The sequence below is a fragment of the Eretmochelys imbricata genome, chromosome 3 (assembly GCF_965152235.1).
Source record: "Eretmochelys imbricata isolate rEreImb1 chromosome 3, rEreImb1.hap1, whole genome shotgun sequence".
In the NCBI taxonomy this organism is placed as follows: Eukaryota; Metazoa; Chordata; order Testudines; family Cheloniidae; genus Eretmochelys; species Eretmochelys imbricata.
Window position 1 is genome coordinate 156,472,806 of NC_135574.1, and position 121,896 is coordinate 156,594,701.

General features: G+C 44.3%; 2 protein-coding genes across 3 annotated transcripts; one reads left to right on the forward strand and one right to left on the reverse strand.

Annotated features, from left to right (window-relative positions):
• The first annotated feature begins 35,372 nt into the window (after positions 1–35,372).
• Positions 35,373–36,167, forward strand: LOC144262435 (carbohydrate sulfotransferase 9-like). Its single transcript, XM_077812192.1, has one exon. The coding sequence runs from the start codon at positions 35,373–35,375 to the stop codon at positions 36,165–36,167; it is 795 nt and encodes a 264-aa protein (XP_077668318.1).
• A 2,875-nt stretch (positions 36,168–39,042) lies between these two features.
• On the reverse strand, positions 39,043–118,492 carry XDH (xanthine dehydrogenase). 2 transcript variants are annotated; one of them, XM_077813660.1, is made up of 37 exons: positions 118,406–118,492; positions 112,881–112,977; positions 104,746–104,803; positions 101,065–101,161; positions 99,386–99,494; positions 97,063–97,189; positions 96,012–96,073; positions 94,644–94,769; positions 93,828–93,914; positions 92,906–93,047; positions 91,939–92,031; positions 89,911–90,062; positions 87,987–88,080; positions 87,084–87,193; positions 80,783–80,967; positions 77,195–77,369; positions 76,379–76,468; positions 75,442–75,611; positions 73,934–74,057; positions 73,291–73,410; positions 69,722–69,818; positions 67,598–67,722; positions 65,624–65,757; positions 63,966–64,053; positions 63,128–63,214; positions 60,073–60,264; positions 58,993–59,138; positions 55,795–55,876; positions 55,006–55,101; positions 53,356–53,484; positions 52,265–52,339; positions 50,739–50,791; positions 49,297–49,411; positions 48,441–48,506; positions 45,094–45,282; positions 43,890–44,057; positions 39,043–41,206 (listed from the first exon to the last, which is right to left on the reverse strand). In XM_077813660.1, the coding sequence occupies exons 2-37, from the start codon at positions 112,932–112,934 to the stop codon at positions 41,156–41,158; spliced, it is 4,068 nt and encodes a 1,355-aa protein (XP_077669786.1). In that variant the 5' UTR covers positions 112,935–112,977; positions 118,406–118,492; the 3' UTR covers positions 39,043–41,155. The 2 variants fall into 2 exon arrangements, with proteins under 2 accessions (XP_077669786.1, XP_077669785.1); XM_077813659.1 differs by lacking the exon at positions 118,406–118,492 and adding an exon at positions 113,816–114,343.
• Positions 118,493–121,896: the final 3,404 nt, after the last annotated feature.

The window sequence follows — 121,896 nt, forward strand, 5'->3', positions numbered from 1 at the left end:
TCATCAGACCTGCTGAAACGTGGAGGCCTGGACTTAGTTCACTGGGTTCATAGCATTGTTTTAAAAGATTGGAAAGGGGGCTGTATCATCCCTTTTTTCAAAAAAAGGAGCATACTCAGCTTACTCAAGTTATAGGGGAATTACACTACTGACAGTCCCAAGGAAGGTGTTTATGATCATACTTCTGAACCAACTGAAATACTATCTCAACCCTAAAATGAGACAACCAGTGTGGTTTCTGTACAGGTTGTTCTACAATCCATGCTATATACAGTGTGTGGAATGTTATTGAAAAACACTGGAGCAACAAGCGGAAGGTAACACTGCGTTTATAGACTCTGCAGCCACTTTTGACTCAGTATATTGATCAGCACAGTGGATACTGCTATTCCAGTTATGGGGTGCCTGACGACTGAGTGCACCGAGTGGAGGAATTGTGTTGTGGTACATTTAGCTGTGTGGAGGACAATGGTTGTCTTACAGACTGACTTTTAGTAGACTCAGGGGTACACCAGAGACGCATACTCTCATCTACGGTATTTAGCATTCTCCTAGACTAGCTGACGACAAAGGCGAAGGAAGCCAAAGAAGGAGGTGTGAAATTTAAGAATTATCTTTACAGGATCTTAAGTATGCAGATGATATTGACTTACTTGGAGAAACTACTGACCAACTATAGCTAATGCTGGAAGAGCTGCAAAAAAAAAAAAAAAATGCAGAATCTATGGGCGTTCAGATCAGTGGTGACAAAAGCAAAGCAATGCATGCCTCCTATAAATTGGAAATGAATGACCTGCTGATGCTGCCTGTAGATGGAAATGACATTGAATGGGTGAATAGTTTTATCTATCTGGATAGTTGGTTGACAGCAGGCAGTTCTATAATTGCAGAACTTACATGTTAATTCAGTCTTGCTTCAATGGCATTTCAGAGATTTCAGAGGCCTCTGTTTGGGCAGCAGGATGTCTATGTGACAACTAGGATACAACTGTTCAACATGATAGTGATAGCAACCCCGTTACATGGAGCAGAAGTATGGCTGTTAACCACAACAACTGAGGAGAGGAAACTAAACAGTTTTCAGTGTCAAAAGTGACGCTGTATTCTTAGCATTTGTTGGTTTGATTTTGTCACAAACAAGGAGATACCCAGAAGATCCTGGCTGCAGTCTAGCACCAGCTGAGAATAGCACAATTGCACTGACGGGGTTATGTCCCACAAGCAGAAGGAGGTATGCTTTCACAGAAGGTACGTAGAGCTGAGGTTGAAGGAAGCAGAGCACGAAGATGACTACTAACGAGGTTAGAAGATGCAATTCTGAGGGATTTAAGAAGCCTAAACCCTCCCTTATTGTTGAAGGAAGAAGTCTTGCAAGGGACCTTTCCACTTAAAAGTTCATTCTATACACCACCACAGCTATATCATAGCCATCTGAATCTGCTGTCATACACAGCCTCTACCCAGCCCAACCCAACATCCTTACCCTCAAGGGCAGGGGAGAAGAGCTGGCTCCGGCCATGCATCCTGAGGACTAACATACTTAAACTATTATACACCAGGGGAAGTGAGCTTTGGAGGTCTGGAGCCCTCATAGAGAATGGCCTGCCAGCCAACCCGCACTCATACCAATAAGGCTCCAGCTCGGACACCAATGCTGACCACAACTGTGGGGGTATGTCATTGGGAGAGAGGCCATTTCTCACATAGATAGGTCATCACAACCTGTTGTTTTGCATGTTCATATCTGGAGAGCTGCTACTTGAGAAGTTACACCCTTTGAATCATTCCCATTCAATTGTTTATCCAGAAAAACAGCACTTGACAGAGGAAAAGCCCTGAGGCACGGGGAGAGGAAGAGTGATTTTACAGCCCCAGCAAAAAGCTATTTACTTCCTAGATAAGTACAACTGGAAACATTTTATCTAATCCAAGGACAAAAAAGCTATTAGCTGTGTTTACTAAGCCTGAGATATGTTTCTTCAAAAAGCCTAGTATAGAGGTAAGTAGATAAAAGACAAAGAAATGCACGTACAACAATGAAAATTCTTATGTTACACATCTTTTTGTATTAACAACCTCTTTAAAAACCACATAGGCCAAGATTCTAAACAACCTAAAGTTTAGACTATAATTAGGCTCCAAAATCCATATTTAGGCACCTATATAGGTGGCTTGCATTCAAAAGTGCGAAATCCCCAGGGATGATATTCGAACACAAATGAAAGGAAAGGTGGTCTGTACATTTTTCATTGAAAGAGGAGGTGTTCACAAGACACTCTCCCTATTAGGATGTGTTCCACACTATGACAAAGTTTGTGAACTCGTGTACTAAGTCATTTCTGCTCAGTAAATTTTTTCTGAATATATCGTACTATTGGGACAGGAGGAAGTAAGTTTTACTGCTCGTCTGGGGAACTCAGTTAGAAAGGTCCCCAGTTAAGATGCTGACGGAGACCAACTCCAAAGGGTTCATGTGAGAATTATCAGAACACTGGACATGAGACATGCAGTGGAAGAGAAATAATATCCCCTGGGGGATTACTGTATTTGAAAGGTCATGGTTGGAAGTGGCTACTTAAAGTGAATGGGATAAAGCCTTAGCTGCATTGAGTTCACATGGAGCTGGGGAAGGGAAGGTGGGTCTGAATATTCACTTTCTGAAAGTCTGTAGTGTGGGGAATTGGATCTGGAATACTACTTCGGGCCCATATGAATAAAAAACCCTAAAAAACCCAAACCACTTAACCAAACCTTTAAAACCTCAACAAAGGTTCAGCTCATATTTTTAACACAAACAGATTTCCCAGGCTTAATGATAATATAAGATGAACAAACAATGTACAGAAACTTTGATCGCCACTCAGAGCTTTGAAAGTGATAACTGAGAAACTGGATGCTATTAATAGGTTTTCTTCTTTGTATTAGGCATGCACAATACAGTTTGCAGATAATACATAATTCAGTTGTGGAGATATCCATAATAGGCTTGACCATGGTGATGAGAACAATCCAAAATAGTCAAACAAATATAACAAAAGGTATTTAATATTGGGTAGTGAGCCAGTGCTGACTGTTCAGTCAGAAATATTACGTACACTCCAAACCCAAAGAATACATCGCACTCAGCCTCTAAAAATCAGGCCCCTTCAAGTGGTCTCATCTTGGGCATTTCAAAATTGAGATGCTCAAAAGTGCTAGTCAGTCCTTTATGAAAATCTTAGCCATTATATATTTTGATATACACATATATATTTTATACATATACACTATATATATATACACACACATACACACATTCTTTGTGTTTGGAGCACACGGACGCACACATTATTTTATATGTTAAGAGTTTAGCAGATGCTCTTCCAGAGAATTTTATATCTTCCTGTAGCCCTCCATATCTCACATTCTATACATACTGATTTCTATTGAATAACAAAGTCCGAAAAGGCTAAGACTGTATTTTTTAAAAGACACAGGGTCCCTGCTTCCTGGATCTGAATATGGAACAAAAACAGGATCGTAATTTACCATAGAGGACAATGAAAATATTATCAATGTGAATGTACACTGCAAGATAATACAAGCTATTTCCCTTGTCATTTCCCCCTTCCTCCACCCCTCTGCCACTACCCCTCCCTGGCAAAGGGCCACTCCTCCTGTTCATGGAAGGCTTGATGCCTATCTCAGACCATAAATTACTCAGAAACAGCCCCTTAAAGAAGCAATGACCCTAAAGTAACACTTCCACAAAGCAATAGAACTTCCTGCTGAGCTGATAAGAGTTTCCTGTTTTGAGGTTTTTTAAAATAATTGACTCTCTCAGACTTCTGAGAGATGACAGCAAGAGTCACCACTAGGTATTTTTCTCCCCACATTCCTTTCATGCCACATGTACTAATTTGGGTTTGTTAAGTCTCAATTAAGAATTGAGTCTAAATACCCAGACCACCAGGACAATTCAGGGAAGAGGTAAGAAGTTCTCGGTCCAGGTCCATCACGCATTCCAGTGAATGGCTTTAGAATGTGGATGGCCTGTAGATCCTACCTTTATCACCTACTGATCTCTATAGCCTTAAGAGCCCAATTTTTTATTTCATAGAATCATAGAAATGTAGGCCGGGAAGGGACCTGAAGAGGTCATCTAGTCCATCCCCTGCACTCAGGCAGGAACTTCTAGGGTGAGGTTAAGCCCGCCACTACTGTAACTGAAGAGTGACTGATACTGTGATAGTATTAGTTGTCTGTGCTATACAGGGCACAGTGATGAGGTGTTCACCCCACACCAACCCTGAAGGGTTTAAGGTGGCCCAGAAGAGGCCAATTAACCTTCACAGTTGAACTTGAAGGGAGGCCCAGGAATTTACAAATACTCATTGCTGATGAAGCCCAGCCGGGTAAGGAATATAAAAAGAGGAAGTTTGTAATAACAGGAGGAGCTGCAGGGGGAGAGTCCCCAGTCACTCTCTGAGAGCAGAGAAGTGGCAAGGGGGAAACCCGGGCAGGGGGAGAATAAGCCCTGGCATTCTAACCATGGAAGAAGGGTCAATCCCAGACAAGTTGTGGAGAATGAAAGCCTGAGATGGCAGGGTAGGAAGAAGCCAGGGAAACAGCAGCAAGGAAGGAGACCGTGTCGCCTTTCCCTGCTGATTACAGGGTCCCTTGGCTTGAACGCAGTACAGTGGGGGGAGCTGGGTTCCCTGCCATCCACTGGGAAGCCACAGGACAGCCTGAGACACCATCCAAACAGCTGGTCCAGCTAGACCCCAGAAGTGGGGACCATGTAGCAACTTAGCTGGAGGGCTGAGTCAGGAAGAGGCAGCACTGTGAATTACAGGAAGAGAGGCCACTTACAGTGATGGAGGTGACCATTGCAAGGGGGAGCCATATGGGAATTATCTACTTTGCCATGCCTGGCCAAGAGGAGACTTCTTGCAGCGAGCGCAGCCTGCCACAGGCACTCTCCCAGCTAAGGATAGTAATGGTGATTTAGGCCTCATAGACCACAAGATCACTTGGTACCAAAAATAACTTTGATGCAAGAAAGTCAGTGCGGAAACTATCTGTATCATAGGGGTCAACACTGGAATGATGGGCGCCAAGGGCATCGGGGTGCACAGATGTTAGTAACAAGAAGTCAGTGCCAGTTGAAGTGTGGATCTCGGCCTGTGACAGTACCATATGTGTTCAGAGACCAGGTTTTGATAAGGTGTCAGAGGGACCCGATTTGGGCCATTACCATTTGGCTGAGTAGCCTGGAGACATATAAGCCTTCTTTAACTAAGTCCTGAGGAGGGTGACCTAGGCCTGTGCTTACTGTGGGAATGATGTTGCTTCCCACTCCTTTCAGATAACTGGGTGGAAGAGCTCTGCCAGTCTCAGTGGATGAAGGTGCCTCTGAAGAGCAGGCCTGAGAGCTGGGAGTTGAGTGGTAGCTCACAGGAACACTGACAGAGGAAGCCTGTTTAGGCCCAGTAGGCCCCTTCCTCTGGTTCTGAGGGGGCTCTTGTTGCTCCATGAGAAAAAGTTTAGGATTGGCCTCTCTTGCCTTCTGTGTCCTCATAGAGAAAGGGTGACAGATTGAGCATGTACTAGGGGTATAGGTACTTTACAGGAGGTGCATGTACCAAACACTGGGGACTTTGTTTCAGCCATAGCTCTGTACATTTGACAGTGGATTCTCATGTGGGGGGGGAGACTGATGACCATCGGCACTGACATTCTCCTTTCATCCATATATACTGGCAGAGGGACAGCGCAAGCTTTACCTTGTGCCATCCTCCACTGCTATGCCTTACTGTTGGGAGTGAGGCCCCGCTATAGATGGAAGAAAGGAGGATCATTTCCATTGCCCATTGATTCCTTGCCCTCTATGCTGAGACTGAAAACCGGCTGCCAATTTGTGCACGTGGTGGTTGTGGCTTTTGTAACATGGACACTTCAGCAGCACTTTGGAGTGGACTCAGAGCATTCATTCAGTTCACACCTACTAGAGGAGAGACATCAGATAGTTGGCTATTTTTGGTCACTGCTGACCTGGCCCATATGCAGACTAGTAACCTAAGATGCAAGTTTTTGTTTGATGTTACCAATCCCGGAGTCACCCAGTTCTTTCAGTTTGTAAGATTGTCTAATATTTCTCTAAGTAGCATAAGGAGGCTGAAGCTACAGTAGGAAGCCCTTCCCATTCTGATACCCAGTCAAACCACCTGACTCAAAAGTTCCTTATTTGCCAGAGGACAGGCAAGAGATACTGTAACTGTGCCAGTCCAATTAAGGATATGTCTACACTGCAATAAAACACCACAGCTAGCCCAGGTCAGGCTTTGGGGTTATAAAATTGCTGTGTAGAAGTTCAGGCTCAGGCTGGAGCCCAGGCTCTGGCACCTTCCCGGGCCAGCCATAGGTGTTTTATTGCAATGTAGACATATCCTAAGATTTCTGATTTAGGTAGTGTACTATGCCTCAAATTCTGCCTTTCCAATTCTGGTTGATTTAAACATCTTCATGTCAGTAGGGGGCATTTAGTGTAGCCCTGCTTAAAAAAATAACCTTCTTCATAGCCATCTATCTATCTAAGGCTATGTCTACACTCAAACTGTTACAGTGTAGACCAGGGATCGGCAACCTTTGGCATGCGGCTCGTCAGGGAAATCTGCTGGCAGGCCAGGACAGTTTGTTTATCCGCAGCGTTCGCAGGTTCGGCCGATCGCAGCTCCCACTGGCTGCAGTTCAACGTTCCAGGCCAATGGGGGCTGCGGGAAGCGGCGGCCAGCACATCCCTCGGCCCGCGCCACTTCCCGCTAGGGTGACCAGACAGCTAATGTGAAAAATTGGGAGGGGGGTGGGAGGGTAATAGGAGCCTATATAAGAAAAAGACCCAAAAATCGGGACTGTCCCTATAAAATCGGGACATCTGGTCACCCTACTTCCTGCAGCTCCCTTTGGTCTGGAGTGGTGGACCGCAGCCAGTGGGAGCTGTGATCAGCCAAACCTGCCAGCAGATTTCCCTGACGGGCCGCGTGCCAAAGGTTGCCGATCCTTGGTGTAGACCATATAATGACGGGAGGAGTTGTCCCATCACTGTAGTTAATCCATGTCCCCAAGGGGCAATAGTTATGCTGAACAAAAACTAACAGTGTCTACACCAGAGGTTAGGTTGGCTCAGCTACATTACTGAGGGGTGCAGATTTTTCATACCCCCGAGCAACATAGCTGGGTTGAGCTAACTTTTTAGTGTAAATCTAGCCTCAGGTATATCTATGGCCCAGCATTACCACAGTGTCTGAGCCTCTCACAATTTTTAAAGCATTTACTTCTGAACATCACTGTGAGGCAGTCTCAAACCCAAGTCTCCTAAGTCCTAGCCTAGTACCCTAACCACTGGACCATCCTCCTTCTCTTTGAATACATTGTTGTATATTGAGTTATTATTTAAATCAAAATAAATACTGGGGCAATGAGACTAAACCATTACATTTTAAAATAAACCCATTAAACGGTTATACATTAAAAGGTCCAAAGTCCATTTGAAATATAGTCCAGTGCTGGAAATGAGGTAAGAGTAGTTTCAGGTACTACACACATCCCTGAGTCCCCCAGCCAAGTTTTGTGGCGTTTATGTATCTATTTTCCTCCATGTTTTTCTCTCCCCAGATGTTATGTGAAAAACCTACAAAAGCAAAAAAAAAGCAGTTCTTTTGGCTATACAGGGGAAACAGTGAAATGGACTCCCAACAAAGCGCAGTCAAATGCACAAAGTAAACAAAATGAATGAAAAAGAAATGAAAAATATCTGATTTAGGGTTTACTTTAACCACAGAAGATTTAAAATATTTCAGACAGAAGCCTGATTTTTAAGTTGCTGGTGTCCCCCAAGGAAGTCTTAACACCCTTTTGACTAGTGCTTCTTTAAATCAGAAGGGATTAGACTTTGTTCTATTTCTCCTTTAAAATAAATTGTGAATTTTTGTACAGTGCATGACTAAGCAAGCAACTACTCACATGCTGTAGCTGCATAGCTGGGGCACTCTCATTTTCATTCATTTGGGAGAAGGCTTTCATTCTTCTCCATCCATGGGTCAGGCACATGGACTGGGTTCTCCTAGCAGGAGTCAAGTTCTTGCTTGCTCTGGTAACTGAAAGTTCCATATTTATGATGAAGTCACTTGGCCCCTGCCTAATTCAAAGTATGAAGGGAAAATATGTAAAATGAACAATACCATTAAGTTGCAAAGTAAGTAGCTTAAAAGATCAGATAGTAATAGGGGCCTTTGTAATGTATCATCCACATCATTTGCAAATATAGATTTCCCCCTCAAGTGTAGCCAAAGAAACAGCTAGATGATTGATAATTACAGAATTCAGGCTGTATCCCCACCCAATCAGAATTCATAATTTCTCTCTCTCTTCCCAAACCCGGTGTTCTATGCACTAGTGTCTAACCACACGGAGCTCTCCCTGTGCACCATAGCCTTCTTACTACGAAAACTTTTGATAGAGTTTAGTTGACCCAATCCCTCCCCATGTCATTTTCATTTGTTTCTGCATTTGCCTTTTCTAGTTAAAACTGCAAATATTCCAATGCAAGGAGAAAGGCTGCTCTCGTGACATTTCTGGCCATCTAGTTCTATGTCTCACCTGAAATCTCACCACAAACCGTAGAATTTCCAGTCCAATTTAAGTTAAGGGAACAAGCTAAGCATCAGCCTGTACAGGATTGTTTATAAACACATATTAAACAGGTAGAATGAACGAGCTTCCAGATGAGAAGGTAGAGTCAAGATTTAGTAATGCATTAAAGAACAAAATAGAGCAAGCACATTGAGTTTAATAAATTAAAGCATTTGCCCACTATTACTTCAGCTATGTTCTTTTTCCCCCTTGTAAGTACAAAAACCAGTTAACAATTTGTTGGTTTAAACTTACATTAAGTTTTTAAGATCTTGTGGGATAAAGATAGTAAAGATGTCATCCATCAAGCCATTCCAGATAGACGAGACCTATGATCTGTTCTGGTTTCAACACAGTTATGCACTTACATAGACAACACATTCAGCTGGGCATCCAAACTTTTTGGTGCCTGTTGTTTATCAGATTTGAACCTTTTGTGATTCCCTCTCTACCCTGTTTTTCTGAGTCACTTCTTTGACTCATTACTTTCCTGGCTCTCTTAATGTAACTAATACCTACTTTGTTCTTACACTCACTTTCCTAAAACACCCACTCCTTTCTCTGCTTTAACTCCTTCTTTTAAACTGAGCTGTACTCATCAGTGTCATCTGTGTGGGAGACCCTTCCCCCACTTCTGCACCCAGTCAGCCAACTGTTCACAGTGTTAGCAAGTTTAAGCCATCTTTCATTCATGACTGAAAATCCTGTTTTACCACAAACAACCCGCATAGATGCCTTTAAAAAGCCTTCTGTATTCAAAAGTCATTTTAAAGTGATTTGTGCAGGGATCTCTAAAAAGAGATTATGTACAAATGGCATCTTGTAAGTCATTCAACATATTTGCCCCTTGGGTGACTGTAATCAGTCACATCTACTGACTTTAATGAGTAAGTTTTAGCTGCTTTTTGCTCTTAATAGCCCTGCAGAGCCAGCACAAATGAGAGAGAATGATCTGGGTTCACTTTGTTCTTCTGTCTGGTCAACAGAATTGTCTACTAAGTACCACTAGTTACACCTGAACAAACCCCAGGTGCTAATGAAATCGCACAAGTGTCACTGAATATAGTCTGCAGAACTTTTGCTGCCAGTGACAGGCACAAAAGAAGGAAGGCCCAGATTCATAAATGGAATTAGTCATTGCAACGCTGAGTATCCTGGTCTCTAAATTGTAAATGCCTAGAAAATCACAGGAACAACAGTGCACTCCAGAAAGGCAGGTTAGGTGCCGAGGCTCCCTATGCAAAGCATGGAGAGAGATACCTGTCTTAGAATGCAGTCCACAAAAGCCAGCATCCTAGGGGGACAGCCACCTACCATAACCATTGCAACACCCCAAGTAAAGGAGTGTGTCCTTAGCCTCCCCCGCCTCTCGGACATAGGTGCTTAAGTCCACACTGCAGGGAGACACCTATCTCTGTTTAGGTTTCAGAGTAGCAGCCGTGTTAGTCTGTATCCACAAAAAAGAAAAAGGAGGACTTGTGGCACCTTAGAGACTAACCAATTTATTTGAGCATAAGCTTTCGTGAGCTACAGCTCACTTCATCGGATGCGTCTGATGAAGTCAGCTGTAACTCATGAAAGCTTATGCTCAAATAAATTTGTTAGTCTCTAAGGTGCCACAAGTACTCCTTTTCTATCTCTGTTTAGTCATCCATGAATGGGATCTCTGGCCCAATGACTGTTCCCTTATGGATAAATACACAGTCATTGGGTGTGAGAGAGAGAGACTTTGACTTTTAAAACACTTTTCATAAAATCAGTAGAGCAACCCAGTAAAAACAAGAACATCAGTTACAAATCCAAAACAATTGCCCATCCCAAACAGTACGAAGTGCCTTTCCAATAGCCTACTGCTGAATAAATTGATCCAAATCACTTATAAGAGTAAAATATCTAAACTCCACATGAAGGTGTAAAACCAATAAAAACCTACAAAACTGAAGAAAACGGCAACCTCACTATCAAATAATTTACATCATCTACTCTTTAAAATGTCCGTCTTTGCTTGCCTCAAAAAAAGTTTGCAAGGCACACCACTGATCTATTTGTGAACTTATATTTAACAGTAAAAATAAACACAGTATGAGAAAAATGAAGGGACAATAACTGGAAAATACCCTGAAATAAAATAAATCATGGCTGTAACCTGGAACAAGAAAGAAACATATGAAAAGCAGTTTCCTCCATGTCACAAAAAGGACATGACACCGAGACCTCTGGAGTCAGATGATGCACAAACACATTCATAGCAATAGCTCCATGAAGAATTCTCTATTGGAGATCACCCATCCTCTTTGCAATCAGAGGCTTGCACACATAAGAACATAAGAACGGCCAAAGGTCCATCTAGCCCAGTATCCTGTCTTCTGACAGTGGCCAATGCCAGGTGCCCCACAGGGAATGAACGGAACAGGTAATCATCAAGTGATCCATCCCATCACCCATTCCCAGCTTCTGGCAAACACAGGATGGGGACACAGTACAGTTCACCTGGATGGATGGAGTCCGTCACCAGCAGCTGTCTCCTCCATATCATATCAGGATAACCAACAAGCATTTGAAAATGATGACTCTTTTACCACAAGCATATGCAATGACTTATGGCCTAAGCTATGAAGAAGACCCATTAAGGGCAAGCAAGCTACAAGGCTTGTCAACATCCCAATCCTCAGCAGGAGCAACAGGCAAGAAGATAGAAACATTAATATATTCAGGAATGGCTCGCTCAAGGAGGCAACTGGCCAGCCTGGCAATACTGCCCCTAGGAAGGGCTGAGTCCACTTCTGATAAAAACCAACAAACCCTGCAAATGGAATGAAAACCAAGCTTGACAGCCAAGCTAGCCACTGAGACCCATATAAAATTAGTAAAATCAATTAAACGAATCAGTTTTGTTACACCTGCTGCCATAAGGAAAGAGACAAGACTCCTAGAATCAAGACTACCAATCCTCACAGTAGAGTTATAAACAAGGAGTTGCAGCAAGCAGCCCTGGGAAATCCAGGCCCCTGTCCTGAAGCCTCAACTTCAAAAATCTCCAAGCATTAAAAGGAGTTTGATAAAAACTAAGTAACACCTCAAAATTGAGGCACCCCCGGTCCAACAAAAAAGAGCCCAATCAAAACCGAAATCCCCCACCTGCCAAAGAAAAGCAAAGGCCAGTTGCTTCCAAGGGACAGGCTCATCCACAGACAACAGGTGCTGCAGAAACAGTGACCGAAAAGTAACTCTGGTCAAAAGATCAATGAGACCTTGAGCTCCTTCCACAATGGGCAAATACAAGATACTTTGCCTCTGTCAACGATGCCCCCCACCCCCCCCCGGAAAAAATTCACAAGAACCTTCTGAACTTTTTCTAAAAGAGTGGAGGAAGATCCAAAACAATACACTGATGCCACAACACAGAGGCAATTCAATTCTTAATGACTAACACCCACCCTTGGAAGGAGAGCCGAGGCAAACACCACTTCCACCTTTGCAACCTCCCCTCCAACATTTCCATAACTCCCCCCCAATTCTGACCCAGTCCCGGCATAATTCGCAGTGTCCTAAAGCTCCACAATAGTCCCTGCCCCAGCAAAATCTCTTTGGCACTCAGTAAACTGGCACTGCGGTACACAGGATTACTCAATTAAACAGGCCGAATTGGGGTCACCTAGCACAGTGAAATGCTGAGCAGCTATTTACTGTCTGAATGATTTTGCGGGGTCGGGAAAGGAAAACATCTTCCAACTTGTCCTGGAGCATCAAAACCCTAGAGTCTTTGCACACAACTCATAGCCTGCAGCTTTAGACAAGGCCTTAGCCTCCCTTTAAAATCACAGCCTGGCCTCACTAGAATATCTCCAAGAAGAACCAGTAGTCATCAGCTGCCAACTGACAAATAGTAAGCTAAGGTGGTCTAGACCATCTTACAACATGGGCCTGGGTTCTTTTTCCCAGCTTGGCCACTGGCTGTCTAGGTGGGCTTAGAAAGTCATCATTGTCTCCAATGGTGGGATTATGATGATACTTCCCCTCCTCACAGGGGTATGGGGTAGTTTCATTAATTCACTCTCATAAAGCACTTTGAGAATAGATGCTCAGAGGACAGGCACTACAGAAAGGCAAAATACCATAGCAGTGTTAATTTACAGTTCAATTCTTCTTGTAGTGCAGCACTGGTTGTCCATGGAGGACGGCACCAGGAATAAGCAGAATGGTTTAATTTTAGCACAACACTTAGACACAAGCACACGCACTTGCGTCTTTCTCCTGTATTTTTAATTCAAACATCAAGTAAAAATAGAATTTCCTGTTGTGCCGATAAGAAAATCCTGTTTTTGCTCCGTCTGGCTTGGGGAGCCGGCAGTTGCAGGGTTATTGATGGACTCTCCGAAGGGTGACAGTATTCAGGAGGGGATGGAATTGCATTTGTTTCTTGCATTGTTCATGATCTCCTTAAATATAACATGCAGTACTACCCCAAAAGTAACTATAATGGGATTACAAATTTCCGGAACAATCTGTGCTTTGGAAAATCTCTCCCCTTAACTCCCATTGGCTGCAGTATTTTTAGTAGCAGGGTTTGTTTTTGCATTCCTCCCAGGTAAGTATTTGTGTGGGAAAAGAGAGAATCATGAGCTGCAAGTGGGCGCATCCTGCTTTTCAATATCAGTAATTAATATGGGGGAGGAAGTATAAGCACAGAGGAACATTGTCTTTCTTTCCCACCCTTTCCACTCCCCTGCACCACTGCTCCCAGACTCCTCAGTGGATGTGTGAGGCCAGGACAATCCCACAAGCTGGGTGCTGCCCCTCAATGCTATTCCATGTATCCACTGGAGAGCAATACGTGGCTCCCATCATCAGGGCTGAGTGTTTCCCTCTGTGCAGCACTGCCAGGTTTGTCACGGTGAGGAGCAAAAGATTGAACTTGAAGCCCAAATTCAGATCCATAATTCAGATCTTAAGTCTGGATCTCAAACTTAGATACCTAAATTTAGGCCACAAGCCTGTGGACACTGAGGCCCAGATTCACAAAGGTATTTGGGCTTCTAACTTCAATTAAAATGAATGGCAGTAAGGAGCCCGGGCACCTTTGTGGATCTGGGCCTGAGTAACTTCACACTGAGTAACTTCATGTGAGAGCAAAAAGTTACTCTAGTGTGTTAGCAGAACTGGGGTCCTGCTCAATTTAGATTCAAATCTTGACTCTCAGATTTAGCCCCAGAACTCAGATACCACACATGGATCCAAAATGTGGATATAATAGGATCCAAAATTTGGGTGCAGAACTTGGGATCTTAAATCTGGATGCAGAAATCTGATACCAAATTAAGATCCTGAACTTGGATTCCCCCCACATGGGTATGTATTGTTGCCCAAACTTTGGTCAGGGTTTCAAAAGGAGCTCCATTAGGAAAAAATATCTATTGCATATTGCATTTTAGGGTAGTCCACAGATTAATCAGTCGTCCCGTTTCATTTAGCGCCTAGCTATTTATGCAGCTAAACTCACAACTATTGCCTGCATGTATGATTTCATCATTAATCATAAGGGTCTCTTTCTGTCTCCTACATTCTCTCCCTGCCCAGATTGTTCAGCCCCAGACTCTCACAATTTCATCGGTCTCCTATGCAGTCCTACTGGCTGGAAGGCCCGTCCAGCACAGTTCTTACATCTGTTTAATCTAATCTGCTGTTAGTGTTTCTGGGTTATAGCACTATATACAAATCTGAAAGATTTATAAACCAGTGTGATTTATAAATTGGAAAGGGGCACAAGCTCTTCAGCCAGTTGCGCAGCAGTCTTTACAGGATGGCATTCAGCAGGCTTGAGAAAACCATTTTCATTTTTAACACTGAACCAGGTCATGATGAGGAGCCAGGATTAGATATTTTCAAAAAGGATCAGAGACAATGGAGCTTCCTTGTCTATATCACCTGTGGCTTATTAGGTAAATAACACAAAGAGAGAAGTTTCAGGTGTGGGAAACACCACTTGCCATGCCATTCAAAGATCCCTGGAAAAATACCAGATTCTGCTAGGTATGCAAGTACCTGAGTCTGCCATTTGACATGATGTCCAATGACTGCCATTTCTAGAACATTCCCAGAAGTGTGATGTTCAATTTCCTTAAAGGCACAGTCTCCATTACCACATATGGAAAACAAGGACATAGTAGCAATGGAATGTGATGCCTTTGTTTTTGATGTACTCCACCTTTAAACTCTAAGCACTCTGTCTGTGCACAGAGAAAGCAGCCATTTTGTCCTCCAACTTGTGGCAGCCACTTCCAAAGAAAACCCAGACACTATGCTCTCTCACATGAAGATGTTTTTTTAGTGCTGTTGTTTTTCTTAATCTAAAAGAGAGCTATCTGGAGGGAAAGCATATGGCTGCCCTTCCTAAGGAGAAACATAACAAGAATTCTGGTGACAAGGATGGGGTGTAAAACAAGAAAGTGGCTATTGTCTCTGCAAACAGAATGTTTTAAATGCAGGACAGGAAACAAAGATCTCCCAATTTCAAAGCTCCAGCTACCACACAATATAGGTGGTTAGGCATGGAAAGCTGTTATCTTCTTCAGTGGCTTGGGTGAAACAAGTTAGCTGTTCTCAGTCCAGATCCTTGCTGAACAGATAACCACATAGAAAAGCCACTAATAACATCAGAATTAACAATATAAGAAAGAAACATTTGCAAGTGATTGTTGCTATCAAGGATCTTTCACTCACAAGCCTCTGCTCACTACTGGGCATTTCTTCTGCTTGAATTTCCCTGCAGCCCCTGTTACCGGTGAGGTAATTGTCATAGCCAGTCTAAGAGCTAAGGAGAGGAGCCAGAAAAGCACAGAAATAGGTCATACATTTCTCAAGCCTCTAACAAGGAAACTTCTCTCAAGCCCTAGTAACCTCCTCATCTGCTCCTGGAGATGAATGGGAAAGGGCTGGTTTTTTTGCCTGGGGAAATGGAAGGTATATGTCTGGTTTTAAGCAGAAAACATTCTTGATTCTTATATGCTGCAGCTAAACTGTGAATGCTGAAATGCATCATAGGCAGTGATGGCTCAAACCTGCTTCTGCTGAAGTCAATGAGAGGGCCTGCTCCTGCCCTTACTGCTCGCATTAATGATCACCCATATACACAAACACTGATTCTCCTCCAGCTTGCACTGGATTAAATCAGGAGCCTGTCCACTGAAGTCAACAGCACTACATTAGCGTCTGTGAGAAGAGAATCAGGTACAGTGGCTCAGGAATAAACCTGAGTTGAAAGCACTGTGCTGTAGAAACAATGTCCCTTGTGGGAAGATATGCTGTAAAAATGTTTCCATAGGACAATGCCAGAAATCTTGTTCCTGCCGTTTTTAATGTTGGGAAGAGGGAGAGAGAAGACAGAGATAAGAACAGCCTTTCATTAGCCCACTACCTCTGGGAGAAAATTCTGGGGTTCACAATAGAGCGTGGCAAGACAGAAAGACATTTTGTAAAGTTTCATGATGATCCAAACTTACCAATTCTCTGTTAATTGGCCAAACCAGAACAGACTCCAAAGACCCTAAAAGTTTGAGACCGTTTGCAGTTAGAACCATTTCCAGGGCTGAGCTTCCCCATTAGGGGCCTATCTCTACTAAATCTGTAGCATCTTTGTGTGTGTGTGTGTAATTTTCCAGATCCCCCTTATATATCCGTAGCACTTGCTACCAAAATTAAAAGATTTTATTCTAGCAATGAGACCAAGTAAATGGAAACTCTGAAATACCAACAGTGACATGGTGCTGTCAAATCTGACAGTAAAAAAATAAGACTTTGATCCTCCAAACATGTTATCACTGCGTTTTAATGTCTGTTCTTGTTATGCCAGTCACAAAACTAGGTTGGTTTCTATTATGAGTTTTCTAGGCAGATCCCCTGCAATCCCATAATACAGTAACAGGTCATGAACTTGTATTGATAGATCTAGCAAGGCTGACTCACCTACTATGACACCAAAATGGAGCTCAATAAAGGCAGTCTGATAGGGACAAGGAAGAGGGGAGTGCTTCCCCTTTTATTTTCAAACCTAAAAATAGGATCAGCCTTCAAAATTTGGGGTACAATTTCCAAAAGCACCTAAATGACAAAATAGGACTTGGGCTCCTAAGTGCCTAAGTTACTTTTGAAATTAAACGTAAGCTCCTAGGTCATTTGGGTGCTTTTAAAAATGCTGCCCTTGGTCTGTGCAGGGTGTTCAGATCTAGGGCTTGGATTCAGGCTCATCTCCACTGAAATTGGGATTTTCAAAGACCATCTGGGAGCTATATACTCATCTCCCACTGGAATTCAATGTGAGCTGGGTTGGTTACCTCACTCCCTTAGATGCCTCGAAAATCCCAGGATAAATAACTACAGAATGTAATAAGGCTAATTATCCCCCATCACCAGGTCTGTTCACAGGTTGTATCGGCGGCGCCGCCACGAGGGAGGATGCAGCAATTGTGTCTCTGAATGGATAATGCAACATATTATTATTGTTTAGCATCATAAATACACACACATCGGTTTCCAAGGTACACACAGAGAAAAGCCCCCGCCACAAAGATCAGTCTTTATTGAGGCAAATACAATGCCAGGAGATTTCAGTGACAGCATGGGAAAAATCTAGGGTCCTTGTGAGTGAGAAGAGTGGCATAGACAAAGCCTCCATAGACCATGTGGGATTCGGGGGGGGGGGGGGGGGGGGGAAGGGGATGGGAGTAAGAGAGGGTGAACACTGGGCATAGGGAAGTGACAAGCTGGTTTAAGTGTAGCAAGCGGCATGGAAAGAAGAGCAATATCATGAATGAGAGAGGACAAAGGGAGCCGTTATATATTCCCCTTACAGTAGTGCACTGTTTACTATGGTAGCAACACCCTTCTACGCAGCAAGGACCTGGAGGCAGCTTTGGGATGCGAAAATTTGTGATGAGCCGAGTCTCTGTCAACTAAACTAGATAGATAAATGATAGTGACTGATATATATATAGTTGATAGTGACTGATAGATATATATATATATCAGTCACTATCAACTATATATATATATAGTTCCTTACATCCAAAGCTCCCAAAAATGGTCCTCACACTGGTTAATCAGAGTTTACACACACACAGAGCATATGCACATCTCTTCACCCACCTCTGAAATGAGCCATCTTTGAGGCTGACTGCAGCAGCAGCTTTTAAACTGCACAATAGCACAGGAGAGGCAATTAGGGTGGGTTGAGATTTTTCATTCACAACTTTTTTCAGCCAAAAATGGCTTTTGGGGGGTCAGTTTCCACAGGAAATGTCTGATTTAAATGAAATGTGTGTGGGGGAGGGGGGAGGTTCACTAACAAAACAACCCAGCTTTTGTTTTCAAGGGAAATTGTAGCGACCTTGTGGCTAAGATGGAGTGGGGCTTCTGGCCAAGAAAAGGTACGCACAGGAATGCAGCAGGGAAACTCCCTTCTAACCCCGGGGTACCTGTGCCAGACCCCCAGGATCAAAGACACACACACACACACACAATGAATAGTAGGATGAATATACGAAAGGAAATATTTATTTACAGAGGGATGAATGGAGAAAAACAGGTGGGGGGAAGATAGAAAGAGCAGTAAAATGGGATTACATCCAACACGAAGACCCAGGGCCCAGTGGTACCACAATATAAAAGGATAATAGATGCACCTACTAATGTGCAAAGAAAAAGAAAATTAATTGAACCAAACTGAGGGACACAAAGAATAAGCAACAAGCTGACTTTTCAGATAGTGTTGTTGGCAGTTAGATAAATATTGCAGATTGTGTGGACTAACTGATCCAAGGCCTAATAACTCTGAACTTTGGAACTCAGGCTGGATCTAGCTCTAAAATTCACTGCTGGACCTTATCTCTCTGATGGATCAGACCAAAACCGAAGATCAAAACACCTTTGAGCATTGGGGGTACTCAGTTCTGGATCCAGAAGTGAATTTTCCAGGTTAAGCCCATGTCTCTTGATGATGTTTAGGTGCTTCAGTGATTCAAGTAAAGTTGATCTTGAGATCCTGAAAGAGCAGAAGATGAGACATTGCAACCACCTGGTATTAGAGACGTGTGATATAAACTTGTGTGGGTCACACTGCCCTGTCTTTCTGTCTGCCTGCTCCATTCTTGTTGCTGATGGGTCCCTGGAATAGCACGGGAAACAGGTATTGGTTTTTGGTTTACTGTCAGTGTGTTCTGAAACAATGTCATTTACTGGGAGGGGAGGAAGGGGAAAGGGTGACGTCTTGGCACCACTGAGATTGATGATGGCAGGTTGGGTTACATTGTTTTTCCACTAGACTCAGGGCCTCCAGATTTCCTTGGATGTATTCAGAGGACTTTCATCCCACAAAAACATGCACTCAGAAGGGGGAAGGAGGTGGAAAGTGGGTGATGTCAAAGCTCAGATGATCCTATGCAGGCTTGTGGTCAAACTCTACCTTTCCTGCATGTTTGCCCCAATAACCTAACATTGCTAACGGGGAAAAACAAGGTTTCATGGCTCTCCTCTTATTCGTTGTCATCTCGGGCTTGGCACTTAATGGGGGTTCAGGCCTGAAAGGCATAGGCACCGGCTCCGTGGGCACTCCAGGGCTGGAGCACCAACAGAAAAAAATTAGTGGGTGCTTAGCACCCCTCAGCAGCCAGCTCCCTCCCTCCCACCCAACGCCTCCCATCCACTGGCGATCCCGCCAATTAACTCCTCCTCCTTCCTCCCAGTGTCTCCCACCCACCATGATCAACTGTTTTGCTGCATGCAGGAGGTGCGGTGGGGGGAGGAGCGAGGGGTGCGCTCAGAGGAGGGGCGGAACTGGGTGGGAAGAGGTGGGGTGGGGGTGGGAAGAGGTGGGGCTGGGTGGGGGCTTGGAGGAAAGGGTAGGGTGGAGACGGGGTCTGGGACGGAGCTGGAGCAGGAAATGGTGGGGCGGGAGGTGGGCTTGGGGGTAGGGAGTGGGTGTGGGCAGAGCGGGGGGTTGAGCACCCCCGGGGCCTGGAGAAAGCCTGCACCTGTGCTGAAATGTACATCCAATCAAATTCATCCCTGGTGTCTCTCCACTGAGATCAACACAGTTACATCAGGGCTGCCTTTGGCCAACTCTGTTTTTCTTACAGTTCTCATCCAAACAGAGGTAGATGTGTCATTTTCCTTTCACAGGACACTGTACAGCCTGATCCCAATGTAAACAACCCGGGCCTAACTACCAGGTTATTGTCTGGAAAAAAAGAAAAACAAACAGCCATTAAATCCTGTTCCCCCTTCCATTTCTGGTATGGTAAGTGGCAGAGATCAAAGACTCTAGTTTTCCCAAAAACATTATTTATCCAAATTACTCAGAACCTGGCTGGAAGGTAGATGTAGAGAAGGTGCAAGGGCTCATCACTGACTCGATCTAGTACCTATTTGATCTGTAAAATATGCAGCCATCCACCATCTCTGGGCATTTGGACAGTCACACAACAGTATCACCAAAAAGTGATAAATATCTACTTAAAAAAGAACTCATCTCATTCACACCGCTCCCTCAAGACTGACTAGGGCCTTGTGGTATGCCCTGAAGGGGAACACCCCCAGCTTGGCTAGAACAATTCCACAGCTGAGAGCTGCTTGCTGAGAAAGCCCCCGCTGTGTTAAGCAATGTACAGATAAGAAGAGAGAGTCCCTGGAATGGGGAGTTTATAGTCAAAATAGACAAGACAAAAGCAGTAGCATTAGCCCCATTTTTCAAAGGGAAAAGTGAAGCACAGAGGGGTTAAGTGAACTACCCCAAGGTCACCAAGGAAGTCTGTGACATACCTGGGAATTAAATGCAGCTATTCTGTGTCCTAATCCAGAGCCTTCACAGCAAGAATACCTCTCCTCTCAGGGTTTTTGGGGTCACACAATGCCTATTTACAATGGCAGAGAGATTGTGCCATATTTATTGTAGTCAAATTGCACGTTTGTCGTCTTTTGAGAGATGTAGTAGTAATTTAAAATGCAGCATCTAGGAAAACCCCTGGTCTGCTTCCTATCTACAAATGGAGGGATCAGTGCAAAATAATTCTTGTAGAAGAAATTATCAGAGCCAAATTTTCCACCAGCCTCAGCTGCACCCTCCATGTGCCCACAAAAATGTCCGTGCACTGGGCAGCCAGGCACAAAAAAAGGGGATTTGCAACAAGGCAATTCCAAGTGTGGGTGCACATGCAGTTTTTACTTGTGCACCACAGTGGTCCTGGGCATAGGTGGCCACTTCCACTGCAGCTGGCAGAGTGAGAATGAAAAAACTGATCTACTGTAGAGTGATTCACCCGCAGCAGAGAGGGAGGCAGGATCACGAGTGGCAGTTAAGATCAATCCCATGCTTCTCTGATTTACTGTAAATGCTATCTACACTTGGTCTTATTAACTGCGTTAGGGCCTGATCCAAAGCCCACTGAAGGCAATGGGAGTCTTTTCACTGACTTCACCGGGCTTTGAATCCGGCCCAAAGGGAGACTTTGCGCTCTGTGATGTTCCATGAGAATTTTGGCAGAACTGTCCTTGCGTTTTTTCCCCTTGTGCTGCATTCGTTCAGTAAGAGCAGGAGCTTGGCCAGGATGTTCCGACAACAATGTTTCAGACTCCCAGATTCTTTTCTCCTTGAAAATTGAATAAATAAAACAAAACTCTGGCTGCGGCTGACACTGAGGTACCTGGGGCTCTTTTTTATTGCTGATTCCCTTGGGTAAATCTTAGCTACATCGTGGTAAATCTGGAATAACCACAGGAGAGTCAATAACTTTACTCTAGCTTTAAATCAGTGAATTCAGCCCCTTGCGTACACTGAGCCGCAGTCCAATGTGTGGAAATGCCCATCTTTCATGCACTATTACAATTCCATGCATCAGGCTCCTGGTTGCCAAAAGTTACTTCCCAGTGTCAAACTGAAGAGACAATGGGCCTGATTCAGTGCTCACCCCAGTTTTATATCAGCGTAAGTGGGATCAGAATTGGACTCAGTATCTTGTGGAAAAGCAGCCTTTCACTCGCTCGCTACTGGAAACAGTGGGCCAAATTCTGCTTTCAGTTTACCATGGTGTAAATGGAAAGTACCTCCATAAAGTCAGGGAAGTTACACCAGATTTGGGCCATTATAAATGAGAGCAGAACTTGACCCAGTGGGTTTAACTACCATCTAGTATTTCAAGCCAAAGGGGAGGTGGATGCTGCTAGACAGGAAAGGGTATCTACTCAGAGAAAGGCTGATACTGTTAACTAGAAAAAAGAAAAGGAGTACTTGTGGCACCTTAGAGACTAACCAATTTATTTGAGCATAAGCTTTCGTGAGCTATAGCTCACTTCATCGGATGCAAATAAATTGGTTAGTCTCTAAGGTGCCACAAGTACTCCTTTTCTTTTTGCGAATACAGACTAACACGGCTGCTACTCTGAAAACTGTTAACTAGAAGGCAGAAGGAGGAACACCTCTCCAGACTAGAAGGTTGTTACCATTAGCCAGAGGGTAGGGGACGCATGGTACTTCCAGCCAGAGAAGATGGCGAGGGAGGGAAGAGATCAGAACAACACCATACTGGGTAGGTTGAAGACAATCCTGTCCACTGCGCACCCCCGTTTCTATGAACACTCGGTGGAGTTAGCAATCAGCTCACTGAGCCAGGCCCTTGTCACCAGAACTGTGTTTCTCTGAGCTGTGTTCTGATTTACAGCGGAGTGCGTCTCAGTGAGAGATGAGAGTCTTTGATCAACTGCCATCCTGAGCCACTCGGCTGCCTCTCTTTCTCTTTTCCCACTTCAGACCCAGTTAGGTTGCATCTCTGCCTTTACTTGACTGTGGCCAAAGGCCAGGGAAAAGCAATAGCAAAGGCGGAATGTGTTCTGTCTTGACCCAGCTCTGCAGTGACACACACGGGTAACAGCCGCAGTCACACAGCGCTGACTCAGGCCTTCAGGACATACTTTCAGCTGCGGCCAAGCACTATCGGAACAACACAACTTTCATTCAAACAGCTGCTCGCTGCCCCGACAGAAAGGTCAGGGCCTGGGAAAAACCAAATGGCGGTGCCATGTAGGGAAAGAATCAGCGCCGCACAGCAACTCTCTTAGTCTGGTTAACTCTACAATTTCTGTTTGTTCCGAAATTCACTGGGCAGCAAAATGCATGTCTACTAATAGGACCTATGTGATGGTAAGAGGGGTGCGTTGCATTTTTCACTGTCACAATTTTGGGATGACTGTTTCACACAAGTGCTGGAAAGATCATTACTATTATTTAACTATTATTTATATGACAGTAGAAAATTAGAAGCCCCCACCAAGCTCAGAGCCCCATTGTACTAGGCACTGTACATACACATGGTAAGAGACAGGGACAGCCCTGAAGAACTTACAATCTAAACAGACAAGGCAGACCAAGAGTGGGAGAAAGGTTGTGTTGTTATCCCCGTTTCACAGGTGGGACGTTGCAGCACAGAGAGAGTGAGGGCTTGTCTAGACAAAGTGCACAGCACGCTGGAGTATAAATCGACCGCACGCTAGCCTGCCGCGCATGAAATATCTGTGTGGACTCTGCTGCCCACAGTTCCCTAGTGCACTTTGATCTACTGCCGTCCCAAAGCAATGGAGGTCAATGCACACTAGGGAATTTTTAGTGCCTGGTAGCAGGGTCCACACAGACAGTGAGTATGCAGCAGACTAGCGCAAGGTGGATTTACACTCCAGTTTACCACAAAGTGTCAATTCATCTAGTCAAACCCTAAGGAATTTACCAAAGATCACACAGGAAGCCTGTGGCAGAGCAGAAACACGAAATATGAGGCTGTATGGTCCTGGACCTGTGAGACTCAGTCTGTATAAATGCTGCACTGGTGGTAGTTTAGGGAAGCACATCAACCAGCCTTGCACACCTTTACACAAACTGAACCTCCCCTTCACTTTGGTGCATGGATCACAAGAGAGAGATCAGGCCCTGACTCCGCCAGCAGATGCTTGAGGTTTGACGTTTCCTCTCCCTTCACTTCATTTTCACTTTCTTTTCTAGCAAGCTCTGAGAGCTCTTTGATTTAAACCTTCTCTGCTCTGCAAGAGCCCCAATCCAGCCAGCGTTGCCTCAGATGAAAAGCAGAGGGCCTGATCCTGCCGTCAGTTTGTATGAAGAATTCCCATTGACTTCAATGGGAGTTCCACAGGGGGGGATTACCAATTAATTGGGTCACTCCCAAATCCCCCCCCACACACACACACACAATATAAGGCTAAGGTGACAAGGTGGGACTCAGACATATTGTGTCATAAATCTGAGTTATTGTGCTGATTATTAGGTGTAGAGGGTTATTTCATAGTTAGCTCCATGGATCTAGCCTGTAATTATCTAAGTCCAAAATAGGATGGTAGTTTGGAAATGAGCCGAGTCTGAGAGAGATAAGTGTGTGGAGACCTAAACTAATCATTTACCACCTACCCTATTCCAGATCTTCATGGATCAGAAAATGTCAGGTCAGTAGATAACCACAGCCTAAAGGAGGAGGTAAACTAATGGCCAGCACAGGAGCAGACTTTTCCTTCCCATTAAAAATAGATGAGCAAGGAGAGGCAGAGAGCTAGATTTTCAGAATTAAGCATCCAGAAATTCACAGCACCTAGTCTGTGTGTGCAAGCACTTGTGGCTTCCTGTGTGCCTGTGCCCAGCACGTCTTACAAGTAATACAGTCGTACAGTCAACCACCTACATGGCCACACTAATAATCCTCTTTAATAACCACAAGCAGCCAGGAGCTCAGGTTCATGTCTCATAAGAAAGAAGGATGAGCCCCTTCTCTGTGGGGGAAGGTGGCAGCTTTGAAATAATGCACAGCAAGTCTATGCAGGGGGTCTGACAGGAGAACCCAATGGGAAGACGCAAAGTAGTTGGGAAATACAGCCAGGTAGGAGTCGATTCAAACAAATATCACACGTGCGCAAAAACGGTGTTCAAAACCCCCCATTATTAAGGCTGCAAAGTCAAGCAATCAAAGTTAGGAAATGCCACAGTGAAGGTTGTCCAAGCAACTTTGATTCACCCCTTGTGCGTATGCCTTATGATACTGTCTTTAATAATTACATGATCACATACATAAACAGGACTGGGACTCAATCAGTGCACAAGATGGACAAGTGCTCACTTAATGAGCTGTAGTAGGTTGTCATCCTGTATGTAAACCAGCATTAGCAGGGTATGAGCCACTCTGCCAGTGGGTTTCACAGATATTTGCTGATATTCCCAGTTCCCTCCACCTGAGCTCCCCAGCCCACTGTCACCAGTTTCCTGGCCCAGACAGTGCTAGTTCCCTCCTCCGAGCTCCTAATACAATCTATTTCCCCATCCCAGGCCTCCACTCATGCCCCCCAATGCCCATGTTCCCCATCCCCACTGTTTCCCAGTTACAATCTCCCTACCAGGCTCCTGTCGCAGCTTCCTGTCCCAGTCTTCTTGCCCAGCCAGTCCCAGTTCTTGCCCTGTACACCAACTCTTTGTCAGCTCAGTCTCCACTCCCCATCACCTCCTTCCCCGTGCCCCACTCGGTTCTCAGTCCCAGTCTCCTTGTCCAGCCAATCCCAGTGTGGCAAAGTTATAAATGGCTGAAGGCAGGGTCTTACAATGGGAAGTATCTGGCAACCTTAATATTAGATGGCACTAACCAGCTCCACCTATCATTATGGGTCTTATTCTGCCCCAGAGTAAATCAGGATTAAAACTGCTGAAGTGAATGGATTACACCAGTGTAAATGGGAGGTGAACCAGGCCCTATGTATTGTAACATTCATGCAATAAACCTACTTAGAGCACATTCTGAAGCATTGATATTTTGGATCAATTTCCAACTCCCAACAGACGACAGTGGGAGCTGAGAACTCGCACACCAGGCCTGAATTTAGCCAACCATGTCCAATTTGTTCCTCTGCTGTTACAATATGCCTCACTTACAAGAACTGCATTTCTTTATCTTCCCTGATAGTCGAGGCTGTGAGCCAACTGGTAACCAATGAGAATAAGCCCCATTGGGTACCCGGTTTTGTTCTAAAGTACGTTGCAGATTCATAACTCCTAAAATGGGAGATGAGGGGGGGGCATGACATGAATAGAAATGCAATGCGGGGGGGGGGGGGAGGGAGGGTGTCTCATGTGGCTGAGTCTCAGCTGATTATGTTTATCACCATTAAGTATTAATGTTAATGCAGTCTATCTGAGTGGATGTGTTTAACGGCTTACATCGTAATTAAGCAAAGCCTCTCAATGTAGCGTCACTAATGGTATGAATCCACATTAAATTACCAGTAGTTCCCAGCATCTTGTCAAATCCGTTTATAATAGCCTTAGAAAATGACATTCTGAGCTGGCAAGAAGCCAGCCGGCCTGCATGGCAATCGTCAAGAATCTTGAGTGTTCATGGCCCTTTTTTAAAAAGCTTTACTGAACGCTTCCCCCCACCCTCCCCGACTCTGTTCCTGGGAGTATTAAAAGCAGCACCTTGACTCAGTCTGCCATATAAACATCCTGCTGCCCTCATACAACCTGATATTGTCTTCCGCCCAGGATGAGACGCTGAATAAGAAGTGACAATCACAGCTCCTGGCCGGAGGAAAACAGGAAGTGTCTGAGTTGTACAACCCTTTTAAACATTGTCCTACCTGTTTTACTCCTTGAATGAAATGTGAAATGTCTTTCCTTTCCCCTCTTATGTAACCATTTCTGCCCCAGGGAGATGATTCATCTAGCTATACTATTGCCCAAGATTGCCCTGAGACTGCATAAGGCACTGGGCTTAGGTGGAAGACATATTTGTGACTTGGACCAACCATGCTGCGGGTCTCTTAAAAACAAAATGATATTGGGCTAAAGGCCTTGCCCCCAGACACCGTTCTGATGGCCCCTGAGTGAAATGAGCTTGGCGGCATCAGGCCAGGTGCTAGTGGACAAGTGTCCACGTCTCCACCTGCTACTTTTGGTGCTGGAAATAAGCACAGAGAAAGGAGCTCAAAGAACAGACTAATTGCTCAGCACTGCAGCCTGGCTAACTCTCTCAGAAACAAAGTAGCTTCCCAAAGTCCCCTGAGTTTTGCCCATAGTGCCACGCTTCATTAAAGGGCTCCGCCCCCATTTGGTGGAGCCAGGCAGTAGAGAACCCAGGAATTTTGGTACCAGACTGTATCCTTTCTTGATACGGAAAAAGATTCTTCCCATTTAGAATGCCACTCTTGGAAGAGGGCTATTTATATATTGCCATTTCTTTGGAGTGACTGATGATACGAAGAACTTGGCAGCATTTTCTGCTCTAGAGCATTCAACAATTAGATCTCAAATCCCGGTTTCCAAGTGCTGGCCTCCCAAAAAGAAACAGGAGAAAAAATAGGTTTCCGATCTGCTCCTCCTTCAGGCAGCAGGGTAAAAATATCCCATGATGAATTGGATGGTATTTGCCATCACATAACAAAGCTCACATTCCCATAAACAGACACCAACACACTCTGCCCTCCTCCACCCACCCACAAGCCACAAAAGCCATTTTAAGGAGGATTCCGGTGTCCTTTGTCTGTTATACACAGTGCAGAACAATAGCCCAGGATTTGCATATTCTTTGATTAAGGTCACAGTCCCAAACAACAAAGCTTTGAAAAAAATCTTGATGTGTAGGAGGAACTCTTGGGACCAAAAATGAGGGTGGTCATTGACACACAAAAATATCTTGGAATGGGGTTAGATGCCTGTGAGCAAAACAGAATCTAGCCCAAATAGTTACCATGTAGGCATCTTTGGGGCCAAATCTGACAGTCCTCTCTCAGGCGAAGCTGCTGCGGCTTTTTCTTTTCAGGTAGGGAAGTAGTGTTATCACATGCATTTCATTGGGAGTTTTGCCTAAGTCAGGGGTACAGGATGTAGCCCTTAATGAGGTGCATTGTAAGCTAAATCCCGGATGCACTATCCAGTATCAACCATTGTATGTTTGCAATGAACCACAGTGTGTGTGTACATTATCCTTTCTTGGCTGAGTTAAATGCTGGCAGTGGATGCTGCATGGACACACTTTACGCCTGGAGTCCTCTAGTCATCTATTTGGAAGTTTTGGGGGGAGAGAGGGGAGCCGCTATGCGAGTTTTCCCCCATGCTGACCTCACAGTGCATCTCAGCTGTGTCCTGGAGGGTCCACCTCAAGGGGTGCTCGTGCAGTCTCCAGGCCCCACTCAGTCCATGGCCGCTGTGCTAAGTCAACAAACCAGGAGGCCTGTTGTGGGAATGATGCTGTTTACATGGACCATCAGGCTCATTTTATACAGGCCACTGAAGAGATTCAGATGGGAACACCCTTCAGGTCCCATTGGCCTGGGTGGGACCCAAGCCCCTGACCTAGGTCGTGACACCACGTTGTCCTGTTAATCACTTTTTGAGGGGCCTTGAAATTCATCCCTGCCCCAGCGCTAAGGCCAGCACTGGGACCTGGAGGTGGTGACTTGCACCTCCACTATTCAAGGGCTTCTCAGTGGGGGGAAGGGGCAGTTCTTCCCCTGGTGTGGATCAGAGCTGTCCTAACTTGTACACTTAGCTGGAATAGCCCCTATGAGCCTTGCATGAGTGGTAAACTGCCAGGGTGCAGGATTGCCCCGGCCACGCGACTTCCTTGCCCCAGCCTGCTCCCTACATGACCCTAGCCTACTGTAGGGTGCCCCAGGCACTGTAGGCTCCTGAGATGGGCTCTGCACTTGTCCCTGGGAGTGGGCGGTTATCATTACTGTCCCTATTTGCACTGGCTGTGCTGGTGCATATCAGCCTCAGCACAGAGGTCAACTCCCCCCTTTGCTGCAAACCAGCCAGACTTCAGAAGCATTCATTTCGAACACCATAATCTGAACCCTCATGTGCCAAGAGTTTGCTGTCCCCAGCACTCTTGCTGCCAGAAACAGATGCCATGAAACCGGTGCCAGACTTGCAGAATCTGTCTGTGGGCATCACTGGTAAATCATAGGGACCCGTGATGGAAAAGACCTACAAGGCCATATAGTCTAGCTCTGCTAGTCCAGCATATTCACAAGCCATGAGAGGGGACAGGACTGGAGCACACGGTGCTCCAACGATTCACTCATTGGCCTTATAGCTCCTGGGAAGCAGAGCATTGCTAACCAGCAGATGTTAGAGCAACCCTTGGACTGTTAAAACTGTTGCAGGGGCTAGGTCAGCCACTGGCCAGACCCAAGAGCAGGGCAGGAAGAAAAGGACTCAAAGTCATCTCTTTGGTGGCTGTCAGTTTTTCAGCTCAGGCATGGCTGGGGCTTGAGCCCTGTGTCTCCATGTTACTGGTCTGTATGAGGACAGGGTTGTTTAGCGGTAAGATCGTATTGTTCAAGTCCATCTGAGAGGCAGAAGGATCAGGTTGGCAGAGTGCTATTGCCAACATCTAACTGTCACACAATAGCTGCTCCTCACTGCCCCAGCACCTGCCAGCAGAAAACACACACAAAAACCTCCCATCCGCATTTAGGTTCAACCTATTGGCAACCTCTAGTGGCCATCATGCAAAACTACTGGCAGGGTTTTGCTGAATCAAACAGAGCTTTTTGAAATACTTTTATTGAGCTAGATTAACAAACATGAATCTGAATTTGTGTCGTAATCCTGTTGGTGAGAGCCGAGACATTTACTCAGCAGAAACAATAAAGCCCCTCACTGAACTCAGTCAGCTCTTTTGATTCACAGCATAATGCTGCTTATCATCTCTTTGGGGCTTTTTCACTGTACATCAAGCCTGGAATACACAGTAGATATAGTTTGTTTGTTTCTCGTGTTTCGATTTAGGCTGCCAACGTTTTATATACATCGCTTTCTTGAAATGAATGAACAAAGGTGGAATATACTTATTTTTCAGCCAGAGACTGTCTCTTCACTTTTATCTTATGACTTTACCCTGGTCAGCCCTGATAAAAAATATATTACCCTGTTTCATAGCAGCAACTCAATTGTAACCCTGCTTGGAATGGAAGAGTTTGGGTTAGGCCTGTAATATGAGAGCATTTTTATAATAAAGGCGGAGGTGCCATCCAGGTTCCAGTGACAAATGCGTAATAGAGGGAATTCTCCTCACGCTCTTCTGGCCCATCTATTTATTAAACATTTCTACTGATTAACAAGAGGTGTTATGTAGCCTACAGGATAGCACACTGGGCTGGGACTCAGGACACCTGGGCTCTATTGCTGGCTCTGAAACTGACCTGCTGAGTGACTTTGGGCACATCACTTCACTATTCCGTGCCTCACTTTCCCCACCTGTAAAATGGGGATAACTATAGTGACCTCTCTTGTAAATTGCTTCAAGCTCTATGGAGGAAATGTGCTTGATATTGTTATTTCCCCTTCATTTGATTCCAGGCCTCATCCTCTTCTGCAGCATGGAGAAAATAGTTTGTTTCTGTTACCTTCAGGACTGGATCGCTCTCTTGCTGTACACTGAAGGTTTTATTCCTTACCATGGCTTTGCAACTGGATGCAAAGTTCCATGCCTGTCCTCCACTAGAAAGCAAGCAAAGGAGCCCACACTGCTGCCCCCTGGGTAATCTAGTCCCTTTGAAGTCCAAAGCCAGGTGCTATTCAAACTGCATGTCTGTGAGCAGTGGGTATAATATTAGCCCACTGCTTCCCTGCATGCCCTGCTGAAAGTTCACCTGTGACTCTGGCCTCTTCAGCACTGTCCTCTGTTGAATTTGTCAGTGCAAGTGCCGGGGGCATGCACAGGGGTGATGAGCTGTACTGTATGGGCAGGGATGCTCAGTCCTTGCCTTAAAAATGAGGCCCTGACATTAAGGGGTGCTCACTGCCTGGCTTCCTCTGTAGCACTAACATACTGTCACGAAAGAATGTTGCCAATGACATTTCTCAGCAAGTGCATGAGATTACATCTGAACCCCATGAGCTCATTGAGACCCAGCTGGCTCCTACACCCACCGCCATTACTACAACAGCATCTAACCTACACATTTATTTATATTGCAGCAGGAAAGGGGCTGTGTTATAAATAACCACATTCTGTTCTCTGTTCTCCAGCAGGCACACAGAAGAATCTGCAATGATTTCTCATGTCTGGAGCCCCCTCTGGTGGAAATATAGAGCTTAACTGCCTGTAGCAATTACAAGGAAACTTATTTCAGAGTAACAGCCGTGTTAGTCTGTATTCGCAAAAAGAAAAGGAGTACTTGTGGAACCTTAGAGACTAACCAATTTATTTGAGCATGAGCTTTCGTGAGCTACAGCTCACTTCATCGGATGCATACCGTGGAAACTGCAGCAGACTTTATATATACACAGAGAATATGAAACAATACCTCCTCCCACCCCACTGTCCTGCTGGTAATAGCTTATCACCAGCTATCACCAGCAGGAGAGTGAATTTGTGTGGGGGGGGTGGAGGGTGAGAAAACCTGGATTTGTGCTGGAAATGGCCCAACCTGATGATCACTTTAGATAAGCTATTACCAGCAGGACAGTGGGGTGGGAGGAGGTATTGTTTCATATTCTCTGTGTATATATAAAGTCTGCTGCAGCTCACGAAAGCTCATGCTCAAATAAATTGGTTAGTCTCTAAGGTGCCACAAGTACTCCTTTTCTTTTTAAGGAAACTTATAAGAGCCAAGATAGGGAAGGTTCGGTGCAGGTTCTGTGCAGCTATCATGAATGTTCACCATTCCTTCACAGGAGACCAGGGCAAGCAAAATGCCCTATGGGCTTTCAGCTTCATATTTCTATGAGGTTCTTGTGTAACAAAACACTTGTACACACACACACACACACACACACACACACACAAAATCCCTCCCACAGACTTGCTACCAAGCTGCTTAATTCCATAACAGCCACACAACCCATGCACACTAATCAATACAAAGGATGTTTTGCTGTCAGTCTAGAGCTCCCTCCCTCCCTTCCCTGGCTGTTAGAAAGTAGCCCTTTTTTCCTGTCTTTAAGTAGCATGGACTCATTGGGTACAGAGGCTAACTAAGCTAAGCTGCAACTAATTCCTTCCCATGGAAGAGTGCCTCCCTGAGCTGAAAACTTGACAGCATGGCTGGGCCTCTCCCAGGAGGCGACATGGCTGCAGGGCTGTATGCCATGGATGGAAGCCCCTGGCGAGGAGCACGTCTCAGCATTAAGAGAAGGTTAAACAATTCTGATTTTACAGCCTTTGTTAACATAAAGATTCATCAGGCACCATCAAATTGGGCCAGAGCTAATCATAGAGTCACAGAATCATAGGACTGGAAGGGACCTCGAGAGGACATCTAGTCCAGTCCCCTGCACTCATGGCAGGACTAAGTATTATCTAGACCATCTCTGACAGATGTTTGTCCAACCTGCTCTTAATAATCTCCCATGACAGAGTTTCCTCAACCTCCCTAGGCAATTTATTCCAGTGCTTAACCACCCTGACAGTTAAGAAGTTTTTCTTAATGTCCAACCTATACCGCCCTTGCTGCAATTTAAACCCATTGCTTCTTGTCCTACCCTCAGAGGGTAAGGAGAATCCTGGAGAATTCTGGTTGAGAACCGCCACTCTAGATGGCACAATAGGACAAATAATGATAACCTCACTAAGTGAAAAACAAAACAAAAGCTATTGAGCAGAGTGTCTCAGAATAATCCCATATGGGGGACCAGGCAGGGCCCCCCTCGCCAGTCAGACCCTCAACTTCCCTTAGGAATTACGAGGTCACTTCCTTGGTTTGATGGCAATACATCTGCTAATATTATTATTCATTATTTTTATTACCAGAGTGCATAGGAGCCCTAGTCAGAGACCAGGACCCCCTTGTGTTAGGCAATGTACAAACAGAGCAAAAAGACAATCCGGGGGCCAAGAGTTTACAGCCTACATAGAAGACAAGAGACAGCAGCCGGCTACAGGTAGACACGGGTAGGAGACTCCACTGTGTAACCTTCCTGTGGGAATTGTTTCCCCCCAGAGGTTTCTCTAACACTGGGGATGGCTATCGGTGAGCTGCGCTGTTGGACAAACAGTACTTTAACCCTGCTCCTGAGTAAACACACAGAGAAATAGTCTCTTGCCTTTAGGTCGGGCACATGCCTGCTCTTTGTTGTCGTTGTCAGCTCCTGCTGGGGCAGCTCAGAGATGCCCAAGACGCGGTTCCTCCTCCGCCTGCTCACCTTGGCTCTGCTCTGCTGCCTTTCCCTCTTGTGGTGGGGGCATCTTCTCAGGAGTCACCCTCCCCAGCAAAGAGGTAATGTTTGCCTGTTCACGGTGATGCAGGACAGGTCAGAAAAGCTTTGAACATTATTTTCTATTGTCCTTTAACACCCCAGTCTACCCAGTTTGGTGGTGACCGAAATTCATTACCAGCCGGCAGCTCTTTTATGGCTTATGTGAAATGAACTGGTGATTTCCTGTCCAGTTCTCAGTGGACAAATGTCCACATCAGGAAAGACACCCCCCACCCCTGGCACCATTGGCCCCCTTGTCATCAGCAGAGATGCCAAGGACTGACTAGGCCACAGAGACTGAGCTACCCCCTTCCAGCCCTGTGCTTCAGGAGCCTGATTCTTTGTTGCACTCCTCCTTGTACAGTCATTTATACCAGTACATGGTGAGAGCAGTGTGGGGATCAAACACTAGCATTCCTGTACAGTCACATTGAAAACCCATTTTGCATTGAGGTAGATGACTGCACACGGTGGAGGAGGGTGGAGGATCAGGCTCCGTAGCTTCTGGTCAGATGGAGGAATATTGGTGGGACAGTGCGGGAGGGTGGGGAAAAGGTTGCACTTCTGTATTTCATACCTGATCAGTGGATGAAGAGATGAATTCTTTCTTCCCGAGCTGTCAGTACAGCACTAAATTCGACAGACACCATCCATTTGAAATGTAGTCAGTCAAAAGAAGTTACAAATAATTCCAGACACCAGTGGTGTCCCTGAATCCCTCGCTCCCTGTCTTTCCAATGTGTCATTCCTAGTTTTAAAGTGTTTTCACTTCCTTGTTGCTGTATGATAGATCTGCCCAAACAACAGTGGAAATGGGAAAACTATCCAACTACCCAGGGGGAACTGATTATCCCCTAAGAGCTGCCAGATGCATATAGGAACGACTGATAAAATAGAGACTAAGTCTTTTTCTCTAATCTCTTTTAGCTAGAATAGACATATGAGTAGGGCTACTGGTTTTGGGGGGCAGTTATTAATGTCATTGTTCAGGCTTTGTTTTTAGCAATTTTTGAGTTTTATGTAGCTGTCCAAAAATCAGAGAGGGTTGAGGCTTTCTCTTTGTATATACTGTAATGAGTAGTGTATATTGTAGACATTATATGTAGTACATACTTGTAATGAGTAATCTCTTTGTAATGTTCCCTAGTGTGCTTTAACGTAGTATTGTTACTGTTTCAAACAGCACTATGTCAAATCTCAGTAGGAAACCTTTAGTGCACAACAGCAGAGTCTACATGAGCCAAATAATACACAACGCGGTCATGTGCTGTAGAAATTACACCCCTAAGGTTCATATGATTGCTCGTGTGTAGATAAGCCCTTAGATAAAAATAACCATTTCTGGTGGTTTTCCAGTGTTTATTGGATAAACACCAATTTCTTCCCTTCTTTCTTTTTTTAAATGACATGTGTTCTATCAATGTTTATTGGTTAAAACTGAAAAATCAGAAGCCTTCCATATGAGTCACCTGTAACAACAGTAAGGAAAACACATACCTAGCACTCCAACATTAGTGTGAGTTTTAAGCTGACGGACTCCCATTCATTTTAGAAATCAAATTAGAAAAAGAAAGCAGTGAAATTGAAATTTGCCAAATTAAAAGCAATCATCACAAAAAAGGACTGGGCAGTTGCTTTTTTAAAAAAATGATTGCGGTAATATTTTCAAAAGTGCCTAAGTGACATAGGAGCATAAGTCATTTGGCGGGTGGGCGGAATTTAGGAGCCTAAGTTGTGGTTTTTTTTTTTAATGACAAGCTCCTAAGCCACTTTTGAAAATGTTACCCCTAGTCGTTAATTAGTAGCTCATGATTTAACAAACCTTTGATAGCTCCTGAGTCCATAATGTGTTCTGATGTTATTAATCATCAACTCAAAAGAGGCTATCAGGGGCGGCTATGTTCTAACTCACAAATCAATTTACTATTCCTATGGTTTTTATAAAGTTTCTTATTATTTTTGCTAGTTATTAAACCCATCTCACCTAAAACTTGGAATCCTTACACAGGCAAAACTTCTTTAGGCCAAATCCGGATTCTTACTCATGTTGACACTTAAGATAGGCTAAGAAAGATTTTAAGGCTTGCCTAGGAGCAAGATTCCCATGATGCTTTACAGTTAAGATAAAAGATGTCTGATGAAGTATGGAGTTTTCTTCTTCAAGCTTATGTCTACCCAACTCTGTAAGCGTCTACACTAAAATGTCTCTTCCGCCAGTGTAAGTCGCCCACTACACCGACTTAATAACTCCACCTCCATGAGCGGCGTAGCGCTTAAGTCAATGTAGTTAGGTCAATTCAGTGTCCACGGAGATAGTGTGTTGCTTCCATTGCCTGTCACACACTGTAGTGTAGAATTCTGCAGCGCTGGTCTGGGTGGAGAATGTTGCCCTAGGTTTCCTTATGTAGCTGTCTTGTGGGAATAACGCCCCATATCCAAATGCTGTTTTGCAGGTGATCTGGAAGCAGAGATGAAGGATGATTTACCTTTGACGTTTGACACCCTCCTCCATGTTCAACAGCTCAGGAAAAAGACACTGAGATCCTTCTGCAGCAAAACTGCTAAAGTCACCAAGCTTCCAGCCAGCCAGCAACAAGCAGCTGAGATGCTTTCAAGGATTGCAGTGAGCACCAAGCTGGATTTCCTGTACTGCCAAGTACCAGCAATTGGGCTGGAAAGCTGGGAATGGCTTTTGGAGGTGCTAGAGGAGAAAGAAGCTGTGACACTAGAGGTGGCAGTTCGCCAGCCCCAACATCACGGTCTACAGAAGCGACTCAGTGAGTTCAACCTGACAGCAATGGAGGCTATGCTGAGATTCTACACCAAAGTGCTGTTCGTCAGGGACCCTTTCCAGAGACTCATCTCTGCTTTCATGCAGGGACTGGCAGATGGCCTAACTTTCAAAGAGTTCATCCAGAGCATTTTAAACAGAGGACCCCAGAATGCCAGCATGGAGTGGAAGCCACTGGTCAGCCTGTGCCGGCCATGCCTCATCCAGTATGACTATGTGATGATGTTTGGCTTCCTCAACAGAGAGGTGCATCACCTAATGCGTCGCATGGGATTGCCAATGGATGTCCACCTGCCCGAGTTCACAGACTCCCAGATCTGGAGCACTTATAGCTGGTTATCAGAGCAGTTACTCAGTGAGCTGTCACTCAAAGAAAGGAGGCAGCTGGCCCACTTCTATCGCTGGGACTTTGCTGCCTTCCGGTTTTCTAGCAGTTTGCTTTGGGATCTCCCCAGTACTGAAGGAAGCAGATAATTACTTTGGCTAGGACAACAATTACAGAGAGTAGCCATCCAATGACAGTTCTCAAATATGTTAAGGGCTGTTATAAAGAAGGCGGTGATCAATTGTTCTCCCTGTCCACTGAAGGTAGGACAAGAAGTAATGGGCTTAGTCTGCAGGGAAGGAGATTTAGGTTAGATATTAGGAAAAACTTTCTAACAATTAAGGTAGTTAATGTCTGGAATAGGCTTCGAAGGGAGGTAGTGGAACCCCCCATCACTGGAGGTTTTTAAAACCAGGTTGGACAAATACCTGTGAGGGATGGTCTAGGTTTACTTGGTTCTGTCTCAGCGCAGGGGGCTGGACGTAATGACCACTCAAGCTCCCTTCCAGCCCTACATTTCTTTGATTCTGTTATTCTAAATGCAAATGCTTCGCAGTACAAGCCAATCACCAGCCGGGGTCAGGGAAAAAACCCCCCTCCATGGCAGAGTGCTGTATAGTTGTCCAAGTGTACCACGCAGGGCCGCACCTTCCAAAGATGAGTCTAGTACAGACCACTGTCAGAGACAGGATACCGAACTAGATTGATCATTGCCCCGTGTTTAAATACTGCAGTGACAGGGGCTCTAGACATGCATAGGACAGATAGATAGGTGTATTTTGATTGGTACTTCCTATGATTCTTGAGGACTTCTTCCAGGAGAAAGCCCATTAAGGACAAGACAGCTCTGAGAAAAAACAGTATTTCAAGGAGCAGGTTTGCTTAGAGACCACTGCAAAGCACAGGCAGTTGCATCGCCATCAACAGCATTCCTTCAGCAATCTTCTGTGCCCCAATGGAGCCCTGAATCCCCCCCTCCCCATTTCATTTCCCAGACTCTACCCGCCTTTGCGGTTGGAAGGGTCTCCCTTTACAGCCTGTAATCATATCCCCACCATACACACGTGCCCAACAAGAAAGGAGCCTGCAGAATAAGCAAAACAACTCGTTCTATGAGAGAAAAAAAGGGAGAGGCAACATTTGAACTGTGAGGCCCTCTGTGGGGAAAATGCTGACCGTGTTCCCATTCCTGGCATGTCCTGAAGGCGGCCTTGCACTAACCATAGCTCTGCTCTATCTGTTCTACCATTACCAGTTTCCATTTTCATGGGCTCATATCCCTGCTGCTGCATTGGCTGGCCCAGAGAGACATGCTCCTTAAGGTGGCACAGTGGCTGCTCTCCCTAGAAGCTCTGGAAAGCATTGTGTGTCCTTTCATGGTTCTGGGCTTAATGGGCAAAATCTCAGAGAGCAGGGTCTGTAAGCACTGGCCATTTCACTTTGCTAGGTTACAGATACATTGCGCAGATGAACTACAGTTAGTGATATATTACTGTATACTCTGTCTTGTCTCAGCCATCTTGACATGTTGAGATGAATAAAGCATCAGCGCTTACCTTAATAAATGCTTTTCCTAACAACACAGCTAAGTGCTACTGTAAACTTCTCACTGCATAATGTGCACTTCTTGATTGAACATGAAAAGCAGTGGCTCTTATGCTGTCTTTAAAAGAGTGTGACCTCCCTCCAAAAGTCCTGCAATGCAGGTTACCATATGGTGCTGGAGCTACATGGATATTTATGCTCATTATTGGCTCAAAGAAGAAGAACTTGTCACAAGTGTGTGGCTGCCCATATGAAAACATGATCTGCTAAACTACAGCAGTGCAGCGTGGGGAACTTTTTCTGCTTGTGAGGTTCTGAATGCCCTCAACTGCTTCTGAGGTCAATGGGCTATTGTGTAGTTTAATTAATAAATGTGTCAACCACTGAGCTTTTTAAATGGACAGTGCTATAAGAAGCACAAAAAGGTGAGGCTGTGTGGCACATGTGGATAGTGGATAGGGCACATGCCTAGTACTCAGGAGACCTGATTACTATTCCTAGCTCTGCCTCTGACCTGCTGGATGATTGTGCTTCAGTTTCTCATCTGTGAAATGGGGATAATCTTACTGACTCCTTTGTAGAGTGCTTTGAGATCTATTGTTGAAAAATGCTATATATGAGCTCGGTATTAGTAAGATGGCATTACAAAGCTGTTAAAATGTCCATTATTAACGCACTAACGTCTAGAATAACATTTATACGTGTTTTTATTCTGCGATAATGTCCAGTTAATGCAGAAATTCATACACATTCATGTGACAAAGGTACCAACAACAACAGTGCTAATTAAAAGAATATATGCGGTGTTGTGGTTGGATCAGTCCCAGGGTATCAGTGCAAATATTTGTAATCAAAAATAATATAAAGTGAGCACTGCATACTTTGAATTCTGTGTTGTAATAGAAATCAATATATTTGAAAATTTAGAAAAACATCCAAAAATATTTAATACATTTCAATAGGTATATTGTTGTTTGAACACTGTGATTAATTGCAATTAATTTTTTTAATTGTTTTGAATTAATCGCATGAGTTAACTGCAATCAATCAACAGCCTGAGTAAATTCCCTTTTTTTCCAGACAGTCTATATGACAGCCTGTGACATACCAAGGTACAGTCCAGACTAATGTGTGGCTGTGACACCCCCTGCCCTGCAACTTTGGGTGCCTTACCATGGCTTGCTGACATAGCTCCCACTTGGGCCACTCGTAAACAGCCTTCCAGCATGAAAGCCACACCCTGAGTATCTCTGTGCAACTACAGCCTGGCAGCCACGCTTGGATTACACTCTGGTTCTCGCCAGCCTTGGTAATATTGCAGGGTGACCCCAACATACATTTCTGTGGGGGGAAATCTAAGACTGGAGGTATGTCCAGCCCTCTCCTGCAAGTTATATGAAGTCTGTTATTTCTTTAAAAGGAATAATATGTCAACTTATTATTTCAAAAAGTTAGACACTTCCATTTAAACACACTGGATCAGATAAAACAATGAAACAAGTTTATTAACTATAAAGACATTTGAAGTGAATACAAAATTTTAGGTGAGACACAGAAGTCAGAAATGGTTACAAGAAAAATAAAGATAAAATGCAACTCGTGCCTAACTTAACACACTATATTAAATTCAAAGCAAAGTTTTCTCACCACATGCCTTCAACAGACTTACTTGCCAAGCTTCTTAGGTCAGGAACCCTCTTCTCAGAGTCCAGCGAATGCTTCCTTTGTTGCTTCAAGTGCAGTGAATGTGATGGGCAGGGAGAGAGATCGGAGTGTTTGTCCCTTGTTTTTCTAGTTTCAGTCCCTCTCTGGAAAAACATTTCCAGCTGGGTACCAGGAGACAAAAAGTCTATGTGGAAGGATGTTCTTGCTGCTTTTTCCTCACCTATTTAAGCTTCCTTTGTTTCCATTCCTGCTTACTGTTTATTGCTTAAATGCAAATTAAGTAGAGTACACATTCCTTTGTTTAAGACAGGCCTGTTTGCCAATCTCAGTTTGGAACATATGTTAATAACACTATACAGCGAAATCTTACAGCTTCACAAACAATTTTGCCTTACTTATTTTATCAGGATGATACTGATCAGGAAATTATGAGTTTTCAAATAATACTTAGAAGGCATATTTTGTTCAAAAATTATTACAACAGTGGGTAGTGTGTGAACACAGAGGTATATTCTGTCACACAGCCACAACGTTTTGAGCTGAATTTTAGACATAAATGTTTTAAAATGACTAACCTAAAAACTTGGTAAATTGGGTGCAAGCAAACAATATGCTTTTTGATACACATAAATGTAAATGTATATATCTAGGAACAAAAAAATGTAGGATATAGCTACCGAATGAGCGATTCTAATCTGGGAAGCAGTGACCCTGAAAAAGATTTGGGGGTCATGGTGGATAATCAGCTAAAAATGGGCTCCCAACATGGCGTTGTGGCCAAAAAAGCTAATGCCATCCTGGATACATAAACAGGGAAATCTTGTGTAGGAGTAGAGAGGTTATTTTACCTCTCTATTTGGCACTGGTGTGACCGCTACTAGAATACTGTCCCCAGTTCTGGTGCCCACAATTCAAAAAGATTGCTGATAAATTGGAAAGGGTTCAGAGAAGAGCCACAGGAATGATTTGAAAATGTGCATTATAGTGAAACTCAGAAACTCAATTTAGTTTAACAAAGAGAAGTTAAGGGTAACTTGATTACAGTCTGTAAGTACCTACATGGGGAACAAATATTTATTAATGGGCTCTGCGATCTAGTAGAGAAAGATAAAACACAATCCAATAGCTGCAAATTGAAGCTAGATAAATTCAGACTGGAAATAAGGCATAAATTCTTGACAGAAAGGATAATGAACCACTGGAACGAACAATTTACCAAAGGTCGTGGTGGATTCTCCATCACTGACAATTTTTAAATCAAGATTGGATGTTTTTCTAAAAGCTCTGCTCTAGGAATCATTTTGGGAAAGTTCTATGGCCTGTGTTATATAGGAAGTCAGACTAGATGATCACAATGGTCTTTTTTGGCTTTGGAATCTATGAATTAACCAGTGCAGCCATTTAAATGTCATAAAACAGAGGCCAAATTCCAACCAGATGTAAGTGAGCAACACTCCATTTAACTCAACCAAGTAATATCTGCTTACACCAGCTCTGGCTAGCAACTTCAAAATGCACCAAGGAAAAAAGGCCATTTTGACTGGATTTAGCACATCCAAGTCCTCCCCAGTTTTTCACATCTCAGGGTTTTATAATCATACTTAAAAAAAATGCTTTTACAAACAAGCTTGTTGTAAACATTTCTCTGATCCTTGCAGCGAATTTAAATGAACCTTGTAAGTTTTTCAATTACACAGACAGCAAAGCCATCATCTTACTCTTCATTTACATTTTCATCCCAGCAATAACCTGCCAGCAATACCCCTTCCCCATGGAAATGATGATTCCACAATTGAATTATGGAGCTTCATGAATCAGTGGATGAGACACATGAATACAGATTTGTTTTCTGCTACAGCGTTTTTCTTTTTGGTCCCCTGGGATAAAACCAGCTTCATGAGCAGACCTTGTTCCTTCAACTTCCCTTTTATACCCTCACAGACCATGGCTTAAAAGTCCCTGGTTTGGCAGATGGACACTGTAAAAAATGAATACAAAAAGTTAAATTGACTGATGGCAGCAACAAATTGGAAGCATACACTGAATTTTTAATGCAGGCAGACTGACCAGATTGTTACCATGTGTGGTAGGTGGGCTTCGTACCGTTAAATATCTAAGCTTAGAATCCCCATCAGACAGAATACAGGATCTGTACCACATGTAACTAGCAATAAGAGAACTGCAACAGTTCTGGTTCAGAGGCCAGATGACAAATATGCTGGGCATAATCCTGATATCCTTACACAGAGCTAGATGCTGCTCATCTCATTCACAAGACAAGTAGTAAGTCACAAGCAAGGCAAGAAGGCTTCGGCCCATTGTCTTTGCCCTTAATTACAATGGGGTTTATATCGGAGTAATGACCAATGCCCCAGTCTTGCAACTGACTGCACATGGACAGATGCCTGCACAGAACCCCATTAAAGTCAACGGGGCTCCACTGGGATTCAGGGTCCACCTGCACACACTCCTACTGACTGTAATGGAGCACTGCAAGGAAGCAGGGTCAACACGGGCAGAGACAGATGCAGGATCAGGGCCTGTATGACGACTTCAGGGTAGGCCCACAGATGATCAGAAGACTGGAGAGGTCATGATATTCAGTGATGGTCAAAGCAGAAAGCACAAACACAGGCCATAGTGGTACTCCTCCTTTCCAGTATGGAGACCAACACTGTTAATGATAGACTTGCTAGATGCATTAATGTTTGGGAGGCAGTCAGAAATAAGGGTGAGGAGCACCATGGAGATGCCAATGAATCATTTAATCTATGCCTTTGCATTACAGTAAAATGGAGTCCCTGGTAGTTGCCCTATTCGCATTGGTTAATAGAGCCTGGGAGCAAGCTAAAGTTGAGACACTGTTGCAACTTGTTCTATCCTGAACCCGCATTTTATTAATTAGATCAGAGAGAGAGCTGTGTAGAGAGATGGCTTCTAAGTTTGTTAGATTGCTGTTTTGAGCTCTGTTACTCTGAGGAAACTTTCTGTTTAATAACAGCAGTGTATTCTTCTGAGAAGGAAATCCAAGTGGCTGCTTTATGATTCTTCAGTATAAAGTAAGAATTTCCACTCAACCATATAATGCAGATAAATAGAAGGAAGAGTTATGGGAGCCTTTCCCCCAGTCTCCAGGTTCAGCTCATGCAATATGGTCTAACAACAAGATTATTCAATTAGGGAGACCAGGTGGATGAGGTAATATCTTTTACTGGACCAGCTTCTGTCGATAAGAGAGACTAGCTCTTGAGCCACACAGAGCTCTTCTTCCGGTCTGGGAAAGGTAATCCCAGGGTCACAGCAAAATGAAAGATGGAAAAGATAGTTCAGCATAAGTAGTTAGCACACATTGTAAAAGGGACCATTCAAGGTAGAGTGGCCCCTTAACACCTCTGCAGTCATAGGACAAAAAGGGGTTAATGGGTTACAGATCCTTGTAAGGAGGCATAAATCCAGTGTCTCTAATCCATGATTAGAGTAGTTTCTCACTAACAGAAGTCGGTCCAATAAAAGATATTACCGGACCCACATTGGCTCTCTAATATCCTGGGACCAACACGGCTACATCTACACTGCATACAAGATTCTTCAATACCCTCTGTATCTTGTGCTCAATGCTGAGCTTTTACTTAATAGGAAATCCAAACCCTGGTATGAAAGATTGTATGTATACATTATACACTTTAAAATTGGACCACTCGTCTTATCATTACTTTAAATTAAAAACTAAAATATTTCTAAAAATCTAATTTATTTTTAACTGTTATGCTGTATATTTTTCACACTTCACTCATTATAGACGGTGTGCAGCGTAGTTGTGGCTGTGTTTGTCCCAGGGGATTGGAGAGCAAGGTGGATGGGGTAATATCTTTTATTAGACCAACTTCTGTTGGAGAGAGAGAGACAAGCTTTCGAGCCCTATAGAACTGAGGAAGAGCTGTGTGCGTCTCAAAAGTTTGTCTCTCTCAATCACCAACAAAACCTGGCCCAATACAAGGTATTACCTCACCCACCTTGTCTCTTGTATAGACTGGTCAGTTTCACTTCCCGCTTAAAGCCAGGGTCAATACTGAGCTCTGTTGCACTTGGGGTGACCAGATAGCAAGTGTAAAAAAATCGGGGCAGGGAGTGGGGGGTAATAGGTGCCTATATAAGAAAAAGCCCTCCAAATCGGGACTGTCCGTAAAAAAATCAGGACATCTGGTCACCCTAGTTGCATTAACACTATGATGTAGGGGTTGGGTTTCCAGGACAGCGGAAAAATGTGTACATTAAGGAGATAAAACCTGCACTCATTCACAAGGCTTCTGTCCATACTAAATTTTGCAACGTCTGTTCCCTGCCATGAAATTTTATTTTGTGGGTGAAGGGTATCCTGAATTAGGCTGATAATGTCCCTTTAACATACTAAAGTCACAATACCACATTGTATAGAGCACTTCTTTGGAAGCTCTCCATAAGCAGCTGATGTTTGGATTTGCATCTTTCTTTCAATAGCATCAAACCATTGAACAAAATAGAAAGCTGCTATCTCTATTAAATGTCCTAATCTGATCACATGATCTGCCCCACAAAATGACTCATCTACCACCTGGGACGGAATGGTGTTGTTTAATTGGATCATGGAACATTATGAAGCCGAGAGAGCCTAAATACTGTACCAATTTGGTGAACATGTCGATGCAGGCATTGCGGATCCTCTCCGGGGTGGCAGGGCTGTCTAGTCTGAATGGCCCTTTCAGGCCAGATTCTGCCCTTGCAGCGAAGATGGCATCTTTAATGGCATAAAACACAGAGGCAGACAGGAACAGGGGAGGCTCACCCACAGCCTGGACAGATAGAACACAAGAGAGAATCAGACTGACCCCAAACAGACTCCTCCTAGTCTGGATTGGGGGACCATTGGAGGGAGAGGAGGAGCAGAAGCTAGCAGAGGTCATTAGCTGTTCATCTTACTCTTGACTTCCTTCTTTTGTAGGTTTCGACCTTCTTTCCTGCTAACAGCATGAGTACATGATCATGATTAACATAGCCTTACTGATTTGCAAACACATTTTCCTGGGGTCAGGGAAAAGGAGATGAATTGGGAGACAGACAATGTAAAAACAAATATTTAGATGATGTTCTGAGGTCTCTTTTTGTGCCCCCTTGAACTGAAAGTAAACTGGACACTCTGAGCCTGTGCCAGGGTCATATGTCAAGCTGCATACTGCTCAGTCCTAGTAATATGACCAGCTAAAGAGAACAGAGACGATCTGCAATGGCAACAGCTGAAAAACATTTACAGTACATTATTAACCCCTTATGGTGAGGGACCCTGCAACCCCAAAGGAAAAACAGCACTCTGCAACCAATGGGGAAAAAGATAATGGAATTACAACAAATCTGTGGGAGTAACTCTTTTGTAAATCTGTAGCTTCACAGTGGTTTCTGTGCTGCATACCACAATTGCTCAGAGCTTTCAGAGTAACAGGAGGCATAGAATTCACAAAACCTGCTCTGAAAGCACAGGCTACTTGAGCTAAAGAAGAATCTTTATTAGTGCTAACAGTATAGGGTTTAGGACACAGGTGAGCAATTCAGACTCTCTCCAGTACAGGGCAGCGGTGATAATGTATTAGCCATTTCACCATTAAATCTTTTAATATGGGTATTATCATTCATATTAACGATTACTGGTAGAAGGAATGCTAACAAACTGATTATAAAACGAACAGCTAATCAAAATGCTCTGATCTCTTCAAAGCCAGATACACCATTAACCTCCTCATTACTGTAAATGTGGTCTCTTTGCACAACACTTATCAAATACAGCTTCCGCGGAAATAAGGATTAGTAGACGGCATGTGGATGCCAGGAGGATACCTTGGATGAATAAATCGCTTTGCTGTTTGGACAGTCCCGGAGAAGAGAGACATAGAATTCTGTTGGGATGTCTCCAAACGCTGGGATCTTGTACATTCCAGGCCCTCGGGTATACAAGTCTCCTTCAGGGGAATACCGCAACTCCTCCAGGGTAAAGAGCCCAAGGCCTTGGATAAATCCTCCCTCTATCTACAGAAGAAAGAAAGACTAGGTCACATTCTTCTTTGTGCTCCTTCACACAAAAAAGCAATGACCATTCCAAATGGCACGGTCCTGGCCAAATTCCCACATGGATAATTACATTCTGTGTCCTTACATTCCACTTGCATTTTTAATTGGATATGGTATTCTCCTTCTGTCCCTGCCCTATATTTGCTGTGTACTGTGGCTGTGCCCCACCCAAGAAGTGGCTGCATTTCAGTGGTGGGTGGAGCAATTCCTCTATATCACAAACTGATATATGTAAAGTGATTTGGAATCTTTTTTGATAAAAAATACTATATGCAGTAAATGTAAGATACCATGTTTCTTATGCAGTAAATAAAAATCAAGACCCATAAATGGCAAGCTAGCGATTTCTTCCTAGAAGCTGTTATTGCAGGCCTTTAGCCGTTTAGTGAGTCCAATGGTAATTCAAAGATTTAGTGCAAACAAAGCCATCTGAGAAGATGAAGGTGACAAAAGATTTCTCTGAAAACAAGTTTTACTCATTTTATGTATTTCAAAATAAAACCTACCACTTGCTACACACTGCATATTCCTGCATCATCAGCACAAGCAGAGATACTTGTACATATTTGCCCATTTCTCTGGGTAACTGTGTGGTGGTTTGCACACAGTAGCAATCAGGTAGGGTGAAAGACACTCAGCCATTGCTTAGACACTATAATGATGGGAGCTGTAGAATAAACGATAGTAGATTGGGTCGCTAGAGGGCAAATTTTTCACAAGCATCTAAGTCTCATTGAAAGTCAATGGGACTTAGGTACTTTTGGAAAAATTTGTCCAGAGAATAGAGAGATGAGATAGCAAATACCCTAGAAGAACAAAAGGAAAAGGAGGACTTGTGGCGCCTTAGAAACTAACAAATTTATTTGAGCATAAGATTTCGTGAGCTACAGCTCACTTCATCAGATGCATCCACTGCATGCATCCGATGAAGTGAGCTGTAGCTCACGAAAGCTTATGCTCAAATAAATTGGTTAGTCTCTAAGGTGCCACAAGTCCTCCTTTTCTTTTTGCGGATACAGACTAACACGGCTGCTACTCTGAAACCTGTCATTCTAGAAGAACAGGCTCTGAATGCAAAAGGGTAATCATAAATTCACAACTCATTCCAAAGAAAAGGTCAGAAGAGGAGAAAAAAGAGCTGCTTGTAAATACACTAGAACTGTCTTTTAGGGGCAATTCCCACTCTCTGTGCCAACCCCGAATACCAGTACATGGAGATTTGATGCAAGGGTGTAATAATCCCTGCATGTCTTGTGCTCCCTTCTTCCCAAAGGCTGCATATATTTGTGGATCGATCAGCCATGTCCCCTGGCCATCTATCACCTGTCCCCTAGCATGTGCTACCCCCAAATCCTCCTTGTGTGGCAGTACAGAAGGAGGCCCCTTGGAGCAGGCTTCAGTTATCCTGCCCCCTTCTTATGCATTCAGGGCCCAGCATGACTGTGGAGACAGTAAGCAGGATTTTCCCCACTGGGATTTTTGTTCCACAGACAGACTTCACTCTAAGTAGAGATTTCATTCTAACCGGGATAGCAACCTGTACCTCGTGATGCACTGGGATCACTTGAGACTTTCATCCAACTTCATCATAAATGGAGTTTCACTCTATCCCAGTCCACTATTACTGGGAGAATACCATTGCATTCAGTAGTGCAGCGTGTGCAAACTTCCGCAGCTCCCGGCCTCTGGTGGTGGGGGTACCTCTCAGCTCAGAACCGTGGGGGAGAGGGGAACCCTAGCTCACCAAGCTCCCAGAGCTCTCAGCCAGGCCCCCGCAGCAAACTTCCAGTCATTCAGCCTCCAAAATAAGTAGCAGTAAAAGATGGACAGGTCACGGGAAATAAAGAAAAATTCATGGAAGCCTTCTCTGACTTTTACTAAAAATATTCATCACAAAATGAGGAGCTGCTAGACAGCAGCAGGGGCCTGGCTGAGAGCTCTGAAAGCTTGGTGAGCTAGGGTTCCCCTCTCCGGCACAGTTCTGAGCTGAGAGGAACCCCCAACACCAGAGGCTGGGAGCTGCGTGGTCCCTCTCACCCACAGCTGCTTGGAGCCCCCGGCACCTGTGGCAGCAAGGAGCTCCAGGGGTCCCCCGCCTCCTGCAACAGCCAGGAGCTGCATGGTGCCCCCTGCTACCCATGGAGGCCAGGAGCTCCAGGGTCCCCCAGCACCTGGGAACTCTGGGGGTCCCCTGCCGGGACCGGCAGCTGCAGAGTATGCCACTGCCCATGGCAGCTGGGAGCTGCAGGGTACCCACACCACCTCGGAGCTAGGGGGCTCCACTGCCTTGGGTGGCGGGGATACCCTGCAGCTCCTGGCCACCCTGGGCAGTGATGGGACTCTGCAGCTCCCAGCCACCTGTGGGCTGAATTCATGGAGGTCTTCGGAAGTCCCAGATTTCATGACTTCCACGAACTCCATGATAAAATCATAGCCTTACTCATTACTGCTAGTTACTGAAAAGTGTTACTGTGTGTTTGTTCCTGTACAAAAGACAGAGGAAAACACGGTCCCTGCCCAGGGAGCTCACAAGCTAAACTATTAATGTAGGTTTTAATACATCTCCCAGCACCACTTGGGTACCTGAGCACCTTGGGCACTCATCCTGCAATCCTTACCAATGTAAGTACTCTTTACTCACACAAAACACTCCCATTAACCTTGACTGGACTACACACTGGGGTAAAAGCTGCAGCATTGGGGCTTAAATCAGCCATCATACATTGCAGACACAAAACATGCCAGATGAGGATCCAATCTTAAAGCAGTGCAAATCTTCTCTCCCCCCAAACTCAGTATGCTTGCTTTCTCTGAATTCATTCCTTACTTGGGCTGAGGTACAGAAAAAAACATCAGTGTGGTGATAACTGTAGGCCACATAGGAGCCTTAATAAACAATACCAAACAAGAGGATATCTCCCTGAGCCCAACCCTGTGTCTATTCAGTTATTTCTCATCAGCCAGCCCAATATGCTTCTCTGTTTAAGAACTGCAGTGCTATATTTGCAAACATACAGCCCATAGAGAAGAAAAGGAGAGGTGGTCTAAAGTGGCCCACAGCAGCATAATTTCCTGACCAAACAAAATGTGGTTGAATTGGTGATAGTAATGCTTACCTGTCCTATATCTATGGCTGGGTTCAGGCTGGTGCCAACATCCATTACTATGTCTGTGCGAAGGTTCTGAAAGTTACCAGAAGTAAAGAATAAATAAGCACAGAGAATAACTGAAATTGGGCCACTGTGACTTTATACTTCTTAGTTAATATATTCAATACTATCCACATTTTGGCCAGCATTCCTGTTTTCACACATATATATGTATGGTATATAAAGACTTCTCACTCCCCATGGGTCATATATTAAACAAAGCTGATTGTTGTCTTTAAACTTAATATTGAGCCTGAAACCAAATTCAGCCCTGGGGTAACTCAAATGAAGGCAATCAATTTTTCTCAGAGATCTGTTCGACCCATTATCCAGGTTGCCGGTGATCTGTGCTTTTTATCGGAGCATAACAAATGAAATCAATGTCATGTCCAGGCAAGCATTTTTTAATAAAAATTTCCCAGCCCTACTTTTAATGAGTAACTCAATTCTCTAACCAATTTATTTGAGCATGAGCTTTCGTGAGCTACAGCTCACTTCATCGGCTGTTACTCTGAAACCTGTCAATTCTCTAATCTTTTACTGCTGCTTTGTGCTTACATAGTGCTGGCACCTTTGATTTAACAACCTCAAATGGTTTTGCAAGGCTCATAATACACTTGTGAGGTACATAATTATTAATATATTATACCAGCTTTACGTATGGTTACATTAAGGAACAGAAAAGCTAAGAAATTTGCTCTGGGCCACAGTGAGTCAATGGCATAGCTGGAAAGAGATTAACTCCCAGTCTTTGATCTAACCACTAGACAATGCTTTCTTCACCTTAACTACAGAGGGTTTTTTAATTATCTACCCCACTCACCTTGTGGTCACCTGTCAGGCAGTCTATCTCAACCTCGGAGCAAGCAACCCCATAAGAGAAGTAGTTGAAAGGATTTCCTTCATTTTTCTCATAGTCATACCAAAGGTCAGGAATTCTTAACAGAAAGAAAACAAAACATGTCTGATTGCATTCATAAGATTTTCTTATACTTCACCCATTTTTCCTCTGTGTAGACTAGATATGCAGAAAGTAAAAAAATAAAGAAATCCAAGGCTATCTTGCACTTGATAAACGTAGTAAGACTCCTTGAAGAATTTTTATCCATCTTAACTAATTTATCACTTGTTTCTCTGGAACATAAACATTTATAATTCCCATACACAGTCCCAACCCCAGGAGTCCAATATTAAATACTTTATGCAAGGCATAAAATTGTGCATATCCCAGAACTAGTTAAATTCTGTGCTGACGTGAAATGGAGCCAGAGAGTAAGACTGAGTTATGGAGCGATTCATTTTTTTGAAGTAGTTCACAGCAAATCCTGTGTTACGCAGCTGAGACTGTTTATGTAAATACTGGTGTTTTGTTAAACACCAACGAAGCCACTTGGCTCAGAGACAAATGCATTTCAAAGATGCAGTGGAAACTGGCTCACATCATGAATTCCAGTCCCATAGTATCTATTCTCAATATCCAGTTTAATGTTTTGTGATGAGTCCTATGCCTTTTATAATGATGACGTTGGGTTTGCCTCTGACAGTAAGGCTGATTGATGGGAGAAATGTTTCATTTTAGAGCTTCACAAGAACCAGCACAAAAAAGAAGCGTGAGAATGAAATTGAAAACAATGGAATCAGCTCATGTACTGGAGGCCAGAATGTGGCTTTATTTAATTGACTGCCTCTAATACCATTCTGAAAGCAACGATGATCCCTTTGGAGGTTTTCCTAAGGGGCAAATCATGATCCCTTCTCCACTGGGGATGGAAAACCTAAAAGGCAGTGACAAATCAGGCAGTTCTAATCTTAAGGAAAGGCAGAAAGCTGGGAGCCAAGTGCCACGCAGACCCCTGGGTCAGATTCACTTACATCTCTTTAAATCTGAACTAACTCCACTGAAGTCAGAGTTACTCCAGGTTTATAATAGTGAAAATGAGATCTGAATGTGGCCCCACACTTGTCTCAGAGCTGTGCTCCACCAATGACTCATCTTCCCTAGCTCAGGAGCATGTTTGAGAGTAGAGGTGTGGCTGATGGATGGGCTGCTGCAAGCATCCCTCAGCTGACTTTCGCCATGTAGGCCAGGGCATGCAGCTGCTGAGATGGCTACTGCAGCCTTCACCGGCCATAATAGCTGCAGAACAGCTTCGTGGCCCGAGAGGAGAGTAATTATCCACCCAGTAATCACCATGGAATGCTCCTGCACATAGACTATGTAACTAGGCAAAAATATTACTGCACTACCCCAGCTTTAATACTCACCTATAAAATCCTGTGGCTGACAGACTAACACAGTTAATGTAGGCTGCTCCCACCTGATAAAATAAGCAGGTTTTTTAAAAGTTAGTATTATTAAACTAATTTTTGTTCAATAACCTTCTGAGAATGCATCCTGAGGAAGCCCATGGCCACATACTCTATAGAGGATGACATTCACAGTAGAGCGGAGTGAATAACTGATTTTTTGGGAGCCAAACATCTTGCAATTTCTTGATTTTCTCATCTTCCTTGAAAGGTCTGCACCATAGTAAAAATAACCCCAAGCACAGGAGTCTTGGAACTTGGAATCTGGCTGGGAGATTAACACACAGAGGTATTTCAATTTGAGTAGTCCTTGACAATACAATGCAAGGTGTGCCCACTCTTCAGATGTTGGAGTAAGGGAACTCTTGTCCCCACTGAGGATGGTTGAAAAGTGTCCTGGAAGTTTTACAGAGAAGTCTTCTTTTTTTCCACAGAAACACTTTTCTGTGAGCAGAGATTTCATTCTCATCAGGATTGCAATCTGACCATTGAGATACAATGGAACCATTTGGGATTTTTCTCTTAACTTCATTAGAGATTAGACTTCAGTATGCCCAAATTAGTTATAAGCAGGTTCCTGTGCGGGAAATCTCCCTTGTAAAACCACAAGTGGAAGCTAGATGTCACCCCCTTTTGAGTTCACCCCTCTCCAGTATCCTTTTCCTCCCAAGCTAAGTTGCTGCACTGTCTACCCCAGAGCCTCCTGGAACCTTTCCTACAGGATGAGCAGGGATGGCGGATTTGTCTACATGTTTGATTTACCAACAAAATAATTCTCTGAACAGCCCACATCTAACCTGTACCAGGTACACCTCTACCCCAATATAACGCGGTCCTCGGGAGCCAAAAAATTCTAACCGCATTATAGGTGAAACCGCGTTATATCAAACTTGCTTTGGCCTTGAGCATTTCCGTTATGAATAGTTACTTCCTGCCCTCTAACTGACCCCTCAGAACCCCCGACCCATCCAACCCTTCCGCTTCTTGTCCCCTGACTACCCCCTCCAGAGACCCTCCTGCCCCTAACCACCCCTCCCAAGACCCCACCCCCTATCTAAGCCCCCTGCTCCTTGTCCTCTTACCGCCCCCTCAAGAGACCCCCCCCATCCCTCATCACCCCTAGGACTCCACCCCCTACCCAACCCCCCTGCTCCTTGTCCCCTGACTGACCCGATCCCATCCACATCCCCACCCCCTGACAGGCCCCCCGGGACTCCCACGCCCTATCCAATGCCCCCATTCCCCGCCCCTAGAACCTCCATCCAAACCCCCCTGCTCCCTGTTCCCTGACCACCCCCCAAGACCCTCTGCCCTTATCCAACCCCTTGGCCCTGGCCTGGCACCCTTAACAGGCCACTCAGAGCAGCGTGTCAGACCCAGACACACTGATTTGCCGGAGTGCACAGCCCCGCCCTTCAAAGCACTGCTTTACCGCGTTATTTCGGGTTGCATTATATCAGGGTAGAGGTATATAAACAACTTACCCAGTCCTTCCAGGATCCTTTGGGGTTTGAACGTTTGAATGGCTTTAGCCTTTCTAAAATAGTCTCACACGCTCTCTAAAAAACAAAACAAAATAAAGAGCACTTGAAAAACTTGAAGTAGGCCTTGAAAATATGAGTTTATTACACAATCATTCACAGTTACCCTCTGCCTAAATCAATGTTGTCCTTAGGACACTGACATATCATTAAATGGACAAGGTTCAGTAATTGGGAGAGCTGATCATAAAGGCGTAGTTTGATTGGGAAATAAAAGGATTCTAAAGCTGATTGGTAAAGGGAGATCCCAGTGATGGCTCATAGCCAAGCCAGTTCTAAGTGTGGGAAAGCAGGGTGGCCGCCCGGAGCACAGACTTGCAGGGGGCACTGTACTGCAGTGGCCTACCATTTTGGCTCAGCTGCGATTGGTTGGCTGTGGTGGTGCTTTTGTTTTGTTTTTTGGCTCAGCCACTGTGGGCAGGGGTGCCAAAAATGTTTTCCATCCTGGCAGGCAAAATGGCTAAGGCCACTCCTGGTATAGGGTCTTGTGAGTCATGACACACACTATTGGATGGATTCTAGTTTATAAAGAAAACTTTGCCTATTTTAACCCCTTCCAGGCCACCTGAAAATATCTAGCAAGGCGAGCTTGTAGCAACATGAAAATAATTCACCATGCCTTCGTGCAATTCCCTGTCCTGTGCAGCATGCCTGTAGATTTGATGCCAATTCCATGTAGTCCCCAACCCATCTACATATTATACTTAACAGTGTACCATGCTTGTGGTTAATACAACAGACATTACTAGGAAGCTATTAATTTAAATGGCTGCCTTTCTTCAATTTACTAATTGGCAATGGACTGAACATGAGAGTTTCATAAAAACCTTGAAATAAATATGGTCATTCATTAGCTGTGGCATCCTAATAATTGTGGCCATCACAAGGAAGTATGAGGTATCACGTGCTTATTATTTCCTTTTCAAGGACACTGGGCATCCCATATCTTTTTAAAGAAACATGTAGACAGCATGTTTTTCTGTTCTGGAGCCCTAGACTATCAGATAGAGGTTTGAGTTACGCAATTGCCTTACAAGGACAGCCATCCCATTAAGGTCTGTGCTGACAGAAGCAGCTGTTGCAGAGGTATTTGGGACCGTATTAGTGCTGGTCTCACTGAGGTGAATGCTGGTGGTGGGGATTCCCAGAGTTCTGCTGGCAACCTGCAGAGCAACAAAAAAATGACTGTTTGGTGTACATATTTGTGAGGCATGCCATTCCCTATCCACAATATCCATGCTGCAACCTTCTCTTCTCTCCCATCCCAAGTTTCACCTCTTTTGGTTATTTGGTGTTAGAGTTAGCTCTAGGTTTGTCATGGTCAAGCATGAGAACTTGTGTGTTTGTCAAATGTCCTTACAACCATTTCATTATTCAGACTTTTTTTTTTTTTTTTTTTTTGCCAGCCCAAGATTCAACAACTGTAGAAGATAGAGAGGAAAAAGTTCCAGTACATCACACAATCCATCTTCTTGCCAATGTAAGAAGTTGTGTCACATCTAGCTTTAAATGCCTCCAAACAATCGGGGCATATGCTACTTGTACATATAAAATATGGAACAATATATGCAGCAAGTGCCCTTTAATTGCTATAACATTTATTGCAGTTATTGTTTCTGTAACCTTCCAGAATTTAAGTCCATCCTGGGTATGGGCACTCCTGAGCTCTTACTGCAATTTTCCAATGGCACTGCAAATTTCAAACTCAAAAACATTACAATCTACTTGTCACTCTAACTGTTTAAATGAGCCATTGTGCAAAAGCTTCCAGTTATCAGAAGATGATGCTTGCTGCAGTACTGACCTGCATAAACAGGTCACAATGACTTCCAGATAACTGGCTTTATATATGTCATATAGCATCACAGACCAGGTTATGGGAAATCCTGGTGAGAAGGAGGGATGGAAGAGCCCGGAAGTTTGGGGTAAAAAGTTTCTAAACATCTCTGTTTGACATGAAATAAAACCTTAACATGTTCTACGAGTCTTAGGGTGAAATCTTGGCTCCATTGAAGTCAGTGAAAGTTTTGCCATTGACTTCAATGGAGAGAGGATTTCACCCACAGAATTCTAGAACCCATTAAGTTCTAAAATGTTCTGAATTATAGGTTTCAGATTCTCGCATCTCTAGCAAAGCCTTTTAAAAAAAAATTAAGCCAGATTCTGATCTTGCTTATCCCAGTGTAAATCGAGAGTAACTCCATCAACATCAGTGGAATTCCTCCAAATTCACATTGCCGTGAAATCAACATCTATCTTTATTAAAAGTTTTAACAAGATATGTCAAATACAAAAAACAAAGAGAAATATTAGTTTAAATATAATGTGAAAATTACAGTTTTATAGGATCAGAAAGAAAAGATGTAGCTTCTTCTGGCAATAAAGAGTACAACCTTATTAATAGTGCATAGTCTGCATGGCTACATTAAACTGAACATATTAGTGTACACCAGTGTGTATAGATAATGCAGATTATAATCTTCACTTCCTATTACACCATCATTTTAGAAATCTAGCACTGGTGCTGATGCAACGAGGGTGATTATTAGAATTTAGGACCCTATATAAACCTACGAGCCATTACAGCAGCTCCCTTACTGCCTGTTGAAAAGAATATTAGGGAAGTCAGATTGGAATTTATTTTAAAAAAGGTCTCATGCTGATGTGTCTAAACTCATCATTACCTGGATCATCTTGGTGTGAAGTCCTTGACCCATCTCAGTCCCACCATGTGTAAGCAGCACTGAACCATCTGTATACACATGTACCAGAGCCCCAGCCTACAACAGGGATTATTAAAAAGATAGAGGGTCACCAATTAAGTGAGTAAATTACCTGGCAGATTTCAGTTCCAGGGCACACAAATAAAAGCAGACTTTGGGACTAGCCTAAAGAGGCAAATCTGGTATAGAAGCTGTCAGAGACAAACTCAGGGGATCATGCTCCTCTTTGTATAACTCTCTGAGGCCAACAGTATTCACGCTCATAATGAATTTGGCCCATGATCATCGGTATAACTAGGCTCAAATTACAGAATAAAAAAAACAGCCACAGTTTTCAGCTATGGGAGCTGGATAAGCCAATCTGAACCTGCTGTTAGTTGCTTGTGAAACAGAGGAGCATTCTCTCATCCAAACCTAACAATGTCACCCAAAACCCAACTAGCCCAAGATATGTATGGACAATAATGATTACTGAATTTCAACAAAGCCAGCATACTTCATACTGCTATTATTTTTGAGGAGATTGGGGGTGGAGGGGCATGAAACTGGGCTGTGTCATGGGGTCTTCTCGATATATGTAAACCAGTAACTGTGGCATATAATGTCTGCATTGGTTTTGAAAGATGCATGTCATTTCTCCACTTTGGACTTTCAGAGAAGGACTAAACCATTTTGATACACAAGGAGAACCTGGACTGGTGAGCATAACATCTAGTTAATCTCCCGCAAAGATTAATGAGACTTGCAGACCTGATTCAAAAAGGAAAGAGTGAAGCTGATCCCAAACTTTGTAGGAATAATGGCTATCCCCCTCTTCTTCCAGCGATTCTGTCTGGAAGAACAAAGCACCGTTAGTACTCCTTCAGCTCTCAGTCAGGCATTCATCCTAAACAGGACACTGTGCTTTCCTCTAATTCAGTAAAGACAAGTGCAAACTACTACACTTAGGAAGGAAAAAAAATCAAACACAACTACAAAATGGGAAATAATTGGTGTGGCAATAGTATTGCTGAAAAGGCTCTGGGGGTTACAGTGGATCACAAATTTAATATGAGTCAACATTGTGGTGCAATTAGGGAAAAGGCTGATATTCTGGGATGCATTAACAGGACTGTCATACATAAGGTTGCTTGGCATCCGGTTTTGGACCAGAACACCCAGTCGAAAAAGGATCCTGGTGGCTCCAGTCAGCACCACTGACCAGCCCATTAAATGTCTGGTCAATGATGCAGGAGGGCTAAGGCAGGCTCCCTGCCTGCCCTGGTTCTGCACAGCTCCCAGAAGTGGCTGGCATATCTCTGAGGCCCCTAGGCGGCGGGGTGATCAGGGAAGCTCCGCACGCTGCCCCCACCCCCGGTGCCAGCTCCACAGCTCCTACTGGCCAGGAACCACGGCCAATGGGAGCTGCAGGGGTGGCACTTGCGGGCGCGTGTGGAGCCAGAGCAGGCAGGGAGCCGCCTTAGCTCTGCTGCACCACTGACTGGGAGCTGCCTGAGGTAAGCACCACCTGGCTGGAGCCTGCGCCCCGATCCCCCTCCCGCACCCCAAGCCCCTGCCCCAGCCCTGCATCCCCTCCCGTGCCCTAACTCCCTCCCACATCCCAACCCCTTCCCCAGCCCTGAGCCCCCTAATCCATGGCCCTACCCCAGAGCCCACACCCCCAGACAGAGCCCTCACCCCGTCCTGCACCCCAACTCCCTGCCCCAGCCCAGTGAAAGTGAGTGAGGGTGGGGGAAAGCGAGTGACAGCAGGAGGGGGGGGAATGGAGTGAATGGGGGTGCAGCCTCTGAGAAGGGACAGGGCAGGGCCTCTGAGAAGGGGCAGGGTGTTCGGGTTTGTGCAATTCGAAAGTTGGCAACGTAAACCGTACTTAAGTCACAGGAGCTTATTGTCCCATTTTAGGCAGCACTGGTGAGGCCTCATCCTAGAGTATTATGTCCAGTTTGGGACACCACACTAAGAAAGATGTCGGCAAATTGGAGAGAGTCCAGAGGACAGCTACAAAAATATTAAGAGATTTCAAAAACGTGACGTGTGAGGAAAGGCTGAAAAAATTGGGCATGTTTAGCTTAAAGATGAGAAGGCTGAGGGGGGACCTCATAACTGTCTTCAAATACGTAAAAGGCAGTTTATAAAGAGAACAATGACCAACTGTTCTTCATGTTCACCAAGGGCAGGACAAAAAGCAATCTGCTTAATTTGCAGTGAGGGAGATTTAGTTTAGATCAGCAGTTCTCAAACTATGGGGCGGGTCTCCCAAGGGAGGCACAGGAATATGTCAAGGGAGGCACAAGCTGTGTGTTTGTTTAAACAAAGCAGAGGTCTAGCTGTCAGCCCTGGGTGGCTGGAACTCATGCTGAAGGGCTGTGCACACCCGGGAGGTGGGGATAAAGGAGACAGCCGGAGCTCCCCAACCCGGGCTTGAGCTCTCCTTCCCACACCCCCAATCCCACACCAAGAGGCAGTCCAGGCTTAGGATCAGGCTCTCTTTCCCCTCCCCTTCCCACACTAGGAGGCAGCAGGGCTCTGGCTGTCAGCCCCAGGGTTGCAGCAGCAGTGCTGAAGTAAGGGTGGCGATGGGGTGCTAAGTCTGCTATGAAAAGTGATGACAAATATCACTTTTCACATTGCTTCCCTTACTTCTGCACCCTTACTTCTAAGTCTGCTGTGAAAGGGATATTGACAGATCTATATTGCCACCCTTACTTCTACACCACTGCAGGCATGGAGCAGCCGTCAGAGCTGATTACCCAGCCAGCAGCCCCTGCTCTCCACTCTGCCTTTAGAGCTGGGTAGCTGTATATGTCCTTGGCGGGGGCAGAGCACATAAATGACTACAGACACAAAGACGGGGGGAGCTGATCAACTAAGATTGAGAACCGTTGGTTTAGATATTAGGAAAAGCTTTCTAACTCTAAGGATAGTTAGGTACTGGAATAGGTTACCTAGGGAGGTTGTGAAATCCCCGTCATGGGAGGTTTTTAAGAACAGGTTAGACAAACATCTGTCAGAGATACCTTACATATACTTAATCCAGCCTCAGTGCAGGGGGATAGGCTAGATGACTCTCAAGGTCTGCCATGACAATTGGTCTAGAACTTTAGCTTGCTTATAAATTTACCATGGAAAGTAGGTCAAGTTATTTTCAAGAAGGAATGTTACAAACAGATGCAAAAGAACCAGACAGAGACTAAATCAGTCCAAACAAAAAGCCACATTGATATAATCCAAGGGCTGTTGAAATTATGCTTGTTAAAAAACAAATGATGTGGAGCTACAAGTTAATGAACCAAAATTGGTGTGTCAGATATTAGGCCTAATGGATAGACAAAATAATAAGGGGATGGGCTATTCCACCCATTACACCCTTTTGGATCCTTAAAGGAAAAGACTTTGGGAGGGAAAAAGAAAATACAGAAAGAGCAGATGTAAAGGAAGATCTGATGGAAGCTACTGAAGTGAGTTTCACCATCCTAGCTGCCACCCCCACTATCGCCTTCGCCATCCTAATCATGAGGGATGTCCTTACCAGATCAGGCCAGAGAGAGAGAGCCAAACAACACCAAGGAAATGATTGTCTGCTTTGATGAGCATTTGGCGATGAATAAGCCAAATAAAGAAGGCAAAAAGGCAGCGTGAAACCCAGCAAAAAATTGCTTTCATGTGCAGCTGAAATACTATGCAAAGTATAGGTCTGATATACCCCTCCTCTACCTCCTTACCCCTACAAAAGTGTAAAGCATTAGGCCAAATTAATCCCTGGTGCAAGTCAATAGGATGACCTTGACCACTATAGTACTAAGAGTCCTTCCCACAATGGGACTGAAGAGACTTCAAAAAAAGAAAAGGAAAAAAAAGCCACATCTTTACACGAATTTGACTCTAAATCACCCAGGTTACCGATTGGACTTTACTGCCTGGTATCCCGGCAAAGAGTTAAACACCTACCTATTGAATTCATCAATGAGTTTCCTTCTGGCCTCATACTTAGAGTTCACTAGACACTCTTCCCAGCATCTCTGCAAAGTGAACTCTTCAAGCTTTTGGTTAAAATGGGTCAGGTCTCCTTCATTGTAAAGATTCAGCTTTCGCACCTTCCCAAAGAAAGAAACATTGATAGGGCTCATTAAGAATAATGAAATCAGTGTTTTAGTACAAGAGTTTTTAATTGAACAATATCAAGAACAAATTGGACTTTAGTTGTTCCTCCTCCTTTTCTGGCTCCACTGAACAATATGTTGAAAGTCCATGATTAGTTCATGAGAAAACCTTGTGACAAGAATTTAGAGTGGGATTTTCAAGAAAGTCTAAGTGTAACGGGGCTCCTTCCCCCACTGGGCTGAGAAAGTCAAACAGAGACATTGGTGCAATGCTCACCTAGTGCTTTTATTTACAGGTTGTGTTCCCACCACTTTTCCACCATACACATAGTCCCCTTCTTACAGTTCACCAGCAGGAGAGAGGGGCCAAGCTATCTCTGTCTGCTACCCCTCACTGCCTTTCCTCTAGTGTAGCTTACAGCCTGTCCAGCTCCTCCCCTGGCTTCTTTCCCCTGGGGCTTTTATCCAGCCCCAGCCTGGTGAGGCAACAGCTGTTCCAGCTTTCCCAATCCAGGGCCAAGTGATCTAACCAGCTCCAATTCACCTCCCTTAATTGGAGCTGGAGTGACAGAGGGTTGGCTATGCAATTTTCTGCTTAGCACCCTGTCACATGAAGGGATATAGGAACTCAAATTCCTTTTGGTGGGATTTGGGTACCTAATTACCTTAGGTCCCTTTGAAAATCCAAGCCTTAAAGCTGATGTTACAGAATGAGACACAACTGAAATGACAAAAGAAATTCAGGGAGGCAGAAGATAATGATCCAGATCGCAATTTGGCCTATTGACTTCAACAGGCACAGAATTGGGACCCTGATTAGGACTGGCAAAAACAAACGGAGATTTCCTGTGCTTAATATCTAGCTGTAGTTGTGCATCAAATTCCCAAGACTTAGCTAATATGCTGCACTGTTTCAATTGATTTGTACCTGCTCTGCTGGTAGACCACACGTCAGGATAACGTCACTCATCCAGCACTCAACAACCATCATTCCCTGGGGACCTCCAAAGCCACGGAAAGCTGTGTTGGAGGACAAGTTAGTCTTGCAAACTGTACCCACGCCTTTGATGTTGGGGATGTTGTAAGAGTTATCCATGTGAAACAAAGCTCTGTCCATAACCTGATGAAAAAGAATTACAAAACAGAGGAGGGTGTGGGGGGCGAGAATCACTTATTAACGTAAATCCCATGTCAGATTTTACACGTCTTGCTAAAGCAGTGATGTGATGCAATAAGGTGGCAAGGGCTAATTTACAAAAGGAGGACTGCTTTCTGTATGAGTGCCTGGGATGCAAATCACCCCAGAGGAAGGCAGTGACGGAAGCAAGGCCAGGCTCCAACCCGGACTGCACTGGCACATGGAGTTGGCTGGCCCCAGAAGGAGGAGCTTGCTGCAGCTTCCCAAAGGACAGCGCAGCATTGACACACACGCTGTGCTCCATGGAGCTCTAGGAGGCATTGTGACTCCTGAAGCAAAGCCCTTCTGAAAGCTCCTCCTGGGATGGTGCTGCTGCACATTGGTCCCTACTCTGGACTGCAGCTAAATGCCATAATCCAGCCCTTAAATAGGCACTAGTTGTGGGCCTGACTTTGCCACCCTTATGCAGGTTGAGTAGTATGTTACCGCGCAAGTAGCCTTGCTGGCTTCAGTGTGAGTAAGGGAAGCAGAATCTGGGCCCGTGAGAGTGAGGATTACTACATGATTAAGGTTTCAGAGTAGCAGCCGTGTTAGTCTGTACCTGCAAAAAGAACAGGAGGACTTGTGGCACCTTAGAGACTAACCAATTTATTTGAGCATAAGTTTTCGTGAGTTACAGCTCACTTCATCAGATGCTTATGCTCAAATAAATTTGTTAGTCTCTAAGGTGCCACAAGTCCTCCTGTTCTTTTTACATGAGTAAGGGTGGTCAATGGGACTGTACACAGTAGTGTTTGCAGGATCAGATCCCTTCCCCTCCTTCCTAGTTTTGTACAGCACCAAGCACACTGCCAGCACTAGGGTGAGGTTTTCAAAAGCTCTCAGCATAGGTGCAACTCAGCTCCCACTCAAGTCCAGGGGAGTTCTACCATTGACTTCAACCAGAACAGCATGAGGCCAATGCTAAGCACTTTTAAAAATCCCACCCTAATTTAATCACAAAAGACCCTTAATGGGCAATGAGCTAATCTCTGCGCTCCCATACAGCATGCCCACCCAGCTCAAGATGAGCATAATGGGAGCAACTCTGATGTAATCCAGGGCAAAACGGGTCCCACATACAAAATGCAGGTCACTAAGAACCTATCTCCAAAATTGTGTTTAAAACTGTCAAAAAGCTACTGCAGCTCTAAAGCTCCATTACTGTACATTTTTACATTTCGTACCATCTAATGTGTTTAAACTAAGTGTATAGAACGAGTGAATCTTTTTTGGCAATATGTTGTTTAACTATTTGTAATTATTGAACAGATAAAATCATGTCCAAATGTTAGTCCGTGGTTGCAGAGTGCTTTGAAAACAAAGCACCTATAAGCACTAATGACAGGTTTCAGAGTAACAGCCGTGTTAGTCTGTATTCGCAAAAAGAAAAGGAGTACTTGTGGCACCTTAGAGACTAACCAATTTATTTGAGCATGAGCTTTCGTGAGCTACAGCTCACTTCATCGGATGCATACCGTGGAAACTGCAGCAGACTTTATATACACACAGAGATCATGAGTCACGCAATCACAGACATGAAGGTCGCTATCTTAAAACAAAAAAACTTCAAATCCAGACTCCAGCGAGAAACTGCTGAATTGGAATTCATTTGCAAATTGGATACTATTAATTTAGGCTTAAATAGAGACTGGGAGTGGCTAAGTCATTATGCAAGGTAGCCTATTTCCCCTTGTTTTTTCCTACCCCCCCCCCAGACGTTCTGGTTAAACTTGGATTTAAACTTGGAGAGTGGTCAGTTTGGATGAGCTATTGCCAGCAGGAGAGTGAGTTTGTGTGTGTGTGTGTGTCCCCGGGAAAGAAAAAAAAAAAAGGGGGGGGGGGTGAGAAAGCCTGGATTTGTGCTGGACATGGCCCACCTTGATTACCATGCACATTGTAGGGAGAGTGGTCACTTTGGATGAGCTATTACCAGCAGCAGAGTGAGTTTGTGTGTGTATGGGGGTGAGGGGGTGAGAGAACCTGGATTTGTGCAGGAAATGGCCCACCTTGATTATCATGCACATTGTGTAGAGAGTTGTCACTTTGGATGGGCTATTACCAGCAGGAGAGTGAGTTTGTGTGTGGGGGGGTGGAGGGTGAGAAAACCTGGATTTGTGCTGGAAATGGCCCAACTTGATGATCACTTTAGATAAGCTATTACCAGCAGGACAGTGGGGTGGGAGGAGGTATTGTTTCATGATCTCTGTGTGTATATAAAGTCTGCTGCAGTTTCCACGGTATGCATCCGGTGAAGTGAGCTGTAGCTAACGAAAGCTCATGCTCAAATAAATTGGTTAGTCTCTAAGGTGCCACAAGTACTCCTTTTCTATAAGCACTAAGTATTACTATCAATAGCAAATAAAGACATGCAATGGTCATTTATTTCATTTATCTAGTAACTATGACTTTAAGAACTACATTGCTATACTGATGATATAGCATCCATATTGCACTGTGCAACAAATCTACTGCCACCATTTGTGTTCATCTGTCTTATACAGTAAACTTTCCTGAAATCTCTTGCAAAGTCTGAATTCTTACAGACGTAGTGAGGATTGTGTACCATGTGCCATGGCAGTCTCTGTTGGAGCTGGCTCAGTTATTGGTATGGCACAATGGGCCCATTCTGTCTTCAGTTACAATGGAGAACAAAATGAGTGAGTGTTGCTGGGGACAGCTGAAAATTGAATGCAACTCTGAAATGAAGTGTGGCAGGCCTCAGTCTCCAAGACAAGCTTCTTTCCCAACATTTCTGTCAGGTCAGTTTCTCTAGTTAACAGCCAGGACATTTTTTCCTACTTACGGCCAGAGAAAGATCTTCAGAGTTGCCCCCGTTGCTGTAGTAGGACACCTCCAAACTATTGATCTTGCCATTCTTCATGAAGCCGACCTGTGAAAAACAGTCCCTTCAGGTTTATCCTCACTAGTTGCTTAAGTCCATACAACCCTTCCTACTGACATCTTGACAAGAAGATATCACTCCTCAGGTAGAGAAGACAAAATGTCATAGAAACAACTTTGTTCCAAAAAAAAACCCCAACCCTGAATGGCCCTCATGTTGATAAAAGGTGGCAGCTTGTCAGCCCTGGTGGGTGATGTCTTCTGCTTAGTCACAGAACTACATCATGGGCAGTACCAGTGGAGGCTTCTCTCACAAGGGGTCCCATCAATGAGCCTCAACCTTCCCCCAGAAGGAACACCTCTTGAGTGAGTATCGTTCATTCATGGTGGCCAAACCTTCTTTTTTTCCCCCAAAGAAAAGTCAAATATAAAGAGAAGCTCCATGAGGTTTTGAGAAGGCATGAGGTAACAGAACTTTACATAGAACAATAACAAATTCATGGCCATCTAAAGAGCGTTACATTTGTCAATATGCCACATGCTGTAGTTGCAGTGGAGACAGAAATTAGATACTTCTGCTCCAAAAGCTCAGGCTTGCCCTTCTTCAGCTAAAGGAGAATCTCAGTTAGGTGTCAGCAGTTTAGGGAATATGACCCAGGTGAGCCTCTCTGATTCTATCCAGTACAGGTCAGTGACATACACACTAGCTAATTCATTACAATACCTCACTGCTCAGTTACACTTGTTAACGTGACATTATCTAGATAATACATGTATATTTTTTCACAATGTCTGTGTACCTTATAGCGTCCCAAAAAGGGGTGTCTCCCACCAGTAATCAGCATATCCTCATCTCGATCCAGCATGCATCTTACGGGGTGACCAGTCCTGTTAAAGGATACGTTGATCATGTTGAGTCTGAAACTTGCTACCTTCTTGGCACAGGGAAAGACTTCTCTCTTTTTGTATGATTTTTCATTACAACTAAGCTGCAGATTGGCAGTGGCTGCTTGAGCTAGCAAGTAAATTACCTGGATTATTCTCTTTCCTCTCAAGCAATTAGCATTATGGATGGGCAGGAGAGGCCAAGATCTGTCTTCTTATAGAGTGGGATTTGGTGTATTATATTCTTGCAACAGTGCCTAGATACTAGGGCTTCTTGGAAACATGGATACTAATCATTAAGTAATTCATCATTAATTAACATCCTCTAGCGAGCTTAATTATGTAATGGTGCTGAGCGTAACTAGCCTTCTGTTTGACAGCCTGAATTTAGCCTGGTTTTAGTTGTTTAGTTACTTAAGTGAGTTTACATTTCATCCCATAGGAGGAAGAGTTGTTTTCCCTTGTCTAATGAGCCTTCTGCCTTTCATCTGCTTTTTCTGAGGTTTCAGAGTAGAAACATCCAGGAATATGAAATACTTTATGTGGCTTACAGAGGGCAGAGGAAAAACAAATAAATTGTTTTATTGATTCCTGAGAAAAGGCAAGAGTTTCTCCACCACAGCAACTGTCCCCAGTGGACTCCATCAAAGTTACTGCTGCCGTGCAGTATCCACGCAGTATCCTTGGCAGAGTGCATCCCCGCTTTATGACAGGTTGCACACACAACTCTCACTTCAAAGTACATATTCAGTTACAAAAATGGAAACTGTACAGTTAGAGATGGGCCCCCATCAAAGCTCCAGAAACAAAAACCTTACGTTTGGGGTTTGTTTGAAATCATGATCCAAATTTCACAAATGGCCAGGCTCTTTATGATGGGCTGAACCAAAACCCCAGGTCCAAACGCCCCTGAATTTTGGGGCATTTGACATTCGGGTTCAGTATTCTGTAGATTGGGCCCATCTCTAAGTACAATCAAAATGTCAGCGGGTACACAGAAAGAGCAGGCAGCGGTGGTGCAGGGTTAGTAATATCAGCGAGAATTAGGGTGGGGAACTGGTTGTCATATCCCTGTTGGTACACAGTGTAGCTGAGGTGAGGTTTGTGCTGGGTTCTGAAAGCGGCTGGGGAATCAGTGAAGTGAAAGAAGGGAACCAAGCATTTCAGATAAAGTAGCTACATGGAAACACAGAAGGATCAACAATGTGGCTTTATTTCCTTCAGGTTCCCTCAGTTGATGTTAGAGATGGCTGTCATCCTGCTGCTCTGCCCACCCTATTCACATGTATTAACAAACCATTCGAGAGCTGCATCTGCTTGAAAGCCATTTAAACTTCCCTTTCCAGCTGAGGATCCCATCAGTGACCTACCCCAGGGATTCTCAACCCTGTTAAAAGCCTTTGGGAGTAAGAAGCTGAGAAAGATTCTGGTCCAGGAAGCAAGTGCTTCAGCACCAGTCCTGAATCAAAAGCATTCCGACCTCCCTCATCTTGTTAAAAAGGACAATGGTATGTGATCCCTGGGTCTATACCGTAGGTGGCAAAGGAGCCCACCTCTCAACAGCAAAACTTACTTGAATGCAGCCACAGCTACTGCTGTTGACAAAAGAATATTTCTGGACTCCTTGCCTCCAAAACCTCCTCCCAATCTCTTCACTCGAACTAAAATTCGATTCGCTGGGACCCCTAATGCATTGGCAACACATTCCTAAAGGGAAAAGGAAATAGGTTAGTCATGCAGGCAGCAGTGAGGGCACTTGGGAGCTAGAAACAAAAACAGCCTCAGTCTTAACTTTCTCTCTCCTATGTCTTTAGCATCAACATAGGTGCTCAGACACTGTGGTCATGGGGGGAGGGTCATACAAGAAGACTGATGGATAAATAGATAAGACAAAGCTTCCAGACAAGTTTGCACACCATCTCCACTTGCAGAAAAGGCTCTGTGTTTTTCAGGCAGGAAGCTTGTAATCAAGGAACTGGAATCGAAAGTCATCTGCTTGCTAGGTTCCTTACCTATTAATAGAGTCTTTTTACCAACTTAAGAAGGAACAGAAGAATTGTCATGCTGGATCAGACCAGCAAGTCCACCTCGCCCAGTACCCTGTCTCCAACACTGGCCAGGACCAGAAGCTTCTGAGGAAGGGGTAAGAGCCCTGCAGAAGGCAGATGTGGGATAATCTATCCTCCACAAAGAGACCAAGATGAGACCTAATAGTTAGAGATAGGCCCAAGATCTGAAGCATGAGGTTTAATATCCCTTCCAAAAGTTTTACCATAATTAATGATAACTATGGATATTCCCAATAGCCATATAAAAGTCCATTCTCTTTTTGGAGTGATTGTAGAGCTCATTGGAGGCACATTATTGTTCTTCAGTCTTCAAGGTTTTAATTTATCCACAAGAATACAAAAGCACAGGCAGAGCCTTTGCAAGCTCACCCACATTTCCCTGCTTGGTCTGAAGTAAGGTGACCAGATGTCCCAAATTTATAGGGACAGTCCCGATATTTGAGACTTTGTCTTATATAGGTGCCTATTACTCCTCATCCCCTGTCCCGATTTTTCATACTTGCTGTCTGGCCATCCTATTCTGAAAGGATCACCCCTACAGAGGAAAGGATCGTTCCGGTTAATTGGGTTTTATATCACCCCCACCTCTGTAGTGAAATTCAACCTCTGTGCCCATTCAACCCTTGGCCTCTCTGCTGAGATAGCCAACAACTAATGCAGGGGTGGGCAAACTTTTTGGCCTGAGGGAAACATCGGGGTATGGAAATTGTATGGCAAGCCATGAATGCTCAAGAAATTGGGGTTACGGCTGTGGGAGGGGGGAGGGGCTCCAGCTGGGGGTGCGGGCTTTAGGGTGGGGCTTGGGATGAGGGGTTTGGGGGTGCAGGAAGGGGCTCCAGGCTGGGACCAATGGGTTCAGAGGGCTGGAGGGGATCAGAATAGGACAGGCTGTTGGGGCACAAGGGGGGAGGTGAGGGCTCTGGCTGGGGGGTATGGGCTCTGGGCTGGGGATGAGGGGCTTGGGGTACAAGAGGTGGCTCTGGGCTGGGATCGAGGGGTTCAGAGGGCAGGAGGGGGATCAGGGCTATGGCAGGTTATTGGGGTTCGGGGGGGGCTCAGGGGTGCAGGCTCCGGGTCGCGCTTACCGCAAGCAGCTCCCGGAAGCATGTTCTCCCTCCGTCTCCGAGACGTGGTAAACCCCCGACCCTGCTCCCTGTCGGGAGCTGAGGGCTGGATCAAAAGGTCTGATGGGCCAGATGTGGCCCGTGGGCCATAGTTTGCCCACCCCTGGACTACTGCAAGCTAAAATGGAAGGGTTTTTTGCAACATGAACACTTGCCATCAGGAACTGGATTACCACTGGTGACCTAAATGTAAAAGACTTTATAGCCTAGTCCCATCTCTCTGAGCCAGCTTTCTATTTTCACACAAGAGAAATCTAGCATCTATTGCAGACGTACAGTTTATCCCAGTCTAATAGGAGTGATCTCCATAGCACCAAATTCACCATGGACAGATGGGTCAATAAAAGAAGTTACCTGTGTCTTCATTGGATTCTGGGTGGACACAAACAGTTCCATCTCTCCATCTTCACCTTTAGGCACGGCAATGGTGCAGTGAGTCTCCAGATAAAAGTGTTCCTGCCCACCAATGTACATTTCCCCTACAGAACCAATGAAAAGGTGTGAAGAAACATGCAGGCCCATTGCTGCTACAGGGCTGTTTGCAGCTCTGTCCCCTTTCTGGTCTCTCTGAGTGTACCCCCTCAAGTGGTAGGCCTCATGTCTTTATCTGTTTTGGGGTGGAATGTCACAAGTCTCACACTATTGGACCAGGTTATGGGTACAACAACCCATCTATGACTGCTTATTACCCTGCAGGTTCAACTGGACACCTGTGTTTCTTTCCTTCGGGAGCCAGTGACCAGTGATATATAGTGAGCAAACACCCTTCTTAAAATCACCAGTAGGAACAAAGCATTAGGGAAATGGAATATTAAAACAACAAGCAAGTCTACACACATGGCTACCTTAGCTATGGTCCTACCATCCCACGACGGCTACCCAAGGTAGACACCAGACAGCAGGTTCCTGTGTCTGATTCTCCCTTCACCTTTGGGAGAATGTCCTTTTAAAACCCTGCCAGAGTTCTTTGTTTTCCTGTGTTTGGCAGGCCGTGGCTATTCCGGGTCAAACTAGTTCCAGTGGCTGGCTGGAGGCTGAGGCAGGCATTCCAGCTAACACTTCTGGCACTGTCCCTGAACAGCTCTTAAGTGTTTGCTGATAAGTGGCTATTCTTCTCCTTCCTGCCTATACTCCAGAGAGGCCCCTTTTGAGTTAAATCAAGATATTCATACAGACCCCAATAACTAGGTGTGATGGGGTGTCCACCCCACACATGACTTGAAGGGGTTAAGGTAGCCAGGTGGGCCAATTAACTCCCCAGGCTGCACCTGGAGGAGGAGCCAGGGAGCAGGGATTGATTAAATGAGGCTCAGGAACAGTAGGGGACTGTATAAAGTCCCGGAGCTGAGAGCAGAATGGGGCTCCAGGGAAGTAGTCTGCAGTCACTCCCTGGGAGAAAGGAGGTGTGTGGGGGGAGCAGAGATAGGTAGCCTACAGTTCCTCCCTGGGAGTAGGGAGTTTGGGCTGCCACACCCAGAGAAGGAGGAGAGCCAGAAAGATAGGAGAGGCTCAGGAGAAAGGCAGCAAGATATAGGATATCAGCAGCCAAGCTCTGCCCAGAGAGGGCCCCCGAGTTGGAACCTGGAGTAGAGGACAGGCCCGGGTTCCCCTGTCAGTCACTGAGGAAGTGGCACACTCCAGATGGCAGAGAGCGGACAGCCTGGGACAGTTTGCCTTGAAAGACTTTGGTACACCAGAAGGGGAGGATCATAGTGACCTGACTGGAAAGCCGAGTCATGAAAAGGAAGCTGCAGCTTCTGGAGTGAGAGGGGCCATAGGATGAGAGAAGAAGATGAGTGGAAAGACCACCATAGGAAGGTTCAGCACCTGGATAGAGCTAATCCCCAGAGCAGCCAGGAGGAGGCGCCCTAGTGGTGAGTGCACCCCGTGACACGAGGCCAATATATAATATTAATAAATTACTACAGGACAGCTCCATATTTGTCACAAGAACTTTTAAAAGGGACTATGTCCCCATTTTCAAAAGGGATTTAGGCACTTAGAAGCCTAAATCCATTGATTTTCAAGGAGACACAGGCTCCTGAGGCCTTATCTACATGGAGAAACAGACTGGAATAAACTGTTCCGGAATAGTTCCTTGTGTGGGCACTCTATTTCTGAATAAAAGTTGCTAAGTGAAGTAATTAATTAGCCGATAATTAAGTGACTTTTATTCCAAAATAGTGTTCACACAGGGATCTGTTCCAGTCAATTTCTCCAGGTGAACAAAGCCAATGTGTCTAAGTCACTTTAGAAAATTTGACATCGGAACTTTTGAAAGTTTTACCCATTGTCTATTTACACAAAGTTATTTTCAGTAAAATGAAACCTTGCGCCCAGTCCAACAAGCCTTATTCACTTGATAAAATCTTACTCATGCAATTGCTTCTCTTGATTTCAATGGGATTTCTCATGTGAAGGTTGCAGGCTAAGAAGCTATATCTGCTCAAAAAATAGAGTTGATATATTTGTGCTCACCTTCCACAACATGATCGGATTCTTCAAATCCGTTCTGGACATCTCCTTTCTCAATCTTCTTTGGAGACTTATAAAAGGATTGTTTCTCAATAGCTTCCTGGGAAAACATAGTTACACATTAAAGTTTCCTGGAAAGACAGTAGATCAAAATATTTCAACTAGAGTGGCATCAGTACTTTTCTCTAATTCAAGAGGAAGTTTGTGGGACAAAGCCAGGAAAACTGGCTTGAGACTTATTAAATTTTTAATTGTAAAGGCCTGTTGATATCTGAGTTAAGGCTCGTCGAAAATTTTCCATCTAAATTGTCTTTTGACAGAAAATTGGGTTTCAACAAAAAATTGTGACATGTCTGCTTTCTGCGGAAAATTGTATTTTTTTGTTTGTTTGTGTTTTGGCCAAAAATAGGAGTTGTCATTTGCTCATCATGTTCCCATTATTTTCTGTGGGCTGAGATCCCCGGCTGGACTATATTCCCTATAATGCATCACAGACAGGGACCCCGTGATGCATATCTTTCCTTCAGCAAGACAGGGAGACAGTGATGCATTATGGGAGATATAGTCCCATGAGGGATCCCAGCTCATGAAGAGAATAGGGCCATAAGAAGCAAATTACAACTCCCATTTTCAGCCTAAATATTTTGTTTTTTATTTTTTTCAGTGCTTTCATTTTTGTCAAAAAATTCCATTTGGAAAAAAACTGTTTTGACCAGCTCTAATCTGGGCCCTTAAATGATCTGACATTTTCATACCAAAGGTCGCATCAGTTATCTGATAGCCTCCAAAAATGAACAACTTTCAAATACAGTTTGTGAATTCACAAGGTAACTTCCTCATAAAATACTCCAAAAACAAGAAGAGCTACATTCAAGCAGTGTCAATGAAAGATATCTATATATCTATCCGCTTTATGCCTGTACAGTCAGATAAACCCATTTCATGTGACAAGTCACATGGACATGCAGTACTGATCATTACAAAATTCACTAGAATCCCATGGTAACTTTAAATCCTTAGAATTCTTATTTAAGTATTATAAGTACTGTTAGCAACAGTTAGTTTCTCTTATCCAGTGGTGATTTATGATTCAATATTGACATTTGCTTGTATCATCAGAAACACATGCTATGGTCATGAATTGTTTATACACAGAGTTCTTCTGCTTTGGAAACTAGCTAACTGAATGTATTTTCATGGGTTTGTCCTCAATGTGTCAACAGAAATGTCTAAAGTAAGTTTCAAGGGCCATTTTCTTAATTTCATTAGTCTTAGAAAAGAGGCAAAATGTTCTGCAAAATCTCACATAGAGTTAATACGGTAAGGTAGTGAGAGGGCTCCATTTTCCTCTCACACCGCTGCACATTAGGAGTAACCCCAATGAAGTCTCACCTGTCTAAAGCAGGTGTGCAATCTGAATCAGGCCCGGAATATTGAAAATGAGCCAAATTCTGTACTGATATACCCCTGGTACAAACCTAGTGACTTCACACTGACTGCGATCTTTTACAGAACTTGGACCACTGCCTTCATATTAGACAATATGGTATGTACTGAAGCAGTGGTTCCCAAACTTGTTCCGCTGCTTGTGCAGGGAAAGCCGCTGCCGGGCCGGGCCGGTTTGTTTACCTGCCGCATTGGCAGGTTTGGCCGACTGCAGGTCCCACTGGCCGCGGTTCACTGCTCCAGGCCAATGGGAGCTGCTGGAAGCGGCCGCCAGTACCTCCCTCGGCCTGCGCCGCTTCCAGCAGCTCCCATTGGCCTGGAGCAGCAAACCGTGGCCACTGGCCAAACGTGCCAACGCGACAGGTAAACAAACTGGCCTGGCCCAGCAGGGGCTTTCCCTGCACAAGCAGCGGAACAAGTTTGGGAACTACTGTACTGGAGTATTCCTAGAATACTCAAGGAGCTGACTGAGGAGATATCTGAGCCATTAGCAATTATCTTGGAAAAATCATGGAAGATGGAAGAGATTCCAGAGGACTAGAAAAGAGCAAATATAGTGTCCATCTATTAAAAGGGGAATAAGGGCAACCTGGGGAATTACAGACCAGTCAGCTTAACTTCTGTACCCGCAAAGACAATGGAGAAAATAATTAAGCAATCAATTTGCAAACACCTAGAAGATAATAAGGTAATAAGTAACAGTCAGCATGGATTTGTCAAGAGCAAATTGTGTCAAACCAACCTAATAGCTGTCTTTGAGAGGGTAACAAGCCTTGTGGATGGGGGGAAGCAGTAGATGTGGTATATCTTGACTTTAGTAAGGCTTTTGATACTGTCTCACATGACCGTCTCAAAAACAAACTAGGGAAATACAAGGTGGGTGATAACTTCTCTCTGGAACAGTTTTCCAGCCAGCTATCAGTGGTTGACAGTCAAGCTGGAAAGGCATAGCGAGTGGGGTCCTGTGGGGCTCAGTTCTGGGTCCAGTTCTGTTCAATATCTTCATTGACGATTTAGATGATGGCATAGAGAGTACACTTATAAAGTTTGCAGATGATCCCAAGTTGGGAGAGGCTGCAAGTACTTTAAAATTCAAAATGATTTGGACAAACTGGAGAAATGGCCTGAAGTAAATAGGATGAAATTCAATAAGGACAAATGCAAACTATTCCATTTAGGAAGAAACAATCAATTGCACACGTACAAAATGGGAAATGTCTGCCTAGGAAGGAGTATTATGGAGAGGGATTTGGGGGTCATAGTGGATCATAAGCTACACAAGAGTCAATAGTGCAACTCTTTTGCAAAAAAAGCAAACCATCATTCTGGGATGTATTAGCGGGAGTGTTGTAAGCAAGACACAAGAATTAATTCTTCTGCTTTACTCTGTGCTCATAAGACCTCAACTCGAGTCCAGTTCTGGGTGCCAGATTTCAGGAAAGATGCAGACAAATTGGAGAAAGTCCAGAGAAGAGCAACACAATTATTAAAGGTCTAGAAAACATGACCTATGAGGGAACATTGAAAAAAAATTGGGTTTGTTTAGTCTGGAAGAGAGAAGACTGAGGGGGGACATAACAGTTTTCAAGTACATAAAAGGCTGCTACAAGGAGAAGGGAGGTAAATTGTTCTTGTTAACCTTTGAGGATAGGACAAGAAGCAATGGGCTTAAATTGCAGCAAGAGAGGTTTAGGTTGGACATTAGGAAAAACTTCCTAACGGTCAGGGTAGCTAAGCATGGGAATAAATTGCCTAGGAAGGTTGTGGAATTTCCATCATTGGAAATTTTTAAGAGTAGGTTAGACAAACACCTGTCAGGGATGGTTTAGATAACACTTAGTTCTGTCATGAGTGCAGGGGGCTGGACTAGATGGCCTCTCAAGGTCCCTTCCAGTGCTATGATTCCATTCCCAACCAATATAATATCAGAGCTTTATTTTGTTTTATTTAGGCTCTTCTACCACACCCATCAGGGTTGAGCTATGTCACAAAGGCTAAAAACATGAGTGACTTAATACACAACAACAACAACAATCCAATTAGCCATATTCAGGAAAACAGGACTGAAGCGGGCATAATGGGGTCTTAGGCTGACTAACCATATGATCAAATCTGTGCCATCCTACCTGAATGGTGACAATAGGTGTGAGATCTTCGTATTTGATCTTTACAGCTTTAGCAGCTCTTCGGGAATGTTCATGTGTGTCTGCAACCACTCCACCAATGACATGGCCAATACAAGTGACCTATGCATAAAAAGTGATTCTAATACTCACTGTAATAAATCACTGAAAGGCTCACATTGATTTCTTTTTGTGCATCATATTTTTTTGAGCAAATCAATTAAAACCAGCTTCAAGTACAATGAGAAATATTCTGATATTCAAGCACAGTGAGAAATATTTATCTACACTGGTGCAAATCCAGCTTAATGATTTGTTGCCACCAACCTGGGGCTTAAGAGTCACCCACACAGGGGGAAGTCAGTAAATACTCATATCCCATTGCGTGACAACATGGCACCTTCTGTTACCGGTAACAGGACTGGGCGAGTTTGTTGCAGCTGTCTGCAGTTTAAAGAAGAACATTCAGGGGCAGAACTCCTGGCCCCACCAAAGTTAATGTCAAAACTGCCACTGACATCAACAGAGTCAAGATTTCACTCCACATATTGTGGAGAACTTCCCCAGAAGTAGTTAACCCTACAATTTCCTGGCCTTTTATACTCCATACAGACAACTTTTTAAAAAAGGATAAGAAACTACATACCGTGTTATCAGCAAAAACAAGTTCATCATTAGCAACCCCAGTGACATTACTCCCAGGAATATCCTTAGCAGAGATGAAACACACAAAACCGGGGACACTCTGGGCTTCAGTTGTATCTATAGAACTAAACAAGTGAGGAACACCAACAGCAGAGAATTATTATTTTTCTTGTACATGGCACTATAAATTTACATGGCATATTAAAGATTCTACAGGGCCTGATTTTCTGCCCTGACTCTCTTGCCCTCTGTCCAGTCATTCACAGGTGTGCAGGGCAGGTGTAGAATGATGCCAGATCAGAATGGTAACACTTTGTACCCCTTTAGCATAGGTGTAAATGGCTACACAAGGGGCAAGGCAGTGAAGAATTATGCCCACAGAATCCAGGGGTCAGGATGGTCAAACACTCAGACTGGCTGGTTGTTCTCAACGTTAAGAAATTAGTAGTCCATAAAGGAATATATTTAGATCCTTTTACAATATGCTACTCTGAGAGATAAGCATCTCACTCACTACTACATGAATCGTTAACCAATAAGAGAATGCATAAACAAAATATCTGAGTTAGTTAGATAAATAGATATACACAGAGAAAGCTCCTTGTAATGGGTTGGTTGGGGCCATTTTTCAGCTCGCTTGTACACCATTTACACTTGCCTGTAAGTGTGATTACAATTTAAAATCCTGTAAACCAACAGTCTGATGAAATGGTTTTTTTAGTGACCACTGACAATGACATTTAGCTAAAACCTTTTTCTGTAGAATTCTGTTTTCAGCTACAGCCAGTCAAAGGTGTTTCAGTCATCAATGAACTCTTAGAACACCAATATTTTCCAGACTGCCAGACAAATGCATGCTAAGGAGGATGGGAATGTCTATTATTATGGTTAATACAGGAAATAACCATTAAATACTCATGTAATGGTTTTAATATATTAATTTCAAAGTGCTTTCTAAAAGGTAGGTACATACTATTATCTTTGTTTACAGAGGGGAACTGAAGCACAGAGATGTGGCGTGACTTGCCTAAGTTCACACAAGAAAGAGAATCCAGGTTTCTTGACTTCCAGTCTGATGCCTAACCACTGAATTAATCTACTTCCCCAGACAATACTGTAATATACGTCTTTCAGATAAGACATAACGTTGTTTCGGCCTTCTGATCATTATGGTTCTTAAAGATCCCATGGCACTTTTTGCAAGAGATAGATTGTGGTTTGATGTGATGACCTACTAGCCAGTTATATTCTGCCTACCTAAATTGCCCTCCCAGCTGCTATGTCACACTCCAGGTATGACTAATAGTGCCAGGACTAATCTCTGTGTATGAAACCTGGGATTCCTCTGGGACAAATGATGTGACATAAACATAATAAATAGATCTATTTATCAACCACTGAGAAGCAACCACCTCTGAGGAGAAACAGGGCCGGTGGTCTGGACGATGCTTGAGTCCTAAGAGTTCACAGTACACAGTACAAACGCCAGTGCACAGAAAGGGCACTTACATAATTTTGGCATGGGCTTTCGTGCTGGTGACCAGCGTTAAGTAGCGTTCGTTTTCATAGCAAGGCATGTCATCACAATAGACAGCCTCTCCACATGCCTGTTTGGCTGCTGAAAGGTGCACCACGGGCCGTCCCACCATATCTTCCACAGACTGTCCTGCAGGCACTTCCTGTAGCAAAACACACACTAGGTATCCTTGCTCCTACCATAGGGTAACCAGATGGGGTGGGGTTAGGGGAAGACATCTCCTATGACAGTGATGAGGGAGGTAGGAAGCAGCTGGAGTGGGGAAAGGGAAAGTAAATATGGGTGAGTGTGTATGAGAGTGGAACAGGAAGATGCTGTGACAGAAACAGAGGTGGGGCAGAGAAATTCGGCTTAAAGACAACTCTAAGCTAAGGAGAAGAGAAGGTTTGAAGTGTTCTTTGACATGACCCAACAGCTTGAAGGGAGGCCTAGCATGGGAGAGTACAAATTTAAAAGCATATTCCCCTCTCTCTGCTGAGCAGAACTGGCAGTGAGTGGTGGGTTAATGTTAGCAGGCAGGGGGTGTTTGTGGATATGAGGACAGAGGTAGAAGGGAGCCAGCCCAAGATCTTTGGGAAGCAGAAGCACAGTTTTGAATTGAATTTGGAACTGGATGGGTAGCCAGTAAATTTGACAAGGATGGGGGGGACGATGGAGCTGAACAGAAAGAGCTCTCTAGCTGCAGCCTGCTGGGAGTCATACACTTAGACAATCAGGTTTCTGGGAACCTAGAGGAGAAAACATCATAGTACTCCAGTAAGGAAGTGCTTAAAGCATCAGTAAAGATCTCAACTGTGACAGAATCCAGGCAAGGACAAATGCTGGCTATGCTCAGGAGGTGAAATAGAATACAGTGAGTCTGGACTCATGGAGGAGGCAAGCCTGGACTGTGTGCATATCGCTACTTACTTGGAAGAGTTGGACATTGGCAACAGGATCTTTACGAAACAACTCAGTGGCACTCACGTATTTGGAGGGGACCAACTCTTCAAGGTTATTCTGCCAAAAACATGTTAAAAAATGACCATCCCTTTTATCTGTTTTCTATTTCCCTTCTCTTATGTCTCCCAGGTAGCCTCTGGCCTCTTCCTCTTTTTCACCTAACTTTCACCCCAGACTGTGCAATTTCACATCTAACGTGGTTCAGCCTGCCGATGTAACCCAGCAGTTCAGTGGTGTGATATGTCCCCTTTACAGGCTGGTCCACATAAAGGAGTTAGACAACAGGTACTTTAGCTCAGGCAGTAGACGCTCATGCTCTTAGCAGAGAAGGTCCAGGGTTCAATCCCCAGTAGGCTCATCCATCTTTGTACAATGCAAGAGGCAATGTTGTCACAGGCCCCTCTGGACAGCAACAGCTCTGACAACAGTGTGAGGAGAGAGCAGAAACCTAGGCGCCTGCTTGTCAGCTACAGAGCCCACTGTAGGAGAAGTGAGGGTGCATAGGCCAGGGTTGAGCTAATGGATCTGCAGTGCAGATACTCTGATCTCTACCCTACACAGAAGAAGCAGCAGCAGCAGCCATAGCAACTATTACAACACAGAGTGGCTTGGCAGAATGGATTCCTTCTGCACCCTCTCCTCAGCACAGGGCCTGTGCATTGAAAACAGCACTTTTCACAATGTGCTGAGAATCTGCCCACTCTGTCTGGGTTCAGTTCTACTGTGGAGTCTTTTATTTCACCCCCTCTATTCCAACCCCAGCAAGGGGAGAGCAGCACTCACATTCCCACTGGGTGACTTGTTTAATTTCTGAAGCACTATCAGATAAAATTTAAAGAAGAAACTGAGGGTGAGCGTGCGTCGGAAATCCACCATCCCACCGGGAGCTGAAGGAGACAGGTTCATCTCAACTGCCAACAGGCGGCAGGCTTCCTGCAGCAGATTTTCATTCCATTCTCTGCACAGGAACAAATAAATAAATAACAATAATAATATGGAGCACTTCCCTAGCACTCTACTTTGTCAAAACATTTGCCAGACATTCACTAACTAATCCTTCCAACACCTCAGCATGACATCCTCACAAACAATGACAAATCTCTGTCTCATTTCTCATGCCTTACCCCTAGCATAACTGGGAGTTCTGTTTTAGTAAGGAGAAAGTAAGAGATGATGCAACTGTGCAGTGCTCTGCAACTGCATAATTGAGACCATTTCTCCATAGTACCTTCTCTGCTTCTGCTCTCTAAAACACTCCCCTGGTAGCCACCGTAGCAATCGTATAATCAACAACAATAACATTCCAACAGAATTCAGAGTAGCAGCCGTGTTAGTCTGTATTCGCAAAAAGAAAAGGAGGACTTGTGGCATCTTAGAGACTAACAAATGATTTGAGCATAAGCTTTCGTGAGCTACAGCTCACTTCATCGGATGCATTCAGTGGAAAATACAGTGGGGAGATTTATATACATAGAGAACATGAAACAATGGGTGTTACCATACACACTGTAACCAGAGTGATCACTTAACGTGAGCTATTATTAGCAGGAGAGCAGGGGGGGAAAAAAACCTTTTGTAGTGATAATCAAGGTGGGCCATTTCCAGCAGTTGACAAGAACATCAGAGGAACAGTGGGGGGTGGGGCGGGGGCGGGGAATAAACATGGGGAAATAGTTTTTACTTTGTGTAATGACCCATCCACTCCCAGTCTCTATTCAAGCCTAAGTTAATTGTATCCAGCTTGCAAATTAATTCCAATTCAGCAGTCTCTCACTGGAGTCTGTTTTTGAAGGTTTTTTGTTGAAGTATTGCCACTTTTAGGTCTGTAATCGAGTGACCAAAGAGACTGAAGTGTTCTCCAACTGGTTTTTGAATGTTATAAATCTTGACATCTGATTTGTGTCCATTTATTCTTTTACATAGAGACTGTCCAGTTTGATCAATGTACATGGCAGAGGAGCATTGCTGGCACATGATGGCATATATCACATTGGTAGATGTGCATGTGAACGAGCCTCTGATGGTGTGGCTGATGTGATTAGGCCCTATGATGGTGTTCCTTGAATAGATACGTGGACACAGTTGGCAACGGGCTTTGTTGCAATGATAGGTTCCTGGGTTAGTGGTTCTGTTGTGTGGTGTGTGGTTGCTGGTGAGTATTTGCTTCAGGTTGGGGGCCTGTCTGTAAGCAAGGACTGGCCTGTCTTGCAAGATCTGTGAGAGTGATGGGTCGTCCTTCAGGATAGGTTGTAGATCCTTGATGATGCATTGGAGAGGTTTTAGTTGGGGGCTGAAGGTGATGGCTAGGGGCGTTCTGTTATTTTTTTTGTTGGGCCTGTCCTGTAGTAGGTGACTTCTGGGTACTCTTCTGGCTCTGTCAATCTGTTTCTTCACTTCAGCAGGTGGGTACTGTAGTTGTAAGAATGCTTGATAGAGATCTTGTAGGTGTTTGTCTCTGCCTGAGGGGTTGGAGCAAATGCGGTTGAATCATAGAGCTTGGCTGTAGACAATGGATCATGTGGTGTGGTCTGGATGAAAGCCGGAGGCATGTAAGTAGGAATAGCTGTCAGTAAGTTTACGGTATAGGGTGGTGTTTATGTGACTATCACTTATTAGCATTGTAGCGTCCAGGAAGTGGATCTCTTGTGTGGACTGGTCCAGGCTGAGGTTGATGGTGGGATGGAAATTGTTGAAATCATGGTGGAATTCCTCAAGGGCTTCTTTTCCATGGGTCCAGATGATGAAGATGACATCAATGTAGCGCAAGTAGAGTAGGGGCATTAGGGGACGAGAGCTGAGGAAGCGTTGTTCTAAGTCAGCCATAAAAACGTTGGCATACTGTGGGGCCATGCGGGTACCCATAGCAGTGCCGCTGATTTGAAGGTATACATTGTCCCCAAATGTGAAATAGTTATGGGTGAGGACAAAGTCATAAAGTTCAGCCAGCAGGTTTGCCGTGACATTATCGGGGATACTGTTCCTGACGGCTTGTAGTCCATCTTTGTGTGGAATGTTGGTGTAGAGAGCTTCTGCATCCATAGTGGCCAGGATGGTGTTTTCAGGAAGATCACCAATGAATTGTAGTTTCCCTCAGGAAGTCAGTGGTGTCTCGAAGATAGCTGGGAGTACTGGTAGCGTAGGACCTGAGGAGGAAGTCTACATAGCCAGACAATCCTGCTGTCAGGGTGCCAATGTCTGAGATGATGGGGCTTCCAGGATTTCCAGGTTTATGGATCTTGGGTAGCAGATAGAATACCCGAGGTCGGGGTTCCAGGGGTGTGTCTGTGCGGATTTGTTCTTGTGCTTTTTCAGGGAGTTTCTTGAGCAAATGCTGTAGTTTCTTTTGGTAACCCTCAGTGGGATCAGAGGGTAATGGCTTGTAGAAAGTGGTGTTGGAGAGCTGCCTAGCAGCCTCTTGTTCATATTCTGACCTATTCATGATGACGACAGCACCTCCTTTGTCAGCCTTTTTGATTATGATGTCAGAGTTGTTTCTGAGGCTGTGGATGGCATTGTGTTCTGCATGGCTGAGGTTATGGGGCAAGTGATGCTGCTTTTCCACAATTTCAGCCCGTGCCTGTCAGCGGAAGCACTCTATGTAGAAGTCCAGTCTGTTGTTTTGACATTCAGGAGCAGTCCACCCAGAATCCTTCTTTTTGTAGTCTTGGTAGGAAGCTCTCTGTGGGTTAGTATGCTGTTCAGAGGTGTGTTGGAAATATTCCTTGAGTCGATGTTTTTTCCATAAGAAGATGCTGAGTCAATGAAATTGAAAAGTTCCTCCCGGAAATGTAACGATTTCATCAACATTTAGGAATTATCAAAACGTTTCATTTCAACTTTGTTTTGATTATATATGATATAAAAGTCCAAATGATAAATTGAAAAGGGAATTTTCGGAATATTTCGTTTCTCTAAAAATTCTGAAATTTCTGCTTTTCGTCATGATTCAGGACTAAATAAAATTTGAAAATCTCGGAATTTCTCAGAGGACAAGAATTCTATTTTTGACCAGCTCAATCAATATATTCAAACAAACAGTGGCAGATCTAAAACATGGCTATGGCTTAATGAAATAGCATCAGTGACAGACTCCACAGTTCTTTGAGGGTGCTTTAATCCTTGCAAGGAGTACTGGAAATCACACGAGATCATGAAGGGGTCTGGATAAGGTCAGACAAACCCCCAGATCTATGCAGGGTTTTATCCAAACTTCGCACTCTTCTGTCCCTTGTTTTTCATGACCTCTTACATATACCATAAGTGAGGATTCAGAAAATTTGGTCTGCTACTATAAAAATAACACTTTAAAATGAACACTGTTGCACTAAGAGGCCCTTCTGTGCTAAAAAGATCAGATTATGATTCTCCTACCTGCCGATAAGATCCTGGCAAGTTTTTTCTGCCAGTACAGTTGTGGGAGCCATTCCTCCATAGGTCAGCTTAATCTCCTGGACTCGGTTGCTACCTTCATGAAACAGGACTTTCATTCCACAGGTCACTATAGCAATGTCATCCTCCCGACGGGAAGCCTGCTTGAAGGCTGAGAAATACTCACGCTAGAGGAAAGGAAAGAATTTGTTCTCAACCTGGGTCACAAGCAAGGGCAGAAGAATGTGGACAGCCGAGTAATCTATCTCTGTGACAAGGCTACCCAAGAGAATCCCAGATGGAGAGCTGACTTTGCATTCTGAATGAGGAATCATGCTTCAGACAAGACCATTTTTCACATGATTCAAAGCTGGGTGTTAGGCCTAAGAAAGGTCCAGTCCATCAGGTGCTGTTATAAAGTCACTCATTCTTCCTGGGAAGGTTTGAAAACTGTTGGGGACTATTCTTTTGATCCTGTCCTCTCTCTTCTCTAGCTTTGGGAAAGAAATGAATGACTATGGATTTTCACACTACAGCTATATGAGTAACTGATTTTTTGGTTCACTGGCCAAACCAAAAAATATTTTTAAAAAATTGTTTGAATTTTTTTGGCAAACCAATAAGTTGAAAAAATGTTGTGTATCCAAACAAAATGTTTCATGCAGAACTAAACATTTCATTTTGTTTTTGAGGATTTTCACCTTTTAAAAGCATGAAGTAAAAGTAAAACAGATTTAGAAATGATGAGTCATTTCTATTCAAAACAATCAAACCATTTCAACAGAAAATGTCAAAATGAAATGCTTTGAGTTTTTGGTGAAATTTTTAAACTATTTTTTGAGCAAAACAATTTGGCAATTTCAACATGAATTCACGAAATTTTTGGGTCACCACCTCTGCATTTTTTCGAGAAAAAATGTTCCAGAGGGAAAAGGTTCACCCAGCTCTATTTCCCTCTCTCAACAATTCCATCATTTTCTCATGTTAATTAAATACAGGCCTGATTTAAAAAAAAAATAGATCCAAATAACACAGATCTGGGGAGTCCTTGAAATTTTAACTCAAAGACAGAACTAAATTTCACACCAGCTCTAAAATGGGTCAGACTAAGAGCATGGATCCAAACACCTCCTAACTTGTTCGTTCAGTTTGTTCTCCGGCGGGGTTTTATCCCATCTAGTTTATGTCTCCAGGAATGGGGATTCCAACATTCCTTTTACTTTAAAAAAAAATCTCAGGTAGTTCTCTTCAGCAGATCCTAGTATCTGGCATGGACTCACTGTATCTCTCCAACTTATTGGCTCTTTGCCTAATTCCAAAATATTCCTCTTCTTTTCTCTCTTGCTTCTATCGCTTAATTTCTGTCTACTCCTTATAACTAACTGCTCAAAGTTTTTCACCATACAAGCCAAATTTTCAGCATCACTCCACTAATGAGTTTACAAAAATTGCAGGTGGATCAAAATGTGCACTCAAAAGCCAACATGAATTTGTGTAAAACTGGCAATTATATGTGCAATTGCTGAATTGTTGAGCTAAACGCAGATTAAGGGAAATCAGCTAAACATCTGGGGCCAGAACCTAAGGCTATGTCTACACTACCACTTATGTTGGCAAAAGTTATATCACTCAGGGGTGTGAATATTACACACACACACATACGAGTGACATAAATTACACTGGCACGTGGGCTAGTGTGCACAGCACTATGGCAGTGGGAGAGCTTCTACTGCTGCTTGTTGTGGGTGGATTTATTATGCCAACGGGAGAGCTCTCCCCAGTCAGCATAGAGTGGCTACACGAGAGATCTTGCAGAGGCACAGCTGCCTCAGTACAGCTGCGCCACTGTAAGCTCTCTAGTGTAGACATACCTTAGTTAGTGTAAATCAGTATAGCTCCAGGGGCACAAGGGAACCCAATCCCTGCTTGACTGGGACTGCTGATGTGTGGCTACAACTTACTCCTAACTAAAAGGTCAGCATGCAGCTAAACTTGTCCAAACTGCACACAGAGGATGGCATTTGATGGAATAAGGGAGTCGATGGGCAAGGGGTTTGTGACTTTGTTCTGCCCAGTGCAGAGGACCTTGCTGAGCACTTGACTCATATCCATGCTGGAGCATAACAACCACCTCGCATTCCTGCTGTGCACCATGAGTGCACTAGCAGGAACCTTTTCTTTTTCAGAATATTTTCTTCAGGGCACAAATAGCTGCCACATTCAACGCACACCAGTTCACCTGCAACTAATGATGCTCAATGTGTACAAATAATACCAGCTTCAACTAGCTGATTGGGAGGGCCTTAGTTCATATTGGACCTAGTCTTTCCCTGCCATACAGGGTATGAGAAACTCCCACTGAAATTACTGGTATCCTGCAGTAAGCAAAGAATCAGTCCCTTTATGTCACTCTTTTCAGTAGTTTGCTGTAAAGAGTGTTCATTGATGATATATATGCAAGACACTGAGCAGCAGCAAGTTCTGGTCAGTTAATTATCCCCCCAGCAGCAGCAGCCAGAAGTGATCCCTCTATTGTTTCTAATGAGTGCACTCTCTCAAGAGCCTGGTTTTGTACATTGCGAGCTCATTACTGGAAGTGCACAGCTGAAGCTTTCATGTCACATCCTCCATGCATCTTTCCATACACGGCCCTAATTAGTGGGCAGCCAGCAGATAATATGAAAGCAGCATGTATTGGTGCCCTGCTTGCCAATGCACCTCATTCTGCCAATTTGTTTGTTATGCTAATTAACTAGCAAAGAAGAGGAAATACAGCCTCTGCCCTCACTTTGCATTTCAATGGAGCTTTCCAATAATGAAATGACAGTGAGAGGTTGACACTCAGCAAATCTCCTGCAGATTCCATATCTGAGGCTATGCCTTCACTACCCAAAAGGTGTGTTTTTTACAGTGAGATAACTAACACAAGCTAAACAAGGCACCTGCAGCTTACCCCACCATGTACCTACACAAGGTCAACACTATGCTCCCCCAACACACAGCTGACCTTGGCTAGCTATGCTATGGTAAAACTACCATGCCTTGTCTCCACTAAGATTTTACAGTAGGCTAGCTAACTTGCATTAGTCATCTGTCAGTAAAAACACATCTTTTTGACTGCGAGCAGTAAAGACAAAGGGAGAAGGGGTTTTCCTAGTAGCATCAAGAGTTACAGATGCAAATCAAATTACCTTTTTCCTTCCCCTCCCCCAAGTGTCAGATGGCAACATCCCCAGCTTACATCACATTAACAATGCCAACTCAATGGACAAAGTGTAATAGCCAATGTTCACATTTTCAGGGACATCACTGCCATGTGAACTTCTTCCACCACCCAACACCACCTCCGTCAATCTTCACAAAAGAGGGAGGCCAGTGGAGATGTCCAGTAATAACATTACAATTAGAGGACACTAATGTGAGAGATGAAGGAGGGGTTGGTTGTCACCCTTTGAATTTTCTCCTGCTGGGTAAACCCGTTTACATCATGAAGCTGAGGATACAGAGCAAAACTCAAGATGAAAAAATCCCAAAGTGCAGGTGTACAAACTAGAGGGATCAGCATTCACCATCAAAATGCCATCTCTACGGGATAAAACAACACTGTAACAAAACTACAGCAACACTGAACAACAGTGAAGATTGCTGAACACGGGGCTTGAAATCTCTATTTTGTTATACCAGCTGTACACAGGTGTGACACCAGTGAAATCAACAGAATTACACCAGTATAAAACTGGTGTGACACAATGGAAAATCAGACCCTTCATACTGGCACTGTGCTAAACCAGCCTTTCTTTAACTTGGTTTACCAATTGCCAAAAATTGTGATCCCAGAACACCTTGACTGCCACTTAGAAGAGGGAAAATCCTCCTACCGTATAGATTTGTCCATCCATTGAAAAACTTTAGTCTTGCTGAGCTGATCTCCATAAGCCAAAGTTCAGTCAAGAGTTCATGATATGCCAAGAGTTCAAAAGTAGCTTTGGGTTTCAAGGTCAGATGGTGACCATCTAGCATGACCTACAGGTCATGTCAATTAAGAACATAAGAACGGCCATACTGGATCAGATCAAAGGTCCATCTAGCCCTGTATCCCGTCTTCCAACAGTGGCCAATGCCAGGTGCCCCAGAGGGAATGAACAGAGCAGGTAATCATCAAGTGATCCATCCACTCCCATTCCCAGTTTCTGGCAAACAGAGGCTAGGGACGCCATTGACGGACCTATCCTCCATGAACTTATCTAGTTCTTTTTTGAACCCTGTTATAGTCTTGGCCTTCACAACATCCCATCGCAAAGAGTTCCACAGACTAACTGTGCATTGTGTGAAAAAATACTTCCTTTTGTTTGTTTTAAACCTGCTGCCTACTCATTTAATTTGGTGACCCCTAATTCTTGTGTTATGAGAATGAGTAAATAACACTTCCTTATTTATTTCTCCACACCAGTCATGATGGTCTTAATGGATATGAAAAAATTTAGGTTCCGAGGAGGACAATTGTATGACTCATTATTGATAATGCTATATAGAGCCTTTTACCTCTGTATAATGACAGGTTTCAGAGTAGCAGCCGTGTTAGTCTGTATCCACAAAAAGAAAAGGAGTACCTGTGGCACCTTAGAGACTAACAAATTTATTTGAGCATAAGCTTTCCGTGAGCATCCGATGAAGTGAACTGTAGCTCATGAAAGCTTATGCTCAAATAAATTTGTTAGTCTCTAAGGTGCCTCAAGTACTCCTTTTCTTTTTACCTCTGTGTGACTTGTTAAAATTAAACCAGGCCAGTAGTGAACAGATCTGATCATTGTTCAGTCTAAAGTGAGTTTCATGGCTTCAGTCCAGGTCCCAGCAGAATAAAGTCCACATTGCAAAAACCACCATCCTGATCAGCCTCTCTGTTTACAGTCTCAGCAAACAGGCCAAGGACTGTATGGACACAGAGATTGCACTACCTTCTTATCCCTAGAGACTAACTTTTCAGCGCACACTCAAGAAACATAGATCCATAGATTCCATGGCCAGAAGGGACCACGGTGATCATATAGTTTGACCTCCTGTATAGCATAGCCATAGAACTAACTTCCCCAAAACAATTCCTATAGCTTTTACAAAAGCATCCAATCTCGATTTAAAAATTGTCAGTGATGGAGAATCCACCACAATCCTTGGTAAATTTTTCCAATGGTTAATTACAATAGAACTGCATTGGGAAGTTTGCAGTGCCACCAGCTTCACTGTGATCAATACGGAACTTGAATCTGCAGGAATGTTAAACTAGCACCTTCTGACAGATCTAAACTCACTTGGGTGGAAAAAAAGCCCCAAAACACTCAGGTGAAATGTTCTGCTGAACTGATTACTTCCTGTACAAGTTAAATGCCTGCACTTGGTAGGCTCCTCTCTCTGTTTTCAGCTGTGTATTTCTCCATAATGCCTGCTTCCCCATGTCAGCCCTACTCTTATTATAGAGGAATGGCTCAGAACTTCACTGGTCAACCAATCAATGCTCTGGTACTTTACCTCTCCAGTTGTCATCCTGCTCCTTATGGAGATGGAACTGAACCACAACACCCATCACAGTGCAAGCAGAATTGTTTTTGACAATTAACTAGCAGTGAAGAGTCCAAAAAACAGCTGTAGTGGGGAACTGGCTGAGGATAACAAGCCCAGTTTGCGACTTTCTTGGGGAAATACCTTGTTAGACTAGCCAAAACACTGGGTAGAAAAGCCTTTCAGCTTCTCCCACTCACGTCTTTACCCACCTCCTAGAAAATCACCCAGAAAGAAGTAGAGATGTTCATTACATTTAAAATTTATTTTAAAAAATTGTATTGTCAGATAGCTTCAGAGGAAAATATTCTCAACTGTTGCAGTTAAAAATATTCCATTAATTTCCATTGGCTTGTTTTTATCTGATGTGGAACCACCCACATCTCTTGATAGTCTAAAAGGTTAAGTACGTGGAGAAGATCTATATGTATCTGGTGGACAGACACTAGAAGAGACTTAAATAATGTTTGGAGTCCCTCATCTGGTGGCATATTACCATAGCCAAAATGAATACAGAACACTTGTGATCCAGAGGGGGGCAGCCATTCTAAAAATGACCTTCCTTCTAGCTGACCTAATTAAGCACATCTCTGCTGGAATTAAGGGCTAATTAAGCACATCTCTGCTGGAAGTCAGTCTTCAAGGAAAGGTTAGTTTAGATTAGAAGCATTAGACATTTTGTGTCCCCTATAGGGTAACACCAGCTCAGCTTTACACAGCCATTAGACTATTGTGAATTCCAGCACCTCACCTTCCTAGAGTAAGGCATCTCAATAGAGAGTAATATCTCCTTAGGCTTTAGCATTGTCTTTCTGTAACCAGTAAAGAAGTTTTCATCCATTCTTATAGTCCTTCTGCCCTCTGTAGAACAAGTTGAGGAAAGAGAAACAAATGGTTGGGCAAGTATATCAGGCAATAGTCTCCCATTTCATCCAGGTAAAGAATTATTGTCAGGCACATAGAGAGGACTTTGTAGTTACATAAACTAAATTTGATTTGATCTGATCTCCATTATTTTTCCTCTTAATTTCTAACTCTTTTTAGCCAAATTCTGAACTACTTCCTCAAGTTCAGCTCAGTCCTTACACAGGCACAACTCCCACTGACTTCCATGGGAGTTTTGCCTGCATAAGGACTGAGTTAAACAGGAAATAAAGATTTTGGGATATGTCCCTTTGATCTTAATTCATTCCAAACACCCAAGTGAATCAGTTTCCAACATCCCAATTAGGGATATGCGAATAAATGATTTTTCAGTTTGCTGGCAATTCCAAAACATTGAAAAAAACCATCATCTTTCAAAATACAATTTTTTTTCAAAATCTTCAGCAAGTCAAAAAGCATGTCAAATAATACCAATTAATCATTTTGTTTCAATTTCAATTTCAAGCATTTTTGGAAGGGGTATTAGTGGGATTCCTTTGAACATCTGCCATAACAAAGGCAAAAGGGATTCTTTATTGAGACTGTTGAACATAGATAGGCCTTGTGGTTCTCCCTGGCTCTTTAGCACCCAGAAAGACTAAAACAGAGTCCCTAATGTTACATGCAGGGTTTTTTCCCCTGTGTTCTGGCCTGAACTAAGCAGTCAAGGGAAAGGACTGCTGATTACCCTATATCCCACACTGCCATTTTGAACTTTGAGTAAACTTACCATTTGACGCCAAAGTCAATTTGCTGCCACATGCCATAAAGACAGGGTTGAGATCGGAAATTGGACTAGCAGTCATTATATTTCCCCCAAGAGCCTGAAATAAAGTAAACCAAATACATGGATTAGAAGACAGCTGGGAAGGTATAGCTAGTGCTACTTTACTATCACTGATTCATATGTAACCCTAAAGCTTATCTAGATTCAGGTTTGTTTTGCTACCATGACAATTTTAGGGCCTTTATTCAGTTCCAATGATGAACATGCAAAACCCACAGAGCCAGTATCAATCCTAACCAATCCTAAGGCATTTGACTGAAATGGTTTTCAAGGATGGTCCTTATCTGTACATAAAAAATGCCTCACGCTCTAATCATTCATGATAATGGTTCCAAAATTGAAATATTGGAGCCATGATGAAGGGCCTGATCCTGCAAGGTGCAGAGCACCTCCTGAGAAATGCTCAATGGCTCAGTTCCTACTGACTGTGCTGGGAACTGAGGGCACTTATAACCTTGCAGAATAAGGCCTCGTGTCAGGTTTTTCAGCCTGCTTTAAAAGTGATTTTTCTTCTTCAACATGTCTCTGGCCTCAAAAAAACATAGTCCTCAATAACTTGCAAAGCACAGAGGAGTAAGATCAATAGATGCTCACATTCTTGGTTAGCCCTAAAAGCAGGGCTTGAACTGCGGTTTTCAGAGGGCAGGGAAGATGCACCCTCTAAGCATCAAGGCAGTATCAGCTTCCACACTCAGCACTGAGTAGGATGACCATGTTAGTGTCGCATTGAGGTATGACAGGCCATTCCAACCCACCTCTGCCCATCTCTCATCTTCCTTACAGAGTCAAAACACTCTGGGCATAGGTAGACTCAGACCAGGAAAAAGCTACATCAGTTCTGCTTTCCAGCACCCAAAGAGCACCGGGGCCCAGGTACGGCCAGTGTCATTCAGGCAGCCCTGTCGTAACACCACTCCAGAGAAGCCCCTTTTGAGGGCTGCCTTCTGAAGCAGTAGCAGAGACTGTAGAAGACGGAGTCTCTTTTGCTTACAGAAGAATTATGGGGTTAATGCTATGAGGCTTCCTGGTCAGGCTTTTGTTTTAATGACCCTTTGCAGTTGTGGATCCACCATAAATGCTTCTTTGTTAAATGACTCCTCATTTCCAGGCTGCTCTAGAGTTTTCCCATTTGCCTGGTAATAGTAATGAATGCAGCAGATTCCTTTTGCTTTCCTTGGTGAGCTGCCCATGTCATATAGCAGTGGCTCTCAACCTTTCCAGACTACTGTACCCCTTTCAGGAGTCTGATTTGTCTTGCGTACCCCCAAGTTTCACCTCACTTAGAAAGTACTTGCTTACAAAATCAGACATAAAAATACAAAAGTGTCACAGCACACTATTGCTGAAACATTGCTTACTTTCTGATTTTACCATATAATTATAAAATAAATCAACTGGAATATAAATACTGTACTTACATTCAGTGTATAGTATATTGAGCCGTATAAACAAGTCGTTGTATGAAAATTTAGTTTGTACTGACTTCACTACAGTTTTTTATGTAGCCTGTTGTAAAACTAGGCAAATATCTAGATGAGTTGATGTACCCCTTCGAAGACTTCTGAGTACCCCAGGGGCTTCCCTTGTTGAGAACCACTGTCATATAGCAACCTAAGACGACACAAGACAAAATAGTCTACAGCCTTCACGGGCCTGCAGTAGAATTTTATTGGAAAAAAATCCACAAGAAAGGGACAAAATGTCTTTCAAATAGGGGCACAATGCCTTTCAGATGTCCCAGCGTAATAAGAGGAGCACGAGGCATGTGATACTGGCAGGGTCAATTACTCAATCTGAGTTTTCTTCATTGAAGTTTCTTGCCCCTCCCTCCCACATTAGCTCACTAGCTTTCCCCCCAGTCACTTACTGCAACGTTTTTGATCTGCGGGCCTGCAAACCACCGCAGCTGTTCTAGAACAGCCTGGAACAATTCCGTTTTGCAGGAAGGAAGTTCAGCCACAGCTTTTTTCAGCACCACTTCTACAAAGCTCAGGGTGCAGGCAGCACCAAAGGTAATACCTACAAGGGGAGACCACCAGAATTTTTACCAACAACCAAGGTGTACATCTCCCAGGAAGACAGTTACACCGGGGCACTTGCAGAGGAAGGTGCATGAGGCGCTGTATTGTTCCAATAAAATTTTTTTTTTTTCGTTCATTCGTTCACTAATATACCATTTTCCGGTTGAAAATGTTCGACCGCTTCTCCTGACCGAACATGCACTAAACGGCAGAGTCCACCCACAACAGGCAAACGCACAAACTGCCCCCACCAATTAGGAACCACCCACAACTATATCAATCACCACGCTTATGCCAGCACTTATTGGGAGACGAAACGCGTCTGGGAATTGCTCATGAGCTAAAGAACCTTTCCCTCATAGGTTGCCAGTGTGACACACAGGTTGTTCCTATCTCATAGGGGCCCCTATCTGAGATGAGTCTGGTGGATTTAAATTGCAACTCTCACATAATAAACTGAACACTATGCTTTATATGGGTTGGTACACTCAACAAAGAGGTGAAGAACTGCATTGGACCATGGATACTGAATTACTTCTAGAGTGTGTCTACACTGCAACGTAAGCCCAGGCCTGAGCCTGGATTCAAGTCTAACCCCCTTGCGACTACACTGCAATTGTACTAACTCACGGCTCAGACCCATGGTCTCAGGATTCTTCAGGGCTGGAGGATCCATGCTCAAGTTATGTCGGGACCCAGAGTCCAAGCCCGATTGCCCCACTTGACTCGGGTCCTGGGAGTCAGCCAGATGTATCCCACAATTCCATGGGACAATTTCCTTACTCCTCTTTATCCCAAAAATCTGCCATTCACTCTATTGGAAATGGAAGCCACCCTGCCTTTGCAAGTGGCAGACACTCAGGTCAGCGTTAACCCATTGTATTCTGATCACCAACCTGCAAGCACACTATCAGAGCGCCTCCTGGGTTTGCAAAGGAGCACAAACTGATCACGCCTTTTGCAAAGCGAGCTGATTCCTGCTAATGTGCAGGGTGGGCAGCAAACTTTCCCACAGGGCACCGTGGTCCTAGGACTAGAGCATCCATATTTGGGGGTGGGGGGAAGGAGAGGGAGCGCTAGGGACTCTGGAATATGGTTATTTTGACTTGGGTCTGCACCCTGCAGGGTGGATGCCAGAGCACTAGATTTGAGCATAGGTTAGAAAAGTCTACAACGTAGATGCTCAAGCCCAAGGTTCCCTAACCCTGCGCTTACATTGCAGCGTAGACGTATCCCTAGAGGTTGAGTCATACTGGCAGGGCATACTGGCATACTGCTTCTGCCAGCCAGATAAGCTCAGGACTTCATTCACATGGGCTATCAAACCACTGCCTTATAAGCACAATTTTTTAAAATGAAAGATTGTGGTCACTTGCAAATTATTTGTTAATATGCAAATTAACCCATAAATTTGCATAAACCACCTCACATGGAACTGCTATGAAATTTCTAATATTTTTCCCAGTAATGACCATTCCTGGCCCTTACTACTATGTGTTTCCACATCTTTACAACATCTGGGCATTGTGAAATCTTTGTATTGAAATTTAACTCAGACCTGCCTTCCCCCCCATCTAGTCCCAGTAAAGGGGAAACAATTCAACTAATTAATCTCAAAATAATGATGAGCGGCTAACGTGTGCTTCCCTTACTCATGCAACTTGTCCTATTGATTTCAGTGGGACTCCTAGCATGAATAAGCTGAACAGATCTGGCCTCAGAAAAGGTGATGGGAATAAAAGAAGGGGGCCCTTCATCCTAATCAAAGCAGTTCTAGTTTCTCTGTTTTTTGGGGACGTGCACCTAGCCCCTCCCTTGTACTTTTCCCAAAGACCACACTGACTGCATAGCATTATGGAATACTCATTACCTACCCTCCTCGGTGTGCTGAACAAAGGTCATTTCAGGGATCCAAGCTGGTGCTATTATCACTGGATACAGCATGTTCTTTAACTTCATCTCAATACCTCAAGGAAAAACAAGACTCCCTGAGTTAGATGCTTCTCAGGGAAAAGACAGCATTATTGTGTAACAAAGATCAGTGATCACATCTTATACCGGTTATGTAACAGCTTAAAGAGTTCCTGAAGAAGGGTCACATTTATCACTGGCCAATGGTGGTATTTGCATAATGAAATTTTAGGGCTAGAATTCATGAGATGTCCCTCCAATCTGCAATACCCACCAACCTCTTCCCCTGTGAAGGAGCTCCCAGACTGCATGCGGACATTACTGACTCATTGCTATCATGTTAGGCTGAATAGCACTTGAGTGGGAAAATAGGATGAGATATCAGGAGGGGAATTGTTCATGAAATCAGACTGGCTTTGCAAATCTCTCTCTCCCTCTCCACCCCCTGCAAAAAAAAAAAAAAAAAAAGTTTGAGAGCACTGCAAACCCTCACATCCCAAGAGGTTTGCCCAGTCCCTGGACAACTTCAGGCAAATGGCTGAAAGTTTCATTACTGGATTCACCTAAGTACATTTTCAGTGCCTTTCTTCCCTTCCTGCAAAAACCAGAGCAGGCTGTTATGTATCTGTGTACCTCTTCTTGTCAATAACCCATTAATAACTGGCACCAAGTTAGAACGAAAGGCCCACCGATCTGAATTAGCACTTATTTAGCTTGCTCCAACAAACAGGACACAAGGATGTTCATGAGACTGATCCATGTGGGAAGAAGTAAAATCCTCCCTGACATGCCCTTCAGAAACCACTCCCACAGGGGTTTAACTCAGGCAGTTTTAAGGAACTCCAAACTGGTTTTGCATTATGCTTGGGAAAACCTTTCTGTGGATAACTTTAGCAACTGCTGAAACTGAACCTCAGCTCTTCCTCTTACCAACTTCTGTGTTCCCTACAACGAGCTTAGCCTTGGGGTACTGAGCCTTGAGCGCCAGCAGCTCCTCGAGTGTCGTGGGCTGTATCCACATCACACGCTCGCCTTTGAAGCACAGCTGTTTCTGGGGTTTGTCTTTCTGCATCTGAGAAAATAAAATGGGACGGACTCAGACTGTAAAATGCTTCCATCAAGAATCCCTGCCCCAGCTTTCTTTTTGCCAATTCTCCTCATCGCATGACTGCTGCTTATTAGGAAGAGGAAACTAGCTAGGAGTCAGCCCAATGTCGCTGCCCTCCAGTAACACGGGAACTTCTTACAAATGAAACAGAGGGAGCTGGTGTTGGCATAAACAAACTCAGTGTGACCCTCACGAAGGGAGCACCAGCGCACTGGATAATGTTGGGTTGGGTCTGGGGGAGCTGCCAGCAGCCGTGGAACTAACAACTGAGTTTTAAGGGTGATTTGTTAAATGTATAGGAGGCAGAGAACACACCCACCTCGTGGACCCAACCCTGGGCTATGATCACTGTGCAGGGCATCTGCTGGTAGAAAGTCTGCCCAGCCTGGGATAGCAGGGTCACAAGCCTCCATAACTGTTCCTTCATAGGGAGGTGCGGGATGATCGGAGAGAAAGCTAGAGCAGCTCTGAAAGTGAGTAGTGCTGACTGGAAATGGCTTGGCTCAGGCTGCTGGGGGATGCACTGATTCCACTTATCCTGTGTATCCCATGGAAAGCCTCTTCTGGCAGGGCTCTTATGTGAAAGACTGGAATGCTACTGACTGCTCCAGGTCAGCAAGTGTTTCTTATTTTATTGGTGTCTGTTTTTTACACTGTAAGCTCCTTGGGGCAAGAGGTCACTCAAATCCCATGTTATAGAATCAGGCCAATGAGCTGAATTCATTGCTGCATGAATCCACCTACCAGCAACTCTGGAGGAAAGATAGGCTCCTGTGTGGGATCCAAAGGATGGAATTCAGCCGGGTTGAACAAGATGGAGGACACCATTGCCTGTTAAACAAAGCAAATTGCTGTTAGAGAAATTTCTTTTCTCAAAACAAGAGGACTTAACTCTGTCTACATGTAACTCTGGTTCATTTTTCCTCTCTGACACAATGCTTTTCAATATTTCGTTAAATGATGAACAGTACAACTAATAGAGTGGAATGACGCAGACTGATGAATTAAACAATGGCCCAGTTCTTGAGCTCCCCACTTATATTTATCTGTCCTTAGCAGGAGTTTGCCTGGCTAAACACACAGGGTTTTATTCCAGTCTCACTTATAGCAATGTTAGACTGGGATAATTGAACAGAATCAATGGTAGATTTGCCTGAGCACGGATCAAATAAAAGCAAAGTGAGGCCTGGTCAGGGTGTGAAAAATCCACACTCTGAACAGTGCTGTTAAGCTGGCCTGTGTCCCTGTGTAGACAGTGCTAGGTCGACAAAAAATTCTTCCATCGACCTAGCTACCGCCTCTCGGGGAGGTGGATTACATATGCTGAAGGGAGAGCCCTCCCATTGGCATAGGTAGTGTCTACACTGAAGTGCTAAAGCAGTGCTGCTAGAGCATTTTAAGTATAGACAAGCCCACAGTCTGAGGTGCTTTGTCTGAATAAAATCAGAGTAAAGATTCAGGCTTTGGCACGTACAAAACAAAAGTTAAGTTACAAAACACTAACAAAGGATAGTGAAAAGAAAGAAGAGGAGAAAAAATAAAGGTGTGGCAAGGCCTTACTGCATTGTCTTCTTTCTCGTTCATGCAGCAACCTGTGTCATTGACTTTTCCACCACAACAGCCTCCATCCTTTCCAGCCATACAGCAGCCTGGGCCATTGATTCCTTTCCCACAGCAACTCCAGTCCTACACAGGCAAAAAACTGCTTAGAGAAAAACCTGGAGATTTCAAGCAAGCTAAATAGGTTTCATCCACTTGCAAAAGCAATTGGTCCCCCATTTATAATTTCTATCATAGGAACAGAGGAATTGGAAATGGAAGATGCCAAATAATTAGGTCTCTCCCTTTCAGTGGGTCTGAATGGCCCCTTACAGCGGGTCTGAATGGCCCCTTACAGCGTATTCTATGCCGTTTAGTTTTAAATAACCCAAGTAGTGGCACTTCCATCACCTCCTTAGGGATAGGTCAGTGGTTTGAGCATTAGCTTGCTAAACCCAGGGTTGTGAGTTCAATCCTTGAGGGGGCCATTTAGGGATCTGGGGCAAAAATTTGGGATTGGTCCTGCTTTGAGCAGGAGGTTGGACTAGATGATCTCCTGAGGTCCCTTCCAACCCTGATAGCCTATGAGATTGCTCCAGTGTCTGATGGGTTTCACAACTACCTATAATTTCATCCTTTACACAGAATAATATACACATGCACCATGCTAAATCATTGCTTTATGTCCTGGTGTTCACTACCCATCTGAGGAACGCCCATAATACCAATCAATGTAGTATATAGGTGCTTCATTTCTCCATGCAACCCCCCCGGGAGGAGACTTTTTTTAAAATGATAAGTAAAAAGTGTATGGCTGTGCTTAATGCCCCACCCCACCTGGGTGGTGGGTGTTGGGGGGAGGGGTCTATTCAGCGCTAACATTTCAGCTTAACACCACTGTCATTTTAGTTTTGCAGTTCAATTCTCATGAAAGTAATTACCCAACCGGACTCTGCAGTTGTATGTCCCTCGTCATGCACTGTAGTTAGGCACCTTTCTATACCTGCACATACCCGGGTGATCTGGGAACTGCTTTGTTTTGTGGGATGCTGTATTTTTAAGAGCCTTAGCAAAAGCACTGTTAAAAGAGGCCTGCTTACTGGTGACCTGACATGGGACCACTGCACTGAGCACTCTAGTTATTAAAGCAACTGAGCAACTGCCATTAACGAGTAGGTCTCATCATGTTATCAGTATGTAACATATGTACTAACAGGATCCAGGGCTCTGTTTAGGATTGGTTGGGGAGTGGCGGGGGGGAGGGGGGATGCTGGTTGGCAAATGTATTCCCTTTTTCTCCCAGTCCAACAGTGTATTTTATCAACAGTTGAGCAAGTCAGCCTGCTGAATGCCTTGCAGAAATTTGTAATGTTATATGAGGCCACTTACTTTAGCAAATGTCCTGTACCCCTGCAGAATGGGTCTGTATCCTGTACAGCGACACAAGTTTCCTGCATGGCCAGTGCAAAGGGATACAGGTTAAGAGTCATTCAGTCAAGAATTTCTGTGCACACATCAGAGGCTGATTTTGTGAGTGTTTTTCCCCACAATAACCAGCTCAGCATTAGACAGAGCTGATCAGAAAATGGGGGGAAGTGAAATTTTGAGAATATTTCTGCACAAAATTCCCCACTCTCTTTTTTATGTAGAAATTCAAAATCACAATGAAAATTTTCACAGACATTTCAAAAATTTCCAACTATCTCTATTTAGTATTCAGCTGCCTTGATTGCATGTGTTTAATCTCAACATGCCAATTATCTAATGTCTGGAGCAACACAGAGCTCATTTCTCTTCCGTGGCTGACCTCTCTTCAGCAAGGGTGGCCACTGTATGGCTGGTCACAACTCCCTGATTCAGCACGAGCCCAATCCCAGCCCCAGCCTTAGTTAAAGCAGCCAAGGGACTGCGCTAAGCTACACAAGAGGAGAACTGGCATAACGGAGTTTTGCTCCTCCACATCCCCAACCCTGGGCATACCCCTATATGTGGGGCTGCTGGTTGGGTCAGAAGCAAACTCTGTCATCTCCATTGGCTCTATGCCAGCAAGGAGTTTCCCCCACCCACCAGAAGGTGATTTATTTAGTTTGTAAGCTCTTTATGGCAGAGACCACCCTTTTGTTCTGTGTTTGCACAACAACTAGCACCATGGGGCTCTGGTATATGACTGGGGCTCCTATGCACTATGGTAATGCAGATAATTCACAACAACAATGGGAATTCTCCACTGTCTATTTCCGGACAGAATCTGTTCATTTCACATCCATGAGCAATGTACTGTGAACAGCTCATTCTGGACAATCCAGGTCTTACTTTGATAGTAACTGGCCAGTTTTAAAGCAATCAGGTTAGGTGCACTCTGTCCCACTTGGGGAGGGAAATGTAGCCCCGAAAAAGCACAAGATGCATGCCTGCAGATCTGTTTTGGAATAGGCATTACCCTGGAAATTCTCTTCGATCTCCTCCATGTTTGGTTGAGGTCTGTTGCGAAGTAATGTATACATGGACATGACAATGCCAGGAGTGCAAAAGCCACACTGCGATCCATGGCTTTTTGCTATTCTCTCCTGAGAGGAAAAAGTGACCAAAACACAAACAGATCTTGTTAGCAGCACTACACTGATTTCCTGACCTCACTAGTCAGTGCTTCCTCACGTCTCTGGGCAGACCCTCCCAAAGGACTTAGGGCTTGTCTACACTTACCGGGGGATCAACACGCAGCGATCGATCCATCAGCAGCCAATTTAGCACTCTCCCGTCGACTCCTGTGCTCCACTGGATCAAGAAGAGTAAGGGGAGTCCACGGGAGAGCGTCTCCCATCGACATCATTTAGTGTGGACTCTGCGTTAAGTATATCTAAGCTACATCAATCTGAGTTACGTTATTCACTTAACTCAAACTGCGTAGCTTAGATCGACTTTTCCCTGTAGTGTAGACAAGACCTTAGTCCATTCAGATTGGTTTCAAACAGATTCACGAGAACTCATACTGCAAAATTGGGATCTAGATTTAAAAAAAAAACCCTAAATCTTGGCCTACTGAAATTGATGGGAGTTTTGCCATAGCATTCTTTGGGGCCAGGATTTCAACCCAGGAGTATCTGAGTCCCTGGGTTTCCATTTGCTCCATCATAAAGATAGGGGCTATTGGTCAGAATCAGATGTGCCTTTGGATTTCAAACCCTTTTCCCTCAAAGCTTAAATGTTTGGATTCTGCGGGGTGGGGAGGTGGTAGGGAAAGGAACAAGCTCTATCCAATTGGACCCACCCAATCTCCATCTATCTCACTTTAGGTCTAAGTATTCTCTCTTTGTGGTTTACCATCATGGAAAGAATCTATACAAACTGCTAGATATGTGCAGAGGAAAACTTAATTTCCATCTCAAGGGCAGCATCTCTAGCAAAGATGAAACAACTAGTGACTCCAAACACTGCAATGTAGTATTACCAGTGTATAATAGTAACACGTTGCATTTCTCTCACAACTTCCAGAACCCTTTGGAAACATTACTAAATTAATCCCCAGCAATGCCCCTGTGAAGGGGATAAATGATAATATCCCAATGTTATAGGTAGAGAAACTGAGGCACACAGAGTTCCTGACTAAGGTCATCCAGGAAGGCCAAGGCAGAGCCAAGAATAGAACTTAGATTTCCTAACTCCCAGTCAGGGCCCCACAGAGGTTTCAAGGGGCCCAGAAAGGTCAAAATCTGAAACTGAGGCCCCCAGCCCTTCCAAAGTATTACTATAGAGATGAAAGAGGTTAAAGAAGACGAGAGGGGATGGCAGGTAAGAGAGGGCCCAGGTCTGTAGTGTTGCTGTCCACCCCATGAGGATGGTGGCGGTTCTGCCTGCATGCAGCCAAGGAGCCGCTTCCAGTCCTGCCTCTCCCTGAGCTCTGGCCCCAGTTGGAGCTCTGCCAGTTGGAGTGGTATTCCCAACCCCCGACCATACTCCTACCTCTGGGCTCTCAGCATGGTGGGTTGCCTCAGGTCTGGTTTAATGATGCCAACACCAGCAACAGTGGGATGTGGGCCCAGCTGGGGCAGGGGAGTCACTTTTCACACTATGGATGGTGGGCGCCAAGCAGGAGTAGCAATGCAACCCCATGCACCAGGTCACAATACCTCTCACTCAGATTTGCCGCAGCCACCCACCCATCATTTTGGGGGGCCCTTGGGAAAACTGCACTTTTTGTTCTACCTAGGCCCTGCACAGCCCTGCTCCCAGTCCTGTGCTTTAGCCACAAAATCACTCCTGGTGTAGGACTTGGATCAATACAACGTTGCAGGACCAAAGCAAGAACACTAGCGATATAGCTGGAATGAGACCTAATATCATGTTTGCTTATAACAGAGAGTTACAATGTAGACATGTGCTTAGGTGCCATTCCCACTACGAGCAAAGTCTGCGCATGCGGTCTAAGGTGAAACCCACACCCTCCGGGCTTTGGCTTTATTAACAAGGAAAGTAAGAACAACACAAGCTAAACCTCAGCCCAAGTATTCCTCCCAGGGTAGGCTGTTCCAAGAGTTCCTCCAGTAGAAGCTGTCTGTCCCAGGCCCGTGGTCCTACTGCCCAAGAAGCTGTTCCCACCTCCCTTATATCCAGGGCAGAGCTAACAAGCCATGCATGCCCCCCAGGGGGTCAGCAGAAAGCAGTAACTTACCAGGTGTTAGAGTCCTACGCTAACAGGGTGAGTCCGCAAAAGATGCCTGCCACAGGTTACATTGTCTTAAGACTTAACGGCAGAGACAGCTCACCTGGACAGGATGCAACCTTGTCTTTGTGCTCCCTATGCCTTCAACAGTAGTCACTGCTACGCGATGCAATGCGCAGATGGGGAACAGACAAGCATTTACAGAGTAATGGCTAGTACCGTAAGTTAAGGTCATTCGTTTGTAAAATCATTTGCCAGCGGTGCTCAGCAAAGGAAACAGGGAATCATGAGGTTTGCCTGCTTTGCAGCCTCTGATATATACAGTTACAATTCCAGGCAGCCTGGTTATGATAAGCAAATGGGCTAAAAAAAGGTAATGTTGCCTGTGACAAAACACTGGAGTCATGACAGCTCCACTCAGACAAGGCAGAGTCCTAGTGAAGTCTGACACCCTCAGGGACATATCTAGACCTTCTTCATTGGATGGGAAGGGCCAAGTGGAAATTTCCAAATGCACCCTTTGTTGCTTAATGCACTTCTGAAAGGAACTCAGATGCCATGGTGATGGGTGTAGCGTTCAAACCTAAATTAGACAGAACAGACTGGACATACTTATTAACAACCAGCCAAATCCTGCAACCCAAACTCAAGCAAAACTCCCAGTGACTTCACCTGAGCAAGAACTGCAGGATTTGGTCCAGGGCTAACAGCACTAATTCTTCTCAAAGCACTTATAAACATTAAACTAACTAATTAGTCCTCACAACGTCTCTGTAGGTAGTTTAAATGCGTATACAGCAAATAGGGAAACAGAGGCAGAGATGTCAAATGACTTGCCCACGCCACATGTGAAAGCTGGGAATAATAACTGTGGAGTTCCTGGCTTCCAGCCCTGTGCTCAGACACACCTCTTGTAGGTGGTGAACAAAGTGAAAATGTCTCTGATAAAAGATTAAATCAAACAATGTAGCCAGAACTTTCCCCATAATTAGCTCTCCTGATCTCTGCAGCCTTTGTAGCCCCAAAAATAAATTACATAAATGAATATTCTGGCTGCTAGGGGACAGAATGATTGAAGAGATTTATTAATGAGAACCATACTTTTTCCTTTCTTGGTCAGCCTTTGACCTCACTAGAGATGTTCACCAACCCACGGTAAAATACCCATGGCATTTTCACTATATGAAGCTTCTGCCATTCTCGACAGAAAGAATAATCAGTGTTTTACTTCTTCTTGGTTTGATTTCATTGTTTAGCTCCACAAACGATCAAGAACTGAGAATGACATAATTCCATGTGCCAAACAGAAATAACTTTTTTGCAGATTAAATGGATATCTGCAGATACAGTGGATATCGACAGGCACACAGCAGCAAGATGATTCCAGAAATGTAATAGTGATAAAGATCCTAGCAGGGTAATTGCTATTTTACTCTTTCCAGGGCAAATGCGGGGCTGCATTGCAACGGGAGAATGCTACATTAGGGTTATAAAGGTTACCATATCAGGAAACACCATCTAAGCTGACATCTGGTCTGTCACAAGAGCCTGTGCACATGCTTCAAGACAAGATGTAAAATCTTCATAAGCATTGTACAATATCATTAGAGGAAATAACTTCTTGTATCTGCTGAGTTTACGTCCTAAATTGTGGATTGAGGCTTTGGCAGAACCGTAACGTTATATAACAACATTTATTTAATCATAAACAGTGCTGCATCCCTGGATTCATGACTATTTTCATTTCCATCTCAGTTTACAGGTTCAGCTTGCAAAGGATACACGATTTTCTTCTGGGAGTTGTCAAATTTGGATATCATAACAGTGCAAGCACCACATCCACCTTCTCCACAGCCTAGCTTGGTTCCAGGTAGCCCCACTGAGAGAACAAGCGCTAAGGAAAATACAGAAGCATAGCAATAGCCCTGGCAAATGTACAGCCCACAACCCTTTTACAGCCAAAGTTTTCCAAAGGTTCTGGCTGAAAACTGAGTTCCTAATTTTCTTCACACTTTCCCTTATCAACAACTTAGTTTTTACAGAAGCAAAGCCTCAACTACTGATGTGAAGACTACAGGACGGACACACAAAGATCTGACCATAAGCAGTTAACTACCCAATACGCTTATTAGAGCTGGTTAAAATTTTCTGAATCTTGATGTTTTTCAACAATTTTTCAAATTTTGACCCGAAAAAACAGGAAGGGGGAGGAAATACTGCTGAAAAAATTTTTTTGCAGTGTCGTTGTATTCATATCGGTCCCAAGATATGAGAGAGACAAGGAACATGAAGTAATATAGTTTACTGGACCAACATCTATGGGTGGAAGGTACAAGGTTTAGAGCTACACAAAGCTCTTCTTCAGATCTGGGGAAGGAAATCAGAGTATCTGAGCTAGACACAAGTTGGGACTGACTGTTAAGCATAAGGGGTACACGTTGTAGGCAGCCACTTGAAATGGAGTGGGCAATAAGAATTAGACTGTTATTCAAAAGGAGTTTGAAGTGGACTATAGCAGATTAGCAGGCAGGTGTGTTACAAATTGTTGTAATGAGCCATGAAACCAGCATCTCTGTCAAGTCCATCATTTTTAATGTCTTGTTATGAATTTAAGTTCCGAGGCTCACCTTCTGAAGGTGTTGTGCAGGTTTCCTTTGAGGACAAGTATTGAAAGATCAGGTATGGAGTGATCGGTTTGTAAAAAATGCTTACCCAAGGGTGATACAGTGTTTTTGGTTTTTATAATTTTTCTGTGTAAGTTCATTCAAGAGTGTAGTGATTGGCTGGTTTCACCCACAGATTTGTTATGAGGCATTTAGTGCACTAGATGAGATACACCACATGTTGCAATAAGCATGTGTAGGACCCATAGATCTGGAAAGGTGTGTTGTGGGGTGTACTGGTCATTGTAGCAGTGGAGATATGTCTGCAGGTTTTGCATCTATTGTTCTGGCAGGGTCTGGTGCCGCTTTGAGTTGGCGGGTCCTGGTCTGTGGTTCTGATGATGAGCTTGACAAGGTTTGTGGAGTTGTTTGAAGGCCAAAAGAGTGGGTTCAGGAAAGATTTGTTTCAGGATGTGGTCCCCATCAAATATGGGTTGTAGTAGTTTGATGATACCCCATATGGGTTCCAGTGTGAGGCAATAGATGATAACTAGGGATTTCCGGTCAGTGTGGGGGGCAGGGGTCTGTACTGAAGCAGATTCTATGGGGGTATATGTTTCTGTACCTGCATCTGAGATTTTGACACCAATACAAACATGTGGAACAAGTAAGTGAGCAGAAAGGTAGGTGCTGGTACACACAAAAACATATAACTTCAGAAAACTAAGTCAGCAAAAACATAGGTAGCCAATTTTAGTCAGACAGATTTAGAGCCCAATTTTCAAAATTTGTTTCTGATGGTCAAATTCAGGAGTCTGTAGAAACAACTTAACTAAAAAGAGTTGATGAAAACAGAAGTTCTCTCCTGTAAGTGCAATAGCTATGGAGATTCATGGATAACAACAGGAATTAAAGAAAGTCCCTGATTCAGCAGGGTACTTGAGCATGTGTCTAACTTTTGAGTAGTCTCATTGAGGTTGTCTACTCCATAAATCCATCACCCATATGTCAGTTTATTGCACATACAGAAAGATGAATATACATGAGCAAATACGTCACACATACAAAGAAAAGTACATGAGTGCATGCAGGAAAATAAAGGAGTTCTTATTTCCTGGGGCTGTATTACCTTTTCATGGGGACCTCTCTTGCAAAGGGGCAGCCATAGCCAAGGGAAGTCCCCAGTAGCATGGTTCTAATGGAGCCCAAAGGAAGGAGGTGCTGGGAGCTGGAACCAGTAGAGAGGCACAGGGGGATTTACCAGGTGCATCGGCTGGCCCCATGAGCTCATCTACAGGGGTGGAGAGCATCTCCTATATCTCACAACAAGATGATACGGGAGGAATCTACCAGACTATTCTAATGATGATTTTCTCCTTCCAATCAGTTCTTGCTCAGGTTGAATTTCACCCTGCGTATATTGGATCCTCCTAGTAGTCTTAACTCAGGGTGCAGTCCCATAAGCCCTTTGTACACTGAAATCCCATTGACCTCAACAAGAGTTTTTTGCACAGAGAGAACATGTAGCATCAAACCCAGGAAAAATGCCCACTGAACCCCAGAAACATATTAGGGCTTTTCATATCATCCACAAATCATCTGGGTTTATCTGAGGAATGTCAGAAGACAAACTTTTGCAAGCTTCTAGGATGAGAGGTGCTGTGTCAAAATCATATATTATTATTTATAATTATTTATCATTGTTTACAGTGAACTGGATCGGGCACTGCAGAGGAAGACAGAACTGATTTTCAAGGAGAAACCGCCTTTGTTTGCAGTAAATATATGGCCATGCTGAGATAATCAATTTAGGCTTGCTCCTCTACTGTTGAAGTCCATGGCAAATTGACTTCAATGAGAGCAGGCTTGGGCCCTTTCATACTAATGTCATTGAGGTTCCCACTGGAATTGACATGAAACTGATTATCTCTTCACAACCATGTGTCCACTATAGCAGAACACAGCTTGTTCATGGAAATCCATCAAGGCATAATCTAAGGGTTTTCTCTTCCAATGTCACATCGGTTTTATCAGGATGTGGGTGAAAAGCTTCCCAAGGAGCCAGAATTCACCATGCAGATTTTCCATAAACTCTGGATTTGTAAGAAAACAACAGAACCAGGAGCTTTCCCTACAGAATATGATCATCCCAAACATTAAATTATTTGAATTACACATTAACAAGCTCAAACACCTAGGACCAAATGGTGACTCTTCATGAACAGCAGTGCATGGAGATAGAGAGAGGACACAGCAGCCTTCTTCTCCATTCCTTTGTGCACCCATGCTGCATCCAGACAGAACGCTGCTGTTAGCGCTCCCTGAGCACAAGTGGGTGAGTGCCCCACACCCAAAAACGAACATGGCTAAAGTCCTCCTTCCTCCTCCAAACCCTGTGCACCCACCAGAACATGGCAGCAAGACTGGGGTAAGTACGAACTACACCTTTGTAAAGGGACATAGGGTCTAAGTTGGGAATCTCTTTGCATCGATGGTTTTCATGTATTGAAACAAATGGAAACAGCCTTAATTTGTCAGTGAGGAAATTGCTACGCAGTTTATATGTGACTAGAAATGAACTGTTCTCTCAATTTTATGGGCTCTTTTTTGTACAATTCTCTCTCCCCGTCATATCTTGAATCACTAGCAACTATCGGAGGCCTCCCTTCCAAGTACTAGCTAGATTTGATGCTGCTTAACTTTGATGAGCTGATGAACTCACAGTCCAAAATAATACCAATCTGCATACGGCTCTCACCCCCAAACACGTTGTCTGGTTAGGGTTTGATAGCAACAGTTAACAACGGCAAAATGCCATAACCATTTGAAACCATATACAGTTCTTCCTGACATTGGATACATTTTCGCCGTAGGTAGGTCAGTAAAGTTGTTTCTGGGTCCACATTTTTTTCCAACACCTGAAAGAAGAGAAAAGTATTGTAAAACATATAATCAAGATTTATATATCTAAAGAGACAGACATACAGACTCTGAAGATGAACTTCAGTCCTGGTGCGACTCCGTTCACATCAACAGCATTATACCAGTGAACTTTATCCCTTTCCCCACTGCCTGTCACTTTTAAAATCTGCTTATATAGCACAATAGAGGTCAGGAAAGTGAAGCGTCCCAGAAACAGGGTTAGCAGCAGATTAAGGCCTCGTCTATACTACACAGTTTTGTCAAAAAAAGGCAGCTTTTGTCAAGAAAACTAGCGGAGATGAACACACTGATTTAACTCTCCTCTCTCTCAAAATAAAACCACTTCAATGAGAGGCACAGAGCTTTTTGCAACATAGGGCTTGGCTACACTTGTGAGTTACAGTGCCATAAAGGAGCCCCGGGTGCACTAGCTCACTCCCCGTCCACACTGGCAAGGCACGTAGAGCGCTCTGACTCCGCGGCTACAGCGCTGCTGGGTACTCCACCTCAGCAAGTGGAATAACATTTGCTGCACCCCCGCTGGAGCACAGCAGCGCCAGTGTGAATGAGGTGTTGCATTACTGCGCTCTGATTGACCTCCAGAAACGTCCCATAATCCCCTTAAGTCAAGTGGCCACTCTTGTCCTAAATCGCTGTAGGAATGCAGATATGCCCTTTCAAAGCTCCGTTTCTGACAGCTGGCTGCTTATCTGCTCTGGGACAAAGGAACCATTACTGAGGAATGCTGCTTGCTTTGAGTGAGTGAGAGAGAGAGAGAGGTGCGGGGTGGGGGGAGGTGGGAGGGAAGGGAGGTCTGCTGCTGTCTGAACTTACAAGACAGCAAGCTGACACACTCTCAGCCTCCCAAAAACCCACTCCCACCCCACCCCCCCGCATTTGAAAAGCACGTTGCAACCACTTGCATGCTGGGATAGCTATCATAATGCATTGGTCTTTGTGGCCACACCAGTGCGCTTCCAGCTGAGAGAGTAAACACTCGGCAGAGTTTTCCCTGCTGCGGTCCCTGAAGGCTAGTTTAACTCCCAGCGCTCTACAACTGCAAGTGAAGCCATGCCCATAGTTACAATGACGCAATGTCAGTGTAAACACTGCATTCTTTACATCGCCGTAACTGGGCTCCGGGAGATATCCTGCAATGCCCACCATGACTTCTCTGCTCACTGTTCTGAACTCCATGGCCCTGCCGCCAGCTATGCAGACACGTGCCCCTCCCCTTTCAAAGCCCCAGGAAGTTTTGAAATTGCTCAGCACAGAGAGCTCACATAGCTACTGCCTAGCTGAGCATGCTGGCTCCCTGGCAGCAAACACACTCCTGCCTGGACTACATGGGAGGGGGTGGATCTCCGGGGTTTGTGGGCAGAGGAAGCTGTGGGAGAACTCGGAGGTAATCACAGATTCAAAACATTAACATGGAATCCTGCTCTCCCCGGCAGCAGCAGGCAGACAGGGTGGGCTGATGCTGGGGGTGGGAGGAGAGACTGCTGTGCTGTGTAGAGCCAGGGAGGGAGGCGGGGGCTGATGTCGGGGTGTCCCCCTCACCCTGCCGGTGTACTGGTCTCCACTGAGCTGGGGTGGGAGTTCAGGGGAGCACCTGTCTGTGCACCAGCTTCTGCCTCACTCGCCCAACATGCACACTGTCTCTCTCACACACACACACTCCCTCAGCAAACACACACACTTATGTGGGCTTCTTGTGTTAGTGTTCAGTAACGTCCGTTTGGTCATATTACTGAGTGCTACTTTAAGAAGTGATTTAAACTGTGTCACTTTTCGGGTACGCACAGCAATCACTACAAGGTTCATAGCACGGTGCAAACAAACAATGTCAGGCTCAGCACACTACAGCAACACACTTTACTGTGGTTCCATGTTAATGTGCCCCTTCAAGACATCCCTCAGCCAAATAGCCCACCATTGAGCTCCTCTTATAGACTTGTGTTCATAACACACAGCACAAAACCAAACAGCAGTGCAGGATCCATCCTTTCTGACAGAGACGGCTCGGTTGCAGGTTGAAAAGTGGATGGCAACCTAAAAGGATGCCCATGGAACAATGGGATTGAGAAACCATCATGTGACCTTGCCCTTGCTCCCATGAGGTATTGAAATCCCTTCCCAAAACACCCTCTGCCAGTTGCACAGTGGGATTGCTACCCACGGTGCACTGCTCTCTGTGTCAACACAAGAGCTGCTACTGTGGACTGCTCTGCTGACACAAGAAGCATAGTGTGGACATACAGCAGCAGTTTAATTACAGCGGTAGCTGTATATCGATGTAACTTAAGTAGACTTAACTTCGTAATGTAGACATAGACTAAGGAGGGACAAAGCACTTGGCATCTTGGAGTTTAGTCCATTATCTCTCCTGCAGAAGCCCTGATCCAAACACCATGTTCTAATAGGTTTGGTCGTATGTAAACAAATTCTGTTAGTGATGTGAGACCCTCAAGAAGTTCAGAGGTTTGGTTCATATTAGCAAAGAACTATTAAGTGATCCAAAGTTCAGGATTGCCTGGATCAGGATTTTGGTTCATGCCCATCTCTAATACTGAGTTAACTAATACTCACTTAAACCTAAATGCTGACCTTAGAAAGTTATTTATTACAGTAAAATGTTTAATTCTTGCTAGATGTTATTTATTAAGGTAACAAGCTATTTAATTCTTGTTGGATCTGGAGATACATCCTAAGATTCAGCACTGATTCTGACTTGACATGAAGCTTATCTGGCACCTTTTTTTAATGTTTTATTAATAGCTGTGACATTAATACCCATCTCGAACCTGGAAATGGCTGGTTTTGGTGTGGCGGAATCTTAATCTGCGCAATTTCAGTCCACTCAGTCTTGATTGTTGGTAATGTTGTTTACTGTTACCTATTTTATTAGATTTAAAACTCAGGTTTACTTGAACCTTCCCTTTGTGGTCAGAAATCAAAGTTTTGTATTTGTTTTCTTCTGGCCTGCAGGGTTTGTTTTGCTCCGTCAGTATTAACAGAGTACTAAGGCACATTTCCAGTAAAATTGCGTAATAGGATGTGTTAATGTGTTCTTGACTCTTACAATGTAGGAGTCCTAAGTACAGTCGTTACAGTTTACTTAAGATAATCTCTCTCAGTTTTGAAAGTCTGATTGAAGCAAAGAGCACTTTTATAACCTTTCCTCCCTCCCCAAGATAAGATAATTTATCACCCTCTGTACTTTGAGCTTTTTTTCCCATAAGACCCACATTTTTATAATTGGCTGATTAAAGTGCTACTGCAAAATGTAGCTGGGAAGTGGTTGCATATACAGCTCCTGTATTTGTGACCATAAAACAGATAATTTGCCAGGCAAATGGACTCTGGCACTCCTCATTATTCAAATCTTTACAAATATAACATTTTCAAGTGACTGGCATCACAGAGGTATTTGCAGCATTCCTTTGGAAGTATATTAAGCGTGGGGATTACCATCAGAGGTGAAAGTAAGCCGGTACGGCATACCGGTAAGGAAGTGGCTGCCGGTACACAGCCGACTGTACTGGCAGGGCTGCTGATGAGGGCGGAGGGGAGGTCAAAAGGGGCAGCTGCCCTGGGACCCAGGGCTCCCGGCAGCAGTGGGAGCCTCTGGCCCTTTAAATCACCACCAGAGCCCCAGGACTCCCAGCCGCCACCGCCACTACCCCAGGGCTCCGGCAGCAATTTAAAGGGCCTGAGGCTCTGGCAGTGATTTAAAGGGCCAGGGGCTCCCAGCCACCGCTACTGCCCCAGCACCCAGAGCCCCGAGCCCTTTAAATCGCCCCCTGAGCCCCAGGCGGCCTGGGCCGGGCAGCACTAAAGGGCTGGCTGGGGGAGTCTGGCCCCAGCCCCGCCCCTTCTGCCAGAGGTCCTGCTCCTTCTGGGGGCCCAGAGTCTCCCCCCACCTTGCCCAAGACCCTGGCCGCCCTTTGTACCGGTAAGTCCGTTAAGTTACTTTCACCCCTGATTATCATACATATCTCAGTAATGTTGGCTACTTTCAAGGACAAAGTTGCAAACTTTGTAATGGCATTAGTGTGAAGGTACACATGAGCCTGGTTTGTGCAGGTGATCTGGGAAAGTAGAGAAACATACTTGCGAAGTCAGATTTTCGTTAACATGCTGCTGAGCCTTTCGGGTTATGCTGGGACCAAATTTAAACAGTAAGATGCACAAAATTGGTTCATATTGTAACATACTCATTCGATCATTTTTAAAAGCCTACGGTAGTGCAAAATTAAGTTGTAATCACATAAAAGTCCAGAATTTCAGAGTTCAGGTTCCCACAGCTAATCAGGCCTCTCAAGCCTATTTTGTCACACAATGCTAGTTATAATAGCTGGATGTATACGCCAACATACCTGGCTCTGAATTTCCTGACTTTTGTGGGATTCTAATTCTAGAGTCTTCACTACAACAATCTCAAGGAAGGGGCTGGCTTCTTACGACCTTGATTTGTTTTTTTAAATAAGCATTCAATCAAAAAGGCACCTACATTCCAGCATGCTCTGTCCCACACTCCCACTAAGCAATTGCTGAAACTGACGGATGAAATTCACCCCCTTCTCCCCCGCCCCACACACACACACACACACACACACACACACACACACACACCCCCCCCCCCCAAGTAAACAGGCTGCAAGTCTTTGTGTGAGAACTGCTCTGGTGAGTAGGGGCATAGAATCCCCTCTCCCAACCTGAGGGCAGTATTCATGGCTGCATTGCATCCCCCTGCATGGCTGCCACTCTCTCCTCCCATGGCTAATGGCTTCCATTGCACCTGCAGTAAACGGTACCTCATTATGTGTTTATTTCAGTAATGAGAAGCAGTTCCCTACTTCAGATCCTTCTGAGAATTACTATTTTCAAATCACACTATTGTCAAGCACAGCAAAATCCACATCCCTGTTTGTGGTCTATGTACATGCCCGGCCTGGCCCTTTCAAGCAAAGCTCTTTTTGAGCTATCCAGACATAAAAAATAAGCCACTGGCCAATTTTCTTCATGCTTCAATAAACCCCAAATGGCCAAATAGGTTTTCTTGAGATTTTCCTAAAAATATGCAATTGTGGACCAAGAATAAACACAAGAAGTCTCATCACCAAATGGCCATTACTTGGGAGGTTGTAAATGGCTGAAAATATGGGCTTAGGCCCTGATTCAGCAAAGCCTTAAGATACCAGTTATTCAACAAAGCACTGAAGCATGTGTGTAAGTTCCACAAAAGTTAAATCTTTGCCAAGTTGGGGCCTTGGAATGGAAGCGGCTCCTTATCATTGGAGCAAATACATAACTTGCTGGGCACCCTCACCACACCTCCTTTTCAAGTCAAGAGACCAGATTCACCTCTTACTCCTATCGTTGTAAAGCAGCACGAACACCATTGTAGTAAATGGCGTTGCCTGCATGTAAAACTTGCAGGAGGAATATTGGGCCTACTGGGAGTTTTGGGTGCTCAGTGCCACTCGGAATCAAGCCCAGGGCTTGAATAAGACCACACACCTGTGTAAGTCAGGAGTGACTTCACTGCATTCAATAGAGTCCCCTGGGGTAAAACTACTGTGCGATCAGAACAAGGCCCCACTTGTTGGCCCTGCCTTATGACACTGCTGTGAACACTGTTAATCTATCTAACTACATGATTTATTATTTATTATTGTTTATTATTTATTATATTTATTATTGTTATTTTTTGTCCTCCCTCGGGTCTTCCTCCAACTGTTCGTTAGGCTCATTTGTATCATCTCTAATTGGCTTTTAAATTCTTTGGGTGGAAATAATGTCTATTTATGTGTTGCTCAGTGTGTACCATTATAGGACCCCAATACTCATTCTGTCTGTCCGCTTAGGTACTCGACCCTTCAAATACGATCTGAGTACCTCACACTTCTACTCCTGCACAGTGCAAAATGAAATAATCCCCATTGATTTCAGGATCGACCCCTTACAATTACAGTTCCAATAGGCAATGGAAGAGGAGTGCCACCAACCAAGTTCTCTGCTGACTCGGTCCTTCTGCTGTGTTAGGTCTTGACACTTGCATAAGCAGCCTCAAGCTCAGCCCCTATTTCCAACCAGAGAACTAAAGAATGGTGTCTGCCAGAACACTCTACACCAAACCTCTGCTCTCCTCAGACGTTGGGTAGGCTCAGATCCAAACGTCATGGCTCAGCACACTCTTTGTAAGAGGTACAGACCAGAGCTCTTGACTTCAAACATCCCTGAAATCTCAGGAAAGTTTGGATCCAAATCCAGATTAGGAATCAAATTCACAACTCAGTCCCATCTCTAGCTGGAATAGGGTCATATCCTGCCCTCATGCACAGCAGATGGCCAAGCTGATTAACTCCACATCGCCCAGCCTTGTTAGGTGAAAACTGGGATGGTAGGAATCCTGCTCCCAGAATGCAGAACAGCAGCACAGTCACTATGGCAGCCTCTGAACCAAGAAACCATACACCATGTTCTCTCCACGGGAAAGAAAGGCCAGTGAATCGGTGTACTGATTCTCTGGGCCAGCCCCAACTCCTGCTCTACTCTTGAGCAGCATGCAAGGAATCTCCATAGATCTGTGCTCCACAATGCACAGGGAGTGCACACCTTGACATGACTTCCCACCATGCTCATCTCTGGGCAGTAGAACTGCACTGGTCTCATGGTATCAACGGCCATAAAAATGGGGCAGGGTTTGCCCCACATTGAACACGGACATAGGTAAATTCTATTGAGAGTGCAGTAGAGTGGCAGTCCTGACTGGTTTCAGTGCCTTGCAGGATGCAGACCACAATCCTGGTTAGCGTTAAACCTCTTCAGAGTGAGGGGATGCTGTGAAAAACGGAATTCACTGTTCAAAGGCTTTCACTGTGTGCAGGAATCACACCACCCACCTTTGAAAGGTGTTCCAAAACTTCCTCTCTACTGACACCTCAATCTGGGACTGTTCGTAAGATTTGTCATCTAAAAAGAATGGCTCAGGTGTGGGAACCTCTCTCATATTCTCTGCAGTGAAGACCAATGCAAAGAATTCATTTAGTTTTCTCTGCAACAGCCTTGTACTCCTTGAGTGCTGCTTTTAGCACCTTGACCATCCAGTGGCCCTACTGATTGGCAAGCTTCCTGCTTTTGATGTACTTAAAACATTTTTGCTATTAGTTTTTGTGTGTTTTGCTAGTTTGCTTTACAAATAGGTTTGTTTGTTTGTGGCCAACCTAATTATATGTTTACATTTGACTTGCCAGAGTTTATGCTTCTTTCTATTTTCCTCAGTAGGATTTAACTTCCAATTTTTAAAGGATGTATTTTGCTTCTAACCATCTCTTTTACTTTGCTGTTTAGCCATCGTGGCATTTTTTGTTCTCTTACTGGTTTTTTATACAATTAGTTTGAGTCTCTATTATATTGTTCTTTTTTAATTTCCATTTAATAGTGTCTTCATTTTTGTGTAGTTTCCATATTTGAAGTTAAATGTTACTGTGGTAGGTGGGTTTCACTGGAATCACTGCCGCACTTCCCCTCCCCCCCAGGATGTTAAATTTAATTATATGGTTGCTATTACCAAGCAGTTCAGCTATGTTTACTTTTTGGACCAGATCCTGTAATCCATTTAGGAATAAATCTAGAATTGTCTCTCCCCTTGTTGGTTCCAGGATCAGCTGCTCCAAGAAGCAGTCATTAATGGCATATAGAAATTTTATCTCTGCACCCTGTCCTGAGGTGACATGTACCCAGTCAATATGGGGATAGTTGAAACCCCCCCATTATTACTGGGTTTTCTGTTTTTGTAGCTGCTGTAATCTCCCTGAGCATTTCACAGTCACAGCCACCATCCTGGGCAGGTGGTCGGTAATATAGCCCTACTGCTATACTTTTATTATTCAAGCATGGAATTTCTATCCACAGAGCTATTACGATACATCCCAACCTTTAAAGGTTTTTGTTGCTGCTACTGCTTCTCTGTTAGAAAACTTCAGTGGAAGAGAATATGATAAAGTGACTGATTAACACAGCCAGGATCCAAGAACAAAGAGAATAAAAAGTTGGAATCTCTCTTACCTTTTGGCCGTTCACAAAGAAAATCAGCTGATCAGTTGTCCTTTCTGAAGCCATCCTGTGCACTGCCCAAATTCACTCTAGAGATCACAGAGCAGGCCTACACACCGTAAGAAAGTAAGCACTACTGGCATCAAGACACGCAACGTGTGTCAGACTTAGGAATGTTTGACCGTATTTCCACCCCCAAGTTATATAAGAATTGATCTGGAGGTGTGCCAGCTGCAAGTGGCTAGGGCTTCTGCAGCAGTAATGATAGAACAGGAGAAGTTGAAAGAACAAAGTGCCCTGCCCCCCTGATATAGCACCAGATTAATTTGAGAAGTTATTTAATTGCATTTCCATTCTGAAAGACACGGCCGAGCCTGATGCACCCGAAAATCTGGCTCTATTAGAGCTTACAGAATTAACAGCATTTTGCTTTTGAGCTCCACGTAGTTTTTCCAACTGTTTATCACTGCACTGAACCAAGAACACTTGTGATTTTTTTATACTTGCCCTTTCCAACAACAACCAGCCTCAGCATCAATAACTTTATAAGATACTTTCCTGTCAAAACAGTGAGGACTTCCTCTCTTAATTTTCACCTGATATACAGAGATCAGTAAGCAGAGTCACTGTGAGATTATTTCATCATTTTTCTGCTTACGATTTGTAACACTCCAGTGCTTTCCACATGAAAGGAAATAAACATTTAAAAAAACACACACACACACACACTCTGCATGCTTCTAAAGGACTACAGATAACTAGGTCCTTATGCCCAATCCAGCAGTGCATTTAAGCACCTGTGACTTTAAGCATGTAAGTAGCCACAAAGAGGGCAATGGGGCAACTCACATGCTTAAAATCACAAGTGTTTAAACGTTTTGAGGGATCAAGAGCTCGGCATAATGTTCTCATTTGGGCTCCGAGTGCTTAGTTTGTTGTATCCTTACCTCATGTAGATCTGGCATGTGGCATGACAGCAAAAGACAAGGAAACGGTCAATTCTCTGGGAACGAATTTGTGTTCCCGTTTCTTGATTTTGCTTTTTCCCCAGTTTCTCTGTTATGCAACTTTCAATTCTCCTGGGCTTTAATCCTGGCTTCTCAGTGGCTGTTCCAGAGCATTCCACAAAGCCCTCCACCAAGGCATGGCAAACTTGTGCTGCTGTGCATTTCTTTACCTAATGCATCATCATCTTAATTTCTAGATCCATGCGAATTACTCTGTAGGTGCCAACACAGTTCCAAAAACTGAAGAATAGAAAAATGGTCACAGTGTAGTGACTAACCTTATTTGCTCTCCTCTGCTTTCTGTAACTTTTCCTTTGTTCGGTTCCTTTCTTTATAGGCAGTCACTTCCAAGCACCGGTTTTACTGGTATTAACTGCCTTTAGCTTTTTTAAAATACCTGGGAAAGAGCCACCTTTAGCTCTGTTTTCCAAACTGCTCTGACCAGCTCAAGCAATTTTAAAACTGAAACCAAGAAACTGAAACCAACTGCCACACCCAGAAGCAGCCTCATTTTGATTACTCTCTGCCAGACTATCAGGGCAGCCACCAGCAGTGCATGTATTATTTTACGAGCGCTTGTTTGTTTGTTTTCTGCACTCTACCTCCCTGGCTACACAGTAGGAAAGTTGAGGACAATATGTGTCAGCAATGGGTTCAGCATTGACTCAGCAGCACCAGTGGTGAGCTGGAGCCGGTTCACACCAGTTTGCTGGAACCGGTTGTTAAAGTTAGAAGCCCTTTTCGAACCGGTTGTCCCACGAGGGTTCTAAAAGGGCTTCTAAATTTAACCACTGGCCAAAAGGGCCGCCATAGGCGCTGTCTCCGTGGGTGCTCCGGGGCTGGAGCACCCACAGGGAAAATTTGGTGGGTGCAGAGCACCCAGCGGCAGCTCCCCGCCCCACCCTGCGCCCGGCCCCAGCTCACCTCCGCTCTGCCTCTGCGTCCTCCCCTGAACGCGCCGCCCCGCTATCCTTCTCCGCCCCCCCACAGGCTTCCCGCAAATCAGCTGTTTGCGCGGTGTTGCCGGCACCCAGTGCCGAGAGGCTGAACAACAGCTTGAGTGGTTCGTTACCCGGTGTGCTACACCCAATAATCACAACGGGGTGGAGAAGCAGAAAAGTTTATTTGCAGCTGCAAAAAGGTACAGGGAGAATAAAATCTCAAATCCTGCACACAGAGCAGGAAGTTACACAGGCTTTTATACATCCTTTTTCCCAGCATACTTATCCAATAGCAAGCTGCCCCAAGTATCCATATAGCCAGCCAATCCAGTTCCCAGCTAGTTCCCTGATTCTCTGTATCATTTGTTAAACTATACATAAAGCTGCTTTATTCAGCATTGTTCTTCCATATCTGCCCTGTGTGGCCTTGCTTAATTTCAGGCAGTCTGACTCTGCAACATATTGTTGCAGATTCTCAGCATAACTGCTGTGTGTGCCTCCAGGCGGGGGGCCAAGGACACTTGGGCCTAGTACGCAGAGCTGCTGCAAGTGCCTCCAGGCAGGAGGGGGGGCCAAGGACACCTGGGCCTAGTGCGAGGGGGCTTCATCGACACTCATGGTCTTCCATCCCCTCGAGTTACCTAGTGGCCATGCCCCAGTGTCCCCAACAGCGGGAAGCCAGGGGGCTGAGAAGCAGGCGGCGGCTTCGTGTTCAGGCCCAGGCAAGGAGAGGTGAGCTGGGGGAGGGGGGGCACGAGGAGGGCACCCGAGCCGCAGCAGGTAACTCGGGGGACGCGTAGGGGAGCCTCTCCCCACCCCAGCTCATCTCCATCTCCCTGGGCCTGAGCGCGAAGCCACCGCTTGCTTCTCAGCCCTCCCCGGCTTCCCGCGCGAACAGCTAATTCGCAGGAAGCTGGGTGGGAGGGACGAAGAAGCAGAGCGGGGCGGCGTGTTCGGGGCGGAGTAGGAGGCAGAGGTGGAGTGGACGTGAGCTGGGGCCGGGCGCGGGGCGGAGAGCTGCCGGTGTGTGCTCTGCACCCACCAAAATTTCCCCATGGGTGCTCCAGCCCCGAAGCACACATGGAGTCGGCGCCTAAGGCGCCACTTTTGATGTGATCAGTGGGGGGAGTGGCCACTCCCCCTGCTCCCCCCTAGTTTCGCTACCCAGCCCCTAGGAGCCAGAGGGACCTGCCAGATGCTTCCCGGGAGCTGCCCCAGGTAAGCAACGCCAGGACTCCCCACCTCGCCCCCCAGCAGGTCCCTCTGGCTCTTAGGGATGGGGTGGGCACCCACTACAGTGGCCCACGAGACCCTCCTGCCCAGTTCTGGGGGCAGTCAGGGGACAGGGGAGGGGGGTGGATCAGGCAGGGGTTCCGGGGTGGTGGGGCGTCAAGGAATGCAGGGGTTTGGATGAGGCAGGAGTCCCGGGGGGGGGGGGCGGGGGGGTCACGACCCCCTTGTGGGATGAGGAGGGAACCGGTTGTCAAGATTTTGGCAGCTCATCACAGAGCAGGACATTGTGTAAGTGTCAGTGTAGCCCAGGGCAAACAGCGTTCAGCCCCTTTTCAAGAGAACTTTGAAGACTTGCTCAAGCAGGTTTCATGGAATGGGGCTGAACACTGCTTGGCCTGGTCTAAATTTGCAGTTAATGCATGTGCATCATTCTGAATAGGTGCTGAAAGCACTGTTGAGACCAGTTTCCTTGCATCCCTTATTCTGCTGCACAGTAGTGTTAGATGGGCCACAATATTTTTTTCCCTCAAGGCAATTCTTTTTCCAGGAAATTGTTACCTTGGTCGATATATCTGTGTGGTCACATACAAATACAATATCCTAATGTAATAAAGGATCATCCTCGAATTCAGTGTAATGTTTTAAAATTGGTTTGTAATATTGCAAGTAACAAGTCATAACAAAAGGAAATGTATTAGAGCAATCTTAAAATTACTATAAACATGTAAAAAGAAAAGGAGGATTTGTGGCACCTTAGAGGCTAACAAATTTATTTGAGCATATGCTTTCGTGAGCTACAGCTCACTTCATCTGAATGCATCCGATGAAGTGAGCTGTAGCTCACGAAAGCTTATGCTCAAATAAATTTGTTAGTCTCTAAGGTGCCACAAGTGTTCCTTTTCTTTTTGCAGATACAGACTAACACAACTGCTACTCTGAAACCTATAAACATGTAGAGTACTAATTTAATGATCAAGCATATTTCAGTTTCCTAATCCTTTTTTTCCCTAATGCAAAATGTTCTTTCTATGTTCAAAGAACACTGACAATTTAATGTGTAAATCACATGTTGCTTAAGTAATGCCAGGCTCTGTACTGAATATTTTTGGGTCATGCCCATTGGTAAGGGTGCAACCAGCTTTTCATTATAAGGCTTATTTTTACTCTGTCTACTTTATCCATCTATATAGCTCTGGACCTCGTCACTGTAGTATCTGTGTACCACACAAACATTAATATACTTATCCTCCAGTCACCCTGTTGATGCAGGGCAGTGCTCTTATCTCCATTTTACAAGTGGGGAACTCAGGCATAAAGGAAGACATTTTCAAAAGCCCCTAAATGATTTAGGAGTACATGGAACTTGTTCCCCTAATTCTCTTAGGTGTTTTTGAAAATCCCACCCAAGGATGCTGACTGTTGTATGAATTTAAATGGAACAAATGGGCCCAAGAAGTCAGCGCTGTTATCATGATCCAGTCGCTGTTCAACATTAAACAGTTTTAAACGAGGTTTGGGATAAAGATACAGATACAGAAAAGAAGGAAAAACAGTTAAAGCATTTGAAATGTTAAGTATTAAATAAGGGTTTCATTTAAACATTCTCTGTTCCCTTTAGCTGGAGAGAGTTTTTAAACCAGTGGTTCTCAAACCTTTGTACTGATGACCCCTTTCACATAGCAAGCCTCTGAGTGTGATCCCCCCCTTATAAATTAAAAACACTTTTTAATATATTTAACACCATTATAAATGCTGGATGCAAAGCAGAGGTCGGGGTTGAGGCTGACAACTCATGACCCCTGATGTAATAACCTCGTGATCCCCTGAGGGGTCCTGACCCCCAGTTTGAGAACCCCTGTTTTAAAAGGAATAAAAACCTGGTTGACAGTCTCTTAGATGGGATTAACTCATTTTTTGAGAAAAGAGGAAAATTAGTTGACACGATCTGGAACTGTCATTGTTCCTGTTAATGCCCTCCACCCCTCCATTTTCTAGAAGACAAACATACACAAAAGGAGAAGAGAAAGAACAGCAAAGGTAGAATATGAAGCTTCTGTCTCTGGTGTTGACTCTCACTTGCAACCTCAGTGCCGGAAAAATAGACACAGCATAAAATTTTATCAGCTAATCTGAGATCTGGTGAATTTGTACGAGCATCAGGTTGTTTAGGGCATTGCTTTTAGCTGCCTCCTTCACATCACAGGCTTATAGTAGTGTTGCAAAATATGCAGTCTTGACCAGCTAAACCAGGCTCTTTTTAAACAGAAAGAAAAATGGCAGAGATAGGGAAGAGATAAGATAAAGTAGGGAGGGGAAAGGACACTTTTGGGGGGTAGGGGAAAAGAGAAAGTCTTACATCCGAGGTGGTGTTTGGGATTCAGCCAGAGCTGATGGAGGTGGCGATGCTACTTCTCTGGCCTGGTCTGGTCAGGACATCTCTCAGGATCAAGATGATGAAGGCCTGGAATTCCAGGAGACTGTGGCCATGATGGTGAAGCTCACTCCAGCAGCCAGTTTTTTCCTAACATCCCATTCGTTGAGGATTCCGAAAGGGTGTGAAAGGTAGAATTGCCCATCCCTTCATTATTTTGTCCACCAATTACTCAATCTCTCACACCCCCGTTTTGGTTCATTGCTTTCTGATCCTCTACTCCTTTTGTTTACTAGTCACAGTCTTAACATAGTGCTTGAGTTATATCCGTAGGCCTTTGTGTCTGTACCATTCAGTCTATCTCACTTTTGTAATTGTTTCCATCAACATTTGTTGTGATAGGCTATTGTGACATCCATGAACTTTCACTCACTTCTTACAGTTGAGCTCACAATTAGGATAAATTTGTAGGCCCAATTAACACAACAGGCCCAGACCCTCAAAGGTATTTAGGGACCTAACTCCCACTGACTGCAGCTGACTTGCAGTCAGTGGAAGTTATGTGCCTAAATCCCTTTGAGGACCTGGGCTCTTATGACTTGCCAAAGGCCACACATGGATCCTGTGGCAAGACAAGGAACTGAACCAAGAATTCTTAAGTCCCATATCAGTGGTTTAACCACACGACCATCCCCCTCTAACTTTAACAACAACAAAAGGCATCCCTTTGGTATAAAAACCCTCATGTTTAACCTCAGGCTATAAGAGAAGTTTGAGTGTCAGAAGCAAATTGGTTAGTGGCCACACTATTTTCGTAGGGCACTGAAAGTGTCACTAGTTTCTGACTGGTAAAAAGTGTCCTTTTGTCCACTCATAACTCAGAAGTGGGTTGATTTTATGAGTTCACATTTCCCACACACTCGCGACTCCTTACATCACTAGTGCAGAGGGGAGTTTGAAATAAACTGAATCTAAAATCAAAAAAATTGTGGAAGGTTTTTTGCAGTCTGACTGGTTTATCCTGTGGATCTAGCAAGTGCAGTGAATTAATCATCCAATTCTTTAGGCGATTACTATTGCTGATTATATGTATAGTGCGGTTATAGGGTGCACTTACCAGCAGAAGGCCCTCCTCGTGTCAGGATGCAGAGTTTCTGGGACTCTTCCTTTCCAGCACTCCCCTGGCTCCTGGTTCTGCAATGGTCTGCTGCCTCTGTGGCTTAGCCCTCCAGCCAGATCAGGTTTCAGTCCAGACCTGAGGTTAGAGAAAACAAAGTAAATCTCAATTCAAAATAGCCACTGACCATTGAAGTCCATAATATAAACACTAATCCTTCATACAGACCCAAAGCCAGGAAAGGGTTACTTGGGTTAAGGCAGGGAGAGCCTGCCTTTCCAATCCTGGCTTCATCCAGATCTGGCCCTTATCAAAGCAGCCAAACCCTTGTTTCTAGCCTGCTGGGCTCTGATTGGCCTCTCCCTGCTCCTGGCCTTTCTAGATGCTAGAGGAACAACTCTAGCTGATTCTGCCAGCCGCTGAGCATGGGAAGCCTCCCTAGGCACCCCTCTGGAGGCCTGACCTGGCTGCTCTTCTCTTCGTAGCCTTTTTTATTATTATTTAAAGTAAATTTAGTTGTTGTATTACAACATCCATGGGTTCAGCTCTGGTGGCTACAGAGGGATTCAACAGAATTACCTGTGCTTGTTTTACATTTACAGCTCATAGGAACACATGAAGCCATGGGCAAGTAACACATATAATCACAAGAACAAGGTCCATTATCTTTTATCCATTTTATTAAAGTTACCAACAAAGTTATGAATGTTACAACATATACAAATCCTAGATATATCCATGCACCCGTTATTACTACAGACATACTCACATCCTAGAGTTAGGGACTGATGGGTTTCTCATGGATTGATCATCAACAGAGGGATTCTGCCTGCTGGAGTTTTCGTGCAGGAAGCTCAATTTTCCCACTCTGGGCAGCAAATGCCTAGTAGACCCCTCGCAAGTGCCATAAAAGTGCAGAACTATAAGGAGACACAGTTCCCACCCTAAGGCATTTATCATCTACATTGGGCAAACACATGGAAGGATAAGAACAGTTAACAAAACAGATGGAAGAGGAAACAGAGGGTGTCAGGGTTCCCCCTCCACTCTGAACTCTGGGGTACAGATGTGGGGACCTGCATGAAAGACCCCCTAAGCTTATTTCTACCAACTTCGGTTAAAATTTCCCCAAAGCACAAATCCTTTCCTTGTCCTTGGACGGTATTGCTGCCACCACCAAGTGATTTAGATAAAAATCCAGGAAAAAGGGCAACTTGGAGTCCCTGTTTCCCCAAAATATTCCCCCAAGTCCCTTCACCCCCTTTCCTGGGGAGGCTTGAGAATAATATATTAATCAATTGGTTACAAAGTGAGCACAGACCAAATCCCTGGGTTTTTAGGACACTGAAAATCAATCAGGTTCTTAAAAGAATAATTTTATTTAAAAAAAAAAGTAAAAGAATCACACCTGCAAAATCAGGATGGAAGGTAACTTTACAGGGTAAATAAAAAGATTTAAAACACAGAGGATTCCCCTCTAGACTTAGCTTCAAAGTTACAAAAAACAGGAATAAAACTCCCTCTTAGGATAGGGAAAATTCACAAGCTAAAACATAAGAGAATCTAACGCATTTCCTTGCCTTTACTTACAATTTTTATAATCTTAGATGCTAATTTCAGGTAGGTTTTTAGGAGATGTTTTTTTCCTGCCTGGTCCCTCTCTCATCCAGAGAGAGAACAAACAAAGAGAGCACAAACAAAACCTCCCTTCTCCCACCCCAGATTTGAAAGTATCTTCTTTTCTTATTGGTTCTTTTCGTCAGGTGCCAACCAGGTTATTTGAGCTTCTTAACCCCTTACAGGTAAAGGAGGGATTTTATGATATCCTTAGCTGTATGTTTATGACAGAGGGAAAGGGTTACAACAAATAAAGGTGATGACGTTTGGGTTTTTTATAGCGTCTTTGCAGCTTGTTCCAATTTTGCTGTCATTGGAAATAGGGGAAGTGAGTATGTGTGGAGAGCTCTGGAGAGCAGATTAGTGATGGAAGACTCAGTTAAAGAAGTGGCTTCTGAGCGCAGATTTGAAGGAAAGTGATGTAGATTGGTGCTCTAGAAGGAGGAAGCTGTGAAAAAAAGGCATGAAGGCACTAATGAGAGGGAGAGGAGAAGAGAAAAAGAGCATTTCCTAGAAGCGGTCAGACTTTGGAATAGTCAAATCTCTTTGGGAAATAGATTCCACAACTGGACACCCTTGATGGAGAATGCCTTTTTTCAGGTCTCAGTGCTTGCATGTTAACCAAAGATACATCTAGAATGGTGGCTGAGCATGGGTCCAAGCACATGGCTGTACCAGAATCCCCCTACCTTCCACATCTCAACCTCAGAAACAAAGGTTTCAGGGTGTGTCCAGGACAAGA

Coding starts and splice junctions, on each gene's coding strand:
- XDH (XM_077813660.1), bottom strand. CDS start 112,934: ATGGCTTCAGAAAGGACAACTGATCAGCTGATTTTCTTTGTGAACGGC. Junction 93,915..94,643: donor ACGAGAAAGAAGACAATGCA/GTAAGGCCTTGC, acceptor TTTGTTTAACAG/GCAATGGTGTCCTCCATCTT. Junction 64,054..65,623: donor GTAGCTGTGGCTGCATTCAA/GTAAGTTTTGCT, acceptor ATCCTTTAACAG/GACTGGTCACCCCGTAAGAT.
- LOC144262435 (XM_077812192.1), top strand. CDS start 35,373: ATGAAGGATGATTTACCTTTGACGTTTGACACCCTCCTCCATGTTCAA.